The 114,788-nt window shown below is 30.0% G+C and overlaps 2 protein-coding genes across 4 annotated transcripts; one reads left to right on the top strand and one right to left on the bottom strand.

Annotated features, from left to right (window-relative positions):
* Positions 1-3,392: 3,392 nt before the first annotated feature.
* On the bottom strand, positions 3,393-37,217 carry LOC118194212 (thiamine pyrophosphokinase 1). The gene is made up of 8 exons (XM_035365429.2): positions 37,161-37,217; positions 30,882-30,963; positions 28,471-28,551; positions 28,073-28,212; positions 26,550-26,645; positions 19,894-20,040; positions 13,243-13,354; positions 3,393-11,984 (listed from the first exon to the last, which is right to left on the bottom strand). Exons 2-8 carry the CDS (start codon positions 30,946-30,948, stop codon positions 11,857-11,859), a joined length of 771 nt encoding a protein of 256 aa, XP_035221320.1. The 5' UTR covers positions 30,949-30,963; positions 37,161-37,217; the 3' UTR covers positions 3,393-11,856.
* Positions 37,218-37,428: 211 nt separating this feature from the next.
* Positions 37,429-114,185, top strand: Nrx-IV (neurexin-4). 3 transcript variants are annotated; one of them, XM_035365428.2, is made up of 23 exons: positions 37,429-37,645; positions 40,219-40,311; positions 44,558-44,754; positions 50,346-50,487; positions 50,647-50,847; positions 55,149-55,318; positions 57,282-57,449; positions 62,158-62,316; positions 67,700-67,778; positions 72,631-72,768; positions 72,898-73,033; positions 77,984-78,090; positions 78,216-78,341; positions 80,179-80,382; positions 83,092-83,403; positions 90,848-91,018; positions 93,982-94,200; positions 98,512-98,748; positions 98,872-99,045; positions 103,629-103,762; positions 103,845-103,941; positions 104,372-104,635; positions 107,250-114,185. In XM_035365428.2, the coding sequence occupies exons 1-23, from the start codon at positions 37,585-37,587 to the stop codon at positions 107,438-107,440; spliced, it is 3,780 nt and encodes a 1,259-aa protein (XP_035221319.1). In that variant the 5' UTR covers positions 37,429-37,584; the 3' UTR covers positions 107,441-114,185. The 3 variants fall into 3 exon arrangements, with proteins under 3 accessions (XP_035221319.1, XP_035221317.1, XP_085664000.1); XM_035365426.2 differs by lacking the exon at positions 44,558-44,754 and adding an exon at positions 43,737-43,933 and having other exon boundaries at positions 37,430-37,645; XM_085807874.1 differs by lacking the exons at positions 37,429-37,645; positions 44,558-44,754 and having other exon boundaries at positions 40,225-40,311.
* Positions 114,186-114,788: the final 603 nt, after the last annotated feature.

Here is a 114,788-nt window from a genome sequence, read left to right as displayed (position 1 = left end):
ATTATAGAGTTAGGTGTCTGCCGGAAACATCATACGGAGAAAACAATGAAAGGCGAAAACATCCTGGTACATAACATTGTGGGTGAAGAAAAAGCAAAAAAGAAAAATCACAGTTCTAAAATATCGTGGTGCAAAATGTCATCGAAAATAAAGCGGTTTAATAACTAACGGTTTAAAAACATCACCACCGAAAATATCGTGCTAAAACATAAAGCTACAAATCATCGCATGACGATAACATAGCAGACAATGCCTACAGGCTTTAAAAGTAGTAAAGGCATATTTGCATAATGATTTGTGAGTGCAAGAAGGAAAGAGGAATATATTTTTATAATTCATAAGTTTGAATTAATTAGTATATTTTTGCTGAAAAAGTGAGGAGATCTGAGCATTTAAAAACTGAAATTGAAAAGAAAATGTAACTTATAGCACTTATTAGAAGTTTTAATCTTAAATACTTAACTAATAAAAGTCGTAAATAAATTAATCTTTTCTTATAAAGTTTTACTGATAATTTTTCGTGAAAAACGGTTAAGAAAGAGGAAGATCTGTATGAGATTACCTCTTTAAAAATTGTTTAATTAATTGTCAATTTATTTTCTTTCACGTTTGTTAATCTGATATTCTTTTACTGAAAATTATATGTTTTGGTTCTGTTTATTCTTAAAGGGCCATTAACATTTTGATGTACAGCTGCAGTCAATTATTTGGTTGTCAGTTTGTTAGTTATGATGAAAGTCAATTACATATTTCAACACTAGACTAAGGCACTTCCTGTGTGCTGACTACCTTCACAGGCACCATGTATAACTGACAAAATTAAGCTGTCATTGTTTTGTAAGCAACATGATACCTAATTATTCATGGTCATTTACCATGATGTAGAGAATGACTGCATAAAACAGGTGATATCAGAATGCCTTAGTACACCACATTAAAAAATTCATAATCTATAAACCAGAGCGCCTGGAACAAATTAGCTGTCATGTAAAACTACTTTTTCTGACGAGACAGTGCTAACCAATAATTCTGCTTTTCAAGAAATTCAAATCATAATTTTAGATTTATTACAATTTTTAAATACATATGAACAATTCTGAAACACAACTGTGCTATTTCAATTGAGAAGATGGCAGAGGATTTAAAATACTGTCAAGCTAAAGTCCTCTTGAGACATTGGTGGTAGGAAAAAAAACATAGGAGACATTCAAGTTAGTCTCCACGGGTATTTTCCTTCAAAACTGGGATACAACTCATATGTACCCAAGGTTTAAGCTGATAACAGGTGCGCATATGCTTCTTGGCCACTATAAAATCCATGGACTTGATCTGGCAATAGTTTCAAAATAGGATTAATAACAATACAACTAACCTGTTCATAAATGTGAATGATGTTTAAAATCCAAATATAGTACAATGCTATCTTTTAAATTACGAGAATGGAGCTTACGCCTCGTGCTTCTCCATAATTGATTGCTTTCGTCTGTTTGATTATTGCAAGGCACATGAGACCTACCTGCTTAAGGGGGGATGCCTTTGTGGAGGACATCCTAAGGGGAATTGGTTTGTATCCACAATACAAAGGCAAAACCACAAAAGTGCCCATGCAACAAACCTGTTCACTTGAAAAAAACTAGCAGAATTCAATGACTTTACTGCTCAGCTGCTAGTGGGATTTGCCATAACTGAATTCCAATTTAATCCTGTTTTTTCAAATGAAATCACATTAAACTTTGCCATATGTGAAGAAAAACATTTAGATGAGATAATCTGTTTTGTGTTAACATAATCATTAGATTGTTTATGTAAAAGATTGGTATAATTAGTAATTAATATTTCAGAATATTACTGTTTTCTTGATGAGAAACTTTTATCGACAAGTTGAACACCTTTTGAAGTACAAGAAATTAAGATTATCTTTGTAAATAAACAGCATTTCATCCCAAGTAACTGAAATAAATTTATTTTCTCGGGATGAAAAAAATAATAAATAATTTTAAGTAATGGTAATAATGGTTCAGAAATAAATAGTTTCAGTACTTTGGACGGGGTTCTTATGTAAAAATATTCATAAAATTGTATGTTTATGGGAAAATTTTTGCAAAAATGCAAATAGCATAGCAAGTATAAGCGGTGAATATGTACTGAAAAAGTAATGAATGAACTACATATAAATAATCATTTTCTATTTTATTCAAAATTTTCAAATTTAAATATGACATAGCACAAGCACAACTTTTAATTCATATACTTTTTAACCTTTCAACTGAAGTGTTTCAATATCAAAATAATAATAATAAAATAAATACTGAAATCATACAAACAAAAATGTGCAAGTTAAAAATTCTTTAAAATGACTATATAAAAACATTAAACTAAGATTTATAACCCAAATAAAATGTACTTTTTTAATATAAGTGTAAACATATCACAAATGTTTTAACAAAAAAAAAAAAAAAAGTTTTCAATTTATAAGAAGGAAATAAACTACAAATATATAAATACATAGTAAAAAAAATAATTAACAAAGAAGAGATTTACGAATACTGTTAAGTACTACTCATTCATTAAGAAAATGAAAGGGGAAAAAGCATTAATTGTAACATAATAGTATCATTCTTCAAATAATTATAATCACCTTTTTTCCCTAATACATTTAAAATATGTTTTTAATAATATAATAAAGGATTCAAATAAGAAACTTTTAATTAAAGCTTTTTTTTTAATAGCAGTATACTTATCTGCTATATCTTATGTAAAGTGTATTATTTTATTTTATGAATATGTTGATGAGTATCAATTTTTTTATACTGCTTTTTCTTTAATTAGGATTAATTGAATACCATAAAAATAACCATAAGTGCATTTCTTATGATTTTTATTTACTTTTAATGGCATATTTATTGTCATCTTAGTTTATTTAGTTTTCTGCTTTAGGAACATCTGTCTTATTAAGTCACTTATATATCCTTCCAGCTTTTATTAAATAGTGATAAATGCCCCGATTTAATGATTTTGATATTCTGAATTGTAACAAAAACAAAACAAAACTCTTACTTTGGTTTAAAGAAATTATTTCTCATTGAAAGGCTACATGCAGACATAAGTAAATACATAAAAAATATAATGTGATTTTTCAACTAAAATCACATTATATTTTTTAATTATTAAATTTAAAAAGTATAGGCAATTGACTAAATTAGATAGTAATTATGTTCTTTCTTATCTTATGTCAGTTTATCAAATACATAACACATAATTTTATGTTTGAACTGTATCCAAATAAATTTTTATCAAATATAAAATTTGCATATATAAAAGAGGCCATTAATTTAGATTTTAGGGAAAAATATTCTTAATCACATATATGGCTTGTGTACAGCTGTACTCCCATATGTGCAAATAACGTTTTTAAAGATCTATTGTGTTTCTGGAGTGAATTTCACAATACTGTTATATAAAACTATAGATAATACTGAATGCTATACACAATGCCATATTCATGTAACATAGAAAAATATGTCATTACACTCAACTGATTAATTGCACATAGTAATATATCACAGTGATTAAATAAAGTAACAAAGTATTTTGTAAGTAAGCACAGAATGTACTTTCTTTCCATCTCTCATATGTAACGAAGTAAGTGATTTTGATATTTTAATCTAATGCTCAAACGACGTTAGAGCAGCCACACATAAGTACCTATACTGCATAATATTAACTACAGTTTAAAAGGATAACAAAAAGGTTTATTTAAGTATTGCATAAACAACATGAAATCAATCAAAATTGGGCATGTGCGTTTGTACTGATAATAAGGATTGTCATGGAAGACAATTCTTTGTGCATTTAGGCTCTTGTATTTTACCATGATGCTCATAAAACATTTATTTCTTTAACTTCCAGTTGACAACATTAAAACACAGGATATAAGAACATGACTATATTAGATGAAACACAAAAGTAAGTATAGAGGGAATAACTTAAGCTGAAATCATGAAACAAAATTCCTGAATTTTCTTTTGTACATAGAAATTTTTTTTCATTAACACATATTAATCAATTTTCTTGACATGTACTCAATGATATTTTATTATTTTAATTCGGACCTTCTGTTAATCTCAACAATATGGTTCAGTCTTGCATCTTTAAATTTTCCTCTTGTGAAGCAAACAACATACTGCCTGCATTTTATCATACAATCGTTATTGCAGTTTTTTTTTTTTTTTAAATGCAAATGCACACAAAATTTAAGTGAGTCATCTATTTATAGTAGAATTTTGATAATTTGCAAATACCTATAATCTGTACTCATTTTAGGATGTAAACAAACAAAATTTCTATTTTCAGAAAACTGAACATGGCAAATTCAATTATAATTTTACACACACATATATATACACACGCAAAATTAAATTCCCTAATAAAAAAGCATTATATTCAAAACATATTTTTATCAAAGAAGTTAATGTATTTTATTACTGAAGTTATGTAACATTTCTGTGGCAACACTCTCTTTTTATGGTAAATACAGACTGTAAATTTCTACAGATTTTTCCTTTCAGAAATATAGGTTCATATCTTTGAAATACACCTTATAGCTTCTTTATTTACATTCTGTGCAATGAACACGTTTTTTATATCATAGATAAATAGAAACATTTTATTAAAAGTATTTGTAGAGAATTTAAAAATAGAATGAAAAAAATACAAAAAAGAAAATGGACTAAAAACATTAATAAACCCAAAATTTCAATTCTAGCACTTCTAGTTAATTGCTAGTTGTATTATTAATCCAAATGCACCTGCATAGAATTAGCATAAGGGAAAAATCTAGCCAGAATGTTTTCTTTTCTTTTCTTTTTTCTAATAGAACATTTAGTTTATTCAGCCCTTTTTGTTTAAGAGAATTTAACTGCTTTGAAATAATTTTACTAGTATAGTAAAAAGTCCGAAATCCGGACTCATCGGGACTTCAGCAAGTCCAGATTTGGGATTTTTCCGGATATTAGATGATCAGCTTAAATCTAGTAAGATGGCATACAGAAATTATAAAATAAAAAATATGAAATTGTGATATATGAAATAATGAAGTATTTATGACCTAAATTTACAAAAAAAAAAAAAAAAAGATAATGGTTTTTTTTAGTAAAAAGTTTTAGTCCAGTTTGTTACAGCATGTCTTTTATTGTTTATGAAGATGTATACAAGTAAACTGTTTACATTTCGCACATTGAATTCTTTTGCTTTTATTTCCTTACTTTAGAGTTTTTTTATTACACACATATAGACAGAGAGATAGATAGCATTAAATCATACTTATAATATAAAATGATGCAGTTTAATCATATATGTAAACTTATACAATAATGCATGTTTAAATTAGATTATTTAGTGTTATATATATTCTGTGTGTGTATAAATCCATATGTATAAACTCAAGGGCATTTATAGGTACCTGTGTGGTTTGGCTATTCTTATGTGTAAACCCAAAAATTATCACACCCGCGGCAGTTCTCCCGAAACTTAAAACCGGGGATGCAGATAATGAGCAAGTACCCATTTTCCTTATAATTCTATCTTATTTAAGTTCCCTTACCATCTTCTATATGAAATATCCTATCTTATCGTATTTGCTTGCATAATTATATCTCCCTCCCCCTAGTTTTTTTAGCATATGATTCAAGAACTTTGGATTTATGATAACAATGTAAAATGTATGCATAAATAGGAAATTATTTGGTGCAAGTAAAAAAAAACTATTGAAATTGATGAGTCCTCTGAAATATGCATTAATAATATTAGTACAGTACAAAGTCCGAAATCTGGACTTGTCAGGATTTCGGACTTGGGATTTTTCCAGATATTAGATCATCAGTTTAAATCTAGTATGATGGCAGGTAGAAATTATAACATATAAAATATGAAATCGTGATTTTTGAAATAATGAAGTATTTATCATCTAAAAGGTATCAAAATTTACCAAAAAAGCTTAATATTTATTTGTTTACCTTATTAAACATTTCTTTCAATGTAAGTTGTATAAGTTGCTTCATTTTTTTTTTTTTTTTTTTTTTTTTTGGTACTAATACTTTTTTTTAAATTCTGTACACAGACATAATCTCTTGTTCAGCTACATTGTTGAAGTCCTGTTACTGCTGTATCGAGAATTCTGACTAACTTTTCAATTGAAATTTTTTCACTTTCAGTAACTTCTCTGTCACTTTTTTCACTATTGATAATGGTATTTTCTAGATCTAGAATTATACTACAGACTTCACCATTCATTAATTGATTGATGATTGAGAAGCATTGTCATCACAGTGAAAATCTTCTTTTATGTCATCTTTATTTATTACCGCTTCGCCATATTTCTTTACAAAATCCGTTAATTGGAAAATTTCACCTTTGTTTGGCGATATCCGAAAACCTAAATTCATGCCTATTATCATTAAATTCAGCTATCCTTTACTGTGCATGAGCTCGGCGACTAATGAAAATTATTCCTTTTAAATTTTATCTTGCTTCTATCGCGCACTGAGACATTTAAAACTTGAATTGTATTAGTTTAGCTATTCATTATACTTATGTCTATTTCTTGTACATGCTTAAGGCTTATCAGAGTTCTGAATAAATAAATTCCCACATATACTTAAGCCTTATTGATGGCCAGCGCTAAATATCTAACCGCCTGATGCAATCTCTGTGGGTCCTAAATTCTGCGATCTGCAATCATCTGTAACTTAAATCTGTAATCATCGCCAGGTGCAAACTCCTTTATTACTCAATTTTAGGCATCACTACATGAGTCATTACTCAAGTTGTCATGTTTTTATACACATGCGGTGATGAAAGAAACATATAATAAATAATGATTCGCCAGGTTGGCATCAGATCAATGATGTATCCATATGGAATGTTATGGATTGAGATGTGTATCAAAGCAGATATGCAGCAACAGAGCCTATTAGCATAAATTTGTACTCATCGTACAAATTTCATACAAACCGTAAAATCCACTGTATATGACACAAAAAAAAAAGAAACTTTTTGAATTTTTTGTGGAAGCATCTTAAACAACTTACATTGAAAGAAATGTTTAATAAAGTAAACAAATAAATATTAAGCTTCTTTTATTATTATTATTATTATTATTATTATTTTGTAAATTTTGGTACCCTTTAGATCATTATTGTTTTTCATTTCATAAATTACAATTTTATATTTTTAACTGTATAATTTCTGCATGCCATGTTACTAGATTTAAATTGATGATCTATTATCCAGAAAAATCCCAAATCTGGAATAGCCAAAGTCCTGACCAGTCCGGATTTCTGACTTTACTAATCATTTTAATTTAATAACTACATATGTGTGTGTGAAAGAGAGAGAGAGAGAGAGACAATATAATTAATAAAGTTACATTTACACTATTAAGTGCATGTGATGTTCATATAAGTTTATTCATCCACTTGAAACAGATAGCACACCATGTGTGTATGTATTTCTGAGTCAAAAAGATGAGTAGCACACTGTGTCTGCAATGATACTGAATTGCAATTATCAATCAGTAAAGAAAAAACAGCCATTGAGATAAGACAGGTTTAAAATAAAAAATCTCTTAGACGTATGTACATATAAAATTTGGTAATGGTTTCAATTTAGTCCTTAAAAGGAGTAACCCAAAGCCAGGACCATCAGGAATACAGAAAATGTGCAGTGATAGTGAAAGTAATAACTTATTGCTTGCAGGAAATAGAAAAAAGAACTGAAATGTTGTTATTATGGATAATGATCCGGAATATGAGGAAGACATGGATATGAATATAAAACTGTTAAATGAAACATGTAGAGGGCCCGGTGGCTTAGTGGCTAGTGCATCGCGCAGCGCACCACAGGTCCGGGGTGGGCAAGGTCGAATCAGCCTTTTATCCCTTGATTTCCATCTTTTGGGTCGATAAAATGAGTACCAACTTCGCTTGAGGACTAAACACTGGAGGTCCTGCGACAAGCTGACCATTTGTTCAAGGCATATGCTTACGCATCCCAGGGCCCACGGTCAAGAAAGCAGATTTCGGGGCTCTGCAAGCATTGGCCCACTAGGGTTATTATGCCACTGAGTTTAGTTTAGTTTAGATGAAACATGTAATGATATTTTTGAGGAAACTTATTGGGAAGATTATAATGAAAGTGAAACTGAAGAGCTTGAAACTGAAGTTAGTGAAGATATTGAGAGATGGGCAGTTGGTGGTGATTTAATAAAAATCATTTTGAGGGTAACCAGTGTTTCCAAAGTTACATAAAAAAAGGTCATCCATACACAAAAAAACTAAGGGTCATTCTTCCAAGAAAATTTCGTACCTTAATACCAATTCCTAAAAATTTATTTGTCGATAATATTCTTTGCTTCCTAACTGACCCTAAAATAAAAATTTCATGTTATAACTGACCATTCTTTAAATAAATGATTCCTTTTTAATGATGCCTTTTTATTTTATTTTGCAATGCACACATGGTGTTCAGTCATTTTATTTGAATGAAATGCGTTATGAAGTAAGTTATTTCTATAGCATATATATATTTTTTTTTTTTAATTTAAAAATGATTAATATAAAGCAAAAACAAAGTTCAGCTTCTGACGATTTTCTCAAAAAAAAAAAAAAAAAAAAAAAAAAAAAGTGCAATCTTGAATGAGTTAACTGTGATTTTTAGATGTCTTTTCTAATAAACAATTTGACATCATGAATTCATGAATATAAGACTTTTCCTGTTTTGCTTCTCATTATTTTGTTTTACCACACTGATACAGAAGGTGCACATTCTGAATACATCATATCAAAAGAAGCCATTTTAAGGCAACTGATACAGCAGAAGACCAAAAATACCCACAGCTTCTCCGATGTAAACAGTGAAATTACAAAACTTTAAAGTTAATAAAAATTACAAAACTTTCTAATTAAAGACTTCTAAGTCTACCTTGATAAGCATGTAACACAGCTTATGGCCATATTAATTTTTTTAAAGTTAGCATGAAAAATAAATAATGTTTTCAGAAGATGATATTGCGGATAAATTGATACGTTCGGATGAATTAAAAAATTCACTATCAAATGTATGGTAATATGAAATCATTGGCAGTGTTTTAAATATAGTGTAAGAAGATTCTGATCAAGTTTATGACATAGAGCAGTTAGTCCCCCCCGAAAAAAAAAACATTTCAATTATGTATTTGTAGCAAAAATTTCAAGATTTTAAGTACTTGAAGTATGGATTTATGTTGTTTTCATTTTCATTAAAAATTAATATGAATAAGACACCTGAAAATCTATAGATGGAGCTAAATAATTTACAATGCGATATAAATCTTATTCAAAGATTTGAATACAGATGTTATTAACTTCTGTTATTCCTTATCAAAAATTAAAAATAATCTGTTATGAATTTCTGCATTAAAAACAACCACTTAGTTTGGGAATGTATTTAAATATGAACAACTGTTAAACCAATTCATCTATGAGCATTTATAGCCGTGAAGAAAATAATTTCAAGTTATTTCTCTATAAGGCTACACACTTTATCAGAATGAAAATGACATTAAGAGTCAAGCTGTAGTAAAGAATGAAGAGATTTATAATTATTTATATACATATGTATTTTTGACCACATATCAAAGAAAAATTTAATAAATAAGAGAAACAGACCAGGTTATCATTATTTATTCTCAAGTTTTGCTCTGCTTGGTAAATTTTCTCTGAAAATTTTTATAATTTGCTTACTTTTAGTTGAAATTAAATTATTTTATATTAAACAGGTTAGAATTATTTGGAAGAAATGTCAGTCTAAGAATTTAATATTTAGCTGTCAATATATTTGAATTACAAAGTGTACCAACTAAAGTTAAATTTAGATTTTAGACAGAGAATAAGTATAAATTTGAATTTTTTTTAACAATATTATTACTATTGCTTATGTATATTTTGACAAATATTTAGTAAGCAAAATTTTAAATTTATTTAAAATACTTCTTATTTTGTTAACAGACTTTATCATTTGGTTAAAATAAATTCTGGTCTACCATGTGTTTTCAAAATGTTTATTCAGGTTCCAAGCACTTTAGTTTAAGACCACTGATAAAGAGAATATTAAAACAGATATCAGGTCAATGAAAGTTTGACTCTAGGAGAAAAAATGGATGAAATTTTTAAAATATAACTGATTAGAAGTAATATTTGTAATTCTCTTTTCATCATATATATATATATATATATATACATATATTACTTCTTAAAAAAAAAAGCCCTTTGTTTTGCTTTTTTAAAATATGATAACATTTATCTCTCTCTCTCTATATATACATATTGTTATGAATTTTGTAATTAGATAGGTAATTTCATTAGAATTATAAGTAAAATTGATGTATTTTTCTGTGTAATGCAGCGCAAGACAAATTGTAAGAGAAAGCTATGCAGGAAAAGTATGAATACAGGGGCAAGTGCATTTAACATTGAGTGAATGAATATCTGGGTAATTTGGCAAGAAATTGCTAAAGTCGCCAAATTTGACGACATTTTGGTTCAGTCCCTTTATTACCGTAATAGGTACTGTAATTGAATAAATGTAATTGACTTCTATGTTAGCTGTAACCATAATTCCACCCTCATATTGCTTTCCAGTATGAACACTTGTATGAATATTTCCGTGGAAAATTCCAGAGTTCTGAAATATTTCTTTTGATAAAAATAATTTTTGTAAACCTATTATCGGACTTGTGCATTCAGTCTATTCTGAACCTGTATGCACCCAATGATATACAGATTTAGATTTTTATATTATATCCTATAATAAGAAAATTACACACTTTTTTTTTTGTTGTTTTAAAACATCACAAAGAAATTAATTGCTCTTATATGTTTTTTCAAAATTTGGTTTCTTTATGCTGGCCTTTTTTTTCAGCCTAATTTCTATTATTTTTTTTATAACTTCAAATTTGCAAATTTCTAAAATTCGCACAATCTCTGAAACCAAGCTATGCAAATTTCTGGACTTCTACTATATTTTCATACTTAACTAATTTTCTAACTTCTTCATGCTCTTGTTTTGGTTTCCTTAGCTAAAGGTTTAATTTTATCTTTTCTTATCAACAGAAAGAATGGGATGAAAAGTGCACTTAGACAAAGTGAATTCATTGGCATCCTAAAACTTAGGCCACTGCGTATTATTCCTAATATCAGCCTAAGCTGCTACATGAAATTCCACAGTAACAAAAATTTATATCAAAGTTAAAAATGTCAAGTTATTTTGACACTGACTGGTAGAAATACGATTTATACTCGTATTAGCCGAAAGCAACGACTGAATTAAGCAGCACACCTATCACAGAAAAGCAAGATAATTTTACACAATATTTAAACTAGATCTGTTAACATTAGTTTTCTTTTGAAATGGGATTTACCATATTGCTTCAAATTCAAGTTTGCAACAGGATTTTAAAATTGGAAAAATAATAAAAAATAAAAATGATTTCAATAAGTATTAAAAAAAGATACATTTTTATTTTCTTAAAATATATACTTATATAAATAAGTTACATAATTTATTGAGTAATAAGATGTTAGTTAAAATACTCACTTTAAATTTAAGCTGCATCCTAAATTTTACATCTTAAAAATCTAAATCAAATATGCGGTTTAAATTTGAAGCAATATAGTACATAAATTTTATAGAGAATTTTGTTTTTAAATCTCAGAGATAGTAGAACAAATAATACCATTACAAATCTTTCATACTTTACAAATTAGAAATTATCTTCATTTATAATTATAGTAGAAATATAGAAATCTATTATATGACCTATTATGATGTATTTAGTTTTATTTCCATGGTCCAAATAAGCTCTGTATCAGTTGTAACAGTAACAGTACTGCTGCCATCAAAAAGATTACAAGTACTGATTAAACCACCAAATTTCATCCTATCACCATCTATTGCACAAAAAGAAAATTTTAAACTATTGCAGTCATAGAATTAACAAAAACATAGCATTTTTTTCCAACTAAAATTACTAATATTGAGAGATATCTATTTAAAATAGTTAAATTATAGAAGTATTTTATATGAGAAACAGCAAAGAAGACCTTAAAGATCTTTTCTGTTATATTATGGATATAAAATCTTTGTAAACACTTTAACAAAAACATATCTTTTATTAATATATAGACATGATCTTTTTGTTTAAAAAAATCTAAAATTCTCTCTCTCTATATATATAGTATTATAGATTTTTTAATGTATAATAATATAATTTTAATATATAATATTTTTTAATATATATATGCACACAGTACTGTCAATATACAATATATTTGGGACTTTCCTGGACATTTAAATTTAAAAACACACTTTAATAATAATAATAAACCTTTATTAACAATAAATTATATACATTTATCTAAAACAGAAAATTACACGCACTTATACAATCACATACACATGAAGTTTTTAAGAGCAAAACAAAACTTTGAAAATGTATGTACATATTGTTCTAACTGAATTTTATCAGCTAAACCTTTACTTTATAAGTGAATGCAAATTTTCATGTTTAAAAATTTGCTTCAGATGGTTTATTAAAAAAACGTTTCAGGTAGATATTCTACAACATTTGTTTTGTCAGGTTTGTCTGAATATAAATTGATATACATTTAGACTAAAAGTAATATTTTACCACCTAACTGCAGATTATAAGAAAGCTATATAATCTTTAATTTTATTAATAATTTTTTGTTTTATTACAATATTACAGTGAAACTTCCTTAATTACAACTCTACTTTTGCGACCACTATCAATAGTAATGGAGCATTATTATTGTCAATGTTCACTGCCATCATCTGATTGCGTATTTAGAAACACTGTTCAGTTTCAGAAGCAATCATCTTAAGGAAGTAGTTACTGAGACAGGTGACTAAAAAATTCCAGACCTTTTATTATTACAAAACCTTTTATTGTAATTACAAGTTAATATGTTTTTTAAAATTAATATATTTAATTTTGTTCTAATAGTGAGTTAGAATGTGAACTTGAACTGAGAAATGGAGTAAATTTTTCTAAAGCAATTTGATAATCATATTGCAAGGAAAAAAATATTGTTTGGGACCAAAGAAATCTGTCCAAGTAAATAAAATCACCCATTATCTGGTTACTTTGTTAATGAGGTATGTCTGAATATAAATTGATATACATACTTAAATTCCACTTTAGTCCCGTGGTTGAGACATTTGTGCATTCTTTTCCTAAAGGTATCAATCCAAGATGGGAATCTTTTACATCATCAGTAATATGTACTTTATGTGATCCCTGAAAAGGTTGTAAAACAACATTAAAACCAAATGTCAAATTATATATTTGCACTGTATATAAACAAATTTTGAGAGGCAAAGTCTGAAGGAAACAGAAGATAATTTTAAACTGCTGAAAATTGACCACAGCAATTAAGAAAAATTAATAAAAATTTTTCTTAGGCTCATAATTTATATTTATATATCATGGTACAATTGTGAATTTTTTTTTTTTTTTTTCTTTTACTTTTAACTTAAAAAGGTATTTAAATGTAAAACTTGACAAGGAAAATAAATGATTTAAATTTCATTAACTGACACTATTCATTTCTAGGAAAGGGAGAAAGGAAATTTAGATTTTTAAACTTTTCAGTACTTTCTCAGTACTTTTCTTTTCTTAAATTTTCATTTATGCTCTCTTGAAAGATAGAAATCATAAAAAATTAGATCTTTATGAAATTTTTATCCATTCTGAGCATGTAATAATACTGGAATGTAAAGTTTATTCATTATTGACAAATTCCTATCAAATCATATGTACATCTCTGTGAAAATATATACATATGATAATGCATAATTGTTAGTTTAATTTGTGGTGATCGTAGTGGATCCTATAGGATTTTAGTTGCTCATATTGCATTAAATGTTCCCATTGCATTCATCAAGAACTTTCAGCAGACATATTACAGTAAAAATTGTTCTTTCTTTTGGGACCTCAAAAATATATGCTACTTCTCGAAAAGCCAGCGGCCTCTCTTTTTTCCTTCTACATAGGGTTGCATATTTATCGGCACAAACGGGGAGCGCAACATGCACTCCTTATCACTATCACCACAAATTTATTAAGATAAAGTTTGTGAAGGTTATCTGCCTAAGAGAATGACAATCTTTGTGGAGGATTTTCTAAGGGAAAATGGGTCATATTAACTTACATATGGAAAAAAAACCCAAATAATAGAAAAATTTAAAAAATATTTGTGATAATGCCAAAGAAAAATTTCTATTTTTACATTCATAGCTTAATTTCATTTGTTTTATTTATACTTGGAAGTATTCTGTTGTTTATTTTAAATTTTATTTCTAAATATTCCAAAAGTTCAATCCTTTCTTTGTGTGTAATGCTATCACAAAATGTCTTGTCCCCTTGTTGGCATGGTGGTAGAAATGTTGGCTGCTATAGCCTTGGGGCCAAGTTTGAACCCAATAGAAAGAACAGAAGTTTGTAAGTGTATAGTGTCTTTACAGCACGGAAGCATTTAAAATACTGTCAAGCCAGGTTTTCTTAAGAGATTGGTAGAAAAAGAAAAAAAGAAGGGGAGTCGAAGATTTCAGATCTGATCCCAGAAGATCCTCCTTCAAACGTGGGATGAAAGCTGGGCAAACTCATACTATTACTTATATTGTGTCCATTGATGCTAAGGCCTAAACCAATGACAGTTGAAATCTCTGTGCTTTTGGCCATGATAAAATTTGTAGACTTGATCTGATATTACTGCCAGACAAATGAGATAAGTCACTTACTTTTCTCTTAATTTTGGCGATTTTTCAAATCACATAACTTTCTCAGCTAATGTACAACCATTAACCATGAACTGAATGTAATCTTGATTCAGGTTAGAATATTTTTTACCTGTATGATATCCATGAACTAACCCAATGATGGGTGCATTATTTGTTTCTTGGCCATAATAAAATACATAAACTTGATCTAATGTTACTGTCAGACTAATGAGGTATTTCACAACAATACTATGTGTCCACTGAAAACATTGCAGGTGAAAGCAATGGAAGGGGGAAACATCATTAGAGAAAAGAAAACAAGGGGAAAACATTATTATTCTAAAATATATAGGTATAAAATACAGATGAGCAAAGCCAGGGATCAGATCAGAACCATTCACTTACTGAAATGAATCAGTTCTTTTTAATGATTTACCATTCACTAACAATGACACTGAATGCACTCGGAACAGATGATGTGGGAAAAGAGTGGCGTGCAAAGATGGGGCAAAAGCAGAAAGAATCGAACAAGGAATGAGATCAGTAGAATCAACCAAACCACTCACTCCTGATTTCTTTCAACTGTACTTTGGACATCCTCTAAAAACACCTTTTTACATAGAAGTAGCAATAAAATTCTCGAATAAAAAATACTAAAAAAGTTAAAAAATAATGAAAACTAAATTCTTTTTTGTTAAAAGATTACATTATTTTACTATAACTGATATTTTGTTGCCATTACATAATGTAAAAATAAATTTTTAGACTGGAGGCAAATCCCCAAAGAACAGGAAATTGCCTGCTGATAAAACAGGCATTTTCTTCTTCTTCTTTTTTTTTTTTTTTTTTGCTAATTTAACAAAAATGATACCAAATACTGCTCATTCTTCAATGCAGAAGGGTCGAAATTTTGTTCTGCAACCTTGAAAAACACATTAGATGGAAAAATTTATGTTTATAAATATATCCTGATTCTAAAGAAGATTAAAAAGTAATTCACAGCTCAACTACAAGATGTTATTAAAACAAATAAAAATATATAATTTATTATTTTAGATAACAGTTATAATAATATTGTATAAATAAGGTAGCACCTAACATACATAGCTATGCTATGAAGAGTATTCGAAGAATCAAAATAAAACTCAATCGAAGAAGTCTGAGGAAGTGAAAAGAGCAAAAAATCAAGACTCCACAGGAGCCAGATTTGCGGCTAAGGGAACGAGCACTGGATTGATGAAAAGAGCGAATAATGAACACACCATGGGAATCGGATCTGCGGCAACAGAAGGAGTGCCAGAGAAATAAAATGAGCAAATTATGAAGGACTCAGTGCGAACCAGATCCATGACTACAAAAAGAGTGGCGTAGAGAAGAAAAGAGCAAATGATCAAGATTCCAAAGGACCCAGATTTGAGACTAGAGAAGGAGCGCGAAAGCGATGACAGCTGGGAGTCCGAGGAGGAAACTCAGCACCTACAATCTATGTACTTTACATACTGCCAGATGGGGAAAATACTGAATCCATTTGCAAACAGGGTGTTCAGTTTTTCTGAGATACACTGGCTTGTTTTTTAAATACTATATGGAGCACAAGCAAACCAAAAGCACATATGTATACATACATAACACACACATAAAAAGGTCAGAGACAATTCTGATAAATAAAGAAGAAGAAAATTTTAGTGGTTACATAAGAGGAATCAAATTTTAGGGAAGATTCCTAATAAGAGTTCTCCATGAACTATTAAAAGAACTACCAGTTCATTTCTGCTAGATTGCTGATCATTCGCTCAGTAAAGTGAATTGTTTCTTTGAATCAGTTGTAGAGCAGATCATCCATCTCTGGTATAAAATATTGTCATAGAAAAAAAAGGGGAGATTAAAAAACATCAAAGTTTTAAAGCATCGTCATAAGAAATATGGTGGTAAAAAAATAAAACACCTACAAATCATTGCATGATGATAATATTGCAGTAAAAATTTATTAGCTAATTCAAAAATATCTAACACAGACGTAAAAATATTCCTCATTCCTTCTTGCACTCAAAACTCATGAACTCAATTATGTGAACATATATCTGATTGTAAGGAAAGTTTTCTGCCAAAAAACGTTCTTAATAATGTTAGGAGGAAAAACGCATGAAAGCAGTACCTTTAGTGTGGGTAGTAATCACCACCCAAATCTAAAATTTTCTGTCAATGTTTTGGAAATTTTTCTGAAGTCTTCAGCCCAGAAACTTGGTGGCTGCGAGTCCAAAAACAGATCATTTCCAAAGTCCTGTGTAGAACTGAAAATAGCACCTGCAAGGTGTAACTGCAGATGTGAAAAAAGGTAGAAGTCCGAAGGATTTATGTTGGAGCTATATGGTGGATGTGGCAAAAGATTCAATTCCAGTCCCTACAGAGTCCAGTCGGTGAATACAGACACAAGTAGTCTTGCATTATTTTGACAGAGCATTGCCTTTTTGCGGCGGAACTCAGTTCGACATTTTGCCTTGTTAGCAACATCATCATGGGCTAGCACTTCACTGTAGACCTTACTGTCAAGGGTTTTATCTTTTCCCAGATACTCTTTGTGGATAATACCACCAGATACAAAGCAGGATCTTTTTATTAGTCAAATTACGCTTTGAGATGCTACTGACGAGCTCACCAGGTGCAGACCAACTCTCTTTTCTGCCTGTGTTGTTGAAGTGAATCCACTTTTTATCACAAAAAAGGATCCAGTCCAGAATTGTGTCCTTGCATTGATAGAGCAGATTAGTGCTCGGATATCTGTCTCTGTCCTCTGCCTTATCTAGGGTCTGTCCTTATCTGCTTGAGGCAGCTCATGTGGTACCCAGTGATTATACTTGTACATCAAGTTTAGGCCATGCATAGCATGACTAATGAACATGGCACTAACATCTAACTCCTTAAGCAAGCTCTTAAGTGATTGCATACTGATCTTCTTCCACAAGTTCTTGCAGGTGGGCTTCATCAACATCAGTAGGCTGGCCAAAGTGCTCTTCATGAATATAATAGTCCTTGTTTTTGAACTTTCGGTACCAAACCTTAACAGTGTCATTTGATGAAACATGAATACCTAAAGATGTACACATGAGTTGGTGACATTCTGTACTTGACTTTTTGCAACAAAACTGGGAATAAATTATTGTTATAATCTGGTAGTGTGACAATTCCATTTCAGACACCTTGTACTTAACGATATTTATTTTTTTTACAAATTTCTAACACGATGTTTTAAAGAAAGTCTCTTTCTTTCAAACAACAAAAAATCAATTGATAAAATTTGATTAAACATGGCAACGAGAACTGTTTTGAAAAGATTTTTATTACTGCTCAATAAGTATGTGATTTTAAAAAGCTGGTGACTTTTTTGCTTTAGGCAATGTCTGATTCAACTTTTTAAAATGTCACAACAAGGAGAGCAGAGTTTTACAATGCCTCTCAAAAAATGTCCTTTTCTTTCTTCATTTGGACCAATCTCCATGGCAAACTCAGGAAGTCCCTGTATTTTTTTATTTTTTCCTAATTCTTTTAACTGGTTGTAAGTCAAAGGTGCTTTATCTTCTTCATTAACACTGCTTTTCATGTCAGTTGGTGTTATAAAATCATCATCCTTCACTTCTCAATTAATTCTATGAATTCTTCTTCCATATCTAAAAATCTTTTACCACCATTTGCTTTTGGAGCTTGTACGGTTTCTTTAGCTTCCTTTTCAATGGAAGTGTTTTAAAATTGTTGATAACTTCTAGCCAAAGCTGATGCCAGCAAACATTCAATGTTAATGAATAAATGTTGAACTACATATGAATGAAATTCTAGCTTCACACAAATTAAATGGAAACAATTAAGATAATAAGAAATTATGTTTCAGCAAGCATTTACTATATGCAGTTGCTGAAATTTTATTTGCCTTGCACCATCAGTACCACCTTATAATAGCAAAGGGTACTGCATTCTTAATTTCCAAGGAGAATTTAGCATTCCATATAACTCTTGAATTAATCATCTACCTTTAATACTTGATTTGATAAAAAATAAAAGTTACTGGAAAATTATTTAAAAAAAAATTGTATTTTTACCAATATATTCTTTGCCAAATTATAATGAGAAAATGAGCCAGGTAATTTAAAAATTTTAAATACAGCTTTCGTTTACTGAGCTTCATTTGAATTATCTTAATGAATGTGGTTTCAAAATTTTCTTTAATTAAAAATCTTTAATATCTGATAAAAATATTTTTCTTTCTTTCTTATTACTCTAATATGAAAAATTTGGACAGAAATTTAAGAAATTCTAGAATCCTTTAAATGGAATCCTTAATCTTAATCCTTTGGATTCAAATTCAAGAAAATTTGGAATTCATCTCAATTCTATTCAAAAATAATTTGATAAACTTTTATTATTGTTGAAAAGTTATATCAAATAAAATGATTATACTGATTTTTTATAATGCCATTCACAATCAAAACTGAAATTACTTTTTAAGTCTTTATGCAAAGAAAACCTATCATGTAGATACGACTACAGTCTGCAAATCTAATGTACTGAATTATCAATATATTTATTTTAAAGAACTGAAAATGTTTTGTAAGGTGCTGCTTATAAAATATACATCTAAATTAAAAAGGAAAGTTTTTTTTTTTTTTTTTTTTTTTTTTTTTAATTAAATGGTATGCACTAGCCATTTTAAGCTTTCACCACTAAGGCCAGAAGCAGTAGTAATTTAAGTATGGAGGAACCTCACAGGCGGCCACTGTTACCTCCCATAAAAGGGCAGACAATTTACATCCATACCTTCTCCAGGATTCAAACCTGGGCCCTTCGGTATGGCAGTCAGGGTCACTAGCCACTTTTCTGTCTGAGCGGCATTAAAAAGGAAAGTAAATTCAAAATAAAAATATTACATTGAAACTATCATTTCACATTAATTGCTTATTCACTGTCATATTAAACACATTTATGGACACATAAATTAAGCCACTGATATGATTTTACTAGATAAATGTAAACTTTTAATTAAACTATATTTCTTTTTTTAAAACTTACTGGACAAAACAGCCAAGTGAGAGAACCATGCCCTAAAATAAATACAGGTATAGAAGTAATTTCATTAGCAGTGTATAAGGTATTCAAATTTCCTAATATGTGATCTAGACGTTCTCCATTTCTCGCTACAGCAACTATTGCTGATACCTGAAATAATGAGTAAACCATATTACACACATTGAAAAAAAACTTAATGTCAGAGAAAATTGATATATACATTAATTATACAAATAAAAATGCATGTAAATAAAATCACATTGGAACTGCAGTTCTTGAAAAAGCTCCCATTTAAAAGCCACAGCAAAGAATTAAACTATTTAATTACTGCATGGCAAATGCCTTTAAAAAAGGATCCTTAATGAAATTTGACTTTAGTAAATAACATTAAGAGAAACTGTAAACACATATGAAGTCATTTAATTTTTGCAACCAGAAATGACATATGCAGTCTTATTATGTTCCAGCTTTACTCATTCAATCAGTTATGGCTCTGAACTTGATTTAAATTAACCATAAATACGTATTATACCTACATCAGTTATTTTCAAAGACAAAATAACATAGAAAGATATATGTATGATAAACTGCTTTCTAAATTATTATTAAGAATGAATACTTTGCATAGTGTGTTTACAAAGTTTTAGAGTCAGAACTAAATTGAGTTACAAAGTTTTAGAGTCAGAACAATCCCATGAGGTTGACAAAAGGGAGTGGGTGGCAAAGATTATATACACAGCTCATTATTTACATCACCTTATGGACAGAATATGACTTTTTTTTAATAATGTAATAAGTATATTTATACTTTATAATGTAATAAGTATATTCTATTATGGATATAAAAACTGAACACTGAAGCAAGAGCATTCTTTGTGTATCCAACAGCTATTATGAAGCAGTTTGTTGCAAAACAATGTGCAACTGTTATAACTCATCTTCATTACTTATATGACTTAGCACATGTGAACCACATTTTGTATTCTAAATTGAAATTTTACCTTAAAAGGACTATTCTGGGAGCATATTTGATATTAAAAAATAAAACAATGGAATTAAAAAGAAATATAACTACTAAATCACACAGAGGCTTTATAAAGAGCATTAGAAAGGATATGTGTAGACACTGTGACTTTAGACATTCTGCAAGTGATCAGTACCTTGCCATGACAGCCATCATCAATTTTCATAGGAAACACAACACCTTTAATGGTACAGTTTCAGCTTCCCCAAATGTAGAAATAGTTTTAATTTTTGTCTCTCCATTTTCACTGTTGTCAGGAATCAATTCACTCCAAATCAAGGGTATTTGAGCAGCAGAGACAATTACCCCTTCAAAAGTCATTTTTCCGCAGTTTATTTCTACCTTATTCAACTTATCGAATTCAACAACATTCATTTTAGCTAAGTGTGACATTCAAACAGTTATACAGGCAGAAAGTAATGCTGTATCATTTCTTTACTATTTGTTTTTAGTAATCCTCCTTGTGACTTTTCTACCTTAGATTTGGTATGTTTTCTCTTATTGAGTGGAAGCTCAAGTACAATGCATTTTTACACCACAAACAAAACATTTAGGTTCTGAAAAGAAAATTCAGTAGCTGAATTTTGTAGAAATTTTGGTGAAATTCCTGCATGGCATGTGTGGAAACAAAGTTGAAGAAGCAAATGAAACAATGGAACTAGAGCAAGAACTTATGGAAACAAGAAGATAAAAGCAAGAATTTTATGAGAAAATAAATTATAAGCTAGATTAAGGTAAAATAACATGCCGAACAAATATCAATTTAAAAGTCAAATGACAAAAATCAGTGTCATATTTGCAAATTTTCACAGGACTAGTTTCGATGGTTTTACCAAACCACCATCCTCAGCTGCAAAAGCACAAACGAACGAGATAAGATAAGGATGGCTGGACAGGAGTTCAGCTACTGACGCCATCTATTGCTGAAACAAGAAAACTAAAACATAATTTCCTTAATGGTTGAAGGTAAAGATGCATTAGAATTAGGGTTGTTAACTAGAACAGAAAGATTTTTTTGAATGTGAAACGACTCTAGAAAATCTAATTCACCAATGGAAGATGTTTTTTGAATAATTTTAGCTGCAGAAAAATGGAAAGTTCGATTTTTCAGACTAACAATGCAGTGCAACAGAGGACTTCTGCGTTTCCTTTTTCCTAACATATGCCTCATGTACCTTAACACGAAATTTTAAGGCTTTCTTACTTTGACCAATGTAAATTAAACCACACTGGCAAGTAATTCTGTAAATATCTTAGGAATTCATAACCGAAATGGGGTCCTTAAGTATGGGACTCAGAATTTTATTGATAGGAGAATAAATGACCCTAAAGTTAAATTTCTGTACAATATATGCAATTTTATAGCTAATTGATGGAAAGAAGTAATAGGATGTAAATGTTATTATCTAATAGAGCTGAAAATCTAGAAACTAAATATTTAGCTAACAGGTACAAGGTAGTGCCTAAATTTGATACAATAAGGGTGGAAAGGAATACCACTTTTATGAATTTTGAAAAGAGCATATATGGGACAAGCAATTGCTTTAAGTTGCTTGAAAGGATTTGGCTGGTTGGTTGACTTTTAAACCTTGAAAGTTATAATACTCCAGATGAATGGTGAATAAAATCCAAAATACACAAACACATTGTATCAGATGAATTAATGAAATGAACCTGTAATGCTGATGAAGGCATGAAGAAATGACTGAGAAATGCTCTAGCAACAGGTAGAGCAGGAAGTTTACTATTCTTGATTTCTTTATCACAAACAAAAGCTGCCCCGACATGATCATGATTCTTTGAGCGAAAGAATTTGTGAAGATTTGATCACAGTTTTTATTTTTGAGAGGTTTGAAGATAAAGGGGTCTTTGGAAATCGGAATACATGGTCCTTTGTTTAAGAGTTTAATGACACCATCGATGTAAGTGTTCTTGTCCATGATCATATCTTGCTACATTTGTCGCCCTTTGAAATGATAATGTCTGAATTAGAATGAATTCAACATAACTTCTGTAATTCCATTGTAAATATTAAGCCAATAGTTAATATTTATAGTTTTGGTTTATTAGAACATGAGTGAATTTTGAAATATAATTTTAACTCCTCGCAAACCTCAAAACCCTCGAATCCAAATATTTTGGCTCCTATCGAAAAAGCTTTAAAATTCAGTAAAGTTTCAGATACACAGAAAGAAATGATTAGGCATCTTATCGCCCACAGTATAAAATTCAACAATAAGCCTTTAAAACCAAATCTAAATGCGAGAGAAACAGCTACAATGCACAAAATTCATTCTAAAACTGGACATCATCATTTCAAAGGATGAAACGGTGGCTAGATGGTTGTCACAGATAAGAACACTTACCTCGATGGTGTGACTACACTCTTAAACGAAGAACCGTATAATCTGATCGCTAAAGACCTTTCACCTTCAGACTTTTCAAAAATAAAACTGCGATCAAATCTTCACAAATCCTTTTGAGCAACTTAAAACAATTGCTTGTCCCATCTATTATGAATTGTGCCAGATTATATGCTCTTCCCAAAATTCATAAAAATGGTATTCCTTTCCACCCTTATTGTATCAAATTTAGGCACTACCTTGCACCTGTTAACTAAAGATTTAGTTTCTAGATTTTCAACTCTATAGATAATCACACTTACACCATAAAAATTCAATAGAACTCGTAAAATAAAATAAAATTAAAAATAATAAAAATTAAAAGCATTTCTCCTAGAAATTTACTCATGGTTTCTTTTGATGTAAAATCATTATGCACCAACGTTCCAGTGGAGGTTGCATTAAAATGTCTCAAAACCAGACTTCGTGAATTTCATTTCTCCTGCATCGAAATTGATGAGCAAATTTTCCTTACTCAACTCTGTTCGAAACAAAAGCATTTTGTTTTCCAAAATAAGTATTACAAGCAAACTGAGGGATTAGACGTGGAAAGCTCTTTTAGTTCCATCCTGGCTGATATCTACATGCATTATTGTGAATCAAAATTATATGAAACTTTAAACTTCCCGGAATGGTTTCACTACTTACACGATACTTTTACCCTGTTTGATGGTAATAATGATGATTTAAATATTTTTCAATAATGAACTCCACTGATCCTCCTATTCAGTAAACTTTTGAACATCAGACATGCAACTCTCTTCTTTTCCAACATTTTGGTCACATGTAACACATATCCAACTTCAATACTACAGTTTACCACAATGGCGCAGTGAGGGGGGGAAGAGTGTGTATGACGCCCCGCTCGCAGAGGGGCGCCATATGATCTCCAAACAAGATTTTCATCATATCACTGTGTTTTTTTTGGGGGGGGGGCGAAAAGGTATTTTGGCCCGGGTGCCAGTTATGCTCGCTACTCCACTGGTTTACCATAAACCTTTATCGGTTTGCCTTCCACTACGCTTCAAATCATGTCATTTGAGTAAACAAAAGTTAGGTTCATTTTATTTCTTTGTTTTCCGTGCACTTCAAATTGGCTCTTGATCAAGAACTAAATTATTTAAAAGTAGTAGCTATTGACAGGGGTTTTTCACCCAACATTATTAACCAAGCAGTTAATAAATTCTCATCTCAACACACTAAAAGGCACACTCTTGTTTTAAAAGATTATAAGAATTTTGTTGTCATTCCTTTCTTTCCATCAATTAGCTATAAAACTGCATGCATTTTACAGAAATTTAACTTTCGGGTCATTTATTCTCCTATCAATCAAATTCTAAGTTTCATACTTAAGAACCCCCTTCCGGATATGAATTCCTGTGGTATTTGCAGGATTCTTTGCCAGTGTGATTTAATTTACATTGATCCAACTAAAACAGCCTTAAAATTTTGCATTAAGGAATATGAGGTATATGTTAGGAAAGATGAAACACAGAAGTCCTTTGTCGCGCAGCATTGTTGGTCCAAAAATCACACTTTACATTTTTCTGCAACCAAAATTATTCAAAAAAAAATATTCCATTGCCGAATAAGAATTTTTACAGGCATTTCACATTCAAAAAAACTTTCTGTTTCTAGTTAACGACTCTAATTCCAATCCATCTTTACCTTCAACCTTTAAGGAAATTTTGTTTTAGTTTTCTTGTTTCATCAATAGATGGCACCAGTAGCTTAACTCATGTCCAGCCATTCTTATCTTATTGTATCTTATCACTATATCTAATCTCGTTCATTTGCACTTTGGCAGCTGACAATGATGATTCAGTAAAACCATCGAAACTAACCCTGTGAAAATTTGCAAGACCGTTCATTTGTTAATAGCAAAAGAAGCTTCTTGTTTTCTCTTTCACAAGTTTCATAGTAATGCCCTGCCAAAAACAAAGTTGATAAGAGGATCAAAAATTTTGAACAGGACATTAGATTGAAGCATATGACTTCTACTGATACATCTGAATTCTTGGCATTTGCTTTTGTTTTTGAATCTGACACCTGCAATATTTTTCCTTAAACCTTTCCTAATAGAAAACGAATTTAACTATTTTACAGAAATGATATCTATGTAGGAAGGAATTTCTGATATCCCACAAATTGAAAACAATGACAGTTTCCTCTGTAAGTGAATAATATTGTCAACAAAATACTGAATTAACCAAGAAGAATTTTAAGAAAAATTGCCAATTATACACTTAACTGAGGATTTATACCTAAATTTGTAAGCTACTGAATTTTTAACTTATAATTTTTTTTAAACTAAATATCACACTAAAAATGGCATTATTGAATGTATTATCTTTTGTGAAATTTCATTCTTCATCGAAATATAAGAATGCATATAATAATTAAAATAATATACTTAAAAACAATTCTCATTTAATGAATACGGGGGGGGGGGGAGGAAGACATATTATTAGGACAACAGGGTACCAGAAGCGTGTTGTATAGCTTTAATGAAAAAGTACCAAATTTATATCAATCTAAGGCAACCCTTGCATGTAATTTTCAAACTTTATTAATTGCATTAATCTTAAAAATAATGATTATTGTACAGAGTGGATAAAAAGACATTCTGGCACTGATACAAAAATTTTGCATTCTTATAACTAGACATAGAATACACATACAAAGGAACTAGTTTTTAAAATTAATTAGTGTTTCAACTGTGATTAATCTAAAATTATTCTGCAATTTATATTAAGAGAAAGATGTTAAAATTTTGACACATAAATCTAACTTAAGATTCAGTAATACACAGCTTTAATTTTTCCTAGCAAAGCCTCAAACAATTGTTTCATCAAAGAAAAATTACATTGCACAAACATTAGTTCCTGTATTTCAGACAGAAAGATTAGAAATGTAAATCACGTAGCATAAGGAAACAAATATATTTAATCTACAGAATTATCAGTTATTGATAAATGAGTAGCAGAACTTGGTGATAATGACACAACACAGATAATTTCCTCGAAATATTTAAAAATTAGACTATTTCAGCAATAACATGATATAGTGAGCCTATAATGTTTCACTACAAAAAGAAGCAATAATTATTCAGCATAGTATCTGATTAAAAAATGAAAATAAAGAATTACTGGTAATTTTTTTCGGAGGGGGGTCAAGTGTTTTTTTCGTTTTGAATTTCAGACATGCATTCAAAATTATGTACACAAATTTACCTGCAACTTTTTCTCAGCTATATACTGAACAGCTAGTCTTACAGCTTTAGTAAAATCAGTCTCATCTTGATCAGGTGTATGAACTATTTCAACACCCTATAACAGAGGAAAAGTGCAAATTATTAACAATAAAGTTCTCGAATTTAAAAACTGTTGATTAAATATAATAGAAAGAACATAATTTTGATAAGATGAATAGTTAACTTATGTCCATGCTTCAGGGAAATGTCTTAAGTGTGATGAAGGCAGTGGCACTAAAATGCGATGAAATCCTGGTTCACAAAGGTCATTTGTCACCTGAAGTCTTCATATACTAAAACTATTTTATCAATACAATTTATCATGGGGCTATAGAAGACTGGTTATTTCAACTTTTCGAACAGCATTTGTGCACAAATTTGGCACACAAAATCAATTAAAATCATTAAATCTAAAGATACAATAAAAACAGAATGCTACACAGATAAAAAGGATAACTGTTTAATTTTAGTATATTTGTAGAAAGGAGAGTTCATAACGTAAGTGGAAAATATTTAGAAAAAGAAAAGCACAAAATGTATTTTTTGGAGAGGAAATCTCTTTCCACAAAAACATCAGTTATCCATCTTCCTGGAGCACCTTTCTTCTTTGTTTCTTAGCCCTCTGTTTGAGACTCAAAGGGCTATTGTCCAATGTGATTTGCTTTGTTTTTAAAACATTTCTAAAGCAAGACATGATAATGAAAATGCTTATGCTGTTATTGCTGCAGCTTTATGAGAATGATATTATTCCAGAAAACTTTACACCTTACTGCATCTGGCACAAATCTTGTAGCCTCAACTGGGTACAGGATTCTCTTCCCTATTCTTTTGACGTGTTAATGCACTTTCATAATCACTTTTTATTCCACATTTGAATATGTTTTAGCTCTTTAATATTGAGCTCATTTTTGTGGTTTTCTAGTATTTCCATGTCTTTACTGTTATTTTTCTAGTCACTAGTTTTGCCTAGATATATATCGTCATTAATAATGAAAAAATTCTCAGTATTACTGCTATCAAAGATTTTGCCTGTAATACAATCAGGCCATAATTTCTTTCATGCTGAACTCATGGTCCTATAAGTCACTCATTGCCAGGCTTTGTTAATGACAATTAAATAATGAATGAATAAAAATATTTCCAGAAGTTTCTAAGGGTTAATTTAGTATTAGAGGTTAAAGCACTTTTAAAAATCATTTATTGCCAGCTTGCACAGTCATTACTTGAGACATTGTTTGCTTGGCAGACTTTGTTAGTGACAGTTAAGCAATGAAGGACATAAAAATATTTCTAGAAGTCTCTGAGGGTTAATTCAGTGTCAGGAGTTACCCCAAAGTACTTTCAAAAATCATTTATTACCAACTTGAAAAGCTTGAAAGGCTGTCACTACTCAAGACACTGTTTGCTACTCAATACTTTTTTTTTTTTTGGGGGGGGGGTCCAAAATATTTTTCACAATGCAGGGCATTTAAATTAAGAGATTTTAAAGAAAATTATTTTAACCTTGTTCTGATAGTAATCAAGAACATCAGGTGTAACTGAATCAAAATCTCCACATATCACATCAGGTATCAAGTTCAATTCTTCATCTGATATACTTTTCAGCTGGCAAGCACCCCCATCAACAGCAATGCGGATTGCAGCTGCAATTACAAAATACAGATAAATTTATTCTGAAACTCTTTTATATAACATACTTAAATACCATATTTCCTCACATGTTTTCATTCTTTTTTCAACTAATTTTATCATCTAAAAATTGAAAGGAGAAAATTATGTGAATAGGAAATATATAAAATTACAGATATACTTAGTACATTAAAATTTGGAAGTTTCATTACAAATATATCAATATATTTCAAAGATATTAATAAATTGTAATCATAAGTAAGTATACTTACCATTTCTCCAGTTTTTCTTTAGAAAATGTTCATTCTCTTTATTAAGTAGCTGATTCAAGATTAAAAGGCAAAATGGATGTTCTAAAAAACAAATACATGAATCTTAGAAATCATAATGCATTTAATCATGTTTTGGAAGTAAATATAAATTTTTCATTAAGACAATAATTTAAATCAAGAGATAAATCATATTCAGAATAAAAGACAATAATTTAAATCAAGAGATAAATCATATTCAGAATAATCATATTTGTAGATATTGGAAGAAAACAAATAAAAAAAATCATAATTCTGTTAAGTGGCAAATATGTAGAAAATAATGATAATAATGCTGACAGATGACTTTAAACTCATGGAATTTGCCTGTTATCATAAAATGAGCATTTTCCCTACCTGTCTATAATACATACAACAGAAAATATATAACAGCAGGGTTTTTATTTTTTAGGAATGTTGAGAATGTGATATCAAAGCTAGAAATATTTGAAAATAAATGCAAGTTCTACAACAGTAACAAATTGGAGCACTTACTGTGTCTGTAATTAATATCAAACGATATATTAGGCAAGATAGCTTCTTATTAGCAAACATGTGCAAATCAAATCTTAAATTAATATCAAATAAATCTTTGAATGAATATTTTCAAATAAATGGCTTCATGCAACATTTTCCAAAGAACTTGATTCATACCTATATTACATATGATAAAATTGTTCTGAGGAGAGAACACTTAACAAGCTTATTATATCCATATGGAATTGAAACACCAATTTCCAAGGATCTTATTCAACCAGGCAATAAATTTTAAAAAGTGCAGCAATCACAGGAAAGAGTGCTGAAACATAATAGGAGATAAGTATAATGCAAATACCCTCTAAAAACAATTCTGTATACTTTCAAGCAATCAGAAGAGTAAATGCAGAGCAAGATTACTTTAGACAGATACAATCAAAATATGTTACAAAAGTGTATCCCAGGCTCTCACAAGTTTAAACTAAAGCTTTATAGTACTATTCAAAAGATAAAATAAATAATATCTAATGAAAAGTCAAACTTCAACATGGTTGGATCCCATTTACTCTAATATATTGGTGAATGAACTGGCTGACCTAGCACCAAAAAACATAGTGTTGAAAGAGAACACTGATAAGTATTTACCAATCTCAGAAAACATTGTGAGATTTCACCTGAAAAAGCAGACAAGTAACTTGCACAAAAGAACAGAATTCATTGAAACAAAAAAATTCAAGTATAAAATCTTCCCAAAAGTTAGCATTATGAAAATGAGAACGAGCCTTGTTCATTTCATAAGTAGTTACAATCTGTGAGAAATTTCTCATGTATTTTCAGTTCCTGAATAAAATCAATTAAAAATTAAAAATTCTTGAAATATTTTCAACATTTTCAAATGAACAGCATTTATTAACTGAATCTAATGCTTTTATAACAACAAGTTTAATTTAATACAAGAAAAGTTTAAACAATATAATTAAATAATGTAAGCACCAGCAAGGAGAGAGTTGAATACTTAAATAAACATGATGGAAGAAAAAACGGATTACCGTCAAGTTTAAATAATTCTAATAGCTTGGGTTCAAAATACTTAATACAAAAATTGTAATTATTTTATCTCTGTAGAAATAAACTAATTTTAATATCAATAACTTAAAAAATACAGTCGTTATTATTGAATGGAAGATTATAAAATCATGTTTTTCAAGTAAAATCTTTCTGTAATTTTTGAAGCCATTCAATTTTTGAAGAGTGATATATTTATAAAAACTCCCCGTTGAAATAATAAAAAAGTTAGTCATACATGTAGTTTAAGGTTCATATACTAAGTTTTATCAATTAAAACTTTGTTTTAATAAAAAGATAATTTTCTTTTGGGGGGAGGGGCTAAGGAAGGCATTTTAAATACTAACCACCTTGGCGGAGACTACCTAAAAGTATTCTTTTTCTTCCAAAATATCTTATACAATTACGAAACATTTTTAGATAAACCAACTGAATCAATTTAATTAAAGCTACTAAAAAGAGGAATTTTTTTAAAAACAATTTGTATGTAAAATCTAAACAATGACACATATAACAGACTTTTTGCCTGAATCATTTAAAATTTTCATACTTAAAACTTCATTCTTTTTAAGACTTTAAGATTCTTTTTAAGTTAGTCTTTTTAATAATATAAATGTATTTTTGAGGAGCTAGTTAAATCACATTTGCTAAAAACCAGTTAAAAGTTTTAAAGAATTTAATAATTATTTAATGGAGGTAGAGTAAATGATAATTACAAAGTTAAAATTTCAAAATTTGTACTCTATTTTAAAATGTTCTTATAATATATGAATGCTTTTTATATTATGGGAAAAGTTGCTATGTGCAATAAAAATATAAAATAAAATACAAACCTCCATTTATAATACAGTGAGGAAACCATTCTTTCCATTGAGATTGAGATTCAGAGTTATTATGCATGAGTTACACCACACCCTAAATCAGAATGTTAAAAATTTTAAATTAATAATGGGAGGGAAAAAAATCTAAGAAAGTAATAGCAGATAATTTGCAGTGGTTAAAATAATCAACAACTTCGTGAGTGCCAATTACATGAAACTCCCAACGATCTCAGCATAGTAATACTTTACTTATTTATAGTTACAAATGTTTATTATCTTCCTGTTGGGCTAAAGATAAAGAATATTTCATTTTTGTTAGATAACATTTAAATAGAATTTATTTTATATATGTCACCCCAGCTACAAAGCTGTTATACTGATAAGCTTCATAATAAAGTTTTACAGGCTTCTGTGATAAGCTACTTTTGAATTCTCAGCACTTTTTACCAAAATCACATAAAGCACTTTGTTATTACACAATGTAATTTACTAATAAATAATAAATTAATTTGTTATTACACAAGTAAAATCCTTCAACTGAACCTCCTGTGAAAAATGCATCTATTGTCATAGGAACAATACTATATTATGGCCAAATATGAATAAATTGTTAAACTGGTTACATGTAAAATTATTACCACTTAATTACCAAATTTCCTAATAATTATTTTGTATTTTGATAGTCTGAAAGTGGAATTATTATTTAAATAATATACTGCATTCACATGATGGCAGCAAAAACTATAATAAAATGAATCATTTTAAAATTTCGATAAAAACTATAAATTTTTGAATACACATGGAAAATTTATAACCAGCTTTAGGTTAATTACTTGTTAAAAATCAAGAACTTAAATTAATTATAACAACTAATAAGGTAATTTTGATGAGAAACAAGGACTTCTTGATGTCCAAATAATAATGCTTACTTCAATATAAATGTACTTGTAATTTTAATAACTATAATTTTTAAATGACCAGGAAAAATTCCAGGTTTGGAATAACTCCCGAGTCACTTAATCTTAATACAAGTTTGCAAGGACAGGTAGAAAATTTATTCTCTTATTCTACAAAAATATAATTATTAGAGAATATTTTGCAGGATTCATAAATAACACTTTTCACTTTAGCAACCTTACAGATGTATTGAAAGTTTATATTTTCCAATCTATCTTGTTTTGGTCTCGTTTGAGAAATTTTATTTTAACTTCATTATCCTGTAGTTTTGTGAACTTTACAACATAAAACAGAGATCTTTATCGAACATAAGAGTATAACAGCAGCATTCTTGTGAATTTCTCCAATATATGACCCATAGACTGCTCTTTAAAATTAAAAGAAAATTCTAAGGCTTGGAAATTAAATAAAATTTGTAGAAAAAATAAAAGTATACCAAATAAGGGGGGAAATAGGTAATCGTGTAGTGTATAATCTATTGCATTTAGTTTGTTACTCATTTCTTAGATGGCGCAATTGAAATATTATTTTTAAATTTGAAAATGGTCAGGAAAAGATTTTTTTTAAAAACCTACACCTGTCCTTGGCACTTCTGCCATTAAGCAACAAGCAGCCCAGTAAAATGACGAATGAAAATAAGAATTAAAACTAGCATCAAAAGAGTTGTCATTAAAAAATTTTTAAATAATAATGAGGCAGTTATTGAGATGGTTGCCACCCATGTCACTCTGATGACATAAAGGCAACAAGATGAATCCTTGATTCCAATACGACATAAATGCATTTCTAAATAATCAATTTCATGTTAGAGGGATTAGGGGGGGTGATATCAGTCGCCTTCACATTGTGCCCTATTTAAACTAAATGACTGATGCCTATCACCTTTAAGTAACCTTCATTGATGGGAAAAGTAATGATTAAAACAACAACCAATTTTAGTACTGTCACCTAAAAAAGTGGTAGATTGCGTACCAATTGACTACCAAAATAAAAATACATAAAAATATGCATGACCTCTTTTTCTATCAGAGTAGAATGTTAATTCTCTTTGTTCAAAATGTTTATGAGAAATGCTTGTAGTATAATTCTATTTCAAATGTAAAAAAATTATCACTTAGTTTCCTTTCAGGTGAATTTATTCAAGCACACACATTTGCTTAACTGTTTCGGACATTATTAAAAGCATTGGTTGTATGCTTCTTTAGGTAGCTGTCATTTTTATATGATTTTAGATAGTTTGAATTGTCTCAAAACATTGAACAAATAAGGCCAAGAAAGAAAAGAGAGGTCACAGGATGAAAAATCTGATATATAAGATAATCTAAGGTAATTGTGTTAAAATAGGGATCACTTTCTAATCTAAGAATGCACAATACTGAAACTGCACTTATCGATCAAAAGATACTACAACTCTGCTTGCTTTATAACGTGCATTATGATGAAATGGATAATGGCACATTGTAAATTTTGTCTCTAGGAAGTATGTCAACATCCTATGTCAGCCAAATTCAGTTTTTGCAAGTTTTCATGTACATGAACTTTTCTATGAACAAAACACTATTTCTTATCATACATTCAAAGAAGTTTTTGGTAAACTATAACAGCCTATGGCCGCAGTTACACTGTAAACATTTTAAATGGCCCCTTACGTAACAACCCTGTTTTATTGCATAGTTATTATTTTGGCCTTTTTCATCGCAAAAAGCCAAAATTAAGTCAAACTTTCTTACTGTTCAGTTTGACTTATTCTGATAACTTTTGTAATATTTGATGCTTTCCTTTTAATTATTACATGCTAGTAGTTAGATGATAAAAAACTGGGTACGTTATTTTTCCATTTGGATCTTATTTCTTTTTGCTCTCTCTCTTTTTCCTTTAGTTCCAAATAAATTATTACTGGTGATAACAGAATTTGCACCAATTGTTTCATAAGCTTCTCAGTGAACTCTCAGTGAAAGCAATTGTTTGTATATCTTAACAGATGATGATAAAATAAACTTTTAACAGAATAAATTTAGTGATAAAATAAATTGGATGCCAAAAAAAAATTAATACATAATACCATATTCTTTTCTGAATAGTAAAAAAAAAACTAAAAGCTGAAAAGTAAATAAATTTATATAATGGCGACAGATTAGATGGACTGGCTTTTGGAAATGTTAGATCTCGGAACTCATTATGTAACCTGATACAAAGTTGAAGCTAATATATTACTAGACGGTCTTTGTTCATCAGATTTGAAAGTTTGATATCTAGTACAGACAAGTTAACTATTAGATTACTGCAATAATTTGAGATAAGAAAGCAACAAGTAGATATTTTAAAAGAGAATTTTAAAATCTGATATGTTAATTTGGCTAAAAAATCTATGTTTTAGTTACTTGGTTCAATCTAAATGTATTCAATTTCTGTGAACTTGAAACCAAATTTAATTTTTCTTGGAATAATCAATATATGCTTTATTTCAACTTATTGATAAAGACTTCTTTGCTTCTATTTGCAAAGTTTTTAATTCAAAAATCTATAACAGCCCTAATGCTTAAAGAAAAAATACTGAAGAATGTCTATGATATGAGATGATAGCTTCGAAATGGAAATGTAATTATTTCAAGCTTTGCTGATAATATTTATCATATTATGCTACTGCCAATATTAATGAGTAAACAACTAAATTGGAAATAAGTAATTAAAATTGAAAAAATGTATGACTATAGATTTTAAGTCATAAGATTATAACATGTACAGCAAAATTGCTCAGGCACAAATTAGCCAAAGAATTATCCAACAAGTATAGGCTATAGTTTAATATATTTCTGGAAGTTATTTCAATGTTGTAAAAAAAAAAAAATCTTATATTTATTTTAATAACCTGTTCTTTACTAAAACAGAAATAATTAAAACTGTGAATGGCCAAGATCTTTGCAGAATACATAAAAATTAAGTCAATTTGCAGAAAATTAACTTCAAGTTTAGGAAAAAAAAAAAAAAAAAAAATCATAACAAATTCCATTGTAATAAATAAGTAAGGAACTTGAAATACCTTATGATATTTTACAGTGTGTAATTTAATTTTAAAAAAAAGTAAAAGTATATTTACGGGTACCCCTTGGCGAAAATTGGAGCTACATGGATACCAAGTTTGTGCAATTCTTTGACTTATTATTTTGGATTTGTGTAGCGATGATATTAGCACCACAAATCGCCGCTACACAAAGACAAAATAAAAAGTCAAAGATTTGAACAAACCTAGTATCCATTTACACACTGACCTATTTTCACTTAAAAAAAAATCACAGAATTCAACAAACTAGGCATTGCGCACTCCCTTGACTTTATCCATGTACACGTCGACCTATTTTCACTTAAAAAAACATCAGAGAATTGCACAAACTTGTCATTGCACACTCCCTTGACTTTGTCCATGTACACATAGATATATTTTCACTCAAAAAGTCAAAGGAGCACTCAATTCTAGGTAAAAGTATATTTACGGAATATTCAACTACTCAGGTTACCTTAAATGAAACAACAACTTAGCGATAAGTGAAACTACAACTTCGCAATAATAAAAAGGCTACCCTTCAGTATACTCTAATCAAAAAAGTGACCAAGGTTTATTTAATATCAAAGTATTTTTCAATTTCTATCTGAAATAAACAATTCAAATATAATATTTCTATTTCAAAACATTTCTATTCATTGTTTATTGTCATATTTCTATTCCTTTCATTCATTCTATTGATTATTGATATAAATATATCATTAATGTGTTTTAACCAAACTAAAGAAGCTATCACCTAGATTATTTTAGTTTTTGCAATTTTTTAATTTAGGAACATAGTATGTATATAAAATATGGAATAAAGTTAAATGCATAAACACATCATCATAAAGCATTAGTATCTAGCCCAGTGCTCCGCGACACACTGGTGTGCCATGAGTAAGATATAGGTGTGCCGCAATCAAATACATATATTTGACATTTTGCAATTTTTTATCATGTATTTAATACACAATGACATTTTTTTTCCCTTAATAATGTCTATTTTAAATGTTTTTATATATTTCACTGTTGTGTGGTTGTGTGTGTGATTGTGTGTCAGCATTTGAATTTTTCGGCACTTCCTTGATAACTCGGAACTCTTTGGTGTGCCACGAAATTCCAGAAAGATTTTTTGTGCGTTGCAGATGAGAAAAGGTTGCGGAGCACTGATCTAGCCTATTGCATAAAAGTCATCATAACGTCAACATTGGCCCTTTGGTTTAGAGCAGTGTTTCTCAGCTCTGTGGTATGCATACCACCAGAAATACAATTTGAAAGTTAAGCGAGTTACAATTTAAAAGTTAAGTGAGTTACAATTTGAAAACAGATTTTTCAATGGATTTGAGACTGTTTTGGTCAACTTCTGATCGAGATTTTAAATTACTGAATACAGTCGAAAATTTCAAAGTTCCCATTAAATGTGTTCCTATTTTTAAAATTTAATTCAATGTGCATAATTTATCAGTATACAGCATAAAAATGTTACAGAAACAACTGGTTTAGAACTTTTGCATAAGGGTAGCGAACTTCCACTGTAAAAAATCATTCTTTTTGAAGCTTCCTAAGGGAAAAATTAGGACATCAAGTAAATGAAAAAAAAAAAAAAAAAAAATGTAATAATATTTACTTAGAAGTTGAGGGAAAAAATCAAGTCATTGCCACGCAGTAAACATTTTTTATTTACAAAAGTACTTGTTCTTTGAGTGGTAATGCAATGCAGTTAAAAAAGCTTACCTACAAAAACATTATGTACTGTAGACGCTGCGATGAACTTTTTATTATCGAGATCGTTCTTATTTATTCATTTCTTTAAAAATCCATTTCTGAAAACAAGTTTTTTTACACATACACAAAATTTTGAGCCTTTAGTACTCTGATTGAAAAACCTAAAATTTTACTGATCAATATATAATGTGAATAAATTTAATTTCTGAAAATTCCCGCAGTTATATAACCTTTCAAAGTATTTATTTCGACATGATTTTACATCTGAATATCTGATTCTGTAATAAAATGGGTGGATGACTTTTATATAAAACTAATTGTATATTAGTGCAAATAAAATAAAATTACTTTTTAAGGTACACTGAAATATGCTCAAACTCCTAATTATCTGAAAAGCAATTTTATTTTTTCAGCCGAATCTGATGCTTCAGAAAATATGTGAACATTTGTTTTTCGCATTAACCGTGCACAATTAACTGAAGCCTCCCACTGAAGCAACGAATAAAAACACTATGCAGCACAAATACTCACACATTATAATTCAAAATCTTAAAACTTAAATATACCTAGTTTATTAATAATAAACGCACGACAAATTTCGGCGCTTCGGGACCATGTTTACAAAAAACACGTTACAGTTACAGGTTACAAAAATACAATATTTTGTGATAATTTGAATAAGGAATTTCAGTATTCGAAATCTTTGCGATACTGACTATTGTTATAAAATTACCATGCTTGAAATGTAGTATAATGGATTTGAAGAAACAAAGACTAATTAATTATGAAATAAGTTCTGTACTTTTAAATTAACCTTGATGGAATTTACCGCGGTTCGTCATCCCAGTTTGGGTGTGTACACTTGTCGGAAACATGCTTTGGGCGCGGATGTGATGTTTTGATAATTTGTTTTAAAAGTAATCAACTAATTTCGGGACCATGCACTTGCATTTAAAATATATATTCTGAGAATAAATATACTATGAGAAAATGAAGTTTTTATTTCTAATAGTTCTGTTTTTGTATGATTTCATATATTTAAAAGCTGAAGGTACGTATAAATACATGGACTTAATTGCACTACATTATATGTATCATAACGTAATGAGTTGCAAGTGCAAAATTACTATCTGCCTCTCTTATCACTAAAGATAAGGTATCTATTGCAATTACGTTCCAGTTGTACTTGTATTGTAAGAAAAGGATAGATGTGGGTGAAGCATAAAAGCTTAAATATAGTACATATTCTTGGTATGAGCCAAGCATAGTAGCTTAAATTTAAATATTCTAGATTTGAGCGAAGCATAATATTTTGAACATAAGTATTCAGTTTTAGAATTGGCATTAATGTCATACAACTTTTTTTTTTAAATAAATTCCGACATCTTGAATCATTATTTGAAAGTACACAGAACTCTTAAGAAGTGTAGTTCTGAAGTGCAAAGAACACTTAATAACACATGATTATTAAATTAACATTAAAAATATAGCTCTTTATTTTAGGTTATAAAAAGGGAATTAATAGTTGAATAAAATATATATATCATTTCAACAGCATATATATAAAATGTATTCAGTCCATTCAGAAGTCCTTTATCCTAGTACACTTACAATACAATAAATCTATTTAAAATTTTAGAAATTATGTCTAATTTAATTTGAAACTTATTTAAGTAATTAGTTACAAAATTTAAACATCCTCATAGTTTAATTTTGCTAATGATTCTGAATTATTAACTTCTTTAACATATTTGAAACTTTTACAATCCATGTCATATTGCTGTTTAAGCAGTAGTGGCTTATAGCTGAAATAAAGGCATTTATCATGTTGGTTATTATTCATTTTAGTGGTTATTTTTTTTTTTTTTTGTCTAAAGTACAGAGATTTGGGTTTAATCCTAGTATCCGGTGCACAAGGGACTTAGCTACTTTTGTCGAATTTATAATAAGCAGTAAACGGGACATATACGTTAAGTAGTTAAATGGGTCATTTTGGTGTTGGTGATAATTTTCAAAATCATGCCAAGGCTGCACTGTATACAGGATTTTACCGGGATTTGAATATTGGCTAATCTTGTATTATCAGGACTGGATTTAGAAATGTATGTATGTATGCATACATTTACATACATACATACATGCATATATATACATATGTATATATAATTTAAAATATATATACACGTGCATACATATGAGATTAATAATTATCCACTATTTCATTTATTCCTTAAAACATCTTTTTCATTATTTCTTTATAAGAAAATTTCCTTTGAAAAAGTGTAATCCACTATTTCATTGATTGATTAAAGCATCTGTTTAATTATTTCTTTATAATATGCAAATATTTCCTTTAAAAAGTATAGTATCTTTTGTGGTAAAGTTAAAAATAATATTAAAAGAAATTTTTTATTGTACTGTCAGGAGAGAATATATTAATTTTATTGACATTGCATACTTTTTATGACATTTGTGTAGTAATTAGATTAGGCTAGGTTATCTGAATATGGCAAAATGCCTGAAAGCTATCTTTATAAGGAAAGGGATATTTTCTGGAGGACTTTTTAAGCGAAACTGACTCATATTCCCATTACACAAGGGTAAAACTAACTATGTAACCAACCTGTTTGTTTCCATCCTTCTACATGGATAAATCCATTTGGCTAATCTTTGGAATATGGTAACGGGTAGTTTGGCGACATTTTGGTGAGGCGATAAAGGTTACTAGCTAAGACTTTACCAGTATACATGGATAAAGTCAAGAGTGTGCATAAAATGCCATTTTTGTGCAATTCTGGGATGTTTTTTTAAGTGAAAATAGGTCGACGTGTACATGGATACCATGTATGTGCAATTCTTAAAAACGCGGCAAGCAGTTTGCGATTCTGCACTTTCTCCCAATTTCACACCTAATCTTCGTCATAATTAAGCACTTTTGTTCCATAAAAGATCTAGCATAAGCGTAATTCGGCTAGCAGATTGTTGTAAAAAAATGTTGAGGGGAAAAAAAACAAAAACATGCTATTACATCGTGAAAACAAAATGGCGTCCAAACAAAAACTAGCAGGTTGCTGTAGCAGGGTTGGTTGCCAAAAAATCGCCAAGTTATCATAATCCAAAGATTAACCATCCATTTTAAAATATAGAGGAGATAGCTTTGAAGAATGCCTTAAGAAGGGGAAATCTACATGAATACATAAAAAAAAAAAAAAATTCAGAGCCATACGCTGCTAGGTGGGAAAATTTGCAAGTAAATATGGTATATTAGAATGGCAAAAATAAAACCATGAACCAAATAAACATTGTATGACAAGCTATTAACTTTATCCATTTTTAATTCTGCACCATAGGTAATCATGGTACTTACCAGTATAAATTTGACAGGATAATCTACAATAATTTTTAAGAGACATCATAAAGCTAAGCACATATATATGCTTCATTATTAAAAACTGTGCCATCACAGCCCGTAATAAGCTTATGCATAAATTTGATATTGAACATCTTGATCTTACAAATTATATGCTACTTAATTAAAAATTAGTATTGATGAATTATTCTGCGGCTGAAGTATAAATATATGAAGGTAACTAACGAATTTTGTAATTTTTTTTTCCATCCCAGATGAATGTAGTGAACCCTTGCTTGCAAATGCCAAATTTTCTGCTTCGTCTTCAATATCAAATGAGAGAAGTGCAGATAAAGCAAGACTGAATGGTAAGTTTCGACATAGGTACAACATATTTTATATTGTATGTTTTATTAAAATTTTTTTTGTTTAGTGAAGTGTTTAATTATTTGTGCAGATATAGTAACTTGACAAATTTTTTTTCAATGATGACAAAAACTTTGTCAAAATTAAAATACGCCAAGTGCTTTGAAAACTGTTTGACTTATTTGTCTTACATACATACATAAAATTGTTTTGTATGCTTTGAAACTGTTTGATGTAGCTTCATTCTGAGGCCTTGGGTGTCCTGGAAATAATTTTTTATTCTTTTTGAGTATGATTTATGGTTTCTTATCAACCCTGAAAAATGTCTCTAGAAAACAAATCGATAGAGAGATATATAATTAGAATTTTTCTTTTTTTAGTGGACAAGGAAGAGATGAGACTTATTCCTTAACTTTTATATAAGGTTATGATATCTGGGTGAAAAAAAAACATTAAAAAGGCAAACTTGGCCATTGAACACATTTCTGCATGTATCAATAGTCAGTTTCGTGAAAAATAATCACTACTGCATTTTCTAAATTAAATAGTTTTGATAGTGATATCAATAGTAATAAAAATTATGAATGCTTGCTTTACACACTGAAATACCATCTTACAGGGACTTCTATATTTGCTAAAAAGCACTGTATTTAATTTTTTTTCTACTGTAGTTCTTATTTGAATTTCTTATCTCTTCTGTTTTATTGTGGCAGGATTCAGAAATGTACGTTTTGTATGCATGTATGTATGTATGTGTGTAAGTACATTACATACATACATTTCTGAATTCAGTCCTAATAACAGAAATGTACCAAACTTTTATGGATGCACTTTTCATTCTCGTAATAAATCCAATTGATCCTTTTAAGTTCTTACTGGCGTGATAAGCTACATACATTTATATATATATATGTAGCTAATATATCGGGGGCCTGAAATTATAAGAAGCTCACTCAAGTCACTTTTATGCTATGTGGAAATGTTTTATACTCTTTCAATTGTTGAAAAAGATTATTCGATTTTGAGGGCCGTAAAAAATTGCAGCGAATATGTATGCGCAAAAGCGCCAAATCTAGCGTATGCGTTGATTTCTGATTGCATAAGTTTATATAGTTCTATATTTCTTAAGACACCATTGACATACTAGATTAATTTTTAAATCCTTTTTTGATTTTAAATCCTTTTTTGATATCCTATGGATTTAACAATTTGGGAATTGCCCATGACGAAAATTCGGCAATAGAATTTTGGGTAAAGTGCAGAATCACCCACTGCTTAACGCGTTTTTAAGAATTGCGCATACTCGGTATCCATGTGCACATCGACCTATTTTCACTTAAAAAAAAAATCCTAGAATAGCACAAAAATGGCACTGCACCCGGCCTCGACTTTATCTATGTACACATCGACCTATTTTCGCTTAAAAAGTAAAAGAAAATTGACAAAAATTCAATTGTTTTCACCCTTGTAAAAAGCGGCAAACAAATACGTGAGCGAATCTGCACTTTACCGAGAATATTTAAAAAAAAAAAAAAAAGGCATCGTTCATTACATTTGAACAACCAACGAGATGAAAATATGCTTTAGCGATAAGTCGGTAGCGAAATAGCGATGCAGGCATCCATTCAGTTATGTTTAGCAATTTTTATATAAATTATAATAATAATCTGAAATAGTTATTCACTCTTATGCTTCCATTCAGTCATGTTTAGCCTTTTTGATATAAATTATAATAATAAAAAAGTATTATATGAAATTAACCTTTCATCTAAATTAAAACATCAATCTTAGATATTTATTTACTATTATACTTCCTTTCTTGCCGCAATTATTTTTGGCAGCATTGGCATCAACAATAGTTTGGCGATTTTTTATCACCCTCGAAACCGAATAGTACCGATTTTTCTTCACTGAAAGTTATTACTTGCATTATAACCAAGATGATAAAAATTTTCTGCGTATTACAGTAATGTGTAAAATAGCTCAAAACTATAGCATCAGTGATTGAAACTCTTTCACTATTTATATACTTCTTTCATTTGAAAAAGGTGACCTTGCTCGCTTCATCAGTAGAAGTAAAGTTTTAAAAAGTTTTATTTAAGTTAAAGAAATTTAAAGAAGCTCTTGTTAATTTAAGAGAAATCCTCTTTTGAATGAGATTGTCACCATAAAGAAAGAAGACTGTCTTGGAAGAACTTTTAATTTTGGGACCAAATGTAAGCTTCAGTTTGGGATGCCTTATTTCTAAACTGTGAAACAGAATTTAATAGTATTCAAAAGAATTGTGTAGAAGCAAGCAAAATATCATTAGCATGGCTATTTTTATTTTTGAATTTACAGCCAAATGATAAGACTTCTGTTGAAGAAACACAGCCAGTCATTGAATAAAACTGAAGAGTTTATCATAAAGTAAGTAAACTAACATGAATATTGCTCTTCTCCATGTCTACAGATGGAGATAAAGTTATAAATTTTCTGTAAGTTTTTTGCTAAAAGGTTTTTCAGACATTGGTGCAGTTGTATGCAGAAAGCTTAATAAAAGTTAGAACACTTTCATACTTCATTGAATTTGGTATCAGAAAAGTTTGCACTTAATCACCCAATCTGTTATGTGTAAATTTTCAAATGTCACCAGAGTCTTGTCCCCTGTGCAGGGCTTGAGTGGCTACCAGGCATGTTAGCAGGTGGTGGATAGCCAGATGTTCTTGTTATCTGAAGGGGTAGCTTTGAATGTTAAAATAAGTAGCCACGAACCCCCTCTCGTTACCTGGTGTTATGCGACCTGTGCCTAGGGTGAATGACATTGCAGTTATAGTGTCTTAACAGAGCTTCTAGAATACCAGCAAACATTAAGAATATTGCAAATTTAATATTATATTTGCATTGCAAAGTTTTTGTGTGCTTTGATTCAAGTATGTAAGGGTATACCAAAATAAGTGAACGAAATAAATCTAATTCAGAGAAGATGACAATTAACAGCAAGAAGGACCGTTATGTGAGTGAAATATGTAATGCTGTAGTTTGGAAGGTCAAACAGTGCATTCTTTTTCATCTGTATATTTTTGTACTCTCATCTGAGAAATAAGGAACGATTTAACTTTCAAAATTATAGTACTGTGTGTGTTTCACTTAATTCTGCCAATTTATGTTGCTAATTTTTGTTTTTTTGTTTGTTTTACAATATTTTAATTTAATTACAGGGATGGTAATTTTATGTTAATTTATATGCCTGTTTAATGGAATTAATTTTATTAAATGATTGCACAAATGCTTTCCTTCTTTTTTTAATTTAATTTTTTTCAAGTTAATATAATCATAAACTTTTAAATTTTTATTTTGTTTATTTTGTTTTGCTTCATTTGTTTATTTGTATTAATGACTAAATTAGCATTTTCTTTGTGAAATATCAGCTATAAAATTTTTTCAGGAAATGGAGCATGGACTGCTAAATCAGCTGATTTCAGTCAGTATTTGCTTATAAATTTACGTGATAAGCGAAATATTACTGCAATTGCTACTCAAGGTCGACCTTTCACTTCAGAATTTGTGCAAGAATATCGTATTGAATATGGAAATAAATATTCAGATTATTCTGAATATAAAGATCGAGAAGGACACACAAGGGTATGCAGAATCTAAGGCAGCTACAAAATTTACCCAATTTTTTTTTTCAGTTACTGAAGATATATGCTTACTTATTGAAATGTGTAGAAATATAAGTTTCTAGACTTCTGATATTTTGTAAATATGAACCTTTTACTGACGCAGATTCTAAATCTTTCATCTGCATTCTCATTTGTTGGGGTTTTCTGAAAGATTGATCTTTGCTTTTTTCTTCTCTTCATAATTAAGAGTTTTCTAAAAGGATGTATGAGTCTGTTATAGTTAATGATTTTTTCTTTGTTGCATGTTAAGTGATGTTAGATTTTTTTTCATATATCTTTCTATCATAAATTTGATTTGTCACTAGAATTTAAATGCTATATATTTATCACATTGTGTCAAATAATTATTTAATTTCTCAACATGTGTGACACAATGTCGAAAAATTGAACAAAAATCATTCTTTAAGAAAAAATTAAATATCATATGTTTAACACTAATAAAAATTGCATCCATTTTTCTAATTTTACTGACTTTGACAAATGTAAAAATTTAGAGATAAGTTAATTTTGAGTTTAATGATAATAGTATTTCAATTTAGATGTTTTGAACTATTATGAATATGTTTAAATTTGTTCTTCCTAGGTCTGTACTCATGGACTGCAGGTTATAATGATTATTTTCAATATTTAACTGTTAATTTACGCCGTAGAAAAATTATTCATATTATTGCTACTCAAGGTCGTTCGAACACAGATCAATTTGTATCTGAGTACTGTATTCAATTTAGTAATGATGGTGATACTTGGAGAACTTATGTTTCTTCTGACGGTTCTACACAGGTTCGATTGCTTTCTGTATTCATGTTCACATTGTTTCCTGATGCTTAACTTTCTGTTGCATGAAATCCTTTGTATTTGTTTGTTGCTGCTGTAGCTTATTTTCTTTTTTTACTTTGTCATGCATACTTTGTTGGATACCCTTTTAAATATATTTTTTCAGTACATGTTATGTTGTTATTTAGTGCATATTATGCTATGCTTGAAATAGTATACATTCTGATAGTTATGTTGTTTAAGACGACTACCTCCACCAAGGATAAACATTATTTGTAACAATGAGGAGCTGTCTTAGGAAGATTTCACTGCTGATATAACATAGTTCAGGTCAAAATGGCTCATTTGAGTTATCAGGGGTAGCATGTGAGCAATTTCTAGTTCTGAAATTTTATTATCCTACTATATTGTCAGTGCTTAGATATTAGTACTATAGAATTATTTCATGGACTCAAAAAATTATTTGTGTCTTATATTAGTTGCTTAAATTTCAGCCTTTTTCTCGACTGTAGTAATAACTTTGAATGTTGATATTGGGAATGACTGCAGTGGGCTATTAGCTGCCTTAAGTTGAATCATTTTGTACTGATATGTGCGTCTTTTTAAACCTTTGCGGCACAGTGTGACCGGTCTGAACACACCTAAAAATTGCCTTCTGTACGCATGAAAAAATTGAATTAAAAAGAATTTATAGGTTACTCTGAACTTTATTTATAGTAGATGACAGCTCAACGCAAACCAGTCCATATATTTTTTAGCCATGTTTAGTTTTTTAAGACCCTCATTTTTCAAAGAAATCTTCCAGATTTTTAGGGTATAAAAGGAATTGTTTGAAAAGAAATTTCTATTTTATTTTTTGGCTGTATGCTAATCTTCGTATTCTATATTAGTTTTAAATTTTTACCTTGAAATCTTGCCTAAAATCAAACGGCGAACCCTAGGTGTGCCCAGACTGGGCTGACCGATAATCTAGGGCAACTGAGAATCTTTATTCTTTGTTTCTCCGCATCTCATTGGTCAGTTCATTGACAACAATGCTCGTTTCAGCACTCTTTTCGAAGCTCTATTCAAGTGTGCCCGCTTTGGGCACACCCACAGAATTAAAGGATAAGTGCTATCTTCACAAAATTTTACTTGTGTACTCCTCTAGGCTTAATTAGACTGCCTACTTTTTAAAATTTTTTTTTTTTTTAAATTCAAAACTCCAACTTAAAAAGATAGCGTGCTGGAAAGGGTTTAACAATTTGTAGCGTTCAGATATTTGACTGCAGCTGAAAATTTCCTTATCATACTGTGCTTGAAATTTTCTGTTAATTTCACTCAACCTGTGTTCACAAGAAATTTCATCACAGCATGCAAGGGTATGCAGGGTATCAACAAGCGAAGTCCGATTACCATCTAGCTACAGACCTAGAATCTCAGCTTTTAGATGACCCTCATATTGTTTTATAACTTCTCATAATCCCATTTTTCTGTCATAGAAGCAAGGAAAATTGGCATTGGTGCTTTTGAAAAGAATGCTTAGCTTAATGTCCCATACTTGACATTAGGCTAAGCATTCTTTTATTTTTCTTTCTTGATCAGTTTACCATGATCAGGTCCTGTTGACAGGTCTGGACTTCATCTTGCTTAACGTGTGAATTGTATTATCTTGCAGCATTAGTATAATATGCATTTTGTTGTTGTTGTGTGTGTGTAAATATAACTAACAATAGCAGTAGGATTTCTGCTACTGTTCGCCATACCTACAAAAATAATTTGCATACTGTTACCGCATGGTATATGCTTGTAAGTGCATACATATTATTTTCATGTAGTATTTAAAATTGTAAGATAAAGTTCCAGTTTGATTTGAACTAAATATATGTAGGTATAATGCATGCACATTGTATTATGATAACCAAATTAAAATTTAATGTGTAAAATTTAATGATCTGCATGCATTTTTAAATTATTATTTTTGAATTTTTTAAATTATTATTATTATACTTAAAATCATGTATTTTGATTTTACTGTCAGCATTTTGCTATTTGGTTTATATATAAAATAAAGTTTCATTAGTTTGGGTTAAAATTTTTAATTTCTTAATATAGTTCAATTATATATTGCATCACATTGGTATAGGAATGCAGCAATATTAAATTTAAAATTAGGCAAAAAAGCAATCTTAGTTTGGCATAGATTGTTGTTATTTTTTATACAGAAGCTATACCAGTCTAAGATTGCCTTTTTGCCTAATTTTAAATATTTATTGCATATTGCTAAATGATTTATAAATTGCTAATTATCTATAGTATATTGTTACATATTGTTCAGTTATGTACATGATTATTCAGTTTTGCTTTTATTTTTTGCTTTACATTTTATAGAAATCTTTTTTTTTTTTTTTTTAAACTTTTCATGAAATAGTAGTTATCTTTTCTTTTGTACATTGATTATACTCAAAAATGTCAAGGCATATTTTTAAGAGAACATTAGTAATAATAATTTAAATTTAAACTTAATTTGCTTCTGAAGCCTTCATTATAATCGTCCCATAATTGTTTTTAATGGTTCTGCTTTTAGTGTATTTAAAGTTTTGTACTTATGATCTTGCTCCTATTATTTTAAGTAATATTTGAAATTTCCAATATATAATTGTGTGGATAAAGTTCATTCCATTTGGGCTTAATGCATCTGCTGCATTATAAAATGCCTTTTCTTGTTTTTAGTGCATTTTTCCCCCCGTTATTTCTTAAAATTTCCCTTTCTAATTTAAAAATCTTAATTATCTAATTTGTTTTTAAAAATGTATTTAGTAATAATTGTCATATCCAAAATTGTTAGGATTACATATCAGCATAATATTAGACATGTTTGTTTCAATTCATAAAATGTCTCTTGTGTTTTGCCACAATTGTAGTATCACTGACATTCATGTTAAAAAGGCAGTAAATTAAGTCATTTTAAAAGATTTCTAGTCTCATTAATTTATGCATCTCATCATGTAATAAATGGGAAAAAAGTGTTTTTGAAGGAATTGCATTTAAAAAATGATGGGAAGAGAGAAACCATTAAGCTATGTTTTAGAATTTTTTATTTTCTCTCGGAAATTTTAAGGAAAGCTCATAAATTCACGGAAGAGAGCCATAGACTGAAACATAGTATCATAAAAAAACTTAATTCAGAAATGTTGTATAACATATAAGAATGTTAAAGCAATTTTACTGAAATGGTAAATTTTAAATTCTCTAAAAACAGCAGACCTACAGTAAAAAATTTCCATGATCTCTTCCACTTCTCTTGTGAAAAGTAAAAATGATTATTTAAGACATATTTATTCTTAGTTTACTATTATTTAGTGTTCTGCACTCTGTAGCTCTTGGTAATTCACATTTATAATAAAAAAATCTTTTGTAGCCAGCACATGATCTCCTGCCAGTTTCATGTTAAGACATGGAATTGGCAGAATAACTACGAACTTTTAAGTAAACTATCAGCTTCTGGTTGATCATGTACCCTACATGCTCATTCCATAATAACCAAATTGTATGTCTCCAAGTTTTACAGACTTAAAATTTTCTCAAGGCAATATCTTCTAAGCTGTGACGATCAGCGGATTTATTAGAAATTCCCAAGGCTTCCAATTCCATTAGTTTCTTATCAATTCGAACATCAAATTAACTTCCAAATTATTTTAAACTTGTATCAAAAAAAAGTATTTTTAATTTGTATCAAATTTTGTATGATATTAAATGTTTCCGATGCATTGGATGCATTTTTGTTCCACCTACAGACCTTCCCACCATTTCTTGTTTTATTTTTTCCAGGAAGTTAATTGTAGATTTTGACCTGTCACTGCTTGCTTTGTCTAAATGCAGTTCTACTGATTGATCATACCATGTATAAAGAGATGGTATTTCATATTTGAAAATTGGGTATAAAACATGTTTCTGATAATATGTGGAGTTGATCTTAACATTTGTCTCGATTCTGTTTATTTTTAACTTGTTATGTGAAAAACCAGCAACAGTCGTAAACCCATAGAAAAACTTTCTGTAACCCTCTGAGCGGCACGATTTTTGGATCTGTTATGAAGACCTGCGATTCTGTTTATTTTTAACTTGTTATGTGAAAAACCAGCAACAGTCGTAAACCCATAGAAAAACTTTCTGTAACCCTCTGAGCGGCACGATTTTTGGATCTGTTATGAAGACCTGTATTCAAAGACACTATTAGCTAAATTTGTATATTTACTTACTTTAGGCTCTATTTTCATAAACTTACATTTATTAAGATGATATTTATATTATTAAAGAAAGTAAGAAAGCAAAATATCATAAATTATAGGTTAATATATAACGAATGACAAAAAATCTCATGACTGGATAAAGCCGGCCATAATGCTCAGAGGGTTAAATTCCTTGAACCATGTTTTAAGATTTTGTTTCCCCTCTTTGATGATAATACATGACTTTTTATTGCAGTCATTTAAGTATACCAAAGATTCATGTGTTGTGACAGCATTTTGGATTTTTGTCTGGATAAATGTTTCTTATAAAATTTCTGCACCACGCTCTGCTTTGGCGATATGTCACGGAGAAAGATTATGCTCATTATGTTTTTTTTGCCTTTTTAAGATTCAAATCAGCATGAATCACTTTGTTTACAGTTGACACTGAACATATTAGTGATTTTGCAACTGTTTTTTTTTTTTTTTTTTTTTTTTTTTTTTTAGTTGGTGAATTGTCTTTTAACATTAAAGAGAAGGTATTTCGTATTTGCAACATTTGCATACTTTTGCAACTTTTGCATACTTTTGCAACATTCAAGACATTTCATTTTTTCCCCTTGGATACATATTTGGAACAATTTTTCCACATAAAGATAAATTTTGAGATTTTTTTCTTTTGACAACATTACCATTTGTAGCTTTAGATATAAAAAAAACATGGTTTTCACAACTAGATTTTGAATTTCTTTGAAAGAACACAGCCTTCCAGCCATTGCTTCTTTATAAAAGAGATATTTTGCAAGAAAGCATGTAGCAGATAATAATTTATACTTTCAAAAATATAGTGGCAGTTAAAGAAAATTCCAAACAGATTTTTTTTTTTAAACAGCAAATCAAATTCTAAAAAATGTGCGAAAAGCCTCTGTTTTAAGTTTCATAACTAATAAGAAATGAAAACTGTTTAGATTACTAATAACTTTTAAAAAGAAATGAAATAAATTAGTTATTTTATATTAGAGTTTACCATATTCCATTTTTTTCACAAGAAATGCAATAGGATCACATCTGAGAGCCACATATGGCTTGCGAGCCACATTATGGCCACTTTTGGTACATGGATTGGCAAGAGGTAATAAATAATGTGAAATAATTTAAGAAGGAATAAGTGCAGTTGATTGTTCTAAAAGAAATAAAGCAACATAAAATGTTCCAATAGAAAAATGGTAATAAATAATATGGAAAATGGTAATTTTTTCCTTCTGTTTTGTAATTCTTAATTATATTGTACTGTTTTTTTTTATAGTTATGGAGACCTATGTGTTGGATGAAGATTATATTGATAGTGTTGTGTTTTTGTTTTTAACACATATTATGTTCTTATAGCTGTTTAGAGGCAATGTTGATGGAGACACCATTAAGTTCAATAAATTTGAAACGCCAATTATTGCCCAGTGGATTAGGATAAATCCTACTCGATGGAGAGACAGAATATCAATGAGGGTAGAACTGTATGGTTGTGATTATGGTGAGTATAAAATTATTACATATGATGTATGATACATGCAAATTACATTGCATAGTTACAGATATAAGCCATAATTAAATATTATAAACCATTGCTTTTAATTGGACATTATTATTATTATTATTTCCTATTTCATAATTAGATCTTCTTATTTTTCAGTTAGTGAATCTGTGCATTTTGATGGGAAGAGTTATTTTACCAAAGATTTGCGCTATGCAATTGCTAGTGACTCTGAAATGATTAGGTTCAGATTTCGAACGAACAATGCTGATGGAATCATTATGTACAGTAGAGGTAGCCAAGGTGATTTTTTTGCTCTTCAATTAATGCACAACAAGCTTCTACTTAATATTGATTTAGGTAATTATTTTTACTGTTCTTTACATACATTGATTTAGGTAATTTTTTCTGCTATACTTTGCATACATTCTGTTATAACTTTTTATAACTTTATTCTTTTTATTATTTCTTTCTTTCTTTCCTTTTTACTTCTTTGTACGAAGTAAAAAGGAAGTATTGTAAGCACGAAAACTTTCAGACATCATATTTCAATGCAAATATCCATTTTCACTGCTATCGAATGCAATTTAATGATGTTTTTGCTTGACATCTCTTCATAAGGACAGAATAAAGGACTCTTTTCCCCCCCAAAAAATTGTAAAACTAATTTAAAATGAATTGTGAAGAGAATTTTCCGTGGCGTCTGTGCATACATGTCTCACATAATTCAAAAACGAGTAGCCTCAAAACGTTGAAATTTTGTATATAAGATTGCTATAGCATGTAGATGTGCGTCTCGTATTTTGGTTGCAATCGGTTGCACCAAAAGTTTATAAATATATGTATATATTCACTCTGTTACTCGGCTCGGTGATCTCAGTTTCTTTATTCTTATATGTTTGTAAATTGTGCATTTTTTGCTTTAAAAATGATTGAATTATGCTGTTCCTATCTTCCGGTTAAGGTTTTTATGCCTTTATGCAATCTTTTTAGAATTATCAACAATTGAAAAATTGTTTAAGTACCGCTAAGCCTAATAATTTTTGCAGTCAAAGCACATGATGTATGTGATTTGTATTCAATAGGAAAACCTCCATCAGTTTCAAACATAATAATTTGCAAAGTTTTCAATACCTTTATTTTTATTATTTAGTTTAATTTAAAAAATAACTGCATAATAATAATAAACAGATGCTTAATAGCTGGCAAAAAAAGTAACAGTGATTAAAAATGGCAGTAAAAATGAAAAATATGAAAAATAATTAGAATTTGTAAATTAAAAGAAAATAAATAAAATTAATGAATCAGGAAAGCATTATCATTTGATTATATATATAAAAAATCTGATGTGTATACCACATGACTTCCTTGTGTTGGAATATTAAGTTATATGCATTTTTTCTTGCATTCCATTTAAACTTATTGGATTGAATTAAATCTACTTCGCCGACAGTGCATAAACCACAATAGAATAAATGCATTCTTTAAAATTCACTCTAGTATTTGTTTACCATAGCGACACTCTGGCGCTAGATTCACTTAACAGTATTAATAATTACATAACAATAAACTTATATATTAATTATATAACGGAAACTAAGTTAACTGTTATATAATCCAATAATTTTATAACAGTTAACTTATATATTTCGTTCATATTATAACTCATAATGCACAAAATTTGTATCGTTTAAAGAATAGAATTATCTAATCGTTGCCACATGTTCTATTCAAATACTAAAATAAAGCTAGAATGATGTATAAAAGAAATTAAGCAAACAAAACAAAAAAGAAACAGTTTTTCGCAGATGATTGAGTATTTCTCATTTAATTAATTCAGTTCTCACTTCGCGAGAAGGCAAAAATACATAAAAACTCAAAATATCTATATTAAAAATTACGAAGTAAATCTCAAACACTTATTTCCTCAAAAAAATTCCAGAAAGACTTAAGCATGATTTAATTGGCAATAATAAATGAATGCGTTATCTTTGTTGTTGCGAAGCTAAGTTTCTCTAGATTGACAACAAATCGACTAGTCTTCTATTTCAAATGTAAACATCAATGGCCGCCATTAAAAAAAGGCTTAGCGGCAATTAAACAACTTTAAAATTGCTGATAATTTTAAAAATATTGCACACAGATTTACTAAAGGCATAAAATCCTTAACCGGAAGATAAAAACAACATAATTCAATCATTTTTAAAGCAAAAAAGTGTACAATTTACAAACATATAAGAGTAAAGAAACTGAGATCACTGAGCCGGGTAATAGAGTGGATATATATATAAATATATTTATATATGTTTGGTGCGGCCGATTGCAACCAAAATACGAGGTGCACATCTACATGTTATAGCAGTCCCATATACAAAATTTCAACGTTCTGAGGCTACTCGTTTTTGAGTTATGCGAGATACGTGCGTACGCACGTACATATGTTCGTACAGACGCCATGAAAAATTCTCTTCAGAATTCATTTTAAAGCAGTTTTATAATTCTTTTGAAGGAAAAGAGTATTTTATTCTCTCCTTACGTACAGATATCACACAAAAACATCGTTAAATTGCATTCGATAGCGGTCAAAATGGATATTTTCGTTGAAATATGCTGCCTGAAACTTTTCGCGATTACAATACTTCCTTTTTACTTTGTACAAGGAAGTAAAAAAGAAAATGATTACTTCATATATAGCATAAAATATAACATAGATTGCTGATAATTACATTTATAATAAAGCATATGTTATAAATACATTAGAGAGGACACTTCATAAATAACATAAAAATAATATAACATATATATATATATACAATATGTTGTATGATCTTGAATTCATTTAGTGCGAAAACAAGTTACTACTACTTGCGCAATTGCTGCAAAGTAAGTTAATAATAATTTATTTACTAAATAATATTGATTAATTGATTATATTATCTCCTAAGTTTAATTAAAGTAGAATAATCTTAAAAGAGTGAATCCATACTAGTAAGTTATATTTTGAAAGATGTTTTGAAGTAAATTGAAAGTAAAATGTGAATAATGTTTTAATGGGGACTGGAATTTAATCATCATGAAGAACAAAATTTCAATTGTAAAAGGAATAAATTAAAGGCAAGAATTAAATTAAATGCATGTAATCACTGTCATTGATCGAAAATTAGTAGACTTTTCAAGGGGAACAAACCAATTACCGTTCAATGAACAATAATTAATAAATAAATACGAAGGTGTTTCATCTTTACTCTAGCATTAAGGCTAAGCCAAACACTTTGAAGAGAACACTTTGACGACTCCCCACTAGAAAGAACGTAAGTTAATTAATACTTTTTCTGGCCTTTATATCTTCATGTACATTCACTTTTCTAATTATATTTTTTATTTTTATGTTATTTTTGATTTGTTTTTACAAAGTTTACATTATTTATCTTATATTTTATAATCTTCTAATGTTTATTTCAACTTTATACTTTGAATTCTATTTCATAATGACAGTTTCCAATGTTTACTTTTTACAAATAATATTGAACTCAAATGCATAAACACGAGGGTGTCGGGGGACAGTTACTCGAGTTTTTTCGAAATTCACTGCAGAAATTGCTTTTCACTCAAAATTGAATTGGCTATAATGCTTCATGGGAATAAGTTCTTTGAATATCAGCATTGGTTCATAATCCCTTCTATTCACGGAAATATTTGGCCTGACTTGAATTGCCGGTTTGGCTTAGCCTTAATGCTCAAGTAAAGATGAAACACCTTCGTACTTATTTATTAATTATTGTTCATTGAACGGGAGTTGGTTTGTTCCCCTTGAAAAGTCAACTAATTTCCGGTCAATGACAATGATTACATGCATTTAATTTAATTTCTCCTTTTACAATTGAAATTTCGTTCTTCATGATGATTTAATTCACATTTTAATTTCAAGTTACTTCAAAACATCTTTCAAAATATAACTTACTAGTATGGATTCACTCTTTTAAGATAATTCTACTTTAATTAAACTTAGGAGATAATATAATGAATTAATCAATATTATTTAGTAAGTAATTGAATGAATGTAATTGATCTTTGTATTAGCGGTAACTGTAATTCGACCCTAATATTGCCTATATTGCCTTCCAGTAATTTTAAGGAGCAGAAAGTGCTAGAAGTATCTCAGAAGCATTAGTGGAATCTTGAAACACACAGTCACTTTGTTTTAGTGGAATCTTGAAACATGATTTCTTTGTACTGTCGCTAAATAAGTTTCCCGTAAATTTGTATCTGGTCATGGTCAGTAAGCACAACTCTTGGCGCAGGTGCAGATATTGTAAGCATGTATCTGATGTGCTGGTATTATGTCTCCTCATATAGATAATCAGATGCAGATGCCACAGTCTCAAAAGGTACAAAACAAAAGGGCTAACTGTCACATCTAATAAAGTTAAATTAGCTGCATATCAATTTATTTTTTTTTTTCCTTGAAGTGAAACATTACTTTTTCCAAATGTTATTTTAGGTGTCTGGATTTTATTTTCTTGTTTGTGTAGTACAATTTCATGTAAAATATATGTGAATTTTTTGTATCAAAAAGCTTGTTCATTTTAAAGTTACTTTTTTATTACATATGCAAATCACACAAATTTAAAATACTGCTATTACAAAATTTCTTGTTTTAGGTGGTGAAGGAATTTTGACAAGTATTTCAGTTGGCAGTCTTTTAGATGACAATATGTGGCATGATGTGCTTATATCACGTCGCAGAAGAGATATTACATTTTCAGTTGATAGAGTAGTGGTTCCTGCTAAAATAAGAGGAGACTTTACAAAATTGAATCTAAAACGAGAAGTGAGTGATTCTCCTGAAATTTCTGTTGCTGTTTTTGTGCTTAAATAGTGTACTGTTTATTTTTTATAATCAGTTTGTAATTGGGTATGAAGTAGTTATTGAAATTGAAGATTTTGTTAGAATAATAAATTAATCGCTCTCCTCACAAATCAGTCTTTTCAGTAAAATAAAAGCTATCTTAAGTTGGTAGAAAATAATTTTTATAAAATTAAAATAACATAAGGAAGAACTTGGAAAGAAATTATTCTGCTATTAATAACATGCGACATGACACATAATTAATTCTCTTTAAAGAAAAATAATTTTTTAATAAAAGATAATATTAATTTAATGTGCAATGTTTATCTTATAAAACTAAATGGTATTTGATTTATTTTTCATCAGCTTAGTATAAAATTGTTGAATTATTTTGTATTTGAATCCATTTTTTTCTAATTTTGTATCTGAATATTATAATTATATGTAATATTTGTCATTTTGTATCTGAATAACTCAAAATATTTCATTACTGCCATATGCTAATTATACGACTTGGTGCAAAATTTGATAATTGATGATTTAATCAAAAATAAGTTTTTATAATAGTATTGATAAGAGCTATTCATATTTCTCCCTTTTCCTCTACTAAATATATAAATATAGTTTAAACAGAATGAATTACTAATATTTTTGCTAAACACAATTTCGCTGTGTAACTGGAAGTATGCTTTTATTTAATTGTCACACTTTTTAATAACTCCATATCTGTATAATTTGAAGTGTTATATTTATCACATAAGTTGTTATTTTGCATATCCCTCCCTTAATCATAATTTTAATACAGAGACCACATTAGGTTTCAATTATGCATGTTTTTATAGACTATGATTAAAATACTTTTAAGTAAAAGATTATGCAGTAGTTTTTTTTTTTTTTTTTTAACTTCCTTTTACAGAGTAAAGGAAGTATTGTAATCACGAAAAATTTTGGGTATCATATTTTAATGAAAATATCCATTTGACTGCTATCAAATGCATCTCGCATAACTCAAAAACAAGTAACCTCAGAAAGTTAAAATTTTGTATATAGGACTGCTATAACATGTAGTTGTGCACCTCCCTTTTTGGTTCATATTGGCCACTCCAAAAGTATACATATGTATATATATGTATTCCCACTCTGTTATTCAGCTCGGCGAGCTCAAGTTTTTTATTCTTATATGTTGGTAAATTGTGCATTTTTTTGCTTATTTAAAGTGATTGAATTATGTTGTTGTTATGTTTTGCTTAAGGTTTTCATGCCTTTACTTAATCTGTATGCAATAGTTGTAGAATTAGTAACAATTTAAAAGTTGCTTAGGTGTGATTAAACCTAATAGAGCAGCCATATTTGTTTACATTTGAAACTTAGCAGAATAGTTAACTCAGTTTCTGCACCTTCAGTGTCTTCAGTGGCCGAGTGGGACCAAAAATAAACTTTCACTTTTGTGCACGAAAAAATCTACCTACTTGACTGCTGGCTGAATTGCTTGTTTTTGCACAGGAACTTTTAATTTTAATCGTAAAAAAATTTTTTTTTGATTGTTTTAATTGTATTTGATGTTTTATGTTTTTCTATATTTTTCAATTTTTAATGAAGATGTCTTGAGTTTTTATGTATTTTTGTCTTGCTGCGAAGTGAGAATTGAATTAATTGAATGAGGAATATATCTCTAATGAATATGCTCTCTCTCAAAAATTTCTCTCATTAGGACTGTTAATATAAACAAGTTTCTTATAATAGTAAGTGAATTGTAAATATTCTAATGCATCGTTAGAGAATCTTTTGCTTTTTTACTGAATGGGGAACAACTTTTAAAAATAATGTTAACAAAGAAAATGTAAAATTTTATATGCATTTTAAGTTTTAAAATGGTTGTTTTGTTGATTGTTTGCATGTTTTATAATAAACAATGTGTAAAATGTTATTAATATTATTTTTTTAGATTTATGTTGGAGGAGTTCCCAATTTTAATCAGAATGGCATTGTAGTTACAGAAAATTTTACTGGATGCATTGAAAACCTTTTCGTTAACAACACCAACCTTATATCTGAACTAAAGGAAAGGCGATCACAATATAGACAGTATGGAGATTTACAGTTTACTTGTCATGTAAGTATATGCCTTGTGTGAAAAAATCAAATATTGCATATGTAAATATCTGAATAATTACAAATGTTATTTTATATGATAAGATAAGCAGATATATTTAAGGAGCAGCAAGGCTTAATAAAGGTACTTAGAAAATGTTTACTGCCCAGTTAACATCCCATAAGTATCTTGAGGTGCATCTAGTGAGGATAGTATGAATGTAGGGAGACATTTTGCAAGCCACATACCAGCAAATTCTATAAAAAAAGGAACCTAGAAGGCAGTGTGCTATGTATTGCTCCGAAAAAGACAACAATGGGAAAAAATGCATAAAGAGACTTGCATTTAGTGTGAAGAATGTAAAGTTGAATCATGTTTAGAGCCATATTTTAAAGTTTACCACACCAAAAAATTTTTTGTATAATAATAAGTAATATTGTTAGCTGTACAAATTAGTTAGAATGTATATTTATAAAAATAAAAAGGTTTTTGTGTATTTTTATATTTTTATTCCATGCACGCTAAAATCATGTGAGCCTTTTTGTATGTTTTTTAAAAATTAAAAAACTTTTAAACTTCATTCATTATACTAATTTTGTTCATAAAGGTGTGAATAGTAATATATGAAGATAGAGGAAAAAAAAAAAAACGCCTCATATTTCAGGACCAGAATGTATCAAAATCGAGCAGTATGAGAGGGTTAATAATTAGGTATAGTAATTATACTATAATAAATAATCATTACATTTCTTTCTGATTTTTGTGCTAAAATATATATGTATAATTATTCATATTGGCTAGAGGGAACAACACAAATTTTATTTTATTGAAGGGGGGGGAAGAAAAATATTCTTGTAATACTGACAAATGTCACATTACCATACTGGTAAATTGTTAGGATTACAATTCTAGTAAATGTTGCATTAAATCAGCTACTTGGATATACCCTGCTTTAATAATTTGAAATCTTTTTTACCATTTTTTTATTGTGTAATGCAAAAAGCATACTTCTAAAAATTAAAGTTCTATGATTTTTAGTAACCATATTTTTCAAAGTAAGTGATCGAATATGGACTGTTCATGTAAAATTCATAAATTATGAAACAAAAAATTTCAGCGTGCTTGGTTTTCAGGTTTCAAGTCAATATGAATCTTAATTTCTGCTCATATAAACCAAAGGTGCAAAAAATGTGATAACAGGATGGACCATAGCATGGGGAATTTCACTTCTTTTGCAGTAAATTTCTTTATTCCAGCAAAGAGAGGACCCTCATGTGATCCCTCCCCTGCAGCGCATAATTAGCACTTCTAGACAATTGTAAGTGTTTTGGCAGAATGCCAACCAAGGTTGCATTTGTGACAGTCAAACTATACTTTGTTTGACCTAAACTTTTGAGCAAATGTTTCATCTTTCAGCTTTTTAATGTATTTACTTAAAAAGCTAAAAATGACATCTTATTTGCATTCAAAGAATAACAACAAATGTAGTGTTTTTATCCCTTTTCAATTTAATTAGGTTAACAAATAAATTATTGCATTCATTCTGAATATTAAGCTATAATATATCATTTTAGTTTAATATTTATTTTTGAAATTTCCTAGGAAAAATATTGTGTTTTTCTTTGAATATACATTTAATTGATACATAGTTTGAAAGTTTAATAATGCCAGCATTCTGTGTATGCCATGCAATGACCAGTACTTTTCATTAACACATTATTTCAAAATCCTAATCTACCCCACAGTAAAGGTACTCTTTCTTCTATTGGTGTGCATTTGCACCATGCGGAAAGTATTTGTCTTGTGTCAGCTCGAAGTTTGTGTGTAGCTATAACCATACAACTAAATAAAGATTTAATGCACGTCTTTCTCAACAATCTGGCAATATTATCCAAGTCTTTGTGAGGCATGCAGGGAATTTGCTTTGCCCTACAAAATTGTAGCACAGTAGATTAAAGAATTAAATGAGTGTTATACTAATTTTGTTCATAAAGATGTGAGTGCCGTAGTGTGGGAGACATGTTTAAACTGAGGCATTATTGTCAGCGAAGATGAAGTGCATGCAGCTGTTGGCATGTTGTTAGCTATGGATTGATTCCAGGTAGTTTGTGAGTTAGTCTAGGAGATAGGATTAACAGTGCATTGTATTTTAAAAGAATATCTGCATATAGGAAAAATTATGTGATGTCATTTGAGGAAAATGCAGGATCTTAATATGGTGTTGCTCAAAGTCATTTGCAACACTGTTAATACCAATATATATATATATATAAATTCTTTGCATCATATCATTTTAAAGATATATGAGCTACATCATACAAGTTAAAACTGAAATACCATTTGAACGATTGATATCATTACTGTTTGCTATAAAAATAAAAAATGCACCAGAACCCCAGCAGAAAGTTGTAATGATTCTGGTGTACAACTTTGATCACATGATTCCATTATATATTGTACATCAAAAACATGTCAAGCATCAGTACATGGTATTATTGTTCATTTTTGCAATATAACTGTAACCAGTATTACAAGAAAAGCAATTTCTACTGAAGAGAACAGTTTTTTTCAGAATCCTCTTGTCATTGCATGGATTCATGTAGTGCAACTTGTAGCTGATTTGTTTGCTCATTTTGGTTGTGAAGTGCTCTGTCATTGATTATATTCACTAAATTTAAGCTGCTGTGATTATGATGGGATTTTTAAGAAGAAACTACATTGTGGCATTTGTTCTTTAACTATCTGAGAGACTTTTCAGGCAATATTTTGTTCCATTTGAACCAGCAACTTCAGATACTATGTTTCCATATTGCTAGCAATGTGTTTTACCAATGCTAATCATTATATCAAAGGACAGTTAAAGTTTTACTGAGGTATTTCTTTTTGTATCAGTGGTAAACAAATAGTTGCTACTTTTGAAGTTCCAACCCTCAAATTTAAAACGTTATCTCTAAGTTCTGTATTAAAGTACTGCTAATTTTTGTGAAAAAATGTGGCATGTTGACTAATATTTATCTGATACTTGTTTAATGATTATTTTTATGCTATCAAAAGGTAAGATTGTTGTAATTATGTTGTATAATAATTTTCTAAATTTTTGTGTCACAATTATAATTCTGTTTAATGCCTCAAGTGTACTTTTATTTTATCACTTATTTGTTTTCTAGTAGTAATTTTTAATCACTAAAATTAGTAGATTCATTGATTACAAATTTCAGTGATGCATGAAGTTAATTCATTATACAAGGTGGGCTGTAAGTTTTTGCAGATGGCAGTTATGTGTTTCTAGAAAACCATATGCAAAAAGCATGGGTATTCAAAGGGCTAATGAAATGTCAATTCTGAGGATTTTAGTCACATGGAATGCATCACAAGTTAGCTGAAGCCATTTTATGTCTACCTTTTACAAAAGTAATATTTCTTATGCAGCTGTATGGTGCTTGTATTATTTATACTATGATTTATGTGATGTTAATCAGTACCCCCCTTCCCCGGGGTTAATTTGATTAAAACATATATCAGGAAGTTCAAATACTGATTCTACCATAAACGTGAATTAAACAGGATAACACAGTTAAATAAACACTGTTGACAAAGTGAAGAAAATATGGCATCAGCTGGTCCTTAAGGAATGATCCAGCTTTTTGGCACTAGATTTGTGAGAACTGAAAGGCTGTGCTAAGAGTACCTCGATCTAGCAGGATTGTGGCGTATGCCATATTTCAAATTTGTATATGCATGTGATAACAAAACTACAAATATGTAAGATACTAATACTACCTGTTTTACTGTATGCAGATACTAAAACTACATATTTTACTGTTCTAAAGTGAAACATGGACTTTAAGTAAAGGCATGCTCAACGGACATGTTTAAGTGAAAAATACTCACAGTATTTTTTGGCTCAATATAAGGAAGAGGGACATTGGAGAGCAAGATATAACTTTGAACTTACAGGCTTTATATAGCAACCATAAATAATACAAGTCATCTGTACTAATAGGTTAAGGGGCCGGAATTCTCCCGGAAGAATTGTTTGGAGAAACCATTGAGATCTTGACATTAAAAAAACCTGAGGGATCATGAATTAAAGGAAGACCACCAACTAGGTGGTTAGATGACATCAAAAAAGACTTAAAAAGTTTGAAAATTAAAAATTGGAGAGGAGTCGCTGCAGACAGAAGACACTAGAAGGAGCACAGGGTTGAGGCAACCAGGCCCTGTAAGGGTCTGTTGTGCTTGTAAAGAAGATTATCATGCAGTTAAAGAAATGTTCCTCTATAAATTGGTTTCTCAATAGCCTCCAAGCAGTCTGGATATTTCTTCTGTTGACCATTTTTATGGTGGTATCTTAAAAGTCACGAGTACAAAAATAAACTGACAGTAGTAACCCAAATGAGTCAAAATATTCATTATTAAATAGCCACAATATCTTGCTCATGTATCGAAATGCTTTTGAAAATCTGTAGGCTCGGTTGCAAGAGTGCCAAAAACACAAAGGTGGACTTTTCAGTGATATTATTTTTAAAATAAATTCTCAGGTACATATTCTGTAAAATAAAAGCTTGACAAGTTGTTTTTTTTTTTTTTTTTTAATTTGATTTCCAAAAGTGAAAAAAAAAAATATGGCCCACACTGTATTTCATTTATAATTATGTTATCTAAGAATATTAAAATGTTTATTCATTTCAAGCTGTTCATTTTGTTAAAGTGTTAATATTTTTATTAGTATGATGCTGCTCCTCCAGTAACTTTCATCTCATCAGATTCACATTTAAGAATATCTGGATATAAGCAACAAATTATGAACTGTAGCTTTGATTTTCGAACATTCAATGAAGATGGAATGCTACTTTATAACAAGTTCTCTCAACAAGGATTTGTAAAGGTGTGTATTTTATTAGTTTTGATTTTATATTTGAAAATTTATCTAAGAAGTCTTTTTTGTCTTAGTAATACTTCTTTCCATGACCAACTAGCTTTTCAAACTGGCAATAACCAGAACATCGTGAAATTCATATCTTAAGCAAAAGAAATGTGTTTGCACCTTAAAAAAAATATTTTATTACTTATGAAACCTCAAATCATATAATTAAATGTTATGCACTCCTTGATAAAATACATCAGCAGTTTGTTCAGATTATAGGTTTAAAATGTTAAGAGACATTAACGATAAGAAACATTGAGATAATTGTTTGTATCTAAGGCCAAATAGTTAAGACTACTGAAACTGGTAGTCTTACTCATACTTTGTTACTCATGAATGAGCAGGCTGTCTGCATAGAATTTTTGTATTTAAATGCAGTTTTCTCCTTACGTAAAAAAAAGTACACATGCCAGTTTCACTTAGAAAATCCTGTAGAAGGTTTCTTAAAAGCAAATTGCCCTGGAGTGTTTTAGCATAATGAATAAAGTTGTAGAGTCATTAGGTTCTTTTGAAACAGGAGAGGTGTAAAATGTGCAGTGCCCTACCACAAAGGCATGAGAAAGGGAGGAAAAAATATTGTATAATGAACTTAATCATCCTTATGTCCTTTTATTCTGAATGTTTTATGCACAATAAATTAATTTTTGTTTTTTTACAGAAGAAAAACAGCAATTTCAAATTTAAAACAAGACCATGTCAATTTTCCATGAAATACATAAAAAATTTTCTATGCATTTCAAGGAAAAGGTTTCAAGTGAATGTTAATCTAAGTTTGAATTTTATGTAACTTGAGTTTACTATTTGAAATTATGTTAATATGAGTGCAAAGTAATTCTTTAGTTTTTGAATTATTGTTTAACTGTGGCTAACTGTATTTACATGCATTTTCCTTCTGTAGTTCCTCCAGCTCTTTCAGCTTATTATTTAGATTAGATTAGGTTTATTGGATTATGAAAAGCACCTTAGTGATATGGGAAGGGTTCTGTCTAAGGAGGAATGCATTCATGAAGGATTTACTAGGGCAAATTGGGTTATAATCACTTTATATATGAAAAAATCACAAAAACATGCATGTAGGCAACCTGCTATGGGATTTTAACCCAAAACAAACAACTATTGTTAAGCAATGATATCTTCATCATGATATGAATAAAAGAATTTATGATACTAATGTTAAATATATTCACAGGTAAGAAAGCAGATTTTTGTAAGTAATAAGAATTTGATACTGGTAATTTGGGAAACTGATTGTACATCTATTCTTATGTACTTTTAATATGCTGTGTTTTCCATTTAAGCTTAATCTTCAGAAATGATATGTACCAAGGGAGATAAATGCTTTTAACTATGAACCAAAAAGGTCTTTTTTAGTGTGCCATTTGGGCAGGGTGTCACAAGGTGTGATAGTGCTTGTGTAACAACCTTTTGTGGTATCCCTACTGTTGCCAGGATGCATTGAGGAGACTACACTTTCTCATTAGAAATCTAAAAAAAGTTACTATTTAAAATAGCATTTTATACACTTGTGAATGTTTTATTATTTCTTCAATGTGCTCATACATTTGCCAGTGATTTGCCAAACTTAGTGATTTTAATTAGGAAATGTCCCCTCCCCAGTTTACGATGAAGTGCAAATTCAGCACAATGCCCCATGACAACTGCTTTCCATACTTTAGGTAGGAGTAGATTATTATTTTAATGTTTTTCTTAGAGAAGGGGAGTATAGTTGTGTTATTGGCAATTTGCTATTTCTCCAAATATGCCAAAAACAGGATCTGTTCTTATTGATGATCATATGATTGGTATGTATGCTGTTTAATTTTTAAATAAAAATATAGCGGTGAAATGTTCACTCCCTGAGTTACCTTTTTTGACTAGTCGTGTTATCTCTACAATATTCATATTTCATTGCTTAATTTCCAAAGGCACTGTCAGGAGTACAAATAAATCTCCGCCTTTTTGGATAAAAAATTGTGCATTTATTGTGAAAGAACGGTATTTTATGTTTTATTCAAAGTATTCTCCATCATTAGCCACTACTTCTTCATACCTTTCTGGCAGCATACGGATACCACGTTGGAAGACTGCTTCATCTTTTGAGACTATCCATGAATCTACCCAATTTTTAGTATCTTCATATGACTTAAAGGCACTACTGAGACAGACTGTGCATCATCAATTGAAACAAGTAATGATAAGAAGGAGCAATATCTGGTGGATACAGTGGGAGGAGGAAAACTTCCCATTTGAGTGTTTCTGAGTAGGTTTCGACCAGCACTGCGATATGTGGACGAGCATAATCATGCAGGACAATAATTTTATTGTGTCTGGAATAGTACCGAGTATATTTTTCATCGAGTGCTCAACTCAGTTTCATTAGTTGTGTTTCATTGAGAACCCTGGTAATGGTTTCATTCAGTTTGAGCAACTCGTAATACACAACACCAAATTTATCCCATCATATATGAAACATGATTTCCCCCCCCTTGAATATTTGACTTGGCTGTCAACGTTGAAGCATGGTCAGATGGTCCCCATGATCTTTTCTCCTTTGCATTATTGTAGTGAATCTGATTTTCATCACCAATGACTATACAGTGTAAGAAACCTTATGCTTATGCCTGGCAAGCAGCTTTTCACATGTAAAAAAATTGGTGTTCAACGTTTCTTGGCATCACTTCACATGGAACCCAATTTCCTTGCTTTTGAATCATTCCCAATGATTTCGAATGATGTGAAATTGCTTGAGTCACTCCTAATGCAAATTTTACTTGCATTTGGCATTGAATCTTCATTCAATAATGCTTCCAATTCCACACCTTCGTATACTTTTGGCCTTCCACTACATTATTTGTCTTCAGTATCGAATTCACCATTCCTAAACTTTTGAAACCACTCATAATAACTTCTCTTACATAAGGCAGCCTCACCTTATTTATCTCAGATTTCTTCAAATTAAAGAAATAAAACAAAAGTTTTCACAAAGGAAACTTATTTGGCTCAAAACTTGACATTTTCACACGAAAAAAAAAAATATGGTGAATCTGATACAAAATCACTAGCATTTGAAGAATGTTTTAGTAGCAGATGTACAATCATAATGATATGACATTTTACATAAGGCAGTTTTAATCCAGACTTACTGGTGGCCCCATTCTTTGTCAAATGGTGGAGACTTATTTGTGCACTGAATAGAAATCGCTGAACTATATTCTTTATTTAATAGATGCACATGCTTTTTGGCATATCTGGTGTTCTCAGCTTAGGTTTACCACTAGTACAGTTATTTATATATATATAAGCACATATACACTCTTGTTAAGCACTCTTGATAGACACCTTTGTTACCGATTTCAATAGCTTATGTAAAATTTGGGAAGAAAGAGATGAAAATGTCATTGCATATGATTTCATAATGGAGTGGATTATGCAATTAAAAGAGCCACATTCAGTTTGCCGGTGTGCTTTTGCCCACTCTTGGTAATCACCATGTAATTGTCTTGTGTTTAAAGAAGTAAAATTATTAAAGAAGAGGAGCTATGTAAGAAAATACAGTAATTAATTGTTTTTAAACTTGAGGGGTTTTTATGCTGACTTAGTGCTAAATATGGTACAATTTAAAGTCAAATCTTTTTTATGCTAACTTTGCGCCTTTCTGTCTTCTCATACGTTCTCATACTTCTCATATGTAACATACTATATGTATGTTATTTAAGTTAAAGGCAAAGTTATTGCAATAGTTAATTATTGACAAAAAATTAAGCTTGAAATACCTGAAGATTTTAGAATACCGTTCCAGAATAATTTACATCATAATGAAAATACATTTTGTAAATGCTGTAATGACAGTACTATATAATTTTAAAAAAAGAGCAGTATTTATGTATTTTAATTTTAATTTTTTTTCAAATATATATTTATGCAGTAAATTTTAATATTTTATGCCATAAGGCAGCATTAGTAAAACTTAAGATTCTGTTGTTTACTGTGTTTGTATTTAACTAAACCATTTAACTAAAACCATTATTAGCAATTAGTTGCTAAATGAGATATTTTTTCAAAAGTCGCTTGTTTTATTTGAAACATGTACATATAGCAAAATATGTTTTCTTACTGCCCAAGAATTTGCTTGTGAAAATGTAAAATCCTCAGAACGCTCATGTGAAATAAATATTGTATGAGTAATGTTTAAAAATATCCTTTTCACCTTTTGCTCGATTCCTCCCCCTATCATATGCTGCCTCCATGGTATTTGAACATTATAATATGCATGCATATTTATATACTTAAAAGGTTTTGTGGGTATATTGTTGAATGAAATACTACATATTCATTCTCCATGGATGATTAAATCTATTGCTTATCTCAATTAAAATTTTCATCAAGAATATGCAACAGTTTTTATAATTTTTAATAATTTAGTGATGTTTTTGATCAGTTTAATTATCAAAATTATTTTCAATAAAATCAAAACTGCGTGACAAAGAGCAAAGTAGCTATGTTTTGCAATTAAAATATACTTTTTTGGGAGGGGGGCTAAGGGAGTAATGTAATTGCTGTTCTAGAAGTTTTCACATTGCTTTTATTTTTAATGAGGTTTTTGAAGTGAATTTGTTTATTAATAAAGCTTCACATTATGCTTAAAAAGTTTAGTTTAAATGTAACTTTTCCTGTCTCAAAAGAGCATGTTTACTAATTTTGCATATAAACTCTATATAGAAAGATTATCATAATTTTTATTGTGTATAGCAAAGATGACTTTAGTAATTACTTATAAAAAATCATTCAGTTAATTTACATAAATTTGCACTAGTTGGAGTTATGGCATATAATCTTAGGTGTATTGATTCATATCTGTTTAATTGATTAGGGCAAGACATTCAAAGGCTAACTATATAGAAGAGGGATGGATTTGTGGCCACTTTCTGAGGGAAAATGACTCAATCACATTTACACAAAGTGGAAACTAAAGAAATGCCTGTATTACTAACTCATTTATTAGTATTCAAACCCATGTTGACTACCAACATTTAATAGTCTTATACATTCGGACATTGGTGGATCATTAATTCACATATAAAACAGCAGTTGTTAATTGTGGTTTACATACTGAAGATGTTTTATCTAGACATAATACTCTTTTAAAGATGTTGAAATCAAATTTTATTAAGAATCTTTTCATAGATCCAAAACTAAATATTTTTACATATTATGTAATAAAATTATAGGCTTTTAAGTATTTTATATAATATTTATGAGAAGCTAATTTTTGAAAATAAACACCAGTTGTGATATTTTTCAAGTTTCTTTTTGTATAATTGCATTGAAATTTACTCTTATGTAGCTTTATCTTCAAAAAGGCAAAATCAAACTTGAAATCCAAAGTGTGAACACACCTAAAGTAATTACAGAACCGTCAGAAAGTAAGTTTTATCTGTTTATTTTGATTACATTCTGATCTGTTTATCTGTGAACTTCTTCACAAAAGTATGATTTTGTTTTGGCAGAAGGAGAAGATGCATAAAAGTAAATAAGTATGGAATGTTTAATCACAAGTGATTAAGTGTGGTTGAAGGTATTACCCATTTTGCTTCCCACCCCAATGAATGCATTAAAATAGGTTTGTGTATTCTTAAGAAGAATAGTACATTGAATGCTGTTAATTGTACTCTGAATACTGTTTGTAACTGTTCAGTGTAAAAATCTATTATATTTTACTATTTTATTTTATATCTTTTAATGTGCGTAATAAAACATTGTCAAAATATTCCAAGTCAACTAATAATCCTTTGCTTTTGGAATTTTTTTTACTCTTATGTATTTGGTATTAGTATTTGCCAGTTATTGATTACCTTCTTATATTAAACTAGTATTTTCCTATTGTTAGTTCTGATTGTAACCTGATTCGCTAGATTTTATAAAATGAATTTTGTAAGACTTTTTCAGACTAATTATTTTTTAAATCAATGTAGAGAATTTTTATTTTTTATCCTAGTAAACCTCTCAATAAACTATTCTGTTAGATCTCTGAAACTTGTGAGGCTGACTGGTAAGGCAGAGCCTTCATTAGTTGCAGTTTTGAACTGTGCTTTGGGGATAATAATTCCGATTAGCTCCTATTCCTGATCATTTCCTTTATTTCATCTTTATTTAAGGTTTTTTTTTAATCAGGTGTAACAGCTTACTGAAATTGATTTTTTAAAAAAAAACTAATTGCTGATTTTGAAAGCAGTTATTTTCTAACATTTCTGTATTTCTTTCTGTTTTCTGCTCTGAGTTTTTCCACATTTGATTTTTATTTAGCTGTTATTTTGATGAATTACAGAAAGTCTAGCTGTAAAACACATAGCGAAGTGCATGTTATTGTTGCAAGTAATGATTTTGTCAATTAAAATTGCTCTCAATTTTTATAGTTTCAATTGTTCAAAATGTAATTTTTTATATCAAATGTGCATAAAATATGCAAATTGATTCTTAGTTAGCTAAATCTTAACTTGTTTTAAGATTTGCTTAATTTATACATTTTGTAAAAAAAAAGATTGTTAGAAATATATCAATAGTGAATTAATGACTTTGGGAAACATTTTTCAATCGTTATAAGTTTAAAAGGACCAATTAAATGCTGAACATTTCTAAATTCAAAGTATCTGATCAGAGGTATGCATAGAAGTAGCAAGAAAAATTTATTAGTTATTCTTGGATATGTGAAATGAGTTTTAGTATTTTTCATCTCAAATTTATTTGTAATTTCAAAGATATTCTGTAATAGCTAGATTTCAGTACTAATGAATTGTATATGAGAATATATTGTTATTTATGTGAATAAAGTTTTAATGCTTTAAATGTCATTGATAAGATTTCAATTATTCTGTTATGCTGCACCAGTATATAATTATTACCAATAAAAATTATCCTGTAATTATTAAGCATAAGGAAAAGGCTCTTATGTCATTGCTGTCATAAAATAAACAACTAACCTGAAATGTGTAAAATGTTTATTTAGTTTTAGTGTTAAAGCTTAGTGTGATCGTGCTTTTCTGGATAAATATAATTTTTCTTCCCATAATGATCAAACAATTATAAAGGATTATTCATCAGCTTGAGAATAGGTCAGAATGGATTAATACTTATAGCATGTAGTGAAAGAATTATTTATGTTGAATATTTTGTTAGAATACTGGACCTTTGAAGAAGAAAAATTGATTTTTTGAAGATATGACCAATTATATCAAAAGCAGAATGGACTATTAATTTATACAGGGTTCAGTCATATCATTATGACCATGTATCTAATATTCAGAATATGCAGTGACACAATGAATATTGTAGTCATTTTTCATGAAGGAGACTCAGTAAGTTGGTAAAAATTTGCTGCTGATATCTGTGACCTATCTATCTGGGGTGCATCTTGGAGACTCTGTTAGTAAAAAATTCATCAACTCATAAATCAATTGAAGTAGTCTCGCATGTGTTTAGTTGGGATACTTAAAATATTAGATAACCAAGAGCATAAACTCTTACTCCTCAAACCATTCATAGATATTTCAGGTATTATGACATGGTGCCTTATTGTGCTTAGGAGTATTATTATTCTCCAGGAGCATGTCCATTCTTTTTGTCCTTCATGGGTGCATCTGATTTCTAGCAATCTAGAGACAGGATCCTCTAGTGGGAATCGCTAGATACAAGCAATGCCTTGAAAACTTTTTCCGGTACGGAATTCTGATTTTAGCCTACTTGTATTCTGCAGTTATATCTAAGCGTCTGTTGAAAGTTCATGCCTGATAAACTGTATTCCATTTAATCAGTGGATTCAAAACTGTGATGTTTTGGGAAGATCCTTTGGTCCCAAAAAGTTTTGGGTAATTTGAGTAGTATTTGGGTCTTACTTCGAGTAGTGCACTTATGGTATTAACACTGTGCAATAGGATACATTTCTGATTATGCTGGCACCTTCTTGTTAATCCTTGCTGGCACCACCTTGTTTTAGTTAGATTATTGATCCAAGTAACTAATTAATTACCATAACCAAGCATGTCTCTGACGCTCATCTATAGGTTCAGTTCTACAACTAATATATCAATTCATTTCATTCTTTAAGTTGGGGAACATTTTCAGCTTTGCAGCATGTATGCTTTTCACAAAGTTCTTTAATGGTAGCAATCTTAACTTTGTATAAGGGCGAGTCAAATGAAAGTGAGCCAACCCCTCCTCAGCAAGAATGGTTCGGTCCATCATCTGCGGCGCATGCGCGTAGCACAGAGACAGCCTTCATTTACGAAAGTGGCGCGAAAGTGTGAGGCTAAAGTTCTTTAAAGCGCTCTTACACTGGGTTGAAGACGGTAGCGTGACATAATGGATGCTCCAAAAGGGGAACAGCGGGGTGTGGTCAGGTTTTTGACAGCTGAAGGTGTTTCCCAACATGAAATTAGTCGCCGTATGACTGCTGTGTACGGTGAACATTGCATCGCATTGGCCACTGTGAAGCGTTGGAGCAAACGGTTCAGAGAAGGACGTGAAAGTTGCAAAGACGATCCAAGACCGGGCCAAAGCCACCTTGCAATCACCCCCGACACAATTGCACAGGTTGATGAGCTGATTAGACAAGAACGGAGGATAAGCATCGATGAACTGGCAGAGCGTGTGAACATCAGTCACGGTTCAGTTCACACCATAATTCATGATTATCTCAGTTATCGGCTTTTGTGTGCTCAATGGATGCCCAAAATTTTGAACGACCGCCAGAAGACGGAGAGGTTCGGCGCTGATTGACTCATCTCATCCGGTATCACAATGAGGGTGACGACTTCTTGTCTGCAATTGTGACCGGAGACGAATCATGGTGTCACCACTACCAACCTGAAACACGCCGGCAAAGCTTACAGTGGAAACATTTGAATTCACCTTCACCCCCCCCCCCCCCCGAAGAAAGCAAAGGCTGTCATTTCCTCGGGAAAGGTGCTATTGACTTTTTATTTCGATCTTCAGGGGCCATTACTGATTGAATTTGCTAAACATGGAGAGACTATCAATAGTTCGCGATATTGTGCAACGCTGGATCGGCTGCGTGTCGCAATCAAGAACAAACAACCTGGAAGATTGACGAATGGTGTGATCTTGCTACATGACAATGCTTGTCCCCACGTCGCTGATGTGGTTAAGACACAACTGGCAAAGTTTAAGTGGGACACGCTGCAACATCCTCCATACAGCCCAGATTTGTCGCCATGCGACTTTCACATTTTCGGGAAACTGAAAAAACATCTCAAGGGTACCAGATTCGTGTCGGACGACGCCGTGAAGGAGTCGGTTACAGACTTTTTGAATCGACAGCCCAAGGAGTTTTATGAGACGGGGATCACATGGCTCATTTGTCAATGGGATAAATGTCTCAATGTTCATGGAGACTACCTTTAAATAAAGTACTCTGTTTGTCATATATTCGCATTGGCTCACTTTCATTTGACTCGCCCTTGTAGTTAATGATCATGCTTTTTTCTAAGTTACTCATGATTTTCTCATAATGAGCAAGTCATTACATTCATGGATTTGATTTACTTTCATGGATGATGAAACATTTCATCGTATATGTGTGTGTTTCATAAGCATGAGACAAGCACTGTTTGATTCTTGATGTATACATAATGTATTTGAATCACACTTTAACCTTTTGGATATGGTACATTAATGCAGATTATTCAGATATTTCTATTTCATGTAAAAAATAAAATCCGTAAATGAAAATAGCATAACAAGAAATTGCAATTTTAAAAATTTTGAATAATAGTTAAAAAGTTTACCGTTGTATCAAGGCATTAAAAAAATTTAAGTGAAAATTATGAGATTAAAATGAACTGGCAATTTGATCTGTTTGTGCAGATTTCAGTTTAACACTTAAAAAGTTTGAAGCTATGCCATACATTTAAGAATTAATTCTATATTTATTTAAGAGTTTGAACATAAAATCTTACAAATTTAAATGAGCTGTTCAAAGTGTCAAAATTTAATCATAGGAAAAAAATGCTATGATATCATTTCATCATAAATAAATGCTATGTGAAGATTTGTTCACTTATTTAATAATGAAAATCTTCAAGATGTAGTTTTGCATTTATCTCATTGAATTGCATGAGCAAAAAACTTTAGATAAGCATTTTCCTCAAATGGCTTATCTAAAGTTTTTTGCTCATGCAATTCAATGAGATAAATTCAATGAATGCTCATGCAATTCAATGAGACTTTCTCATCCAAATGAATTATATGTGCTTCTTTTAGGATATTTAAGTGATGGTTTGTGGCATAGAACAATGTTAATATTGCAGACAAATAGGATTGAGCTGCATGTTGATGAAAAACCAAGTATTACTACTAGGCAGTTTTCTATGCTAACTGGAGATGAATATCTTGTTGGAGGTGAGTGCCAAATAAAACAAGTCGTGGAATATATTTGTTTTATTAAACAATTTAATTATTCCTTTTAAATGTACTAGTTTGTACATAATAATAAAATTTCTTTAAAAAATAATCCTTTTTCCATTTTAGGTGGTTTGTATGGTTCTAAAGGATTTGTTGGATGTATGAGATATATTCAAATAGAAGGTCATTCTATAGCTGTTACCAGTTTACCTGAACACCGAAGAAATAATGTAGCTCTTGATGCTTGTCAAATGGCTGATCGGTATGTTTTCAATATTATCATTTAAATTGGAGTGATTTGATCTGAATTTGATGATTGGGATGATTCTCCTCAAAATTATAAAAATACTGAATAGTAAAATAGTTATTTTTAAATAAGCATTTGCATTTTCTTTGCGAGATTTATTTTTTACATTTATTTAAATTTTTCTATAATTATCCAAATTGCTTCATGGATTTATTATTCATATTCAACAAACTTATAATACATAATTATGTTTAATGAATGATCTTATTTATATAAATATATAATTAGCTGCAGCAGTTAGAACCAGTTACCAATTGTGAATTAATAAAATTATGTTTGCTTGTGGCAGCTGAAGAAATGTGCCTAGAAGAAATAGATATACTTCAGTCTGTTAATCTTTCAGTGAGGACAACTGTTTGAAGACTTGAAAATATTGGGAACTACATCAAGAGTCCATCAAAAGGCAAGCAAAAAATTTGAGACAGTTTTCTTTGGCTCTTGATGAGTTGATAGATATTACTGATACTGTCCAATTTCTGGTATGTATTCGATTCGGTCCTGTAGTTGAGGTTATTGAAGAATTAACTTTTATAACTAGTCTATGTGAAAGAACTACAGGTGGAGATATCTTTAAAGAAGTCGAAAAAGTTCTAATACAATACAATTTGAAATGAAATCTGTTAAAATGTGGTAGAACTGGTGGAAAAAATATATCTGGAACGGCAAAAAAATTAGTTGGACAAATTTTTAAGGTTTGTAAAGATGCTAAATGTTTAAAACTTCTGGTAATTCACTGTATTATTCACTAGCAAGCTCTTTGTGGGAAACACCTCAGTCTATCATGTGTTATTGAACCAGTTGTATCAGTAATAAACCTAATTTACTGTCATGGACTTAACCACCACTATTTTCATGAATGTTTTTTTAGACATCAAAGCTGAACATCCTGACCTGCCTCATCATACAGCTGTTCGATGGCTCAGCAATAAAAATGTTTTGTTGAGATTCTTCAAACTGAGAGAAATCAATTTTTTTTTTTTTTTTTTTTTTTTAATGAGAAAAATTTTTCACATCCTTTATTGTTGAAAAGTGAATGGCTATGAAAATTGGTATTTGCTGCAAATGTTGTGGGATGTCTCAACAAGTTCAGTTTAAAGTTACAGCCGAAAATATTGCTCATATGGGAAATGTATTGTTTTATTTCACACTTTGATTTTTACTAGTATTCTTTATCTAATCAAAATTTAATGGCAAAATCTTCGATGCCATAGCTTTGCATTGTCTACTTTATTTAGATTTCCAGGTTTCGTATTGTTGCCAGCTTCCTTTTTATGTGTTGCATATTCAAGTGGTTTTACGTGATAGAGTATGTCATATTGTTTTGTGTAACATAATCTATCCCATTTATTAGAATATATCCGTATCTTCCTGTTTAAACCTATAACTATGGGCACCTGCTTTTGCTAACCTTGCTCCCAATAGTAAATTTCTTTTTAGATTTGGATTATACAACACATTTTCTAACTGAATCCAATTTATTCTGTTGCCTACTCTTGCTGCAAATTTAATGGTACCTTTTCTTAGTACTTTCAAAATTTCCTACAGCTAAAGACATATACATCATTTATTTCTTCAAAGTTTTATCATTACAGAAATGAGTTGTAGCTGCCATATATATGACCCAATTAAATTGATCTGAATTACTTCCTTAATTTGTAGTTGACACATAGCTTTCTACTAACATTAACTCTTTATCTTTAAACTGCCCTTTTTTATCATCTATTTTAAACTTCTGATTTTTACTTAAATTTTCGTTACAGGGAGAAATTAAGTGTCAACTTTTATTACATCTATAATGAGATCCTATCTTTGTACTCCCCACTTTTTCCTTATATTTAGTTTTACTTTCAACTTGCCTACTTTCCCTGCATTTATGATAATAGTATTGAATACACGTACCTTGATGTCTTCTACATTCGCCTGTAACTGGCTAAGTTGACCTTCTTCCCTTACCATTTCTTCGACAATTTTTTCTGTCGTAAAATCCTTGTCCTTCCACCTATAAATCAACTGCATAGTCCTAGTGTATTGCTGTGATAACCTCCGAATTGTCTGAAACCTTTTAAAAAGATCCACTAAGTTGTGTCCACCTCTTTGCAGTCATTTTTATCCTTGCGATGAATAGCCTGATTTCTTCATCCCATTCATATCTAATGCTGAAAAATTCGTCCAGAAGCTGGATCTTGTTCTTGTTTTTGGTTCATATTGCTTCTGTAGAACCTCTCATGCTTCTTTACCACTTGAACATTTTTGTATCAATGGCCTGAACTTAGTTTTAATTCCATAATATAACTTAAGTGAAGGCGGTATTTTCTCTCAACATGAAATCCTGCTTGTCATGCTGTGTTGCACTTTTATCCAGTTCTCCTTCTTTACCTTCTATGAAGCTCCAGCAATATCTGTCTAGCAGCAGCATCTTAATGTCGACTTTCTGTCAGACCCAGTTGTCATGGTTCAACAATTCAAACCCTTCTGGTAGTAATCACATCTTAGTTACTCATGAACACAACAGCTTGACCAACTTTTAAAAAACTTCAGCTTCTTTTCTTAGATAATGGCCCTCTTCCCTTATATTTCTTCCATACAAAGTTGAACTGGGCCCGTAACCCGTTGGTGTTGGTGCAAAAGCATACTTTGCCTTGCTTAAATAAAGACCGGGACTAATCTAAAATAAAACTAATATTTATTTCATAACGTAACTTAGGCTGCAACAGTAGCCTTTACAATTAAAACCAAAGAGAAAAGAAAATCAGTAAATCTGGCGTTCATAATTCCGGCATGTCAATGCACAACATAGGCAATAAGACAATAATACTACATCATCTATGGCAACCATGGTAGTTTATTGCTGGATTGACCTCTGATCTAATTTGCATGAGGAGAATACAAAAATAGAACATTAACTCAACAATAAATACTGTCCTTTAAAGATCCATAAGTCTAAGAAATCTCATTATTTAAAAAACATAAATAGTGGTAATTTAGTGAAACCTTGCATCTATTTACTTTCACCATAAGAAAGCGTGGATCGGCAGCTCATCATTTTGTAATTGACATCTTTGTTTTAATAGTTGAGTAGTGGCTCAGAATAGGCATGATACCAAGCTTATAGGCTTGACACTTAATGACACTGAGCAGGTGTACAGCCCATAACATGCATGACTCCCCCCCAAATGTAACAAGTCATCTTCAACCTTTGGTTCAAGGCACCATAAGAAAGCTTTGATTGGCAGCTCATCATTTTGTAATTGGCATCTTCTATTTAATTATTGAATGGTGGCTCAGACTAGCCATATACTTATGTCATTGAGCAGGTGTACAGCCTATAACATACATGATCTGAACTTAACCACTGTAAAGGTTCACTCTCCATCCCACAAATGTAACAAGTCATCTTCAATATTTGGATCAAGGCCCTTATTGCAGTTATGAAGAGGTCTTGCTGTAAGCGACATGTAGGAGCTGGAATTCGCATTGCTGAAAAGGGGATGGAACACCAACTTGGAGTGTGCTTGATACAATTAAAGCTATCACAGCACCATGGAAATCATGGAAACTATTCTCCATGTCATCGGAACACATACAGAACTGTTTTAGCAGAATTTGGAGGCTTGAAGGTACTAATCCTGTTGATGAATTAGATTATGATAACGATACCACTTCACCTGACAAAAGAAAGAAATAGTCTGCAATATGTAACCCTGGTATTAGTTTTGAGGAGTTTGTTAGTGCAGATGATGGTGTTGCTGTGCGTGCTGCTATGCAAACAATTGTGTCTCACATCCAAGAAATATCATCAGAAGAGAAGTGCCATTCTGCATACTTGTTACGAAAAGTTACATGCCTTTGTAGAATGTTTTGCTGCAATATCTGAATTCAGTTCTAGTTTTATGGAAGCCATGAGTACTGTTGGTTGTGAAATTCCAGACATTTTCATTCCTGCCTGCGACAGCATAGTATACAGGAACTGTTCATCTAAAATTGATGTGTGATTTCATTTTTTTCAAGTTTGTAATTAATGTATTATTGTAGTGTTTTTTGTAATGACGTGCAATAGATTGTACTAAGTGTGTAACTATATACTGTAAATGGTTAATGTGTGAAGAAAAATGATTCCAAAAATAAAATTAATAGTCTCCAGTTAGAATGAATTATTTTTACCACAAAGGTCTTGATTTTAATGAGGCTTACTGTTTATTGCAACTATTCTTCTGTTAATGCTGATTGGCTTCTTGCTTTTGGTTCATAAAATGCAAATGACCTCATGCCTTCCATTTATTGAAAAAATTTGCAGTTAAAATGCTGTTTTCAAGTAGCATACTTGTCAGGTATGTTTGTCCAGCTGGAACTCAATCAGTACTACATATTGAATTATTGTGTGTAGTCATTCCTTATAAAGTAATGTCAGGAATCTGTTTCTTTCTGCTAACATCTGGTAAGGTCAAGGTTACATTTGAAAATGATTGGTTACTCTGTGTTGTGATAGGAAAATATTTTGGGGTTGTTGTGACCTTTTTGTTTGATTAAACCTAATATATTCCCACAGAGATTATAAAAGCTTCTCTCAATATTATTAAATATGTTTTCATTATTGAATGATTAAGTTTACTAATGTGAAAATTATGTGCTAATCTGAATTGATGGTTATAGTACTTAATATGTTTGTTACATGGTTATACAAATGTATTTCTTATTTGGGTATTATCATTAAATTTACAAATGCTGTCATATACATTAAGTTATATAAATGTTCCAGTTACAAATGAACAATAATAGGAAGTTCAGACATTCAAAATACTTAAAATCTTATGTGCAGTGTAAATAAATTTTGCACTAAATATTCTTTTGCTCCTTTATTTATTTCATGAATTTGTATTAAAAAATTCATTTTTGGATTTGCTGTAGCTGTAATCCTAATCCCTGTGAACATGGTGGTGTGTGTAAACAGAACTGGGAAGAATTTAAGTGTGATTGTGAAAAAACTGGATATACTGGTGCAGTTTGCCATATTCGTAAGTTTTTATCAGTTGCTGCTTCTTTATTTTTTCATACTCATCAGAATAAAGAATTCATTTACGATGTTTTTTTTTTTTTTTTTTTTTTTTTTTTTTTTTTTTTTTTTTTTTCTTTTTTACAGCTGTAAACCAGTTATCCTGTGAAGCTTATAAATTATCTCATCCTAAAAGTAGGAGAGCGGATATAAATATTGACATTGATGGAAGTGGGCCTTTAAAATACTTCCCAGTTACCTGTGAATATCCATGTATGAAATCAATACTGTCTTATCTTATTCTTGCATTTATTATAACAATAATGATGATTATTCTAGATCACTGCCAAAAGGAAACTAATTCAAAAATTAAACATAAAATTTACTTTATGCTTTATTCTGTATCTAAATAAATAGCACATTTAAATTTATTCTATAAAAATACAAATGTAATTTTTAAGTTTTTGAAGTATTATAAAAATGCAAGATCAGCACTATCTTTTCAATGGAATCTTTTTGGTTTTTATTAAAGATCTGCTGAACATTTCATGTGCAGTAAGGCTTCAGTAGTCCTGTATATGGATACTGATTGATTTACTGTAATGTGTATGCCTTTTTCTTTTGTATTAATTTCTCAGTTATGTGACCTAGTTCATCAATTTTAATAGTGTCTGGAAATTGCATTTGTTTATTACCAAAAACAATGCCTTTTTATGTTGTAATGGATTTCCATTGTTTGACACTGTTATAAATAGTTGATTTCCAGAACAATATGGTAACCACTTTTTGAAATTTTGCAAGTATAATTTTAAAGTACACTGCAATTCTATCAAGGCTTCAAGCATTTGGCTACTTTATATGGATAAAATGTTCAAATAGTCACCAGTTCATTTAACTGGTTTTTTATTATTTAAACAGTAGAAAAATTACAGGTATGAACACTGTCCATGTTTTTAATTATAATACTAATTTTGTAAAATTGTGATGATATTTCACAATTCGATAAAACAGTTTAGAACAACCATTGAAATGAAAAGCTGAAGTTGGCTTTTATTTATTTATTTTTGTTACTATCTTCAGCTCTATATTTATTTTCTGAATTGCTGTAAAAACATTTCAGTTTGTAAGAGGTTGTACAAATTTTCTGCATGTATACTATTCTCATATTTTATGCTGGCAGTAGTAAATGAAAATATTTACTGAATTGAGTATAGCAAAGCTGCAAAACCTTTTGCCTAATTAAAAAAATGTTTGAAGGACTTTGTGAGGAAAAGTGATTCATATTCACAAAGCACTTGGAAAAAGCAATGTAGAACCAAGTTATTTGCCAGAATTTGAACTTAAATCGAACTGTTGGTATTTAGTCTGCGTAAATATTCAGCTACTGGTGAATAAAAATACGAATACTAATACAATTTTCTTGCAATATGGGAAGCTGTTTTAATATACTTCTAACTCTGCTGCAGTGCCTTTAGGTGGAAATAAATTACTACTAAGTTTATCATCATTAGAATTTTTTCACTTCAGATTTGAAAATTTGTCATCATTCAGTTCATTGCATATGTTTATTTAAGTCTAACAATGGTTTTTATTAAGTCTAAAAATGGTTTGCAACATACAATTAGTTACATGAGCAGCATCAGCTTACTTTTTTTAATGGTTTATGCTACTGGTCATTAAATTGTGTTATGTGGAACCTTGAAGTTCCTTGAACTCCTTTGGGGGGTTCTGCAAGTAAAAATCCAAATCGCAAAATATTTTTAATGCCAATGTAGACTGAAAATAATTAATTGAAATACAAAACAGAGTCCAAAGTCTCCATCTCCGATTTCCAACATCCAAACTTTCCCAACTGCCCCCCTCAAAATAAATAAATAGAAAATAAAAGGAAGAAAATTAAATTTTAAATTGCAGTATTTAAAAGGGGGAAAACTGAAATTGAGAGAGAAAAATATATATATATATTAAATGCAACACCAATAAGGAATAAGTTACGTTAAGTAAAATTTGTATGCATTTTAATGCTGGTGATATCCTGATATTAATAGAATTATAGCTGTTCTCTTTACAGCTTGTTTAATTTTTATGTGTAATTCTTTTATTTATCTAGTTGAAGGGCCAGCCGTTACAATACTCCACCACAAGAATGAAAGACCTACAGATGTAAAAGGATTTAGCAAACCAGGCAGTTTTATCCAGAACATTATATATAATGCTGAAATGGAGCAAATTATACAACTTGTAAACCGCTCATACAACTGCCGCCAGAATTTGCGATATGAGTGTTACAAAGCTCGATTATTTGGTTCAGCAGGTACTTTCTAAAATTTATGTTTTTAAATCTGTTATAGTCTTTATTAAAAGATACAAATAAATTTTAATAATTTTCTGAAATTTAAAACTCTAAATTTAAACAGTGTGTGATTTGTTGTTTTTATTTATTTTTTCAGAATATTATTCCTTAATACAATATTTACAATTTGTGGTCTTTGTTAGATTTTAGAAAAATGGTATAAAAAATAGAATTCATGTTAGAACCAAAATAATGAAAAAGATTTCTGCTTTAAAATTATGAAAACAATCATCTTATTTGCTCCAACTTGAATATCAAAAGATTATGTTTAAAATTATATCAAATTTTAAGGTATATTTTAATTTTATAACAGTTATTTTAATTTCAGAGTCCTCTCCTTTCAATTCTTGTTTCCACTTACAACTCCCTACCAGAATGAGTTTTTAGAATCGTGTTGAATGCAAATGAGTTAGAAGCAGTACTTAAGGTTCAACTTACTTCGGGAGAGAGAGATATAAGAATCCTGAGTAGCGCGTGTTTGCTTTTGGGCTAAATCTGTCTTGAAGCTGTTACGCACGGCCGTATAGCACATGCCTTTTGATATTCGCCGACTAGTTTAAATTAAGGGCCAACTACGTTAGATATTTGTCTTAGCCTGGGTTAAGTCTCTTAGTTAGTAACAGTTTAGTTCTTATTTTTAGTTCAAGCCTGAGTGGAGGCATTGTTGTAAGCCTGAGAAAGGAGCCAAATATAGAATAAGAGTGAAGGATCCAATGAGTTTAAAAAAAAAAAAAAAAAAAAAAAAAATCAGTCATAAAAGCCAATGTATTTCAATTATTATGAAATCTCGATGAACATGAAAGTTGGCAGAGATGTCGCTAGTCATTCCTGGTAGAAATTTAAATAAACAGATCATTCTTTATACTATTATATAACAAAGAACACAAATTACAGATGTAGGATATAAAAAACTTAAATCGCTTATCATAATTTTTCACATGACATCACCATCGTTTTATATCGTAGCTTTTTTTGGTTACCCTACTTCTGTAACTTTCAAAATACTTTACTTCATGCAGTCCAAAATATTAATCAGACTTTAAAAGTGTGAGGAAAAAAACAGAATTTATGTCTTTCTTTACAAAAACTGACTTATCGAGAATGAATCAAATTTATGTTAAACCCAAAAGAACTTCTTTTGATTGTGCTGTGACATCATGTTTATCCATTATTGCCGCTAAATCTTACTGTTTGGCAACAATGTATATGTATTAATAATATTACAAGCTCTATAATGGCATTAAAATCTCGCATTTATTAGATTTTTTTTGGGGGGGGGAGATTTTTCTAAAATTCTAAAGCACAATTTTACTTGAGTTTTCGTTTTAGTTGAGTGCTGGGCTTTTACTGGGCTTTTACTGTGCTGTAAAACTTGTCTTTACTGAACCTGATATCTGATATCCTTGATAAAACTGGTATCTTTGAGTAATAGGATTGAATATTTCATCTCGTAGAAAGGCGTTAAAGATTTTTATTAACTTTTCTTTTTAAGTCAAATATTTTTAACTTAGTTAAAATATTTGATAAGTAGAACTTTTTTTAAAAGAAAAAAACATTGAATTATATTTTATGCATTTCTTTTTTGATAAGCCCTAAATCTCCCTTATACATAACTTGTTCAGGTAACAGCCCAAACTACCTTTGCAGGAATTTTAAATGTAGAGTGAGTTGTACTCAATGATTTTCTGGCTCATTTGTTTAACTACACAATGCTTGGAGTAGGGGGCTCCTGACCTAAGGATTCTGGCCAAATGGGATTAATGCCACCCCACCCACTGATCAATCTACAATGTTTCGACTCCACAGAGCAAGAGCTGACAAGGCAGTACCAGTATGGTCCCTGCTGAGCCTTACCCAGTCCCGAGACCCCTTAGGCCTTCTGTGAAGAGTGATTATATACCCCCGTGGTTGAGACTGCCTAGGTACAGATCCTAACTAGTACTTTCCAGGCATTCGCCTGAGTCAACTCCCGGCGAGGGGGTGTTTAACAACACAAACAACTGCACGCTTATTATTGTTAATGTTTAAAAATAAATTGTCATCTATTCTAGAAATGCAGTTAGTGTTACATGATATAAAACTCAATTCGATTTTTTTTAACACTTTTGTCCTGTGTTTAAAGTATGTAATGTGAAGTGAAATTCTCATAGTAATCACATGTTAAATTCATCATCACAGAGTGATCAGTATTTTTGGCAGCATAATTAGTAATGGCACTGAACACCAGTGATAATCATGCACTCTAAAATGGCCATTGTAAAGTGACCAAAATCACTTAAAATTGTTTGTTTTGAGGAGGTCTCACTATGTAGAGTGAGTTGTACTCAATGATTTTCTGGCTCATTTGTTTAACTACACAATGCTTGGAGTAGGGGGCTCCTGACCTAAGGATTCTGGCCAAATGGGATTAATGCCACCCCACCCACTGATCAATCTACAATGTTTCGACTCCACAGAGCAAGAGCTGACAAGGCAGTACCAGTATGGTCCCTGCTGAGCCTTACCCAGTCCCGAGACCCCTTAGGCCCCTATGTGATAATCAAGTTGTAGTTGCTAAATTTCAACTAAAAAATACCTCTAAAATTTACTTATTATTTTTTGTAAGCTAATTTTGCAGTTTTCCCATCTATTTTTCACAGGTTCTATAATTTAGTTTATTAATTTTACTAGCTCCAGAACCTGCAAAATTTGATCCATTTTCTTGGTGGGTTAGTCGCAATAATCGACAAATGGATTACTGGGGTGGATCTCTCCCCGGTTCAAGAAAATGTAACTGTGGTCTATATGGTACATGCAAAGATCCAAGTAAATGGTGCAATTGCGATTCAGAATATGATAATGAAGGTTGGCTGTCAGATGAAGGTGATTTAACACAGAAGGAGTTTCTGCCTGTACGACAGTTACGTTTTGGCGATACTGGTACTACTATGGATGAAAAAAGAGGCCGATACTACCTTGGCCCATTGATTTGTGAAGGCGATTGTATGTATTAAAATTTTATGTATACATTCTGTGATGTATAATTATTGTAGTTTGTCTGGTAGCATTATATAAATATGCAATTGTTATAACCAGGGTGTAGATTTTGATGACATATGCATTTTTTAAGTATTTTCCTTCTTTAAAGCATTATGACCATGGATTTTTCCATTTTTAAAAGAGAGACTTTCAGATTAGAAACCCCATGAAGATGTTTGACAAGTGTGCTTTTATGAAGAAAAAAATAAAATTCAAGTATATGTAATTCTTTGGTTTTTAATCAGTTGTCAGTGTTTAGTAATTGTGTCATTTTTTACATTTTATTTTTGGGAGACTTTTTTTACTTTTCAAGCCCCCCCCCCTTTTTTTAATTTTAAGTGCATTTTCTGGCCATTTTAAGGCATTTTCAGTGAATTTGTATGTCATCAAATATGGGCCCTTGTTGTAACTATTCTGATTTTTATATTTTAAAGTTCTGATATTCAAACTCAACAGGTAAATATGATAAGAAAAAAATGTGTAAATTTAATGTGTAATTGTTTCTCTTGTTTTTAATTTTTAACATTTCTGTGTCGGAGTTTCTATATATCAGGAAATTCCTGCAAAGTCTGAAAAATGATAACAGGAAATACAAACTTTTCCCAAAAAATCAGAAAAAATGATAACTTTTTCAAAAATATTTAGGAAAGAAAAAGGGGGGGGAGAAAGAAAAGTGCAAATTGAAGGAATGTTGAAGTTGCCAAGCATTTTAATCATAATTTTGCATTCCCAGTTTTAAGTTTCATTAAGCAATATAAATAAATTATATTATATATATATATATATAGATATAGATATAGATATAGATATAGGCTCTTTTCTGTATGCTGTACTTGCTCTTTTTAAAGCTGTGAAACATTGATAATCGGCAATGTTTTCTGCTACCAGAAGTTGAAGGGTTAAATTTTTTTTTTTTTTTTTTTTTTTTTTTTTAATTTTTAATTTTTGGGCTTCTGGTAGTTATATACAAAATTCCTACTCATTTCTAAAGAGCAAAAGGCAAAGAACACAAAAAGGAAACTATATATGATTTATCCCACAATGGTCAACTGCTCTGCTTTAGATTGAAAAACAAGTCTTGTAATGCTTATTTACATCATCAGAGGTTTGGAAAAAGAAGGTTTTCTTTAATGATTAAAAAAGGTAGTAATCTGTTAATGCAGGATTATAAGAAGCTGGCAAAGGTTAACAATTTTCTATATTTCAATCCAAAGTTTTTTTTTTTTTTTTTTAGTGGTTGATCAAGGCAACTTGAGGTCTGGCATTATCATGAAAATAATAATAATATATATTTATATAAATAATAATATACTCACCAGCCTCTATGGTTGTTGACTGCTTAGATACCTACAGTCTTCTTAGACTGCCCTGCTGCCTGCTGTGGAGGTCAGCATTTATTATTTCATTAAATATAAGCACCTTCCAATAAACTATGCTGTCGGCATCCTGTTCTCATATATATATTTATATATGTGTGCGTATGTGTGAATAGGATGTCATATAGCAAAACTTTTTGAGAATGCAGTCCTTCATTTGACATAAATGGCAAAGACCTAGCAACTTCACACACAGTCCTTCAGTGCTTGATATCACAGTACAATATCCATTTCCCATCTCTCATTACAATTTGTTCCAAAACTGATTGATTTTTTTTAATAACAAAACAAAGAAACATAATTACCTACTTTCTTCTTTCACTGCTTCTCAGAAAGCACAAATGGACAAAAATTTTTCAGTTGTAGTTTCGTGTACCAATGATGTTTTTGCTAATTCATGAAAAATTGAATGTTGGTCAGTCATTATGACTTGGTCGTGAACGTCCTTAGAAACTGTTGATGGGTATCCAGAACAAGGTTTAACAAATTATATTTTTTACCTGCATTCTAGAATTTCTGAAACAAAGTTGCAACATGTTATTTCATCAGCTGCATCCTTGTGCAAGAGTAGAGACTAGTAAAGACTATCTGCCAACCAATACAGCTAGAGAAATAACACTTTTGGCAAAATACTTCTTAAAACATCCAAAATCAATAATTGAATAGAATAGAGCTAAAATTCTTGGGGCACAAAAGCTCAAAAAATTAAAGGAGCATTATAAATTGCCACAAGACTGTGGTTGCACTAGAGTGCAAAACTGTATTACATCATTTCAGTTATTCATACATAGCCCCCAGAAACAGGAAAACCAAGCAACTCTGCAGGAGACAGCAGTTAAAGAAGCGAACCTTGATCAATATATTCATTCCAGTTCCTGCTGATGGAGCAGATGGGCTGTTTACAAAGGCTTGTAATTTGTCATTCCAAGTGAAAATGTTTTATTTCCTCTTAACTTTGTCAAACTTTTTTAATAAATGATATCTAATGTGTTCTTCATTAAATCATTAAATGACTGAAATCTTTTTTATAATACAGTGGATTGGTTTCTAGAAAACACTATGTTGCATGAAACCATGTCATACAAGACTAACAATCAATACAATATTGAGGGATGCATTCCAAAATCTTCAATTTTTTTTTAACTCAGGAATTTTTATTAAAAATATAAACATATGTGATATAAAAAACATAAGTAGACCAAAAATTTCTCTTATTTAATTCAAGCTCTTAAATTTCTTCTTCATCATTCTTCAGTGCAATGAATGGGGCACTTTTTAGGTAAAAAAAAATCATCACTGAACTCATTTCTTCTTTAAGAATTTTTGCATCTTCTGCTCTTTTTAAATATCTGTTATTTTAGTTTGCTTACTGGCCTTTTCAAGTTTGTAGTAAATCTTGTATAAAAGGCAATTTTTCAGCTCTGTTTTGAATTTTCTTCTTTCAGTGCAAGGGTCTTCAGTGAAAAATAAAATGATTCAGAATTTTTCAATAAGTCTTTCCTGTAATGTTTTTAGTGTAAAATTAATAACTTCATAACTTTCATCAGAACTTATTCATAAAGTCAATTTGATTAACAATTTTAGACACCTTTCCTGATAAATCTGCTTAGTTGATTTCATCTTCATTTGTAATTCTTGGATGTCCTCATTGGCCGTATTCACAACACCTTTGCATGCAATCAATTTAACACATTCTGTTATCCTCTGAATCCTATTTTCTAGGGATTCAAGCAAGTTATCTATGGATATTACCCATAGCTTCTCTTTAAAGTTGATTTTTTTCGTTTTTTTACCAAAAGTGATATGTTTTTAGTACAAATTTTAATCAAAAACTCCTTCCAAGCTTTCATTATGTCAATTGATTTTGAAACAACTGAGTCTAAAATCGACTGAAATGATCATCTTATGTAGTACGTTTTAAAAGTATTAACAGTACCTTGATATAAAGGTTGGAGCAGCAGAGTAGTGTTCGGTGGTGAAAAACTCTATTGTGATATTAGGATGTGTTAATATCAGTGAGTGGACTGGAGCATTATCTAGTAGTAAAAGCACCTTGAAGCTTTCCCTCCTTTTTTCTAAAGTAATTTTCAAACTCCAGCACAAAATAGTTGAAAAACCAGTCTGTAGTTGAATCTCCTCTCACCTAAGCTTTTGAGTTTGCTCTCCATTGTATTAGTAAGGTGTTTTTATTCATGCTTTTAGCACATGGGAATTAAAAGATTTATAAACTAGCAAGAGTTTTTTCATTAATTCTTCCACACATTGTTGCACAAAAGTGACATTATGTGATCTTCGGATGCCTTAAAGCTGGATATATTTTTCTCTTTTGGTTTTTAGCCCAGAAGGGCTGTTAATGTCATTTTGGAATTTTGTATCAAAAATTTTAAATGTCCGTTTCATTTTTCAAATTGTAGCCACCAAATATTATCGCCCCTGTACTGTTATACTTAAAGAAATTAAATAGTGAAGAATCTGCATAAATGTATGTATGTTTCTCTCACTGTGATAAAACAACGGTACCTAGAGCGATCAAATTTTGAATAACGTAATCCTTTACCAAATATGGGCATCTGGAAGCCCTAATTTAGAATTTGTTTTATTATCTATTTCATATTTTGTCACACATTAAAGAACTTTTTATTAACAAACTCAACGAAGCAGCAGAAGAGTACCAATATTTTCTGGATCTGTTTCGCCAGCTTCATTATTAGCCATGTGGATTCTTTTTGAATTTTTATGCTGTGAATTGCAAAATGTTTTTAAAATTTTTTTAAATCAACTCTTCACCAAACTCTGGGTTTACAAAAGATTCTCCGCATTCTTTAAATGTCTGTAAACTTTTAGAGCTTTTTCTGTAGTGATATTACTGGCTAATGAAATCTTTTTTTTTTCACAACATTCTTCAAATGCTGAGTGCCTTTACAGAAGATTCTGCATTGCTTCAGATGTTTGTAAATTTTCTCTAATGATATTTATTACTGACCTATGGAATCTTTTTTTTTTTTTTTCCTTGCATAGCAATGTTAAAATGCTGAGTGCCTTTTCTATTTTCTGAATAGTTGGCACATGGGGATGAGCTGCATATTTTGCAGATATTGAAGATCCTGTAATAATTGCCCTTCCTTTTTTTTTTTAAAGTTCTCATTGTTACTTCATTTAAATTTAGGTTCTTTGCAAGATGAGATGCTTTCTCTCCTTTTAAAAAAATGATTCAGGTTTGTATTTTCACCTCCAAAGAAATAATTTTCTTTTAAAAGTTGTTTTCTTGCTTTCAGATGAGATTTATATATAATTTCACAATAATTACGTCTGAAAACAACAAAGTTAAATCCAAAAAGTTTTTTTAAAGTTTCTTCAAAAATTACAATAATATAATTTATGTAATCTACTTACTGAACACTTGGAACGCAAGATATATATTATGTAAATAATGGCTATGATTCAGTTTAAGAAGAATTTCAGTGTGAGAGAATGCGGTTGTCTTGGCCATTATGAATGGCATGTCTATTAATGGATTAATAGAATGGATACGGATCCATTTTGTGTAATATAATTGATCTACTGTATCTGTAAATAATATCAGAGTAAAGCAAGGATGGAAAATAAGTTTAAGACAAACAAAGACTTAGACAGCTAGTTTTCCACGGATTTATTTCATGTGTATAAATAAAAAGATTGTTATTGTGTCCTACATATGATGACATAGTATGCAACTTTATTTTGTAATTGTTTAGAATAAAAATCATGTTATCAAAGTATATGCATATATAAAATGTTATAAGAGGGCTTGTTCATATTCATTAATGTGCTAGAATGAAACCATGCTATATGAGAGTTTCTGCAGTTTTTCTTCTCATGCAAGAGCAAAACAGTATTGTAGGAAACAGTGTTATAAAAGGGATACATATACTCTGAAGAATCAGTGACTCAGTATGCTATATTATTTCACATTTTGTGGGTATAAGATTTTAGCCATCACGTAGTCATGTATAATGTCATTAAATTGGAATTTGCATTGCATATAGATAGTATCTTTTAAACACTTCCAGTGTTATTTGAACACTGGCCAGTTTCTCTTAGAAAGTCATCCAGTTTATTCAGCTTATATAGTATAAAGCTGGTGTCATAAGAATTACTTTGATGAACTTGTTGTCTTAATATGATTATTACTTCACACTTAGTCAAGATTCCAGTCTTCATAGCATCATTTGTGTTGTAAATCATTCAGTCTTATACTGGATCTAAAAATGAGAACTTTTGTTACTTCTAGTGTAACATGAACCAGTTTATCCTATAAAATTACCTATTTTTTTCATAGGCAGATATTCTTAATGTGCTTTGCCATCTATCCATCTTACTTTTCTGCATTTTCTTTCAATAATCAAAATTTATTCTTAATTTAGTAAAATAAGGTATTAAAACGAAGAAACTTCATATGACTTTTAGTAAAGCACTGAACATTATTTTCATTCATCCATTTATATAAAATATCTGAAAATTTTTCCTGTAGGAGTCCTGAATTAGGAACTATTCTTTATACATTAGTCTGAAATTTGGGGAAGGGATTTTTTTTAATTTGGTGTAGATATTAAATGAAAACTATAAATTTTGTGTAGATATTAAATGAAAACTTTTAATTTTGAGAGCGACCAGATACAAATCCCTCTTTCTTCCTTAGTAGAGAGGTGGGGATTGTAAAATGGAAGGGGCAACAACCATTTTTATATCAAAAGCAGTAAATGGAGTAAAGCAAGTAGGAACATAACATCGGTACCACGGGAAATAGTAATAAAACCTGAAAAACTAAGGTGTTAGAATTCTGAAAGTGGAACAAAGCAAATAGGAACATAGCGTCATTGTCAAGGGCAATAGTCATGAAACCTGAAAAACTAAGTTATTTGAATTCTGAAAGTAATACGTTGGACTGGATTGGAATTTGTCATTAATTTAAAGATCATCAGTTTTTGTCAATGTGAAAAACTTCAAGACAGTCTAGTTCATATACATATATAAGATAAAAAATATGTGACTTTGAATTAAAATTAGCTATAGACTCGTAATTCCTCTTTTTAATTTGGGCACTTTTCCCTCACTATTCTAAAAATAGTAATAGCTTTTTCGAAACTGCATCATATCTGAAAACTGATTCCGCATGATTTCATCTTAATCTTCAGCATTGTAAATAGATAGCTCTTAGTTAATCAGATTAAAGAAAAATTTTACTATGAGTACTGAAGTAATCCAACTACACTCTGTCTTTTGCCCTTCTTTCATGCTTTAGCTTGCATATGCTGCTCGAGTCACTGTATCATCCATTGTTTGAAGATGGGCTAAGTTTTAAAATTCTGGGGTGCATACTACACCTATAAATAGTATGAAGCAAATTTGGTTTCCCCAAAAGGTGCAATAATAAAATTCAGCCATGTTTGTCTCTGCAAGTTCATCCTTTCCATCTTCACAGCTCTGCCAGTTTATATGTGCAGTTTGGGAATCAGCAACTCATCTAGACATTGAAGCATTAGACAAATATATATATATATATAGGGTTTAATTATATTTAGGGTAGTAATTTTACTGAGGACAACAAAAACAAATTTGTTGAGTAGTCATGAAGTAAGGTCCTAAAATTTCACAAAATTTTCACTGTCTGGGATTTAACTAATAATTTTGTCTTAACTAGTTGTTGCATAGTTGGGTAAAAATCCCTGAAAACTGCAATGAGAGCTGGTTCTGGAGTCTTCAGAAGTAATTCTGTGGATGCAAAGTTCTGATTTGGATTACTTCATGTTTTTTTTTTTTTTTTTTTTTTTGCATAAATTTTGATAAAGGTAATATTATACATAAGAAGAAAAAAGTCATACAGTTAGAGAATGATTAAGAGGGAAAACTAAAATACATGAAGTCTTATAAAATCTAAATTTTGCCAAAATTCATGCCGTGATAAAATTATATTACTATTTTCCTCATATTCTGTGGCTGTGTGATGTCTTTTTTTTTTTAAATTCCTTTTTAATTTTTATTTCTCTCCTCAGCAATATTTGATAACACAGTGACATTTTACTATCAAGATGCAACAATAGATCTCCCCACATTTGATATGGGGCATTCTGGTGACATATATTTTCAATTTAAAACAACTGCCGAGAATGGTGTGTTAGTTAACAGTAGAGGACCGACAGATTATATTAAAGTTATGCTTGTGGGTAAGTTTAAAATTTGGAAATTTAAATCCTGTAATGAACTGCTTATAAATTTTAAATGCTATATTTTGTTTACTGTTATAAATTATTTATTGGAAATAGTTTTTTCCAGAATATAGCTGGGAAAAATATAAATTTGTGTTGCTCCTTTACAAGAGCTATAAACCTTCAGGATACATCAACTTGGGCATTTGATATTGGATTTTTTTTTTTTTCCCCGTTTTATTCCACAACTTTATATTTTGATACTGTTTGAATATTTAATATGCTTAAATAATGTTATCTCCTAATTTGTATGTATTTATCATTGATTGCAATATTTAAGAACATTTTCACTATTTTTCTACTTGTGGAGAAAAGTAATTTTTATTATAAATGGAAAATGAAGTTCAAAGTTTTCTATTTTTAATTGACTGTGCACTTCTAAATTTGACAGAGAAATAGATTTAAAAAAAAAAAGTCCTTATCTTCATAATATAAGTGAATTTACTATAGAAAAAAAAGTTTTAATGAAAAATGTTCCTATAAGTAAAAAGTTTTTAAAAATGTGCATTGCTTGAAAAAATGGAGAAATATTTACACAGTTACTTAACATACTTCTCCTCTTCTCTTTTATAGAAAATGCACTGATTTAGTTAAATGTGTCATGGTCTTCATAGCAATGACAATTCTGTTGCTATTTAAATGTGAAATAGAAGCATAAATTTCATTCCTGATTTTATGATAGAATTCTAATGAACATTTTGTGGTGATTAAAGCTTTGAATTCCATCTTTCTAATAGATCTTTAATGCATTTTGTTGGATTTAGATGAAATCATTTCACTAGCCATTATATGCAACAGTCATTTTCAAGAAAGAGTTCAGCAAAGTACCTTTAATATACATTACAGTCTTTAAGCAATAATTGTAGAATATTTAATATCAGCATTATATTATAAGCAATAATTGTAGAATATTTAATATCAGCATTAACTTGGTAATCTAATGTTTATGGTTCATTGTCTTTTTTCTGGATTGTGATATGGTGACTGGAGTTTTCTAAATTGAATCTGGAATTATCCATGATTAAAATAGTGTTGTTTGGTTTTTATTTCATTTTCTGTATTTATTTAGGATGAAATAGTAGACCATTCAATTTATATCCAGCTGACATACTTTGATCTCTAGATAAAGTTTTTTTTTTCCCTAAGCAGTTGTGTGTGTCATTCATTAATTCGATGTTTTGTTATGAAGGTATGTGTTATTGCAGTCAGCTTAATAGAAGTCGCCAAATTTTCAGAATGTGCCAAGTCTGGCAGCCATGCACATAAAAATTCTTCAGGCATCCATTCTCATAACAATCTCAGGTAAAACAAATTTTTTATGACCAAATCGGGGTAATTTTTCTTTCTTAAAATACGTGGAATTTGCCAGCAATGGAGAAAAACTTTGTGAAATTTCTGTTGGAATAAAGAATTTTGCTGCAAAATCTAAAGGAAACAACAAAAAGATATGTTTGATAGGTAGCTAGCTGGTGTTGCAGAGATTTGTGCGATTCCAAGTCTGCAATTTTCTAATTTTTTTTTTTAAGCGAAAATATATAACTGTGTTTTTGGAGAGAAGAATAGTGCTAAAAAATTACAAAAAGATTTGAAGATGAATGTGAGTGTTTTATTTTTTTAATGTATTACGTATTCCTTATTTAACAATTAAAGTTTGTATATTAAATTGTTAAAAACAGAATAGGTTGTCTTTTCAAATACTGATAATATCTGCCAACATAAATATCGATATTTTAGGAATCGTTTAAGTCTTGAAAACCACCAATTTGATTTTCATTTGCAAAAGATAGCCAGACTGTTTTCTAGGGTGGTTGTGTTAATATGTAATTACAAGTATTAATATGATAGAAGTCATTTGAAGCCTTCATACAAAACTAGATTTTTGCTTTGGATGCAGTATGTTCTTGATCTCTTTGTGTCACATTTAATGCTTTCATGTTACTAATTGTTATAATTTAAACATGTCATTTCAACCATTTGGTACCCCACCAGTTATTAGGTTAAAATATTAGTAGCTCATCTTGTGATCTATATTAAGTGATTGAATGGAGTGACTTTATAGCTGCATGTGTTTCTTTATGTCTAATTTAAATACAAGCTAATTTTTCTTTAAAAAGTTATCAAAATCATTCCTTTCATTAGGGTCTTGGCTTTTCTTGTAATTTTGCCATAATCAATTTAATCTAATGCAATTAATTGACTTTCCCAAACTATGTTATTGTATAAATTCCAGTAGTTTACTTTAATTTTTTTAAAATCATATCCCTTGTTAACTAATCTCAAACATAACTCGTACACACATTGTATTCATCATTTTGTGCTCTTGAATAAGTATCTGGAGTGTAATTAAAGTGCAAGTGACTACTTGTAGCTTGCTTTCTCCTAATTTTCATTGAACCAAAAGGAAATTATTTGCTTGTGAATTCATTTTTCCAAAAGTTATTGCTTTTTCATCCCTTGTAAATCGTTGTTTTTTGGAGGTTAACTTAAAATCAATATAAAATATCAAAATTTTGATCTTTTCTTTCAATGGCACGTTATATGAAATCTTGCTGAATAACTTATGTTTGTAAAATTGAAAACTAACAGACTAGCTAAGGTCATTCATTTGATGTAATCATTCTTTGCCATCTTTTAGCATTTCTTGTAGCTTATAAACCAATAAATATTTGAAATAATCCTTTTTTATTGCTCTTTCTTACACATTTAGAATTAATTTTTTTTAAATTAATGCAAAGTATGCATGTATTCTGATTTTATGAAATGATTGAAAATTATGAATGTCTATCAATGGTATTACATGTAAATCACTCAAATACTTATGTAATACTATTGTAATGCCCAAAAGCTGATAATTAAAATGTTTATATTTTTCTTTAACAAACAAAATTGATCTTAAATTTTCTCTGTTTTGAATTTTGCAGAAGGAGATCAAATCCAGTTTCAATATCATGCTGGAAATGGTCCGCTGGGAGTTAGTGTTGAAACTTCGTATAAACTGAATGACAACAACTGGCATTCTGTATTAGTTGAACGAAATAGAAAAGAAGCAAGAGTTGTTGTTGATGGGAGTTTGAGTGGTGAAGTGAGAGAAAGAGCTGGTCCTGTCCGGGCTCTGTATCTTACAAGCAAACTGGTCATTGGTATGTGGAAACTTTTCTTGCGTAATCAGATTGTACATAATTTATTTTTGGCTCTCATTTTGATAGAAATTGTGATAAATATTGCTGAAAATTTGTTCAGTTATTAAATATAAGAACTTTTGGCTCTTTTCTGTTATAGAACATGAAAATAAAATTTTCTTAAGCATAAAAAATGTGTCATATATCTTTAAGGTTAGTTATTTCAAGAAACAAAGTGATTAAAAAAAATTAGCAGGGATTTTTTTTTTTAATAATAGTTTGGAAATAAGAACACTATTATGTCATGTAAGAAAGAACATTAAAATCAAAGGTGGCCAGTAAACAACAATGTCAGTTATGGTTTCTTCATGTTTGTTTTTGTCTTGATTCTGGTTCACATAATTTTCTCTCATTGGAAGTATTATGTTGGCAAATTTATCTTCCTTTATCTTTGGGTATGTTGTCCTATTATGGAGAAGATCCAAATTTCTTAAAGGGGAAAGAATGAGGAAGGATAAATAACTCTATATTAATTTTTTTTAAATTCCGTTTTGACCATAATATAAAGCTGGCTCATATACACAAGAGTTCAAAATGAATACAACAGAAAAAATATATGAGTACTGTAAAGAATTTATTTCACAAATGCAAGTGAAACATTCCAACTTTCATTTGGTATTTGTGAAATAAGTTCATTCCAGCAGTCTCAAATAAGTTTTCTTTTTGTGCCACATATTTTGAATTACCCTGTAAAGTCCTGTGTTTTTAATGTTTTTGAGGTGGAAAATAAATTTTCACATATAAGGTAACTTACATAATGTGTTAGAAAAGTAATGAGACTGAGTTTGTACTTACCAAAGTTTTTTGTTTTATCAAACAGCAATGTTATCCCCTTCAAAGTAGTTCCCTTGGGCAGCTATAGACCGATGAAGTCATTGTTCCCACTCTTAATAGCAGTGCTGGAAGTCTTCAACTGGTATGGCTTTTAACTGGTTGGTCACAGTCTTTTGAATGTTCTCCAGAGTTCCAAAATGGCACCCTTTTAGGACATGTTTCAATTTCGGGAAAAGGAAAAAGTCACAAGGACTCAAAGCTGGTGAATAGGGGGTTGAGGAACAACAGTTAATGCGTGTTGAGGTAAAAAATTCACTGATGGAAAGGGCCGTGTGACACAGGGCATTGTCATGATGAAGCATCCCCTTGTCTGCAATGTGTGGTCTCATACAAATCACTCTTTTCCTGAGCCTATCAAGGACACTTTTATAAAATACTTGGTTCACAGTTTGTCCTGGTGGAACAAATTCTGTGGGCACGATACCCTTTTTGTTAAAAAAAAAAAAAAAAAAAAATCAGCATAGTCTTGATCTTTGATTTGCTATTTTGACATTTCTTCGGCGGAGGTTGATTTGTTTCAGGATCGTACTCACAGTTCAACAATTGAGAGTCTTGGTCATTGGCAATCCTCTCAAAAACAATGCACATGTTTTTTCGATTGTCCTTCTGTTGAGTTGTGAGGTTTTTCAGGACCACTTTGGCATGTTCTTATGCATAAATCTTTCGCATGTTCAAATCATCTGTCAAAATTTTGTGTATGGTGAAAGTGTTTAATTTAATTCTTCAGATATCATCCTTATTGTTAAACGACAGTCTGATCTCACGAGAGCCCTCACACGTTTAATGCTTTTGTCAGTTTTTGAAGTTGCAGGTTCCCCTGAGCGAGGTTCATCTTCAACGTTTTCTTGGCTTTCCAAAAATGATTTGTGCCAGCGGAAAACTTGTGCTCTTGATAAACAGTGTTCTCCATATACTTATTTCAGCTTTTCAAAAGTCACACTCATGGATTCACCAAGTTTAACTTAAAACTTTATTGCACAACGTTGATCTAAATTCTGATGCTCCATTTCTGTAACACACAGCAAAAACACAACTTCACGTATGGCACAGTCAAAACTACTGTGTTAGCTGTATGGAGTTGTAACTCGGACTGAGGAAGTGGAATAAACAAACGGATCTAGCACAGGCCTTAAGATACAACGTTGCCAGATCGCCCACAGCATTGCCAGTCTTATTACTTTTCTCACAAACCTCCTACATGTGATGGGTGAAAAAGGCTTTATTTTCCAAAATATTTATTGATGCAATGCCATGTGCTTTTAGTTACAAAATTTCATAAATAACCAATTTTGTGTAAACAGTTTGTCCTTTGGGGGCAGGAAGCTTTTGTAAATCCAAAATTTACTCTTCATTTAGTGTTTATAAAAACAAAAAAATTCAATAGTAAAATATTTATCATAGTAAAATGATTTAAGTACAAAATGTTCCATACTTTAAATTTCGATTTATATGAAGTTATGCAGCTCCTTACTTTCCTTATTTAACACATTTATGCTTCTAATTAATTTGCATTTCTAATTGTCAATAATTCAAAAAAAGTGCTCCTGAGCATTTAACTTATAATTTTGTTCACAGCCAGTGCAGTTGTTTTATGCTCATATGCATAACAGAGTTTATTGCTATTTTTTGTGTATTTGTGTTGATCTTTGGTAGCCCCCCCCCCAAAAAAAAATGAAGAACAGAGTTTTATGTCTCTATTTTTTTTCCCACTTTTGTTTTAACTGAATTATTAGAGGAATCTAAACTTTTTTAAGGTTTTGACATTAAAACAACTGTGTTTTAAGCAGTATATTTATTTATATTTATTTTAATACTATTTCATATTGATATATTTGAAAACTTCATTTTTTATTGCATAAGTTTTTCTTCTAAACTCATGTTTTTTATCTTTGTGCATATTTCAGCCAAGAGTAAAATTTGACCTGATTTACATGCTTTTCTTCAGTCATACCTTTTGTTCAGCTTTGAAGTATTACTGTATACAAAATTCATGTATGTATTAATATTTAATTTCCTGGAAACAACTGTAAAGTTAGTAATGTATAATGTTTTACCCAGTATGAATCAGAAAAATCACCTAAACAAGTAATTTTTTAGATTCTTCTAAATCTGCACAAAAACATTTAATAATGAGTATTGAAGAGTGATTTGAGTCTGTCAATTTATTCTCTAATGTCCCCATAATTTTTCTATGTAAAAGCTTGAAAATCTTTTCTATATACTTCCTAAAATCGTGATGAATATTGTACTAATTGAAATTTCTGAAGTGTGGAGACCATATGAAAATTTGAATTTATATTTACAGAACCCTCTCCTCCTCCCTCAAAAGGCTGAAATTATAAAATTCTGTTGTTTATTTTGAGAAACTTTATGAATAGAAATATACGCCTAAGATCTACATTTAAAGAAACAAAGCTTATTGCTATTTTTTTCCAGTTACACCATATGAGCTTATTACTAGAGATATTCCACAAGAAAGATAATTAAGTGATCTGAGTAGCGTATCTTGAGACAAAATAAGACAGATAAGTTTTTTATTGTGTAAGTAAGCAGCAAGTTTCGTGTCCTTGCATTATTCATGTTTTTAATTCAATTTATTTATTTATTTATTTTTGGTAGTTGTCAGATTTAAAAAGGGTATTGGTATTTACTTCTTATCCTGTCTATCATAAAACTGGTACTAAGCAACATTTAGCCTCAGTTATGGATATACACGTTTCAGATCAACACATTCACAGTATCTGCTGTTTCATTTGATTTAATTTCAGTTTACTCTTGATAAGCTACCTATTGTTTTTATGAAGGAGGATATAGATTAACTGTTACTGTTGTATCTTTATTGAATTTTTTTTTTTTTGAATGAGCAAAATTTGGGATCTGCTTTCTACAAAACAGCAACATTTGGATTATTTTCAAAGTTAAAGGATCCTACCATAAAATAAATATTTTAATGTATATAATCTTATACTTTATTTGAGAAAGTGTAAATAATGGCAATGCAATGTGAAAAACTGTGACAAGAGAACATGTATTCGAAAATGAACATGCTGTAGAACCACATATGTGACTGCACTCTGTTTCATTTACAGCTAATTGAGAGAAAATATGAGTATTGAATGGGAAAAACAACAGCTGGATACGGCCAAAAAACAGTAATAGATTGGGAAGTTTGTAGTCATATCATTCAAAACAAAGTTTCCAGTAAAATCAGAGAGCCTAACAAAACAGTAGAATTTGATGAACATCTTACGAAGTAGGTCGAATATTGATATTTTATAAAATAAAGAGACATCAATTCCTTCAGAATTCTCTAGAAACAATTGGTGGGATCTCTGCCAACTTTTATGGTTCTATGGTAGCCAAATTTTTTGCTTAATGGAATAGTACATAAGTGCCAAAGTATTTATGTAATAACTTTTATTCATTTATTTATTATAGGTGCTACTGTTGATTATAGAGAAGGATTTGTTGGCTGCATACGAGCTTTCATGCTGAATGGTGCCATTGTTGATTTGCAGCGAATGGCTTTAGAATATCCATATGGCATCAATAATGGTTGCGTTGGAAAATGTCAGAGTAGTCCATGCTTAAATAATGGAACATGTATTGAGGGTTACTCAAGTTACGTTTGTGATTGTCAGTGGACAGGATTCAAAGGACCTATATGTGCTGATGGTGAGTGTAAATTCGCTTTGTCAATTTATTAATTATTATTTTAATACATTTCTCTGTCAGAAATAGTAATTGGAATTTTTTTTTAAATTCTCACAAATGATATTTTCTCCCTATCTTTTATAGAAATTGGCGTAAATTTGCAAACTAGTGACTTTATTCGGTATACTTTTGAGAATTCTATTTCAACTCTTGAAGAATACATTCGTGTAGGTTTTACCACAACTGACAAAACTGGCATGATTGTTGGTATATCATCTTACAGTGAGGAGTATTTTAATTTAATGATGTCTACAAGTGGTGAGTACAGTTTTTTTTTTTTTTCCCTTCCTTTTCCTTCTTCTCCCTGTGGAGACTAAAACGTAATTTGCAAAGAAAGTGATGAGTTCCATAATTATATAATTTGTAATAAATTATTTATTTGCAGTAGGGTCTTTTTAAAGTCATTTTAAATAAGGCAAACCAAAAACAAAGAATGTGTATAAAATAAAGAATATGTAACAGTCCCTTAAGTCTCATTGATAATCTAGTTTTTCCTCTTCTATTGTAAAAATAGTTTTTTCTCTTCTTGCCACTATCTAAAGCAGTTCTTCTGAAATCATGTTTTGTGAGTGTCTTTAGTTCTGATGTTGTACCCGCCTTAATTTCCTGAATCAATTCAAAATATTTACCTTTCATGCTGATTTTAATTTTGGGGAAGAATCATAACAATCTATTGGGAATACATCATAAGCTTTTTATTTAATTGATAACTGTGTAATCAAAATAATGTATGACACTAAGCATTATCATGATGTTAAAGGAAACTGTGTGCCCATTTTTCTAGCTTGCTTTTATTTTCTCCCCCCCCACAGTATTTTTAAAATATTGTATTAAGTCTTTATTGTGTTCGGGGCACACTAGTGGCCGGGTCGTAAAGTTGCTGAACAGTAGTAGTTTGAATCCCGTGAACAGGCTAGCTGCATGGGCATTTTTGTGGTTTTCCCCATGTGTAGCATGTATATGATCCAATATCCCGTAGAAAGGGGGATAAAATATTGTATTAAGTCTTTATTGTGTTCGGGGCCCACTAGTGGCCGGGTGGTAAAGTTGCTGAACAGTAGTAGTTTGAATCCCGTGAACAGGCTGGCTGCATGAGCATTTTTGTGGTTTTGCCCATGTGTAGCATGTATATGATCCAATATCCCGTAGAAAGTCTTCCACGAAGGCATTCCTCTGCTTAGGCAGATAGGCCTTGAGGCTTTGCTTTGATCATATAAATCATACCAAATCTTGTTGTGTTCAGAATTCATTTTAATATTCTTGAGTAAAAATTGAGCTGGTGTATTTTCAGCAAGAGAGAAGAGAAACATGACAAAGCAAAACATAAAATTAGGCAAAGTAAGAGTCTTCTATTTGGCATAGATTGAAGTGGCATAGTGAATTCAAGTTATCTTGGTGAACTGAATGGTGTTTTTAACAGGGCTGTGGAGTCAGTAGGGAAAATGTCCGATTCTGATTCAGACTCTTGGAATTTTAAAGACTCCGACTCGACTAGGACTGCCTCATATATATATATATATCTACATATATATGTAAACATATACACATGGGTTACAGCTTATTTTTTCTAATCTAAAAGAAGTAATAGATGCTACAGAAAAAAAAAATTGATTAAATAGGAAATTATTTATGTTAATTAGCATTTATTATGAAATTTAAAAAAAGTTCTAAAAGAGGTGTCTTGCAAGCGCCAGTCATATTTCTCTATTTCTTCAAAGGAAGGCCGTGTAGAAATCTTGTTTGTATTTTTTCATTTTTATATCTAAAGGCTCTTGGTTCTTTATTTTCATTCACTTTGCCTTAGCCTTTTCAATATTATCCAAAAAAATTTCTCAAAATCGAATTCATCACTGGAAGAAGATGATAGAGACTCAATTGCAGTGTCTGCAGTTTGACTGTCCTGATTCGAATTCTGCAATTGTTCTGAGAATAATTTCATTCTTAATGGAAGTTCATAGATGGCTTTTTTTTGCCTTTTTAATTTGTTCGTCATCCAAGAAAATTCGGTGTTTTGGATCTACATATATTGAATCCAGCAAGATCCCATTGTTTAGCAAACTAGTTTTTCTTTTCTCCTTTGAAGAAATGATTTCTTCTGCAATAAACCCTCCATTTCAGAAAGAACAAACATCCCTTTCTTCCATTCTCGCCTCTGGTCAATTCTTCAGATTGCAGCTTTTTTGTGGCTACATACGGTGTAGAAAAAAAGAGTTTCTAATTCTGCAAGATCATTCCACAGTCTTTCTGTTAGTGAAACATTAGGGTTATCTACATCTTCTAAAAAAGTCCTTAATTCTAAAAACCTCTTTATCATCAAATATGTACTTCCTTATCGCATTGCTTGATCAATTATTGCTCTTTTTCCTGCTCACTTCCTAAGAATGGCATCAAATTTGGGAGTTCTTGCTGCTATTGCTGCTTACCTAAATTTACCAGTGATATTTGTAACTAAATGAATCAGTTTAATCACTAATGGCAAATATCACATCCATCCTCCTGCCTTATATTTATTTATTAATATGTCAAAATAACTATTTATTAATGTATACAGTTCTTAAATAAAAATAATAACTCAGCTTGTTATTAATTTTTTCAATTCATTTTAATTTCATTTCAAATTCAAACTGTCCAACAAAACTGGAGTCAGAGTCAACCTATTTTTAGCAACTCCAGCTCCGACTCCTTTTACTCCAAAATCTGCCCAACTCCATGACTCCGACTCCACAGCCCTAGTTTTTAAGGAATTGTATAAGTTTTACAATAATTCTCCAAAAAGGCTAAGGCAATTAGGCCATGTTGCTCAGCTGTTGCACTCAAAACTCTTGAAATTGAAATATTTACATCAATTAAAGTTAGTAACCTTCTTGCTCTGTTAACAGTAAGGGAAAGAATGTTCTATGCCCAGAAGATTGTTGAAATAATTGAAAAACTTTTGATTTGTAGCAATATCTTATTTCTGGCTAATTTTGTTCTATATTCAAATGTGCAATTGTTTGTCGATTCAACTACTATTAGTGGGAAGTTTAAGAACATTCAACGTACAAATACTAATCATGAAGATTTTGATTCAAACAAACAGAAAATAATTTTACATGGAATAAAGTTTCTTAAGAAATATTTCCCAGGATGGTTATGTGGGTGTTATAAAGGTTTTGATGCTTTCATGTGGCCTCATAACAATTTGGAAAGTTATGGAAAGGATGAAATTGTTACTTTATACAATCACTTCAAAGGATATCTATCATTTCAAACCCAGTCTTTTTAAAGAGTAAAACTTGAAATCTTCACACAATGAATGTTATGAGTTTCAAAGTTTTAGGGTGCAAAAATACATGGATTACTTTCCAAAGCAAATTCACACAAAGAAATATTTTCTGTTCTCAGCCAATTATTGTCAATAGTTGAAGTTTTGCCATCTTCCACACCATCTTGTGAATAATGATATTTTAGCCAGATGAATAGCATTAAGACTAATCTTAGAATATGCATAGACAATGCGACTGTCAGTGACCTTGTGATTATTAAACTCAATATACCTTCACCAATAGACTTTAAGCCACAAGCAGACTTCTTTTTTTGGGGGGGGGAAGCAAAACATCAAAACACATTAGCAATGCAACCAAAGAGTGTCTGAAGCACACGTTGGATAAAGATGATGTAGCTGAGAGGGTATGTCAAAAGTGGCTAGTCCTGGTAAGTTTTTATTAATTTTGGGGAAAGGGGCAAGGGGTGGTGGTAACTAGAATTTTCGGGGCTACTGGATTTTCGAAATTATTTCAGGCCCTTATATTTATATATATGTAAGTTTTTTTCCTTAAATTTCTTTTGCTGGACTTTGATCTTTTTTTTAGATTTGGCATAGTTTTCCACTTTCAATTTATCTTGGCATGTCTTCTATATTTTTAAGTATGCTTTAATATTTTTTATTATATCTTCCAGTAATCTTATAGTACTTCTTTGATAAGCATAAAAAATAATGAATAAATGAAAATAATTCATGAGATTTGTCAACAATTCACCAATTGAGAAGGGGAGAGTAAACTTGTGAACTTTCTTCTTTATACCAGATTCTGGCATTAATGTTACTGAAGCACTGATATACATATATATATGTAATAATATTTTAAAATCAATTAATTAAATTCTAATCATATTGCTTAATAATGTATTGGCAATTCTCTGCCTAAATTGCATCCCTGTTTCTAATTTTTAGCAAAATCCCTTCTTTCTTATAAATTATATTAACCTCTTGATGCCCGCCAAATCAAATCGCCAAATTCATAAATCTGTCATATTACATAAAGTCCTTATAGAACACTCCTGATGAGAAGATAGCATCACCTTGTGATCTCAATTAATATCGCTGATTGGATGAGCACCATGATGTTCACATATCTATAAATAGGGCTTCTCCTCAATATACAGGAGGAATGCTTGGGAGATGGATGCTAAAATAAACATATCTCTTTATATTTGAAATTTTGTCTCATTTCTTTTGCCTCGACTGCACAACACCAATAATGTATGAGAATCTACATTACATACATATCAGTAAAGACATAAAGTAAGAAATTTAGAACTAATTTTTCTTAGAGACCAAAAATAGAAATTCATTCTTGTGTGAAATCCTATGTTGCATACTTTTAAAACTTATGTAGTAAGTAAGTTTAAATTAGCAAACAACTGCATTCAGCTAAAATGTAGATGTTAAAAATAAATACAATTTAAATAAAACTAATAAGAAAAAATATGTTAATATTGATTTCAAGCCTAATTTAAAATATGTATTGATTTTTTTAATGTTGATGTTTAATTTTATAATTTTATCTGGTAATTTTTAGGCTATCTACGTTTGGTATTTGACTTTGGTTTTGAAAGGCAGGAGATAATCATTAAAAATGAGAATTTTGCTTTAGGCCAACATCATGATCTCCGCATAATTAGGAGTGATAAAGGGGCAAAGCTTACAATATATGTAAGTACATTAATGTAAATTTGTATTAAGTGCCATATTTTGTACTAATCACATTGAAAATTCTTTCTTTTTATAATTTTAGGTGGATAACTATGCCCCAATTGTACATACATTTGAAATTGATGAAAAAGCTGATGCTCAGTTCAATAGATTGAAAAGTATATACATTGGTCGTAATGGTAAGTACTATATTGAAAGATGATGTTATTTCTAGAAATTGTTGCATTTTTTATTCACATTTCCCCTTTCAATGTATCAAATGTTGAGTTTTAATTTATTTTATTGTATTTTATATTTTTAAGTACAAGAACTGTATTTGTGCCTAAAGATTAAAATACTCAATTCTTATTTTTGAAACTATTGAGAATATATTTATATTCTTGCTATTCACATGTCATTCAAAATTATTCAGCTAAAAGACTTTTGGTAAAAGTCTTTCCCGCCCTTTCATCCATTTACTCATTACTTTTATTCAATTAATGCATTTTCATTTTAAAGCATTATACAGCTATTAGATATTGTAGTTTTGTTTATTCATTTATTGATATATGTGCTTTGAGGGGCTTAATGTATTGAATGAAGAGGATAAAATTTATTTTATTTTCTCAGAAACTATGGGTAGTGGTGAAGGATTCAGTGGATGCATTTCACGTGTGCAGTTTGATGATCACTTTCCTTTGCGAAGATTATTTCAGGAAAGTCGTAGATCATCATTGGTATATTCATTCCCTGAAGACATTCGCGAAGATGACTGTGGTATTGAGCCAGTAACTCATCCACCTGAAATAAGAGCAACAAGACCACCCCCTTCTTTGCCAAGAGTTCACATTGAGGCACATACAGCTGGTGCAGATGATTCAGCAATATTAGGAGGTTTGTATTTTTCCTTTTTTGGCCAGCAGCTAGTGTCATGAAACATACTGAGCATGAATGGTGAGGTGATGTCATGATCCTATAAAATTTCATTCAATTATTGAAAAATGCTGTTCCTACTATTTAAAATTAACTTTCTAAATAAATTTTTGTATTTGTTGGTTGTCCAATAACTGCTGCACTGCATCACCAAAAATTATGCCCCATGACTTTCAGTTCTTGCAAGTGTTTGGCTATTGTAGAGACTGTTCTCGATTCGTCTGCAAAGAGGAGTTTTTTTTAATTTCTCTCTCTCTTTTTAAAGCGAATTTAGGGAGAGTGGGGATCAGCAAAATGAGAGAATAACTGTCAGCTTGGTATGGCTCATCATCACTTGTGTTCTTACTTATCATGTAGAGGCAGACATTGACTGCAGAAAGTAACATTCTATATGATGCTGTTTTGAATTCGATTGCCGGAAAAAAATCTGCTAAAAGTTAAGAAGAAAAAAATGTGACTAAAAGATGTTAACAGATATCATTGCATGCAGCAAAACAAACAAGTACTGACTTTTTTTACATTCACCTCTTATCAGTTTTAAAATTAAACTATTAAATGCAATAGCACTATGTCAAATTCATTGGAAATACATTCCAAGACTTAATAAAGAATGTAAGTAGTAGGATATTCATGTAACATACCTAAAAGTAGTTAAGTATATTGATAAATTATAAAATGTAGAACATCACCAATGTTCAATAATGTATACCCCACAAGTGCATTAAATTACATACATACTATTAAAGAGCAATGCAAGATATGCTGTATACTGGAGTGTACTCTTTCTCTTTAAAACTTATGAAATTAAGGAATTTTGACACTTTTTTTAATATGCATAAAACAAGTAGAAATGAAAGTCATTGTTGATTCAACAAAATGATAAAAAAGTAATATGACTAATATAACGCTAATAGGAATTGGGAGAATGTTAGAACCAAATTTTAATGAAAAGGTGTGGGTATGGGAACAAAACAAAAAGAAGAAAGATGAATATTCATTTCTGTTTATGATAGGTCACTCGATGGCGGGAGAGACAATGCAAAAAAACAAAAAAAATCTGATGATGGTAGAGAGTGCCCTAACCTCAGAGAAATGAGAAATATATACATGAGTTATATGACAAGTGGCTTTCCTTTCACGAGATTTTTATCTCAGCTATGAACTTTGTCACGTTAGGGTAGAAAAGTTATGCCATTTTCGCATGTGCTCAACATAGGATGTAGTTTTATAACTCGGGTTCCTGCTGACAAGTGTTTCTAACACCTGAGTCTTCTGTTTATGACGCAGAGTAAACCGTGATGCCCATACCAATACATTTATAGCTATCAAGTAGGGTAGTGAAGAAAGAAAACTAAAAAACACAAATCTTCAAGGTGACCCGTAGCTGAAAGCAAACATGAGGTTTTACTGTGGTCATTATATTCTCTGTGTTAGATTCTGTCAGCTCAAAAGGAGGTTGCAGGTATTCATAAGCAGGATTTGTTGGAAAGATGATAGTATTGAATATATTAAAGCTGCTGTATTTTGGTATTTCATTTTGTTATATTCTGTTGTCATTTAGTATGCATTTAAAAGTTTGAACAATGCTTTTTTGGTCTTGCTGTGAACTGTAAACACTGAATTAGTGGATAGAAGAATGTAATTGTATTATATCAGATTAATATTAGAACTTCAAAGATAGTTCTAGCCATGCATTTTATTAAAATGCTTTGTTAAATAAGTACTCATATGTAGTTATTTCGTATGTGTAATGTATGTATTACTTGCAGTAGTATTATAGAAAAAGAATAGTAGTTTTAGAAGAGACTTAAAAAATTAATTTTGAAAAAAAAAAATAACAAGCACTTGAAAGCACATACTGTTACTACTATCAGAAATAGGTTTTTATTACACCTTTACTAAATTTCCATTTCTATCAACAATAGCCTGTTGTTCAAAGTAATTCCAAGTACATAACAAAACTGATTGCAAAGCTATCTCCCCCCAATCCTTTTTTTTTTTTTTTTTTTTTGTGCATGTTTTAAATTTTTTAATGTTTGCCACCTGCAATATGTCCACTTTGACATGCCCTTACCCGAAGGGCATACTAATTTGAGAATAAGATGAGCATAAACTTGTCCGTTTCATCAAATGTGCACTTTGTTTTACTTTTGCTTGATCTAAACTTAGCAGACAGCTGTCCATATTACTTGGAAATGATGGAGGTATGCAACTGAGAAATTTAAATATTTTTAAGAAGTCCCTCCCTCCCCATTGTTGGATGGTAAGATTTGGATAAAACGAATCTTTGGACCCCCCCCCCCCAAAAAAAAAAAAAAAAAAAAGAAGAAGAAGAAGAAGAAGAAATAATGTAGCAGTCTTTATAAACTTTGTGTTTTTACTGTGTATATTTTTATGAAAAGTGTTTTAATGTGTCGGGTATTTTGGATGCTGAACAAAATGCAAATTAAAGGGATAACAAATCTAATAGTTATCAGTCATCACTGAAATAAAAAAATACTGTTCATTTGAAATATATTTGGAAAAATCCAACAAAAGTATGTGGTTGATGTATTATTTAACTCTTAATTTTTAGGTATATTGGCTCTGATATTTATTGCACTCATATTGATGGCTATCCTGATCGGACGTTATATGTCACGCCATAAAGGTGAATATAAAACACATGAAGACACTGGAGCAAAAGATGCTCCTGATGCTGATACTGCTGTGAGGATGGGCAAAACCGGCCATGGAGTTCCTAAAAAGGAAGAATGGTTTATATGAAGAAATCTTTGTAGAATGTTGGAAAATATTACATAAATGCCCTATGTGGTGCGTATTGTTGCCTTGCTCAACAAGTTATATTTTGGACTATATTATTTTGTAATGTGTGTTGTACATATTGCATACAATTCCAAAATGTGATATTGATTGTGTTCAAAATCAGTATCGTTTTTAGCTATTCTAGACCATGTTTCTGAAGTATTTCTTCATTACCTATCGTTGGAAAAAGATTTGTATAGCATAGCATTCATGCCTTTTTAATGAATCCTCCTTTTACCCATTTCTTAGTCCACCTAAAATTTTCAATGATAGGCATTTGCTTTTTAAATTGCATTTCTCTTATATTCAGATTTAAAAGTATTTTTTAACATGTTATTGATTTGTCAAAACTGCTATTCGTAAATTTAGGTATAAAGTTTATGTCAGGTTGCATATTTATTTTAAACTCATGTAGTTTTTCTTTATAATATTTCTCATTTTTATTGTTTAGATTTCATGCTGTCAAAGCTTGTTGGATTCTTAGAAAATTATGTTATAAATATTTTTATTTTAGTTAAATAGTGGGAAAACATTTTTAATATCAAGTACTTTTACCTGCAGAAAATATATGGTATTGTGGTAAAATTACATGGTATTAAAAATATTTATGTCATCAAATTACTTTTTGAAAATTTGATGGTATTTTATAATTATTTAGTAAATAATTCTTTTAGTGCATAAACATAATTGCATAAAACTTCATCAGTTTATGTTAGGAAGAGCATTATATCTGTGAGTGTGCAATTCTTTTGTTGGTATCTCTCTTTGCTTAAACTGCTGCTTTAATTTCCTGATTAAAAGTTATTTACTAAAAGTGTCCTTTTTCTATTTTTTTAATAATTGTACAATTATTATTCCTTTCATTTACGACGTACAGCAGATATAATGCATCATAAGTTAAATCATTTATATGAAGTTTGTTGTTTAATCTATTGTTAAGATGGATAATTTTGATATTGATTTTGTGTTTGTTTGATTGAGTACCTAGAGTATTTGAAAATATGTGCTGAAAATGCTGAATGATTTCTGTGTATATTTTGTTTTAAAATTCAGTTATTCAGTAGCTAATATGTGAAGAAATGTATGTTCTTAACTAATATGCAAAGAAATGTATGTTTTGTCACCATATTTCACTAATGGATATATTAAAATATGTCAAATTTTTATTTAGTGGATTGATCCGGTGATTTTTGCTATATATATTAAATGTGTTCTTTTTGCTTAATTAATTAAAATTTTTATTTATTCAATTTCATGATACCACCCTTGTTTTTACTAACATCATATCATGTACTTTTGCAGTGCTTCATATGTTTAGGGACAAGCTAGTTTATTAAAAAGCACCATATACATATATGCAAATATATCTTTGTACAGCCTATACATATCTATTGATTAAGTTGCAAATGTTAACGACAATACTTTATATTTAGACTATTAATATTAAACTATACAGCTACCCAATAAATATGACCACATTCTGTAGGATCAGAAGGTTCAATGAAAAATTACAGTAATACCTCCATGTATGCAGAGAATATGTTTCATTGACTGTAACTGTATATTATAATAAAACACAATAGTGTAATATGCATCAATATCGTTAAGAATTAATCTCCTGAAGTTAAAAATATCAAATGTAAATCCAAGTATGGTAGGTGTTAAGGCAAGAAGAATCAGCATAATGTTCATAAATTTGCGGAACTAGTTTCAAAGGTTTAAACGTAAAACCTTCTTCAGCTAAAGAAGGGCAAATGATTAAAGAGAAACCTGTGCTGAGGAGATAATGTGTATGAAATGCACGAACATTACACCTATTCTTGTTGCCTCAGTACCTCCACTAAATCGCTTTTCATCATGTTATTTTAATTCAGATTAAACTCAAGTATTTAAAATTAACTGTTGAAAACATTACCAAAGTATAGGTGTAAAAAAAAAACTTGTTATGATGATATTCCATCATAAATTAATAACATATGGAGACTTCTGCACTTATTTAATAAAGAAAAGTCATAGCTGTGCATTTTGCTCACATGATTACTGTGCATAAGGCTTGCAGCAAATTTTTCATACAAATGTAGTGACAACAATTTCTATTAATTTTTAAGACATTTACTGCACATTTTCCTTTGAATTATTTTTGCACAAGGCTTGCAAAAAATATATCTGTGCACAATGCTTTCAAAAAGAAATATGTTTTGCGAGTAAAATGGCAAACAGTTCGTATTTTGTGGAGACACAAAATTTATGTAGTGTTATGTTATGTATAAAAACACTCTTCTTTAAGGCATTAAAGAAAAGAAAACAAATCTCCCTTGCCAAATTGCAGGAAAATGGATCGATAAAAGACTTACTTTTTGTTGGCTTTAATTATTTTAGAAGCTTATAATTTTTAGCTAAATTTACTTTGTGATTGAATAATTTGAAATCTTGTAGTACAAAATTATTTGTTTATAATGCATGGGAAGCTTCTGATGTGATACATTCATCAATGTAACTTGTAAAAGTTTTCAAAAAACTACTGTTTTATGACCATAAAATAGATCATATAATAGAATGTGATGGCAAAATGAGTTGATTTATGTAATGTAATACATTCAATGAAGTCAAATACATAGTTGTTGATGTATAGCACTGTGATGTAAATGGTCATTTGTATATCTGGAAAATGAAAATTATATCTTTTTAAATATGCATTAATATCTCGTGCGATGTATATTATTAGCACATTATTACTTCAATGAACTATGTTTCATGTGTATTTTATTACTAAACAATTACACAAATGCTACTATCTTTGCATTCAGCCTTTCCTGCATGTGATCAATAAAATTGGGATCATCAGATCTAAATTATTCTCACACGATATTATTTTTAATTTTCTGAAGGAGTTTCCTGTAATTTCTGTTTTTATCTTATATCGTTTCTGTGCATACATTGTAGTAAATATTGTTTTTTTTAAATTTCTCATATTGAAATCTCATTTATTTAGTGTTCAAAGTTTACATTGTGATTTTGCTAAATATTTCTACTAAAACTTTCAAAGAGCTTTGACTTTCATGATGATTTCTTGCAGAAAAGTCTGTGCTTAGCTCCACCTCTATTTCCTCTGGAACATAGATCTGTTAATTTTACAAATTTTGATTTTTCATTTTGGATGTTGGCAAATTTTCAGATTTTGCAAACTGTAAATAAAAGAATGCTGCCTTATTGAAAATGCTTCTGGTAGTTGTTTAAAAATATTTAAAATAATTTGAATTATAAATATTTTATTGAATAGTAACATAAGCATTAAAATACTTTAGAGAAATTTGTAACCTGTATAATTTTTTTTTATATGTAGTGAGTGCAGCTTGAGTTTATCCTGATAATTCAGATGTTAAGAAGTAATTGTATTTGTCTATTTATTTTTATGTTATCTTTTTGACATGTGATTTTTCATTTCCGTCCTTCTATATTAATTACAACAGCTGTTTTAGATTATAATTAAGATGGTCGATTTTAAAATTAATTTTTGCATATGCTCTGTCTTTGTTTATGATGTAATAATCATTTATACACTTTTTATTTTGATCAGCATATTTTGTCTAGAAATGTTTTCAGAAAATGATCTGTTTGATTTATGTATTGTTTTTATTTTATTAATTATATTTTTTAAATGTTTTATATCACCTGGGTAGGTGGCAGCAAGATGGAGCAATGTGTATATATATTTTTTAAATTGTGTAAAATTGCTCTAAATTTTTTACGCTTCTATTATTATGGTATAGTTGGAAAGGGTTTTTAAATCTTGTGATATTGCAAAATGTTCCATTTTTCTCATGAAGGGAGTTTTATGTATTGTTAGAATCTCATTTGACATCATTAATTTCATGTTTTATACATATCCAAATGCAAATATTGCATTCATTCCGTAAGTTTGAAACGTGTTTTATACTGCTATATTTTAAATACGTATTTCACTAAATTTCGTATAGTTGTTAGGTTTTGCTATATTTCATTGCAGACAGCATAAACCATATATGCAATGATATTGAGCATCTAATATTACAGAAAAGTAGTATTTCTCTATTCTAAGGATGTGTGTAGGCAGAGTACTATGTAAACAATACTTTACTTTCTGTTAATGATAAAAAACTGCTGAATTCTCCCCTTACTTTTACATTATGATTAAACTAGTCTGTTTTGTTTGAGAAACCAATGCCTATACAAAAGGAAATTTTATGTTAAAAATCTGCTTCTGTTGCTTCATTTATATACTAGTTTCTTTACATTATATGAGTGAATAATTTTAATATTAGAATTTAACTATAAATGAAGAGGAAATGCTCCATACATTTAAAAAAAGTGTTCTTGTATAGTTTGCTGGAGACATAATCATTACAATATATAATATGCTTAGGCCTTGTAAATGATAAGCTATAAGGCCTTTAAATAATAATTTTTCTCAAATGTTTATCAGAATTTGTGGGATATAATCAGTTTCTATAATATTTTCTATATTCCAATTTTTGCCTTATTGCCTTGCCATATTAATAGTCTTAAATACTATACTTTAAACACAGCACAATAACAGATTATTTTAATTTTGATATATTTATTTGTAAAAGGGTGGAAAATTATATATGTTGTTTAGTGTTGCATTTTCTCTCTATATATATCTATGAGTTTCAATAAAAATTTAGCTTTTAAATTTAATGTATACTAAATAAATTTGAGTATAAATGTTTTATGGATCACATTAATCGTGAATTCCATAATGCATTCAAAGTAATATGCTAGATAAATATTTTTCTGAAATGAAAATATAGGAACTATAAATTAAGCTATTCCAGATTCTGGAAACTAAGTATTTGCTGATAATGAAACAAATATAAATTTGTTAGTTGATTTTTTTTTAATTTTGCAAATATATTTTACTAATACAGTCAAAAGTCGTTAATCCGGACTCGTCGGGACTTCGGCGATTCCGGATTATAGATCATCAGTTTAAATTTCGTAAGATGGCATGCAGAAATTCTAAAATTAAAAATATGAAACCGTAATTTATGAAATAAAGAACAATTATGATCTAAAGGGTATCAAAATTTACAAAAAAAAAAGCTTCATATTTATTTGTTTACTTTATTAAACATTTCTTTCAATGTAAGTTGTTTCGTTTTATGTGATAATACTTTCTCTTTAATTCTATAAACAGACATAATTTCTTGTTCAGTTACAAAGTTCCGCTGTTCAAGTCCCGTTAATTGCTGTGCCGAGAATACCGACTAACTTGTCAATAGAAATTTTTTCGTTTTCACTAACCTCTCTGTCACATTCTTCATGTCTTTATCCACTTTTTGTTCGTTGGACATCGAAACATACTTTCGTTTTGTAGATCCTTTGGAAGTTCCAGCATCGGAAATTCTATTTGACATAATCGAAAGTTCAAGTTTACTTTTATAAAATTGCTCTTACAGTCTGCAAAAAATAATAAGCGCGATCCAATTCAAAGATTAAGGAACAACGCAATCATTAACATTAACTGAAATAGATAATTAGATAATTTTAGCTTACACCGTCCGTTATACATTAAACGCGCAGGCGAAAACGTATTCTGCACTTGCGCACACGCATATGTGCAGTAGTCAAGGTCTTACGCGCACGCGTAAAACGCCTGTGCGCAAGTGCCAACGCAGCGCATGCGCAGAAAGTTTTTAGCTTTGAGGTCTGGATTATAGATCATTCCGTATTATGGGTGTCCGAATTAACAACTTTTGACTGTAATAGTTTATAATCATTAATTAACCATTGTATTATTATTCTGATGTCTTAAAGGAACTATTTATTGGAACTTTAATAATCTAAATTGTTTAATTTTGATCTGTGAAACCTTTTTCGTGTACATTCCTCTCCCCACAGAGATTTATTCTTTTTGCTTCTAATTTTATTTCTTGAAATCCTTATTAATTGACCATCTTTTATTTTTCTTGCAGCTTTTTTATTCCTTGTCTATTCATTTTTCATTAAAATGGTTATATTTTTACATTACATTGTTTCCTTGCAAGCTACTCTTAATTTTGAATTTGAAAACAAAAAAGTTTTTAAAAAATCAGTGACTGAGTCTGTTGCAAGGAAATTCATGCTTTCAAGTATGAGAAAAACTATTTTTTCAAAATATTAGAAAGCCTCATGTATTACATAATATTTTTGAAATTGTTCTATTATAATGTTTGCTTTGTAAGTTAAAAATTTAGGTAATGTAATAATTTTCAGTTGTGTTTCTATTCTGTGCATAAATTTAATTACACGTAATGTATAATATTTATCAGAGCATGTGTTAAATGGTTATATAATGCATTTTGTTTCCTTATTTATTACTATATAAATATACTTTTGTAGATTTTGAAGAAAAAAAAAAAAAAAAATCAAAATGGATGGATTCACTCAGGATATTTTATATTTGTTAATGGTTGCACCTAGTCTCACTTCAGTAGATTTTTAAGTATAAATTTTATATTTATTTATCCATTTAATATATGCAGTCTGTATATTTCACATTCCATTTTATCTGTACAAACATCTGTTTTTAAAGCATATTTTATTTGAAATACATGTATTAATTTGAGGGTATGTATAGTATTGATATCTACCATATCTCATGTTTATTTTACCTTTGTAGATTTTATATGTAATTTTATAAAAATAAAAAATACATATTTGGCAAGTATTTTTTATTTAAATTCGTCCGTTGTCATTAGAAATGCTGCAAAAACATGAAGGTAATTCCATGTTAAATTGTTTAATAATTTCTTTTCACTTTGTTTTAAAACTAATTTGTAGCATTTTATATATTAAATGCTTCAGGATTTGTATGACTAATCTATCATTTCAAAATGATCTGTAGCCATGACTAATATTTGGTGATTTGAATTTTATACTCCGATTTTCATTTAACATTTCATGTTTCTATGTGACTGTCATCTTTTTCAAGTATTCTATTATTTCTTCAATTTTTATCATCAAAATGCAGTAAAATCTAATATAGAAATCTGATTATAACTCATTCATGTAAAATAACTTAAAACTGCTTCTCCTAAACACAGTAGCCATTTTCAGAAGTTACTCCAAATCTTGGCCTTGGTAAACTATTAACACAAAAGGTACAACTCAAATATAAAACTTAAATGAAACTTTATGTTGCCACTTCTATTGGATGTTGCAAAGCATGAAGTAATAACAAATTAAAGTGAAGTGCTTCTCATACAACTTACAATAATGTTATGTTGACTTTCAGCTGAGACATAAAATTAGCAAAGCAACAACCCTG

Source organism: Stegodyphus dumicola, chromosome 1 (genome assembly GCF_044657685.1).
Source record: "Stegodyphus dumicola isolate Sdum_Otavi_A_Nest chromosome 1, ASM4465768v1".
NCBI lineage: Eukaryota > Metazoa > Arthropoda > Arachnida > Araneae > Eresidae > Stegodyphus > Stegodyphus dumicola.
The sequence above is the reverse complement of the archived record's forward strand: the minus strand, read 5'-3'. Positions and strand labels throughout refer to the sequence as shown.

Excerpts from the sequence above, each read along its gene's own strand:
- LOC118194212 (XM_035365429.2), bottom strand. The coding sequence starts at position 30,948 with ATGCATAATAACTCTGAATCTCAATCTCAATGGAAAGAATGGTTTCCT. Across the intron at positions 26,646-28,072 it reads TTGATTACTATCAGAACAAG|GGTGTTGAAATAGTTCATAC; the intron begins GTTAAAATAATT and ends CCTCTGTTATAG. Across the intron at positions 11,985-13,242 it reads GGGACTAAAGTGGAATTTAA|ATGGTGATAGGATGAAATTT; the intron begins GTATGTATATCA and ends TTTGTGCAATAG.
- Nrx-IV (XM_035365428.2), top strand. The coding sequence starts at position 37,585 with ATGAAGTTTTTATTTCTAATAGTTCTGTTTTTGTATGATTTCATATAT. Across the intron at positions 40,312-44,557 it reads AGATAAAGCAAGACTGAATG|GTCTGTACTCATGGACTGCA; the intron begins GTAAGTTTCGAC and ends TGTTCTTCCTAG. Across the intron at positions 50,848-55,148 it reads TCTACTTAATATTGATTTAG|GTGGTGAAGGAATTTTGACA; the intron begins GTAATTATTTTT and ends TTCTTGTTTTAG.